This window comes from Rhinolophus sinicus, linkage group LG01, assembly GCF_036562045.2.
Source record: "Rhinolophus sinicus isolate RSC01 linkage group LG01, ASM3656204v1, whole genome shotgun sequence".
Lineage (NCBI taxonomy): Eukaryota > Metazoa > Chordata > Mammalia > Chiroptera > Rhinolophidae > Rhinolophus > Rhinolophus sinicus.
The window spans coordinates 60,639,876-60,752,283 of NC_133751.1; the positions used below are offsets into that span (position 1 = coordinate 60,639,876).

At 41.4% G+C, this 112,408-nt stretch overlaps 1 protein-coding gene across 1 annotated transcript; it reads left to right on the plus strand.

Annotated features, from left to right (window-relative positions):
- The first annotated feature begins 2,555 nt into the window (after positions 1 to 2,555).
- Positions 2,556 to 90,700, plus strand: HACD2 (3-hydroxyacyl-CoA dehydratase 2). The gene is made up of 7 exons (XM_019738944.2): positions 2,556 to 2,759; positions 5,157 to 5,274; positions 18,946 to 18,964; positions 56,584 to 56,672; positions 79,542 to 79,663; positions 82,748 to 82,926; positions 87,686 to 90,700. Exons 1-7 carry the CDS (start codon positions 2,605 to 2,607, stop codon positions 87,766 to 87,768), a joined length of 765 nt encoding a protein of 254 aa, XP_019594503.2. The 5' UTR covers positions 2,556 to 2,604; the 3' UTR covers positions 87,769 to 90,700.
- The last annotated feature ends 21,708 nt before the right edge of the window (positions 90,701 to 112,408 follow it).

Below are 112,408 nucleotides of genomic sequence, written 5' to 3' on the forward strand. Positions count from 1 at the left end.
TCCTCTTATCTTTGACAATCCCAGAAAAAGACAAACACTACACCCTAGCATCCACATATTAATTTCAAAGGACATTGATGAGCTCTGCTTTTGTCTTCAAAGTCTTAAGGCTAGAAATAATTACCCTTGCTAGAGAAACCATGATTGATCCAGGCTGTATCATGTTGCCAGGCAATGTGTCAGGTAATGAGGAGGGGACACACAAACACAAACAACTCAAAGAAACCACCACCACCAAGAAAATACCACTGTTCTTGTCTTATAAAACTTGTAGTCTAGTTGGGAAATCACATGAATAAATATAAAATTACTGTGGTATATGTCATGAGAACAAGTACATGAAGACCACAGCAGGGAGGATGGCAGAATTTGTATCAGAAAGAGGGCTACATAGTGTTCTAGGCAGAAGAAATATGTTCAAAGCCCCTGTGGCAGAAAGGAGCATTGCTCACTGAATGACCTAAGACCCGGCTGACAGGCTAGGGAGAACACGGTGTGATTGACACTGAAGACGTAGGTAGGGCAAGAACATGCACATTATTGTAGGCTACGTTAAGTAATTTATATTTTACCTGAAGTGCCATTAAACGCCATTTAAATGTCTTAAAGGGGTGAGAAGGGGGACAGTAATAGACACGAACAAATTTGTATTTTGAAAAGATCACTGTGACTATACAGTAGAGAACAGACTGGTGTTGCGCCTGTGATTGCAAGAAGATACACTGAGTTTTCAGATTGAGTTCCAGAGCTTTATGCATTCCTGCCTCTTACTTTCCCAGGTTATATTGAAAAGAAAAATCAGTTAAATAAATGAAAGCAGCTTTTAGAAGAGTGATTATCTGCTCTGCAAAATGGCTCGCTTTCTTTAGCAATTTTTTTCCCAGTGGTCACAGTCTGCAATTTGAGTCCATCCACTTGCTCTTCAAAGAAGTCAAGAAAATAAGGCAACAGGATCTCTACACAATCTGTGGGGCCATAAAGGATGAGACACTGACAATTGTTTAGTTCCTGTGTCTCAATTCCTAGATGCCTCATGGCTCTAAATACCATCACCCGGATGACTCTCAAATTTCTATCTGTAGTCCACACTTCTTCCCTGAACCTCAAAATCGAATTGTCTACTCAATTTCTCCACTTGGAAGTCTAATAGATTTCAAACTCAACACATAAAAAGCAAAAATTCTGATTTCTTCAAGAATCTCTACAACTCAATTCTTCCAAGTTGCTCACAATGTCTCTTTTATCTCACACGTATTCCACATCTAATATGTTCACAAATCTTATCAGCTCTTTAAAAATATGTGCAGAATTCAACTCAACTTTCATTACCTTAATCGCTACCACTCTGGCCCACACTACTATCACTACGGCCTGGATTATTGCAGTAACTTCCTGATACCACTTTTCACCAACTAATATGTATTTATTTTCACCAGGCTCCCTCTATGTAATCTCCGGGAAACCGAGGACCTGTTTCTTTCACGTAGTGCCATGAACCCCAGGCAATCTCGCAGACGCTCCATAAACACTTACTGGAATGAATACTTTATACCACCATATATATGCAGTCATTCACTTAAAAAGATGTTTGGGTGTGTGAAAATTGACAGTAGAGGACTTTTACAAATTACAAATGCCCTAAGACAAAGCAGTGAATGGCAAGTGGGGTCAGCGGGTTGATGCAGTTTACACAAGCGGTCCGGCTTTCCCTCCGCCGGCAGGTTCCCATGCAAGCCAACGTCCCTCTGTTTTGGGCCACTGTGGGTGTAAAGCTTTGCACTCCACTCCACACCTGACCCTTAGCCCACCGTCTAAAGAGCCTCGGCCTCGTCCTGCTGAAGCGACGGGCGAACCCAGTCAGTTTCGGGCTGGAGACGCACTGGAGCCCTCTCCAAGCTCTCACCGCTGACCCTGGCTCCTAGGCTACACGGGTGACTTGCATCAGACAGTAAAAGGGGCACACTACTCGTTGATCTTCTCCACTGTACTAGTGACTTAAAATCAAAAAGCAGGGAAGACACCTTCAGAGAATGAACCTTCCACCTGGCTATCAGTTACGGGCAGAGGCACTCGGCGGAGATACTCCTTGCCCGCCTCTGGGGTTGATGGGAAGCGAAATCGGCATCAGTTGCCCTGACCCAAAATGGCAGGTTACTCCGTCGCATATAGACATGTGAAGATAGGGCCTTTGGGAGAAGTCAACATGAGGCGAGAGAACGAAAGCATCATTTTCTTGACCCAACATGTAGGCGGAGGTTAAAGAAGAGAGAATAGACACGGACGATAAAGCATCCAGATGGTAGAAACAGCGCACCTAATGAGTGGCCACAGGCAACACGGCAACCTAACCCAAGATGGCGCCGGAAGTTATTGCCAGGACGCAAAAGAGGCGGTGATTACCCTGATCCAAGATGGCGGTGGCGATTTAGTCGAGCCGAGGGAGCGTCTTTGCCCTTCTCCAAGATGGCGGCCGCCGTGGGCGCTGTCCCTGGCCCCGCCCCCGCGCGCTCCGCCCCGCCTCCCTCGTCCCTCCCACCGCCCCCTCGCAGTGCCTAGTTCCGGCGGTGGTGCTCGCGCAAAGAGAGCGGGCTCCCGGCATTTGACATGGCGGTATCGGCGGCAACTGCAGCGAGCAGGGGGAATGGGGGTGGCGGGGGCCGGGCCGGGGCCGGCGAAGCCAGCGGCGCGCGGAAGAAGAAGGGCCCGGGGCCTCTGGCCACGGCGTACCTGGTCATCTACAATGTGGTGATGACGGCGGGGTGAGGCTGGGGCTCAGGGAGGCGGGCAGCGAACCTGGCCGGTGAAGGGGCTCTGCGGCCGGCGGAGGGGCCGGGCCAAGCCCACCGCGCGCAGCGCAGTCCCGGGGTTCGGCGTCTGGGACCGGGCACCTGGGCGCTGAGGGCAGCCGAGCGCTGAACGGCCCCGGTGCCTGCCAGGGACACGGGACTGGGCAAGTACCCAGGCAGCGGGTGTGCCTCGAGCTGGAGTTCGGGACTCCAGTGGGGCACGGGGAGGATGCCCAGGCGCAGGTCCGAGGGCCTTGGGAGGACGGGTGGGCTGTTCACAGGTCCGGGTCTGGGGAGCCGTGTGTCCGGCGATCGATCCCTGGCGGTCGGTCACGAATGGCGACCTGTTTCCCCCAAGGGGAGTGGAAAAAACTGTAGTTGCATAGTGACCATTTATTTAGGCGGCTGTTTTCAAAATCCAGGCTGAGCTATAATCTGAAAGGTAATGGAAAAGCTTTCAAAGTTTTTGACCAGTGACATGAGCAGAGGTGTGCTGTAGATGAGTTTAGACTTTTTTTTTTTTTTTTGGATAGATTGGGGTGGGGAAGGCCCTGGAGTGGAAGGCAGACCTACCGGGGAAGAGGGGAATAGACTCACCAAATGAGCTTTACCCCTCTTGTTTCTCCCTCATTTCAGTCCATCCCTTGTCATAGCGAGTTTTTAGTTCTAGTTCTGACACTAACTAGCCATGAGACCTTGGATACATTACTTTATTTTTCTTGGTCTCTGCGTTTTCATCTGTAAAACTTAAGAGTTGGGCTAGGGGATCTCCAGGCTTCCTCCAATTCTTTGATCCCCTGATTTTTGGTTAGGAGGAGCACAGGATCAGACTTTTTATGTGTTTTTTAATTTTATTTATTTGTAAAACATTTTTAATATTAAGAGAATTTTTCAAACATACAGAAAAGTTGTAAGAACTGTGTAGTGAACATCCGTTTTTATTTATTTTTACAATAGGTAATACATTGGTGGGGTGCAAAATTCAGAATATATGCTAATATAAGAATATATGTATATATACACACCCCCACGACGTGCCCATTTTTTAAACATATCACAAATATCTTGGGAGGATCATAGGCTTTATTGCTAGTATTAGAAATGGCCAGTGTTGAAACCTAGGCTCAGAGAAGTTGTTACTCGCTTGAGGTCACAGAACTTGTCAGTATTACTGAGTATATCTGGACCTAGCACCTATTTCTCTTGACATGTGGGCCATTGAAGAAATTTGACATATGCAAGTTTTCCTTATCCCATAAATAGTCACAGTGATTTTGAAAGAATATTCAGGAGTCTATTTATATGTAAAATTCTTGCCTTAGCAATGGCACTGTGAGAACATTGGCTCTGGAAAGGGATATTAAGGTACTTTGGGGAAGAAGAAAAGAAGTCATTATTCCTGGGCAATGAACATAGAGAAGGGTGGGGAGAGGATATCTTAAACAGGAAGAGAAATGGGGATTGTGAGAATTAAGGAAGCTTTTTTCCTAGGTTGCTAATGCTGGACCAGTTACACCATGAAGGAGTTCATTTCTTTTACAGACGCTTGTTTGATGTTTTTGTATGACAGTTTCTAGCAATAACATAGACCACATACATACCCCATTACCTAGTTGAAATTATACACATAGGTAAATCTATTATTGCCTTCAAGGAGACCGACCTTAATAAAGGTTCACTTGTTTCGTGGAACTTACATTAAAAAATTATAGGGCCTGAGATTTATTTTTGAGGACAGTAAAGCAAATTTAACATTTACAGTGATATGCCTGAGTGCTTTCCTGTTTTGCATTTTGTACTGATCTGGATTTCTTTACAGAATTGATTTTGGGAAATTCAGCTATAAACAATCTTATTCTCTTAAAAACAAAACGAAAACCACCTTCTATTCTTACTTTATTTGCAATTTCAAAAGGATAAGTTTTAGGTTTGGGTAAGTTCCAGTGAGCTACTTGTAAAAGTAGTTTAAAACATCTCTCCACCCTTTTAGTATTACAGACCTTTTAACTGCACAGTTTAAATTTTTCCTTTAACACTCTTTTTTTTCCCCCTCTTGTCTTAGACTTTCTGGCACTTAATTTAGCTGCTCAAGGACCAATTTAGCTTATTCCCTTCATTTTGGCCTTGTTCTCAACAGGCAGTGTTGCCAAAAAGCCGAGCTCCAGATGGGTGAGGTGCCACTGTGCTTTTGCAGAGCACTCTGTATGGTGCAACATTTCTGTGCATTGGCACTGGGAGCTATGGCTGATAAATCCAGGGCACTGATTCTTGAGGTCACCTTTAGCAATATTTGTTGGTTGCTATTACCTTACATCCTACTTACCTTTTTTTTTCCTTTTTCCTGATTGCTCTTTTTTCTCTTTTTCTTAGGTGGCTTGTTATAGCAGTTGGTCTGGTCAGAGCATACCTGGCTAAGGGTAGCTATCATAGTCTTTATTATTCCATTGAAAAGCCTTTGAAATTCTTCCAAACTGGAGCCTTATTGGAGGTAGGTCCTGAGATTTGTTGTTGATTTCAATTGTTACACAATAAAAAAACATGCTACGAAATTATACTGAAGTCGCCATATCTGTTGGATTTGCTTTAAATTTTGAAAACTTGCCTCAGCGTACTATAAGGTTCATACCTAGACTATCTTTTTGATCTAGATAAAGTAAAATCTAATTTTTTTTTTTATTATCTGGAAGATATTTTACATTCAACTTCCGTTGGAAATCATATGAAACAAGCTCATGTAAGAATTTTTTAAAATTCTAGGGACACTCTAGGGAAGTGTTAGCAAACTCAGATGCTTTCACGGGCCAGGCATATAATGGAAACAGTGAAATTGTTGGATGTAGGATGTCAGGAGTGATAGATGTTAGAAACGGTAGAGCCTATTGAAAGGTGTCCAAATTAAAAAAAAAAAAAAAAAAATTACACAAAAGCTTATAAATTTCCCTGTGTTAATGTATCTCCAATCCTGTCTCCTGGGGTCAGTATGTGTTAGGATTTTTGATTTGCAAGTGACAGAAACCCAGTTCAAAGTATTTTAAGCAAAAAAGGAATTTACTGGCTTCTGTAGTTGATAAAGATACAGACTTAACTTACAAAATCAAAGGAACCCGCTCAGGAATGAGAACCAAGGATTTGACATCAGCACACGCTTTCCATCGCTCATCTGTGCTTACTTCCCTTTCTCACTGAATGTTGGTTCTAGGCTCTCCTACTGCAGTCTGCCTTCTCCACTGGGCAGGAAACCGGAAGGGAGTTTGTTTTCCTCAGTGTCTGTCACAGTTCTAGAGAAGGATTCTGGTTGGCCTTCCTAGACTAATCCCTCGTGCCAGTGATTAGGCAGGTGTAGGACACACGCCCACTCTCTAGCCAGGGGACTGCCCTGTTTCCCCAAAAATGAGACCTGGCCGGACAATCAGCTCTGATGCGTTTTTTAGAGCAAAAATTAATATAAGACCTGCTCTTATTTTATTATAACATAAGACCTGGTCTAATATAATATACCAGGTATAATATAATTAATATAAGACCGGGTCTTAGATTAATTTTTGCTCCAAAAGATGCATTAGAGCTGATTGTCCGGCTAGGTCTTATTTTCCTGGAAATATGGTATACACTTTGTTAATGGAAAGAGGAAATGGGTATAGCTTTAGGCACACAACGTCAATAGCTGCCATAGTTCATTATGATGGAAAACCTTTAGGTTGAAGAGATCTGGTATTCTGTTTCCTTTCACTTAGCCTCTAGGGCAAGCTCATCATGACATTCAGGAGGATTTTTAAGGGAAAAAAAAACAAAAAACGTTCACTTCATGAAATGAGATGTGATGCCTCAACCTGTCACCCTCTCATTTGAAAGCAGAAAATTATGGTTTGTTTATTTTTTTCTCTCAGGAAGCAGATTTAATACTGTCCATACATGTTGTCAGTAGATGGTATGATGAAATGAGCTTCCAACTAGAGTCCGAGTATCCTTATTCTAAGTCTGCTGGTTTTACCAAATTACTCTAAAGTTGGGCAAGTGATTTATCTCTTGTTCATCTCATTTTCTCATTTTTAAAATTCTTACCCTGCGCAAGGTCCAGCTGCTTGCCGCAGGAAAGCCACAACTCAAGAGGGGAGGTTGGTGGAAAGAAAAGCAGGTTTATTCCAAAATGCCAGCATTAAGGGAAAACAGTGGACTGCTTGTCATGAAGACTGCCTTCCCGTCGAAAGGTTTTATAGACATGCTAGAGGAGTTAGAACAAAGGAAAGGAGAAGCTGGTCAGGCAATCTCAGGAAAAAGGCGCTTTCCAGAGGCCAGTCTACCCCAGGAATAGGAGTGGATCCCATACAGATGCAAAAACCTCTCCCAAGTCAAGTAAACAGAACTATGGAAACTGGTCTGCATAGTAAATGTGTAGTTAAATGATTAAGGTTTGGTGGAAAGGAGGCAGAAAAAACAAGAACTTTCCAAAAGTCCCAAGTTAAATTACACTTGTTAAATCTAATTATACTAGTGGTCCAAATCTCAAAATGAAAGATGTAGTGCCAACATTACAGTCCCCCGTCTTACCAGCTTATCCTTATGGGAACTATTAGTGCTTGACAATATAGCCTATTTATAGGAGGAGAAAATGAATGCAGGGAGGTTAGCTACTCATTTATATCACTATGCTAAATGTTATTCTTTAGTAGTTTCTGTGGCTGTTTGCTTAAAAAACAAACACAGGTTATTCCCAAGAAACTTCAAATCTTAGGAAATAGAACACTTTGCTTTTTAAAAGGTTTCAAAACATCTGCCAAGCAAGTGCAAAAGGGCATGTAGTGGTGTAATACAAAAAGACGATTTTGTTTCTGAGGAAATTAAATGATTTTTTGCAAAAAGGGTGCAAACATCTATTGAGTTGGTGTTACAGTAATACAGCTTTTTATCAAATGGACACAAACCCTAGCTTTTTTGTACATGCTCATTCAAGAATGTCTTGAGTATTTTTTATAGATAAATTTCCAAATTATTCCAGGTGATAATTTAAATAAGTATGTATGTGTTTGAGTCACTGTAACGGGTGCTGTGGAGGGTGAGCCTTTGCTAATTAAAAAGTTTAAACTCTTTATTGTATAGATGAGTATAATAGGAGCCTTGGCTGGAAATTACAGAACCTCCCTAGCTAACTTACACAGTAAGGGAGATTCATTGTAGGGTATAGTTTGCCCCATGGGATCCAAGGACAGGCGTGCCGCTGGCTGGGCCTTAGGAATGGCCTGCAGTCAGGGACTGGGGCACCACAGGGAACCCAGGAGTTCTGACTCAGACTCTTATCTCTGCTGTCCTCTTTCTCCTTGTCTCTGATTCTCTCTTGTTTTCTTGCAGACTAGTTTTTTTTTGGTTTCTTCGTTTACATGGCAGACAATGATTACAGAGAAGCTCCTGAGATTGTAGCTAATGGGAAACAGAATCTCAGTCCCAATTCTTCATTCCCAGTGAAGGGCCTAATTTATCCAGCTTGAGTCAGTGCTGGACCAATCTCCTGTACCAAGGAACAAAGGCACGTTAACTGTATAGAAGTTGGAGGGAAGGGGTAATATCTCGGAAAAGGGGTATGTTAGGTGGAAAGCCCAAGAAGTATTTAGCAAAGTACTGAGACACAATACAACAAAGATGATAATGTATGAGATGATTTATAAATTGACAAAGTAAAATACTGATAATCTTGTGGCCAGGTAGTGAGTATATGAACAAATACAGTGTGTGTGTTGTGTTGAGTAATCCTAAGAGCTAATTAACATATGTAGCAAAAATATATTTTAAAGATGCCATCATGGATACACAAAGTGTGGTATCTCCATACCATAAAATGAAGTCCTGGTACATGTTGTAACATGAATGAATCTTCAAAACATGCTGTGTGAAAAAAGCCAGGCACAAAAAAACCACATATTGTATGATTTCATTTATATGAAATATCCAAAATAGGTAAATCTATAGAAATAGAAAGATTAGTAGTTGCCAGGAACTTTGGGGAACGACTGTTAAAGAGGACAGGATTTCTTTTTACAGTGATGAAAATATTCTCGAATTGGATAGTGGTAGCAGTTGCACAACCTTGTGAACATAGTGAAAACCACTGAGTTGTACACTTTAAATGTGTAAATTTCATGGTATATGAATTATATCTCAATTTTTTTTAAAATGCCATTCATCTATAATGTGCTGTGGATAAGTTTTTGGTTTTTTTTACTTCATTCTTTTTTTGAATCCATGATATGGATAAGGACAGACTCTTAAACTTTGTTAAAGTTAAAGATTAGAAGTTAGTAGATTGATGCTACATTATGGCAATTTAAAATTATTTTTGAGAAAATTTAGAATTCTGAATATGTTTAGTTAACAGAAGACTAATCATAGCACACACTTTCAAACACTCGTGGTTGGTTGTGCCTCTCTGATTGACAGTGAGATTCCAGTGGTTCAACGGGACATTAATTCTGCAAAGACATTAATTGTTGAGACTGATAAAGACTGTCTTCAACATATGTGCATCACTATATACCACTTACCTACCACTGTCCGTTTTGAAATAGCTAATGGACCATAGCAACTCCCTTTCCTTCCCATCCCCTTCCAGATCTATTGCTCGGAAACCCCTTGTATCTACAATAAGAAACGGGGGGGGGGGGGAACCCAGTCTTATTTGTGATCTTTTTCTAGTTGATCTAGGGCTGGGTCTAAAGTGAGCTTCTCCAGAACTGGTTCTGGAGAAGCAGTGAAGGAGAGAAGACAGCTTTTGTTATGTTATCCAACCATCACTATCATTTTTAAAGCCCCATCTTGATGTTCTGGTCTAATTCTTCATGCTTTGCTTCTCAACTCACTTCAAATGCTTTAATGAAATATTCAGGAAACTGATTTAGGATATTTCTCTTAAATATAATAAAATCTTAACAATTTGAAGTATCCTTAATAAGACGAGGGCTCCCATCTTTTCTTCCTGCCCGTTTTATTGTAATACTAGATGATTTTTTTCCCACAGAGATACTAGGTCGTTAGGCTCTGTTGTTATTAATGCAATAATGTACTTCAGGTAGCTTGTCTTACGTTTGCTTTTGTGAACTCATCTGTGGCCATAATTATCATCTGTAATATTTTTCTTCCTGAAAAAATGCTGATTTTCCAATAATAGTAATTTTAAGAAGGAACCTTTGAAACAAGCTATATGCACATTTTAAACTACCTTTATTCTGAAGACGTGTTTGAAGAAAACAAACCTCTAAAAAAGACTTCTGAAAAGTCAGCAAAGCAAGTCATAGTGGAGATATCTAACATAGACAGAAATGACAACAAACCTAGACAAACCAGCTTCAAAAACAACTTGAAAACCAGAGGGAAAATAGAACTTGGATATAATTAATAAGTGTCACAACATTGGAAATGTAAAGGGAGCCTGTGAGAAATGGGAACCCACCCACACAGCCCTCACTGATTGCTGACTTAAGCAAAGAAGCAAATTGTTATGGTATTCAAAGAGGTAAGACAGCTAGTGGCTATAGAAAGGAATGTGTTGAAATTAAAAACAAAAAAAGAAAGAAAAATGAGCTAAAAATATTGATGGTGGCAGTCAGGGTAGAGAGGAGGCCTTAGTGCACAGAAATAGGTGGTACTAAAGATTCAAGAAAGACAGGAGTTCCCAGTTACAGTCTCAGATAAAATAGATTACAGAGCTGAAGTCATGGGGAGTTTTCAAAGTTCACCATTGGAAATGTAAAAAAGAACATTACAAAATAGTAGTGCCAAGCACATCAGAGATATTATGTGTTGGTGCACTACCTAATGCATGACTGATTATCTGAACAACAGAAAAAATATATAGAAAAATAGTGAAACTCAACAGACTAATAATAATTTAATAGAACCAATGTATCTAGAAACTGGATTGAGGGTATACAACCTGTCAAAAAGTAAGGCTATCAGAAGTAGAAAAGGTTGGAATGTGTAACTGATAAATAATCAGGAAAAATTGTAGAAAACTTTTCTGCATTGAGAGTATGTGGAGTTCCATCTAGGAGCTATTTTTTAAGAAAAAATAATCCCTTGTCTTTCTAGGGACCTGTTTGTTAATTTTTTAAACTTAAAACAAAGATAAGTGGTTGCCAGCAGAAAAGAGAAGGTTTTAAAATGTAATAGTAAAACAGTTTGAGTCCTTAGTCTTTGAAGAATAAAAAAATCCACAACAAACTAGGAGAAAGCATTAGGTTCCTGGATATCAGACCATGCAATTTCCTACAGATGGAGATATTTTGAAAACAGTTACAAAAAGTAATGAAACTTTGAAAGAATCTTATCAAAAGATATTTAACTGTTACATAAAGAAATAAAATTAACCAAGTCTTTAACTGTGCAATAGAACATTCTGCAATGATAACATTCCCAATCTATACTGTTGGTTATGGTAGCCACTAGTCACGTGTGGCTGTTGAGACCTTGAAATATGGCTGGTGGAACAGAGAAACCGAGTTTTTAACTTTAGTTATTTTTAATTTAAATTTAAATAAGCATGTGTGGCTAGTGGCTACTGCACTGGACAGCACAGTTTTAGACCAGGGTACATATTGCTAGGTAGGTGTCCATGTGGAATCTCATAAGGTATTTCACATTTTACCAGGGTAGCATGAAGGGAAGGAGGGTAAGTAAGCAAACCTAACAATGAAAATTTTATGTCACTCCAGAGTTTATAAACTTAATTCATAAGACAAAAATACTGAGAATAATAAATTATGCCGATATTTTCATACTAGAAAAGTCAGTAGAAAAAAAGCAAATTGAAGATACTGGAGAAGGTATAGAAGGTACATATTAAATTGTTACTAGTGCTTACCTCTGGAGGGGTGGTATTGGGACTAAAAGATAATTTCTACTTTTTACTCTACATACTTTAATGTGTGTTTACATTATCACTTTGTGAATCTTAAAAAAGATACGCTATATAATATATAATAAAATATAATAGAAAACAAAAATTAACAGGAAAAATAAGATTAAAAAGTTCCTTGAGAAAGGAAGAAAATAGTCAGATAGGTTATCTTTTGATTTAAAGTAAAGTACAGAATCTTACATCTGCTATAGAAATCCTGTTAAATTAGAAAAAGGAAAAGACAGGAGCAATAATAAACCTGTCGAATGATTGAATATAGCAGAAATGCACATTTCTAATGTTTATGCACGTAGACTCATTCATTTTATTAAAATAAAAAGGTATAGTGATGATTACTAGTTTAAAAACAAAATTCAACAATCCGTTGCCTGTGAAAGACTGACTTAAGGGCCTGCCCACCAGCCCGGTGGCTCAGGTGGTTGGAGCGCCATGCTCCTAACACTAAGGTCACTGGTTTGATTCCCACATGGGCCAGTGAGCTGCGCCCTCTACAGCTAAGATTGTGAACAACAGCTCTCCCTGGAGCTGGGCTGCTGTGAGGTTGGCGTGATCTGCTGTGGGCTACCTTGTGCCGCCACCCGTGAGCGGCCGTCCGCCAGCGAGAGCTGCCGTGAGCTGCTGTGAGCAGCCAACCGATGACTGGTTATGACTGGTGACTGACTGCCTCAGCCTGGGGGGAGCACAAGGCACATAATACCAGCATGGGCCAGGTAGCTGTGTCCTACATAATTAGACTGAGAAACAACGGCTTGAACCGGAGTTGGGGGGGCGGAGGCGGAAGAAGGGGGTAAAAAGTTAAAAAAATAAAAGACTGACTAAAGCTTCCTAAAGGATAAACCAGCCTCCCATGACCAAGCATACAAGAAAAGCAGGACAGCCCAGTCACAGCTTGAGATAAAGTCAATTTCAGAGCAGAAGCCAAAGAGAAACAGAGTTCACAATTAGTTGTGCAGAAGAAACATGGGAGACACACATTGGTAGAATTAGTTATGGGCAAATTATAGAAAAGCTGACAGAAATGCTATAGAAGTAAGTAGAATGGCACTTAAGAGGTGTCACAGTATATGTAAAAGAACTTTGGAGATAAGTAATTCGGGTACTAAAACTTGGTTTTGCCACTTGATCTTAACCTCTCTGGTCCTCCATTATCTGCAGTGAATATGCCAGATTAGACGACCTTAAGTTTTTTCCCACTTTTAAGTTCTGTAAGGCTTCAATATGTGACTGTCAGCATGTGAAAATTAAGCAGATAATGAATTAATAAGTTATAAAGCTGAATATAGCAAGAAAGGTAAAATTGACAGAGAGAAAGCCATGGTAATTAAGGAAATTTCACCCATTTCCTCCTTAAAAAATTGATTTAAAAGGACTTTCAAAACAAGTTTGGACTGGAGTCTGAGAGAGCCCAATCAATAGCCCTGGTTTCTAGCTTAGTTCTGAACATTGAGAAATAACTCAGAGGAGTTGCGTAAGAATCACTAAGGTGATAAAGGCCTAGCTGGAGACCATGCGTTAGTGTGTAGGAAAAAGGGTTTGCCAACTGAACTCCAGAATTAGACTCACCACCTAGCCTGCCCCAGGCCATAGGGCCAAGGTGGCATGAAGGGAGCCAGAGAACTTGGGGACCTTTGTGGAAACCCTAGGGTTGAGCACACCACTTTTACTCTTCCCACATGTCCTGCTCAGATGAGTCATCCTTTCCCTGAATAAAGTGATTAAAGGGTAGAAAGAGACCATACGTATTTGGGAGAAAACCCTTCTTGAAGAAACCAGAGGAGAGGGGAAAGGTGTTTAATCTTAAGTGCTATATATTCATTGTGGAAAAAACCTAGATAAGCAAAAAGAAGAAAATGCATTCTCGGTTATAAGCTCACTACTACAGATAACCACCGTTAGCATTTTGGTGTCTGTCCTTCAAGACTACATGTTAGTATATAGGTAAATTTTAAGTAAAAATGGAATCTCATGTATAGTATGATAATTTTCAAAACTAACCAAATCCTGGTACATGTAACTCGGATTAGTTGTGGACCTCTCCCCAGGAACAGGGGTGCAGGAGGCGTGCCCTGTGGAGCTGCCCAGCTCAGGAGATCCTGTCCTCTGGAAGTTTCCCCGGTTCTCGCAGCTGGACCCGTAGCTGCTGGACCTCTACTCCCTGACTACCTTTCTTGGTCTAGGGGTGCATACATGTATCTGGTCCAAACTGGGCTGGTCAGATTTTTTTTTCTTCAAAAAGTTTGGAATTTTAAGTTGAAAGAGATTGGAACTCACTGTTGCCAAATCACATTAAGTCCATAAACTATATCTGAGGTCTCCAAAGCTGCTTTGGTTCCTATTTCTCTCGAGATTTGCTAAACTTTTTTGGGCTTTGTTGTTTTTCCTTGGATTAAAAATGAAATTGAAGGATGATAGAGGATTTTTAGGGCAGTGAAATTACTCTGTAAGGTACTATAATGGTGGACACATGTCATTGTACATTTGCCCAAACCCTTAGAATATACACCACCAAGAGTGAACCATAATGTAAACTATGCACTTTTGGTGATAATGATGTGTCAATCAATGTAGGTTCTTCAGTTGTAACAAATGTACCACTCTGGTGGGTATGTTGGTAATGGGGGCAGCTATGCGTGTGTCGAGGGGCAGGGAGTATATGGGAAATCTCTACCTTCCTCTCAGTTTTGCTGTGAACCTAAAATTACTCTTTCAGAAAAAATGAAGTCTTAAAAAAAATGAAACTGAACAAATTTGTTGGTAACTTAGAAAAATAATTTCCTTAGTGCAAATTTTAGAATCTTTTTCAAAAAAATTATTTCCAAGTAACCAGTTGGTGGAAAATGGCATTCAACATTGAGGTTAAATTTTAATACTACAACTTGTTGCCAGTAAGTGGAAATGTAAGAGTTCAAGAGGAGAGAGCCATTTACCACTCATTTTCAAGGGAGATTTTGAATATGGCAAGTCTTCTAAATTTTTTCCAATGAAATATGCTTATTTTAGTTCACTGATTTTCAGTGGATCTCAAGAAGAGTAGTCCCAGCCCCAGAGTGCACTTGGGAAAATTGTGAGGGTATTTTGATCGCCACAATGGATAGGGATGTTGCGGACTAGATGTCTTACAATGTCTGAGACAGTCGAAGATTTGTTCTGCATCCCCCCTGACTTTTCGCATATTCCCCCAGGCTAACCCCTCTACAAATAGAAATTGATAGTTTTGTAGTACTTATTAATACTAAAAAAATGTTCATGAAGAATTAAACAAAAAGCTTATAAGTTAGAAGATGGTTGTTGTCTTAGTTTTCTATTGCTGCATAACAAAATAACTAACCTAGTAGCTTTAAACAATACTCATTTATTATTAGCTCATGGTTCTGTAGTCGGAAGCTGGACTTAGCTGGGTTCTCTCCTCAGGGTCCTGCAAGACTGAAATCAGGGTGTCAACCAGGCTCATTGTGGGGGCTTTGGAAAAGAATCTCCTTCTAAGCTCATTTTGTTTGTTGGCAGGATCCTCTTCCTCATGGTTGTAAATCTGAGGTCCCCATTTCCTTGCTGGCTGGCTGCTGGCATCACTCCTGGCTCTTGGAGGCTGCTCTCTAGTCTTTGCATACGGCCCCCTTCATCTTCGAAGCCAACAGTGGCTTGTAGAATCCTTCCTGTTCTTTGAATATCTCTGACTTCCCCTTCTTCCACCAGCAAAGAAAACTGCTTTTAAAGGGATCACCTGGTTGGGTCAGGCCTACCCATATAATCTCCATACTTTAAAATCAATTAATTTGGGACTTCAAGTCCCAAATCCCTATACTGCAGTATCTAGATTAGTGTTTAATTGGATAACCAAGGAACAGAAATCTTGGGGAATTATCTTTAGAATCTGCCTACCACAGTTGGTATAAAGAGGGAACCTAAGTAAAGTAAAGATATCATCTCAAAATAATTGAGTAATATGTTTGCTTGGCACATTCTGTTCAGTAAGTATTACAGCATTTCCAGCTTGCATATTTAGTTGAAAAGGATTTCAGTGCAATAGTGTTGTTACTGTAAAAGCGATGAAACATTGAAAATATGTAACAGGAGATTTGAGATTCCTGTTCAGACTTCAATTACATTGGTGGAGACATAGCTCTTACTGGATTTCTTTAATATGGACTATTTTAATAATATTTCATGTTATTGCCTTTGGGAGAGATCATTAGTTTTTCAGCTTTATCCCAAAACTATTACCAATCTATTACACAACTGCTTTATTACTTCTTGCGTTACTGGGGTTTTTTTCCCCCCAATCCGTCTTCTATTCCTTATCACACCATTCAAAGAAAATGGTCTCCAAGGTCTTTTCATAGACCAGACACTGACTGTATGTCTCAGTGGGATTTCAAGGCAAAGGGATAGGTTTTCTGTGATAGTTTCTTTCCCTATTCTATGGCACAATCTAGGGATTATTTTGATATCACACTTGCAAATGAGTAAGACCTAGCTCATTTGCAGTAATATTGTACTTCCTCATTTCCTTTGCTTTGACTGGTATTTATCTTGGCACATTATTCTGACTTCGCTTAAGATTACCCCTATTCACTTGAAACCTATGTAACTTGACTAACAATTGTCAACCAAATAAACTTTAATTTTAAAAAAAAGATTACCCCTATTTCTATTATTATCTTAGTACTATTTTTTATAGTACTGTTAGTCTGCACCTTTGCTCTTTTATTTTCCTGTATTCGTGCCAAGTGGACTTTGAAATTCTTATTTTGAAATTCAAACTTATTTATTATAAGTTGGTTCATATATCTGACTGCTTCATGTGTCATATGTCCCCAAACATTACTGAAATACATGTTTTTAATAAATTACTTTGTGTTTTATTTCTTCTTTACATATCAGTTAGGACATTGTATTTTTCTGAAAATTTTGTGTAGGTAGGTTGTATCATCTATGAATTTCATTTCAGAATAGTAAAGGAGGCATTATAAAATATATGTGATCAAATGGGGCTATTGGATCCAATAGGACTAAGACCTACTGTTCCATCATGCAGAGGAAACAGGACAGCCCTGAAGCGCTATCTATCTATCTATCTATCTATCTATCTATCTATCTATCTATCTATCAATCAATCATCTGTCTCCTTCCCAGCAATGTCCTATTGTTAACCAGCACCCTGGATGTCTTGCCACATACATGGATAGAGTAGGTTTTCTATCTAGGCTCTGTCATCTGCTTGCCTCAGCATGTTCTTCCTTCATGTCTTCCATTCTTCATTTTAATCTACATGTATCTTTTTGTTTTCTTTAACTTTTCAGTAAGGTTCAGCTTGTCGTATAATATTCATACATTTCAGATTCTTGGCAGTGGTTTGTTTTTTTAAAAAAAAGATTATAAGATTTGCAGTATATTCTTTTTTTCTCTTTTCAGTTATCAACAGATTTGTGCAGCTTGATTTTTTAATCCAATCCCCCTGCACCACCCCAAAAAACAACTTGGTGAAATATTGTACTTCCCCCTTATCCGCAGGGAATGATCCCCATTAGATCTCTAGTAGGTGCCTAAACCTGCAAATAGTACAGAACCCTAAATATACTCTGTTTTTCTGTGTATACATACCTTTTCACTTAGAATAAGCACTTTACCGCTTCTCCTTGGCATATTCGAATTGCCAGCATCACTGCTCTTGCACTTTGGGGCCATTATTAAGTACAGTAAGAGTTACTTGAACACAAGCGTTTCAATACCACAACAGCTGATCTAATAATCAAGATGGCTCCTAAGTGACTAATGGTTGGGGAGAGTAAACAGTGTAGGGACGCTGGACAAAGATGATTCACGTCCTGGGCAGAACAGAGGGAGACAATGAGAGATTTCATCGTGCTATTCAGAGTGGTGCACAATTTAAGACTTATGAATTGTTTATTTCTGGAAGTTTCCATGTAATATTTTCAGACTGCAGTTGACCGTGGGTAACTGAAACCATGGATAAGGGGGACTACTGTAATAGTTTTTGACGAGTCTGATCAAGTATGTTTTAGATAAGCTAAGTCTTTGCAAATTATGGCCTCTGTAGATATCTTATGAAACTAATGTACAATGAAGTACTGTGATAGAAAAATCGGTAAAGTAGAAGTAAAACATAGGTTCTTGATCCTGGACAACACTTACTACCTTGGGCAAGGTGTGCAGCTTCTCAGCTTTGGTTTTCTCATCTGCATTTAGAGATAATCTGTCCTGCCTATCTACCAGGGTAATTGTCAGGTTCAAACAACAGAATGACTGCTAGGGAAATGTAACTTCTGAAATGCACTAGAGTAGCTCTTAGGTCTATCATTTAGAAAAGCTTTGGTCATTAAATCTTATAGATGGCTTTAAATTATTTCTTTAACCACCACCAACCTGGTACCAGAGTTAAAGCAATGCCATATACAGGATGACTTGGTAGGGGATTTAGAAGAACCTAACTGGCCATTGAGATGAAGAGGAGATAGCAGTCTCACCCCAGGCACTGAAATTAAAAAAACAGTGAAGACAGATGCCAGAAGTATTGGAAGGACTTGGAAACCAGTTGGACTTGGAAACCCGTTGGACTTGGGGATGAGGGGAAGGAAAGAATGATTGAACCTCAGAGACTAGGAGGTTGGTGATCAAGAGGCGTATCAGGTATGAAGGAAGGGAAGGGTGTGCTTCCCGTTGAGGCATGCCATGTTTGAACTGCTGCTGGCAGTTAGCTGGAGATTTCCAAAGGCAGTTTGGAACACGGGCCTGAAGCTCAAAGAAATCTAGGGTTAGAGATTGGACCAGTAATGAGATCATGGAGTGAGACAAGGTAGGAACTAAGAGTGGAGCTTTGTAGAATGAATGCATTAAAGGGCCTGCCAGGCAGAAGGAGCCAACAAAGGCTCTTCTGAGCCCATGTTCCATGGTCTGTGACAGTTCTGTTCTGTAGAATATGGGACATGGCAGTTAATACACTTAACTGCTCTTACAGATTTGTATATTATAAAAGAGGTCCTTGACATCTGATAGACTGGTAGGTGAGATTTACTCCTTAGGAACTCCTCCACAGATAAACTGAAAACTGACCAAGAATTTACATTTTTTTAAATAGCCTGTAGCCAAGTTTAAAAGTGAAATAATTAGTTTTCCACATTCAATACTGCTGGCAGACACTGCTCTATCCTTACTGAAAGGCTAATTTATCTGAAATAAAGCCATGATATTATTGACCATTGTTTACTAATTCTCTTTTTTCCTTTTTTCCTCTAGATTTTACATTGTGCAATAGGTAAGTATAGAATTATGCCCTTACTATGTACAGTGGATTCTGCTTTTTTTTAAAGTCATTAATGATAGGTTGATTTGATTCTTACTGAATATTGAAAAAACTAAACTATTTAATCATTATATATAAAATTGCTTAAATTGGTATGGCTTTAGGTTTCTAAAATCGCAAGTACTATTTACATGTTATCACTGAACATTTTATTAACTGTCACAACTATTTTGCTCTATCAATTTAAAGAGGACTCTCCCACCTTCTTGTTACAAGGGTATCAGAGAAACTAGCATATTTATAAAATTGTGACTTGAGTTCTGGCGCTGTAGAAAGCCCTCTCTGTGATCACTTAAATGTTATATTCTTTTTTCTTACCTTTAAAATGGGAGTACTGTATATATTGGCCTACCTGTCAAATTAATATTTATGTAGGAAGGATTGGAAATGTGTAAGTATAAAGGGTTGGTTATACAAATGTCAGAGATTTCTGCTAAAAGCAGGTACAGTGTGTTTTATTTTGGGGGAAGGGGAAGGGCATCAAATTTTGCTCTGGAAGTAGAGGCATGGCTTCTAGGCTGGGGTGGCTAAACCCTCTAAGTAGAAATCAATTTTGGAAAGTTGACAGACCCTGTGGAGTAAGCCTATAGTGGTTTCTCAGCATCCAGGCTTGTGTCTCAAAGGGAGGATTTGAAATTCGTACTCGTTCAGAAGCGCTGAAGGTGCATCCATACCATTATGACCCTGATCAGCTTAATTCTGCATCCAAACCATAATGGCTGTGATCAACTTAATTCACAAATTAAGTGGGTTCTTAATATATTCAGGACAATGTGCTTGGCACTGGGGAATTCAGAGCTGAGGAAACTTACAGTTCAGGTGGACACAGACCACACTGTATAGGTCTTGCAGGCGTCACTCTGGTACCTGGCCCCGTCACTTTTAAGGAAGACCAAAAAAGCATCTTCATTATAAAGAGTTGTACCTTGGCTGTTTCCCACTTTTTCCCAGGAAAAAGGTTGACAGGGATTTCTCAGATAACTTGCAGAATTTTGTATGCATGTTTCTGTTTATTTGATAGCTGAGTGTGTAAAATTCATAGCTTTCATTAGATCCTCAGAGGAGGGTGTGATCCGAGAAGGGATCCTTTGAGAGAGAGATTTGAAAGGGACTTGGGGACTCATCTTTCACATGGTCTGCTTTCCCAGAAAAGGTTAAAGGACCTGGCATAGGTCACACAGCCAGTACATGGTGAAACCTTGCTTGGAACCAGACTCCTCTGGGCCAGAACCTGTCTAACTGATTTGATTTTATGGTGAATGGGTTTTAGCTGATATATCATTTTGATTCTTTTTCCCTCTTTTTTCCGCCTGTCCCCCTACTCTGGTTCTAGCCGTTGTTTCTCAGTCTAGTTGTGTAGGACACAGCTCTGTGACCCATGCTGGTATTGTGAGCCGTGCACTCCTCCGGCTGAGGCATTCACTGCCGGCCACTCATAGCTCATGGCAGCACACAGCAGCCCGCAGCAGCTCACGCCAATCTCTGGCTGCTCACAGCAGCCCAGCTCCAGGGAGAGCCGTTGTTCTCAATCTTAGCTGTAGAGGGCGCAGCTCACTGGCCCATGTGGGAATCGAACTGGCGGCCTCAGCGATAGGAGCACAGCGCTCCAACCACCTGAGCCACCGGGCCCCTCATTTTGATTTTTATGGTGAATAGGTTTTAACTGATGTATCATCTCACACACATTTCCTTTTTAATCCTTTTTCTACAGTTTGGAGATGAAAATATTTGTACCTTAAGTGTTAACCATGAATTTTAAACATAAGCTTGCAGATTGGGAGATATATTTGCCCAGAGTTCTGGAACCACTTTAGGCCTTCTCCACATAATAAACCCTGTGCCCCCCATTCTCTCCAGCTCTCTTAACCTTCAGCTGCCTACAAAGCTGTTCAATGCATATGTTTTCTGAGCATGTGTACTATTACTTTAATTAATATTTCATTGTACTAGAATACCCAAATTCCCTGTATTTGTCTTAGAATATATTCTCGTACCTCTTTATAAAATTTCTACCCCTGCAAATAAAGTTTCTGACAAGAATATTCATTCATCCCAAGAACATGAGTGAATGCCTAGCAGGTGGCTGCCAGAACCTGTTGGGCAGTGGGAGTAGAGAGGTGAAGCGGCACAGGCTTGGGTTCAGGAAACCTGCCGTCAACCCCTCTGAGCTCCTTTGGTGGAAAGCATTCCATGGACTAGCATCCATGTCACACTCTGCTCTGATGGTTTGTTGACAGGTGGCCCCTAGCACACAGTAGATACTTACAAATTCCTTCTTATTTCCTTAAGAACCTTGTTCCGTCAGTGATTCTCCCGCATGATTACCCTTTGTCTCTGTCTTTTCCTTCTTTGCTCACAAAATGCTCAGAGTGATCCATCCTAAAACTCATTTTTAACCTAACCTTTGATGCTACAGTCCTCCCTTACCAGTACATAATTACTCTTCATCCCTTTTACAAAATTTATGGTAGACTTTGTACTTCTTCACTCCCATTTATGCCTTAACCCAACAGTCAGGTTTCTGCCCTCATTGTCCTACTAAAATTACCCTCTGGTCTAAAATCAGCAACAGTTTCTGCTAAATTCTGAAGACACATATGGAACTTACTTCTGAACTAGTTGTCTCCCTCCAGGAGAGCCTGCTCTGCACTTTAGCTTCCATTGTGATGAGCCCTGCTGGCCTTTCTTGTCCTCTGTGGTTCTTCTCTTTCTTTGGGGCTTCTCTTTCTCTTCTTGCCCCTTATTTGTGGGTGTTTCCAGAGTGGGACCTATCTCACTGTTCCTCTGACTGAGCATGGCCTTTGTGGGTGGTTACTTCCCTTCTCATGGCGTGAGATACTTATGACACTTGCTTCTTTAACTCTAAGCTGCACCTACACCCCAGACTCCAAACTTGTCCGTTGACCTTCTGGATATCCATTCCTGATTGCATACCTCCTCCTCAACATGGCTCAGACTCCCAGACTTGTTCTGCCTCCCATGTGTCTTGTCCATCTCCAGCTGTTCAGTGACCCAGCTTAGACCTAGAGCTTGTCAATGGTGCCTCCTTCTCACTGACCCACACGCCCATAACCAGCTGGTCATCAGGTTTTGTCACTTCTATTTCCTGAATCTCAGATTGTCCTGTTTTTTTCATTCCTGTTCAAGGCCTCAGCGTGTCTCTTCTTGACTCCTGTATGGGTCTCTCTGAAATTCTAGATTTACAATACTATAACAGTAATAAGAGCGACCATTTATTGAACGTTTACTGTGTTCCAGTGCTTTACATTCGTTATCTCACTTTCCATCTTACAGTTGACAGGACAGGGGCTTAGAAGGTTTCATACTGTGCTACAGTTCACACAGCTACTGAGCCTTGTAGCCAGGAGTTGAACCTATGGCTGTGTGTCTCCAAGTCCATGCTTCTTCACACAGCCCTCAAGGGATTTAGTTAAAAGGATAATTCTGAGCATGTCACTTCCCTTGGTTTAAACTGTCACTCTCTGTTGGTTTAAACTTCTTTATGAGTTGGGCCCTGCCCACCTGCCAGCCTTACCTGTGTCCATTTCCTGCTGCCCACTCCATGCTTCAGTGACCCTGACCTATGTGTGCCCCATGTGCCATGATGCTGCACTGCTTCCTGCCTCTGGTCGGTGCCAGGCTTTGCACTCTGCCTGGAATGAACAGCCCACACTTCAGCTGACAACTGTTCACTACTCTTCCTCCAGTAAGCTCCCCTACCACCGACTGACTAGATTAGATACTGTTCCTCACTTTTTCTGTAATACCCTGCACCTCACCCTTTATTATACTTTCTGCAATGTGCTATGGTGTGTCACTGTGCCTGTATCCCCCACCAACGCCACTGAATTTTTTGAGAATGAGAACTGGTTCTTATTGATTTCTATATCCCAACACCTAGTGGGAACTCAGTGAACATTTGATCATAATCTTACAAATTCTGGTGAAAATTTCCAAAACGTATTTCATAATGTTTTCAGTTACTTACATTAATGAGAATAATAAAAATTAGGCTGTTGCTAGCATTAGCCTAAAGTCAGTGCTTTATTTTTTACTCATACAACTTAAGTTTATTTTTGGAATGATGGTTTATTTTCCTGCGGCTTTCTAAAAGTTTTCACTGTAACAGCTTGGTCTTTTAGAAACTTGTTAGAGAGCCTTGAGCTGTCTTTAGTTTACATACGGTTGATGAAAAGTCTGGACTTCAGTCAGACCTGGGTTGTTTACTAGCTGTGTGACTTCTAGGAAGTAATTTAACTTTTGTGTACCTTCATTTCTTCATGAATAAAAGGGGAATAATAATACGTACCTCATAGGGATGTTGTGAAATGAAATGGGACAATGCATGAAAAACAGCACAATGCCTGAAACTGTGATGTTGAAAATTGCCCAATAAAACGGTAACTGTTACTAACTAAAGCAATGCAGTGTTATAGAATGTTAAAAGTTTTTATTCTGTCCCTAATGTAATGTTTCATATTTAGATTTATATAAATGTAACTCTTGCATATTCTTATTTTTCTTAAATTACCATTTCAGTGTAATTCAGGGCCACTTATTCTTAGGATGGGTTGGAATTGCTTCTTGTTGATGGTTGTAACAATGCAACTTGGAAAAAATAGCCTCCAGAAACAAACTAAACTTCCATGTGAGAGGCTCTTTTCTGTGAGGAAGTCAAGCCTTCTTTCCTTGCCAGTAGGTTCCCATGCCCCAACTTCTTCAAAGTAGGTTGTCCCAATAATCAATAATCCAGGGACAGGATTTCTCAAATGCTGTGGTTGCAGCTCTCCTCAACCTAAAATGTGTAGTGCTTTATATTTATGCAATAGTTTTCTTTTTGGAAATGGGAAAAATTTTTTAGAAACCCTCTTTGAGTAGTAGTCTTTCACAAGACTGTTAAGACTTGTGCTTTCTTTAGTCATGTGGGACGGTTTGTATTGAGAGAAGTATAATCTGCTTTTCCATGTTGTGTTCAAGGTTAGATTATGGAAGAGACATGGGATATGGGGTGGTTCTCAGATAACTTCGGACTATGGTTTCCCCCTTGTTGGGATGGAAATTAGAGGTAGACGGACTGGAACTGAAGGTACTCTTGGTAAGATGTGACGTTGTGCATTTGGTGAACCTTTGTGTTGGAAATTACACTGTCAATATAAGTGACTTAGGAAGTTCTCTTTTGATTGAAAATGTAGAACAGGTATCTGAACAGGAGCCCAGTCATAGCCCAGAGGATATCAATGCAAAGTTGAGTGTCAACACTTGGATTTCATCAACACAATGACGGAAGGCCTTGCACTTAGGTGTGTCCTAGATTTGTGGTTTCAGATAGTTGCTGTATGTGCCAGCTTGCAGTCCTCTCAAAGTGATGACACCTTTTATTTAATTTTTTGCAAGTCCATTTTAAGAAATTCACAGTCACCTTAATATTAGTAGGTGGCATATGGTTTCGGGCTGGTTTTTCATACAGGTGGTAACAAACAGTGCCAGGAGGGAAGGGGAGCAGCTGCTGGGGAGACAAGCACCACAGGACCCCATCTCCTCCTAACAGAAATGTTCTCCTTCCCACCAATCCTCTTTACACTATAACACCCCCTCCCCCACACTCGGGGAGGGTCAAGCTTTTTATCAGTCATTTACGGTGCAGTACTGTGTCGGAACTGCGATCGCTTACTAAAACCTGACATGGAACCCTCCATGTTTTAGCAGAAGAAAACTCTGAAAAGGAGGCTTCCTGGAGGGACGGGATAATGCCTCCAGACTCGCTCACCTGGAATTCTGCTTTCACCCCTCAACCAGCCCTCATGGGTATACCTGGACACAAAAACATAACCGTTTTCTTTGAACTTTCTTGGAACAAAAACTGCCTTCTTTGGTTTTACTTAGCTTAGTTGACATTTTAAAAATGAACTTCACCAAATCTTGCGGAAGAACAAAAAGGGGTTAAGTCTTAAAAATACAAACAGTATAAAAAGTCTATTCCCAAAGTAGTAGTTTCTGATCCTGAGATTTAACTCCTTTCTGTGACTGGGAGCCGACAGACACGTCACGTGGACCTTGCTGGCTCTTCTGCCCTGTTCTTATTAGCAGGCTCAATTCTGGGGACGTGCTTTCCCAAGCCCATTTTACTGGCCCCCTCACAAATGTGAATACAAAAAGTTTCTGATTCAGATTCAGATATCGCTGTCTGCCTGGGGGTGATAAAGGTGGGGGCAAGACGGATCCCTTTGAGGTGGGAAAATAGACATAACCTTTCCCAGCAAACCAGCCTATCTCTGCTCCTAGGGCTTCTAAGGCTCGCTCGTGGCGAGGCGCCCTGGGTGCAGTGGGGAGGTTAGAGGCCTGGGTAGGAGGTTGCCAAAGTCAGCCTTCACCTCCTTGCAATTCTGCCCTTGTCATTTGTTCAGTACAGTGGTTTTCCAGCATCCTAACACCAGAACTCTGTATCAAGACCGTGTGAGCATGTTCAAACCATAATCTCCCAAATCAGACAAGGCCGTCAGACCAGACTGGTTTAGGCTCCGTCTATCTTGGCTCTTCATCCTGTTGCCCCCTGATCAAATTTTGCCTCCTCCCCTCCAGACAAGCAAAGAAGAAGGAAAGAGTTTTAGAGTCTGCATCTTCTGCTCCCAATGCCCAAAGCTTCAGTCCCTTTTCTCCAAATAAACCTTGCTTTTGCACACCTCCATTATTTTGTACATACAATTTCCTTAGCCTGTAATGCCCAACTTAGTTTTTCCCTGTTCTCTGTGAATATACTGAGATGAAAGGAAGGGAGAACTAGAACATGCTTGTTAGGAGCCCAAAGTGACTAAGCAGGTAGGAGACTCCCTCAGAGCCCGTACACACTGACTGACACCTAGCAAGCACTCAGTACGTTGTAGCATTTCTGCCATCGATGATTATTGGGCAAAACTTAATCCCCGAGGGTTGCTGTGCCTACTTGGAGTTCAGAAGGGAAAGCCGCAAAGAGACCCTAGACCAGGGAATTATACCTTCTGCCATCCTTGCAGGAACAGCTAGAGGTTTGGTTTGAATGGGAAACTGTTACTGAGATACTTAAAATAGCTTCTCTGTGAGATAATATTATCTTGCTGTCCAGTCCATCAGGAGCCAAGCTAAGGCAAATGAGCCCTGGCAGAAACACTACCAGCTGTGTGACAAGTCAGGCATCCTTCCTCCAGGCCTTAGTTTTCACATCAGAAAAACGAGAGGTTGGACTAGAAAGTAGATGGTCTCTAACATTCCTTTCAGCCGGATGTTCTGAACTTCCTTGGAACTATAACTGATGTCACTTCAGAGATGAATGTCAATTATCTGAGTAGTCATATAAAAGGATGATATGCTAAATGTATGAGAATTAGGAAACTTGCTTCAAATACAGTAGTTTTAGTACAGTTCTTTCCTCTTAACGCATTTTGAAAGCCACATTAGAGAGCAGGATTTCCTGTCATACATTTACCCACGTTCATCACTAGATGGCACCCTTGTATTAGTGAGGAGATTTTTCTCAGGAATTACAGGACTTATAATAAAAAATAGATAGTAATGAATCAATAGCTGTAATAGAGGAATGAGTAAGTTAACCGGAGGAAAAAAAAAAGGATGTTTTTCTATCAGTGATGACTTGGTCATTCTTAATATTTGAGGTAATGAAAAGCTGGAACTTCCCACATTGCCCCAAAGAAGGTTATCTTATAAATATTTCTTAATTGTAAAGCACAAGGTATCATTAAAATTAAAATGAGCTTATTTTTTAAATTAAAAAGCTGCAGGCAAATCCCTTGTTTCAGAAGTTCTCTGATAAGATGGTTTGTGACAGTCTGAAGTCAATAAACTTGGCGTTAGTCCATTGAAGCTGGAAAAACCATCTAGTAGTGACAGTTGAGTAAATTCCATTGAACTAAAAGGTGAAAGCTTGAATCATCTTTTAACAGAAGAATTATTTGATTTATGATTGTATAGCAAGAGTTGAATTGTTAAGTAATGTATTAATAAAGGGAGGAAGAATGCTGACTAATGTTTAATAATGCTATGTCTTTTATTCTGTAGAGCTTTCCTGGGAGAGAGGATATTTTCTTCTCTTATAGTGAATATCTTTCCACTGATTTTTTTCTTTTAACAAGAGTTCCTACCTCACTGTGTTTTTTAAATTAACAGTCTGCATTTAAGATTCATCCATGTCTTGGCATGGCTTCATAGCTCATCCCTTTTTATTTCTGAACATTTCACCGTCTGCATGTACCAGTTTCCATTTACCTATTGTAGGACATCTTGGTTCCTTCCAGTTTGGGATGATTATGAGTAAAGATGCTGTAAATATTTCCGTGCTGGTTTTGTGTGGACAAAGAAATAATTTTGTAATTTTAGATCAGTTGAGTATATACGTCACAGCACAATTGTTGGATTGTATAGTAAGATTATGTTTAGCTTTGTAAGAAACTGCCAAACTATCTTCCAAAGTGGCGATCTTTGCATTCCCATCAGCGATGAATGAGAGTTCCTCTTGCTCTGGGTCCTTACCGGCAATTGGTATTTTGAATTTTAGCCCTTGCAATATGTGTGTAGTGGTATTCTTGGTTTTAGTTTTCATTTTTTAAATGACAAATGATGTTGCATATCTTTTTTTTTCCCTCTTCTTCCGCCTCCCCCTACTGCACACTCCAGTTCAAGCCGTTGTTTTCTCAGTCTAGTTGTGTAGGACACAGCTCCCTGGCGCATGCTGGTATTATGAGCCTTGCGCTCCCCCCGGCTGAGGCAGTTGGTCGCCAGTCGTCGGTCAACCACTCACAGCAGCTCACGGCAGCTTTCACTGGCTGCCGGGCACTCACGCTGGCTGCTGGCCACTCACGCTGGCCACCAGCCGCTCATGGCATCACACAGGAGCCCACGGCAGCACTCAGCAGCCCATGGCAGCTCACGCCATCCTCCAGCTACTCATGGCAGCCCAGCTCCAAGTAGAGCTGTTGTTCACAGTCTTAGCCATAGAGGGAGCAGCTCACTCACTGGCCCATGTGGAAATTGAACTGGCGACCTCGGCATTAGGAGCACGGTGCTCCATCTACCTGAGCCACCGGTCCAGCCCGAGTCTCTTTCTCTTAGTCTAGGGAAAGGTTTGTTGATTTTGTTTTATCTTTTCAAAAACAACTCTTAGATTTCTCGATCTTTTCTATTGTTTTTCTAGTCTCTGTTTTATTTATTTCTACTCTGATCTTTATTTAATTTCTTTCTTTCTCTTACCTTGGGATTTAGTTTGATCTTTTTCTAGTTTTGTGAGGTGTAAAGTTAGGTTATTTAAGCGTCCTTTTTAGAACTACTTATGCTGCATCCTATAACTTTTAATTTAGTATGTTGTGTATCCATTTTCATTTGTCTCAGATATTTTTTGATTTCCACTTTAATTTCTAGTTGACTAATTTTACTCCTGATATTGGTTTCTAGTTTCATGCCATTGTGGTCAGAAAAGATACATGATACGGTTTTAGTCTTCTTAAAATTAAGATTTGTTTTGTGACCTGACGTGATCTATCCTGGAGAATATTCCATGTGCACTTCAAAAGAATGTGTATCTTGCCATTGTTAGATGGAATGTTCTGTGTATGTATGTTAGGTTCATTTGGTCTATAATGTTAAGTTTGCTGTTTCCTTATTGATTATCTGTCAAAATGATCTATCCATTGTTGAAAGTGGGGTATTGAAGTCCCCTACAATTATTGTATTGCTATCTATTTCTTTCCATTCTGTTCATATTTGCTGTATATATTTAGTGCTCTGATGATGGGTGCATAGATTAATTTAAAATTGTTATATCCTCTTGATGAATTGCCCTCTTTATCATTATATAGTGATTTTCTCCATCTTTTGTGACACTTTTTAACTTAAAGCCTATTTTGTCTGTTACAATTTAGCCACCTCTATTTCCTTTTGGTTAACATTTGCATGGAATATCTTTTTCCAGTTTTTCACTTTCAGCTTATGTGTCCTTAAATGTAAGAGTCTCTTATAGACAGCATGTAGTTGCATCTTTTTTATTTTTAATGCGTTCAGATTCTCTGTCTTTTGATTGCAGAATTTAATCTGTTTACATTTAAAGTAATTATTGGTACTGTTACTGCTGTTATTTTGTTCATTGTTTTCTGGCTGTTTTGTAGTTCCTTTGTTTCTTTCTTCTCTTACTGTCTTCCTCTGTGATTTGATGATTTTTTTTTTATATCTTTGATTCCTTTTATTTTATCTTTTGTGTATCTACTGCAGGTTTTTACTTTGTGGTAGCTATGAGGTTTCTATAAAGCATTTTTTGTAATTTTTTGTTAATTTATTTTTTTATTAGTGTCAGGTGTACAAAGCAATGTAATAGTTAGACATTTAATGCCCTCATAAAGTGATAACCCCCTCCCAAGCTACTACCCTCCCTGACATCTTTTATAGGTGTTACAATACCATCAACTGTCTTCCCAATGTTGTACTCCACATCCCGTGACTATATATACCTATATATTTAGTTATAGTTGACATTCAATATTATTCTACTTCAGCTCTTCAGGTGTATAGTGCATTGGTCAGGCATCTACACAGTCTATGACGTGATCCCCCTGGTAAGTCCAGTACCCCTCTGGCATCTTACAAGATCTTTACAACATTGTTGAGTCTATACCCCATACTGTATTAAAACTATCAATTTGTATTTCTTAATTTGTCACTCTGCCCCCAACCTTCTATCACCCTAATAGATATAGTACCTACCTGGCACCATACCTAGTTATTACAATATTAACTATATTCCTTATGCTGTACCCTACATCCCTATGACTACTGTATAACAACCAATTTGTTCTTAATCCCTTCCCCTTTCACCCGTCCTTACCCCCCCTCCCATGTTAAAGAAGTCCTTCTAAGATTCCTTGTAATACTGGTTTTGTGGTGATGAACTCCTTCAGCTTTTTCTTGTCTGGGCAGCTCCTTATCTGTCCTTCAATTCTAAATGACAGCCTTGCTGGGTAGAGCAACCTTGGTTGTATGTCGTTGCTTTTCATCACTTGGAATATTTCCTGCCACTCCTTTTTTGCCTGCAAAGTTTCTGTTGAGAAATCAGCTTCCAGCCTTATGGGGACTCCCTTGTAGGTAGCTAACTGCTTTTCTCTTGCTGCTTTTAAGATTCTCTCTTTGTATTTAACCTTTGGCTTTTTAATTATGATATGTCTTGGTGTGGGCCTCTTTGGGTTTATCTTGTTTGGGACTTGCTGTGCTTCCTGGGCTTGTATGCACATTTCCTTCACCAGGTTAGGGAAGTTTTCGTCATTTCTTCAAATATGTTTTCAATTTCTTGCTCTCTCTCTTCTTCCGGTACCCCTATAATACAAATGTTGGTATGCTTGGTATTGTCCCGGAGGTCCCTTAAACTCTCCTCAATTTTTTGGATTCTTTTTCTTTTTGCTGTTCTGGTTGGGTGTTTTCTGCTACCTTATCTTCTGTTATTAATACATCACTGGTTGGATCCCCTATTTCATCTAATCTACTGTTGAATCCCTGTAATATATTCTTTGTTTCCATTACTGTATCCTTTATTTCTGACTGTTGTTTTTTTTTATGGTTTCCATCTCCATTTTTATGCTTCCTATCTCTCTGCTGAAGTTCTTCCTGAGATCACTGATCATTCTTATAACCAGTGTTCAGAACTCTGCGTCTGATAGATTGTTTGTCTCCATTTTGCTTAGTTCTTTTTCTGGAGCTTTGTTCTGTTCTTTTATTTGGGACATTTCTTTGTCTCCCCATTTTGGCTGCCTCCCTGTGTTTGTTTCTAGGTATTAGATAGGGCTGCTCTGTCTTCTGGTCTTAGTAGAGTGGCCTTATGTAGTAGATTTGCTGTAGGGTTCAGTGGTGCAGTCTTTCTGATCATCTGAGCCATGCACTCCAGGTGTGTTACTTGTGTGGGTTGTGTGTGCCCTTCTCTTGTAGTTGAGCCTTGGTTGATAATTGCACATCAATGTGACAGACTGAATCTTGGGCTCACTGGTTCTAAGGACTGGCTTTGACTACAGTAGAAGAGTTGTTATGCAGGGGCTGATCCTACAGATCAGGATCTGCCTCAGCAGGATTGTGGTGCCTGCCCAATCTACACCTTGGGTATGCCGTACTTGGAGGTGGCTGGGTGATGCTCCAGCTTATTTTGAAGCTGGCCACTGAGCACATCAGCCCCAGGACCACCTTGGAGGAGATCCACTGTAAGTCTACATCAGCCACAGCCCGTGCCTTACCTGGGGCCACCCAGCGGGAGCCAGAAAGAAATCCACAGATGGCTGCCACCCATGCTGTGCTTGGAAGTGCCTTGAGAAGGCCAAGCTGCAAACCAAGGCCGGCTGTCGCTAGTACCAGCTTAGGCTTGCTCAGCCAGAGGTACAGATGCTGCTTCTCTGGGTTCTGCAAACCTTTGAGAGACCCTAGGAAAGTCTTCAGCTTGAGCCAAAGCAGACAATCTGCATGAAAAAGCCACTGAAAGCAGCCTGGGTGTGCCTGAAAGTTGGGCGGGGCCAGGTCTCAGATCGCCAGGGCGTGGTGAACTAACGTGGGAGGCTCAGAAATGGCGGCTGCCTGTGTTCACATGCTGGGAAGGGGAAAGGCTCAGCAAAGAAACAATGGCCTCCGTCAGCTCCCCAGTCCAGGAGAAAGCCGCCTCTCTGGCCCCCATCCCAAGCCAGACAGTTCAATTTCCCACCACTTATCCCTGCCGCCTTTCTAGCTGCTGCCCCAGCGCTGGAGCTCAGAGCAAGTGATTCTGTTGGTGGGTAAGTCCGAGCGCAGTCCCTTTAAGAGGAGTGCCTGGAAGTGCAGTCACACTCATTCTCACTCAGTCACAATCTCCGCTGGTTTCCACAACTGAAAATCATGGGGACTTCTCTCCCTGGCACTGGAACCCTGTGCTGGGGTGGAGCTGGAATCTCTTGCTCCTTTAGGGGATGGCAGGGGGGACCCTCACAGTGGAAATACCCCTCCCAATCATTAAAGGTCGCACACTGGTGTGGGACCAGCCCGTTCTGCATCTCTGACCTTCCTGCCAGTCTGGAGGTGGCTTCTTCTGCAAGTCTTTAGTTGAAAGGCTTCAGTTCAGCATGATTTTAGGCGATTCTCCATAATGGTTGTTTTGTAGATTAGTTGTAATTTTGATGTGGTTGTGAGAGAAGGTAAACACAGTGTTTACCTAATGCGCCATCTTGGTTCAGGACTCCTGGGTCACCTCCATAAAGCATCTTTTAATGGCCATGGCCTCTTTTGAACAGATTTTGTATAACCACTTAACTTTGCACATAAAAACTCTGCACTTTAACTTTTCTTTTATTGATGTTGCAATTTACATATTTTATATATTTTGTATCCTTTAAAAATTATTGTAGCTATAGTTATTTTTAGTACATTTGTCTTTTGATTTTTATACTAGAGTTTAAGTGATTCATGTACCACCATTAGAATACTAGAGTATTCTGAATTTGACTGTATTCTTATCTTTACTGTGAGTTTTATACTTTCATGTTTCCTGTTGTTAGTGTCCTTTCATTTCAACCTGAAGTAATCCCTTTGATGTTTCTCATAAGGCAAGCCTAGTGGTAATGAACCCCACAGCTTTTGTTTATCAAGGAAAATCTTATTTTAACCTTCATTTCTGAAGGACAGCCTTGCCTGATATAATATACTTGCTTGGCACTTTCTTCTTTCAGCACTTGGAATGTATCATCCTACTGTCTGCTGGCTTGCATGGGTTCTGCTGAGAAATCCCCTGCTAGTCTTATGGGGATTCCCCTGTGCATGCTAAGTTGTTTTTCTCTTGCTGCTTTCAAAATTCTCTTTGTCTTTAACTTTTGAGAGTTTGATTGTTATATATCTCAGTGAATTTAATCTCACTGGGATTCTTTGGTCTTCAGGAACTGGATGTTCATTTCCCTCTCCAGATTAGGGAAGTTTTCTGTCATTGTTTCTTTAAATAATCTTTTTGTCCTCTTTTTTTCTAGCTCCTTTGGGACTCCCATAATGTGTATATCAGTTAATTTGACGGTGTCCCGTATGCTTTCTTCATTCTTTTACATTCTGTTATCATTTTGTTCCTCTGACTGGGTAATTTCAGATGACCTGTCTTCAAGTTCACTGATTCTTTCTTCTGCTTGATTGAGTCGGTTATTGTAGTTCTCTATGGAATTTTTCAGTTCAATCCTTTTTTTTTTTTTCCCAGCTCCAGAATTTCTGTTTGGTATTTTTTTTGTGGTGTCCGCTTTTTGGTGAATTTCTCATTTTGTTCGTTTGCTGTTTCCCTGATTTCATGTTATCTCTCTGTTCTCTTGTAGTTAGTTCACTGAGCTTCTATAAAACAATTATTTTGAATTATTTGTCAAGCAGTTTATAGATTTCCATTTCTTTAGGGCCAATTACTGGTACTTTATTTTGTTCCTTTGGTAGTGTCATGTTTCCCTAATTATTCATGATTATTGTGGCCTTGCCCTGATGGGCAACACATTTGAAGAAGTAGGCACCTTGTTCACTCTTTGCACACCAGCTTCAGCAGGGAAAGCCCTTCAACAGTCAGCTTGGCCAGAGATTCTGGGCAGGCCATATGATGGGGTCCAGCTTACTACTGCTGGAGTCCTCAGGCAGGCTGACCTGGTGCCTTTGTCCACTGGAGAGGGTCTGAATCCTGGGTCCACAGGGGTGGGCTTGGTGCCTGGGACAGCAGGGTCAAGCCTGGAGCCTGGGCACAAGGGGGCCAGCCTGGAGGCTGGGACTTCAGAGGCCTGTCTGGCATTGGGTAGGCCTGAAGCCTTAGTCTACAGGGGCCAGCTTGGCACTGGGATGGGCCTGGAACATGGATCCATGGGAATGGGCCTTGGTCCTAGGTGTATAGAGGCTGGCCTGGAGCTTGCAACAATGGAAGCTTGCCTGGCTAGTTCTAGAACCTAGGTCACTAGGGTCAGCCCGGACCTTGCAGCTACTGCAGCCATAGGCTGCAGAGCCTGGTCTGGAAGTCACAGGCACAGGCCTGGTGCTGGGGTGTGTGGTGAAGTTTGGTTGTTACTTCACTATCCTCTCCACATGCGGAGGGTATTTCTTTATGTGTTGCACTGCCCAGGCTTGAGGTCTGGCTCACATAGGTGATGTGAAACTGTTCTGCTCTCTTCAATGAGTGTTTTCTTATTTCTGTGCTTTACCCCAGCGCTGTAATCTCTCATCTGGAATCCTTAGCTCTTGTGAAGGTACTTTTGTGCATTATAGTTGTTCAAATTGATGTTTCTGTGAGGGAATGAGCACTGAATAATTCTGTTTTTCCATCTTGCTGACATCACTGAGAATTTTTTTTCCTTTATGTTTAAAGTCTAATGGTTGTACTAGGATATGCCTTAGAGTTGACCATTGTAGGGCAAATTCCCTAGGTACTTAATGTGCCCTTTCCATGTATGGATTTAGGCCTTTTTTTATTTATGGAAAGTTTTATAGGATTATAGTTTTAAATTTTAGTTCTGTTTCATTAATCTGTTTTTCATTTTCTCAGACTCCAAATCTGTTTTTCATTTTCTCAGACTCCAAATATGAGAAATGTTGGATCTTCTTTGCCTTTTTTCTCTTTCAACCACATTTTCTCTGATCCCTTTTATTTATTTATTTGTTTGTTTGTATGTGTGTGTGTGTATGTATATATATATATATATATATATATATATATGTTTATTAATGTATATATGTACATACACACACATGTACATATATATGTATGTATATATGTGTATCTGTGTATATATATATATACAGTATATATAAATGAATTTTAATTCTCTTGGTTGTTTGGTTCTTTCTTCAATGTCCGTATTAAATTTTCGTTTGAATCTATTCTCCCTTGATTACCTTGAAATTTAGTCATCATTTCAGATACGATTTTGTCTTTCTCTTCCATTTTTACCCTGAGTTCAACTAATTTTTTTACTTCTGCCTGGTTTTGTCCATTTCTGTTCTGTGTTTTTGAACTTCTGCTTAAAATATTTTTTTATATTCCTAAACACTTATTTAAGTATATTTAATTCAGTTTGGAGCCTTGTGTTAAAGTTTTCTTTGTGATTGTTTTCTGGAGTATATTTTTATTAGCTGAAATATTTTGATTCTGTTTTTTTCTGATAGTAATTTTGTATAGTTGTGAATTGCTTTCATCTATTTTTTGGATCGGGTTAGAAGTTTGAATTGGTTTATAGAATTCTAGCTTGAGAACACTTTATCTGTAAATGTAATGTAGTCTCTTCAATGGATGGCTTTTTGTTTGAGAAGGTCAGTGGGGATAGATATTGTATGTCTGTCAATTGTTTTAGCTCTCATTTGTGTTGCAGGCGTCTAAAGTTCCTCCTGTCTCTTTTTTTTCAATACTCAGTCACCAGAAAGCATCTCTTTCTTCCCCAGAAGCAATGCCTTTTTGAGATTGCCACTCGAGTCCCGACAGACTGAAATCCCTTCCCTGTAGTTAATGCTCTGGTTGACAAGGTATTTTTTTAGCGCTTTTGTACTTAGAGTGGATTGCCCTTTCTGAGGTGATCTTAGCTAACATTTAGGCGCTCTGTTCTTCTCTTGTCCATGTCTTTTTTTCTAAATCCCTCACTTTCCACAAAGGTTTACAATAGGAGCTCAATCTATTGAGCTATTAGCTCTGCAGGAATTTGATGTTTATTTTTCTACTTACAGATGAATAGATGAATTGAGTGTATAGTTGTCTGTTTTTTAGTTGTGCTTAGTGTGTAGGTTTCATATGGCTTTATGTGTTATTGTTGATCTTTATAGATTTTTGGAGGTTGTATGGTATCCAGTTATATAGCTATATTGTGAGATTTAACCAGTGATTTATTTTTTAATATGTAGGTAGTTTTAAAATATGCAGATTATAACTATGCCTATAGCTAAATCTTTGCACAGCTGTAGTTAGTCTCTAATGGATAAATTCTTAGAAGTAGGTCAAAGGTAATATCAAATTTTAAGGCATTTACTAATGCATACTTTCCCAGGTGCCCTTCAGAGAACCTCCAAATGTTTATTGAGTTTTTGCTGGGTGGCAGGCACTGCACTGTACTGACTAAGCACTGAGAATACAAATATCACCAGACCCAGTCATGCTTTCTATCAAGATCACAGACATGAAGTGGCAAAAAGTTGGCCCAAAGGACAAGTTCAAAGTATAGGAGCACAGAAGGAGAGGTGACAGTGCTTTTTGGAACCCTTTTCCACTGAGAACAGACTCACCTCTGTTTTCACAGAATATTTCCTCAGGTTTCTTACCTTAATGGAAACCTGGCTTTCCCTGCGGACAGCGTTTCCTTTGTTGCCCCTAAGGTGGGACTATTTATTCACTCTTCCACCTGCCCCATCTCTCTCCTAACTCTACCTACACCTTAGGCTACCTGCACCTGTCCTTAGATTTTTAATGGGCTCTTCTTTCTCTGCATGTCTCTTAAATGTTGGTGTTCCCTCAGCTGTGGCCCTTAAATTTCTTTTTCTTCCCTTATAAAATCTCCATGTGACCTCACCATACTGTCTCTGTGACGTCAGTGGCTCCCACATATTCACTTCTGGGCCACATCTATCTCCTGAGTTTTCATCCCAGCTGCCCAGTTGGACATCTCTGGTTGGTTACTCTGCAAACACCACAAAGTTAACATGTACAAAGCTTAACTCATCATTTTTCCCCAGACCTGCTCTTTCTACTATATTCTTTGCGTCTGTTTGTGGCATTACCAGTTTCCACTAGTTACCTAAGAGAAACTTGGCCATAAAGTGCTGACTCTTCACTTTGTCTCTTCATCATTTTCCCTCTGCTCCTCTCTCTCTCTCCCCCCCTTTCTCCCCCGCTTCAGGGAACTGCCTCTCTGTGTTTTTATCCTCTCTGTTTGCTCTCATCCCCTACTCTAAAATATCTCTACCCCTCTTTCTCTTCCTTCCTACCTTTTCTTCCTCCCGTTTATTTTTCCTACCTCTTAATTTTTGCTCATTTTCTCCATTTCTTCTTCCACTTCCTTCCCCATTTGTTCCCTGTGCATTCTCTATTCTCAGACTCTCCTGAGTCTTGGTCATGCCCCTTCTCTTCTTCCTTTAGAGAATTTGAGTTTGCTTCAGGCCAGCTTGAGGCCAGAGTACCATTTGTGAAGCATGGGGCATAGGAGATGGAGTGAGCAAAAAGTATCAAATACTTCTAGACTAGAAGCCAGTTCACTGTTTCTCCCTTTCCCTTCTGTACCAAAAGGTAGACCTGTATACCTGGGTTCCCAAAGGACGGCTCTGGAGTGCCTTGGAAGCTATAAACAGTTAAAACTTTCGTGCAGGAAACACCTCTAGAAAGCCTCAAACCTGAGAAAGGGACCCGAATGATCAGGAATTAGGGGCTTTAAAGGAATATCAGTGAGTAAGCATTCGCTGATCTTGGTGTTTTTAATGGTGGTTCTTTTTCACAGCCTTCTTGAGATTTGGTTCATCTTTAGCTTTTATCACAGTTGTAGCCTTGAGAAGCATGACTAATAATTCCAGGAGGCAGTTGAGTTGAATAAAGAGTGTTTTGAACTCCTAAGTTGTTCTGTTAATGACAGCTGCTCAGAAAGGAATCAAGGATCTATAAATAATGGCAGATTAGCACCTTGAATAGACTGTCAGGACTCAAACAGACAGATTGTTCTTATAGATAGATTTTTGGAGCTGGAATATGTTGGGTTTTTTTATTGACCTATAAGAAAGAAAGCAAAGGGTTTGTGACAACTTAAGGCAGGAATAATATTTGTACATATATATGAGTATGTCTAATATACGTTTAATCTTTGATTGAATAGGGTAGAATCTCAGAAACTATAATTCAATTCAACTCATTATACTTTTGAAGGGACATTAATGGATATGTTGTTTGCCCTTCTGCAGTGATCAAAATGGTTATTGCTTCTAGGGAATGAACAGACACTCAAAATCATTAAGTAATTACACAGTTTATAGCTTACCTAAATATAATTTTACTATATTGAAAATGTGGTTCTGATGAAAGGTTCTATAGTAATCTGTTGATACATTAAAAATTACCCTAAAATTGAGTGGCTTAAAACAACGAACATTTCCTGTCTCATAGTTTCTGTAGGTCAGGAAGTCAGGAGCAGCTTAGCTGGGTGGTTCTGGCTCAGTTTCTCTGGTAATTATATCAAATGTCAGCCAGTACTGCAGTCAGCTGAAGACTTGACTGAGAGTGGAGGCTCTGCTTTCCAGATGACTCACTCACGTGGCTGTTGGCAGGAGGCCTCAGTACCTCACCACTTGGTTTTCATAAAGGAGTGCTGGAATGTCCCTCATGACATGACAGCTGGCTTCCCCTAGAGTGAATGAATAATCCAAGGGAGACGGCAAGAAGGAAGTCACAGTACGTTTTATGATCTAGTCTCTAATGTCACACACCATTGCTTCTACTTTTTTCTGTTTGTTCGAAGCAAGTCACTAAGTCCAGCCCACACTCAGGGGGAGGAGAATTAGGCTCTACCTCTTGAAGGGAGGAGTATTAAGAATTTGTGGGCATAGTTTAAAATGATCACAGGCTTGTTTTGCCTGATTATCTCCTTCCTGTGGTTGGAGGTAGTATAGCTTAGTAGTTAAGAGAATGGACTCTGAAGCCTGACTGCCTGGGTTTGATTATGGTTTTCTAACAGTAACGCATTGTGTAATTTAGCACAAGTTACTTACCTTCTCTGGACCTCAGTTCCCTCATCTATACAAGGAGGAAAATAATAGCACCTACCTCATAGGAGTAGTGTGTGAGAAGTAAATGAGTTAATATAAGTAAAGGATGTAGAACTGTGGCTCATGCATAGAATGTTCTCAATTAGTAATAGACTAGTGTTGTTGTAATTTGAGCAGCAATATGGCCTAATTTGTTTCTGTGTGTGTGTGTGTGTGTGTGTGTGTGTGTGTGTGTGTGTATTCTAAAGAATTGCTTGGTCTAACAGATACCACCTAATATATAGAGTTTCTGGTCACCTTGGCAAGTCCTTCAGGAATACAGGGATACGTGGGAGGAGCAGAGTGAACTGCTGGCTCTCGGTGTGGTAGAGTAGACCTGTAGTAGGGTAGACTGTGAGGGCTTTAGTTTCATGACACACCATGAAGAAAGTGTATCCCTCTCCACTCTGAAACTTAACTTAGAAAGGGCTTTCTCCTAACTTTACAGGAACCTGCTCTGGGATGTGTGATGTCTCTGTTCCTTATTCTTAGCGTTTGTTCACATATTCAGCCCATAAATATTAAATTTCTTTGGAGTTCAAAGCAAAGTGATCCCTCAGAGCATTTTATCTACTGTGAAGAGTCAAGTAAAATACATATTTCCTAGCTCACTGGAATTTATCTCCTTTCATATAACGTTTCATCTCAGATCTGTGGCGGATTTGCTTGATTAGAGTATGGTACTTATGACTGGAGTTGTTTTGTTTGTTTGTTTGTTTTTAATAGTGTGTGTAGGGCAATCACAAACTTAACAGTTTTAAAGAAAAATGATGTATTAAAGGGCAAGCAACTGTTTAGGGTAGTTAAATACCCCAGTAAATACTGCATTTATATCTGGTAGATCTTGACCTGGCATTGAGAGCCACATTCTTGGCTTCAAAAAGATGTTTTTAAAAGACATTCATGAATACCACATGTCAAAATTGCAAAACAAAGCTTTTTTTTTTTTTGTGGACATAAAATACTAGTCATTTCTTTTATTTATTTATTTATTTTTGAGCTATGAACTGTTTCATAGATGATTCAGAAAATCGTTAACCAGAAGCAATTGTTCCATCAAGTTTCCACCATCTTCTTTCTTTATTGATGTTATTGGTCTTCGTGGCTGCAAAGTATAATTGAAATAGCTTCTTTTAAAAAGTGTTACCTAGTCCTGCACTCTGATATACTTTGACCTCAAGTTCACCCAAATTCCTTTCAGATTTTGGGTTATTTTCTCAACTGTGATAGAAAGAGTATATAAGTAGGATTGCATTTGGATATACATGCCAGAATTCTGACTGCTGTGCTTTAACCAAATAGGGTTTGTTTTTTTCCCCCATATAACAAGAAGTCTGTCTTTCTGTTCTACCATGTGACTTCTGTCTTGGTGCTTGTGGTCCCATAGCTATAAGACGGCTATGATGAGTTATGTAGTGTCATGTCACATTCCAGGCAGAAAGTGACTGCACAGCAAGGCTTCCCAGAACATTTCAGTTTATTTTTTCATTAGTCAGAACTGTGCCACATGGCTTCCTCCAGTTCTAAGGAATTCCAAGGTAGCTAGTATTTTAGCAGGGTATACCGCTACCCCAGATACGTGCTCTGTTAGTGAGGAAGAGAGGGAGAATGCACAGTGAATGAGGAACTAGTAGTGGCTGCCAAAGGGTTTTGATGGTTGCTGAAGTCTCCAGCCAACAGAGCAATCCATGAGTCCATCCACTTGCAACAGAATATGGTGATACTATAGTACTTGATGTGAATAATCTGCTTCATATTTTTAAAGTTGGATTTGAGAAGCAAAAACATCTATTGGTTTACCCTTAAGTAATACACATGTTTGTAAATTGGAGTGTCATTAGGTAATATACATGGTCATAAATCTCACTAATGACATTGTACACGATCCTCTCCTCCCAGCAAAGTTTCCCTTAGAATAGAGAGTACTTGAATAAATAAACTCTTACAAAAGCTGTTTGCACTGTAGATTTCTGATTACATGTGATTTTTTTTTTTTGCTAAAATGATTGTAAATCAGCTGTGTGTGAAAACAATTATGTATTATTTTGATTGAAATTGTACCCATTTTTAACAGAATTTGCAATATGGTAGCTGTTAAATAAAACTGGTAATTTTTTTAAGTGAAAAGACCTTATTTTCTAAAGTAACCTTATTTCTGTGTAAAAGTAACACATGTATATTGTAAAAAAAATTCAGCTGATACTGAAAGACATAAAAAAGACAGTAATCTAACTACCCAGAAATAATTATTGTTACCATTTTGGTATACATTTCTATGAATACAAAATATTTGTATTTTGGGACAATGTATTTTAGGATTTAGGTAATATATTTTGGAATTATTTTGAACATAGTTCAGCATGAATAAGTATATTAACTGAGATACTGCTTGACATAACAGTTTTGGAAAACTTTGGATAAATAACTCCATTTCAGCCTTCAAAAGGTAAATAAAAGTTACTATTTAGTTTTCATTATTCATAGCTGAAAAATTTTAAAGTAGTGTCTCTGGAAAAGTTTGACAATAAATTCTTACTGATTTTGATTTATCTTCTAACAAGAAATAAAAGCTTTTGCTCTGAGCCTAGGATTTCCTTATTCTTCCCTGAGTCCGTTTATTTATTTTGGGGCTCACAATTGAAATCAGAATAATACAATAGCGGAAAATTGATTTGAAAATTGAATTTTTTTTTTATAATGACCATTTAAAGTTCTCTGTAGGTTTGGGTCTTTTTGTACCTGAGCATTCATTTGTCTATCATTTTCAAGCTGCAGATATATTCCACCTCTCTAGTTAAATTTAGCTGAGGAATTGTTAGGTTCAGGTTATAATTGCTCTTTTTCTTCTCTTCACTTTCCCAGCCTCTGCAGTACTTTGACAAGCTTCACTCCTCCTGCGAACAGTGTTTTCAGTGTGTGTCTTATGCGCTGTCGACAGGCTCTTTCCATGTTCTGCTGGCCTCCTACTCAGTGAATGCCACGGCCGCCTCTACCCCCGCAATTAGTGCAGGGATGGCATAGAGCTGGGCAGAGTCATTGTATTTTTAACATCTATTTTATGAACAGTCCTCAATAGACCCTTTCTTTTATCCTTCTTAGATCTCTTGCCTACAATAAGTGTCAAGTTACCCCCAAATGGTTTTTGGTGCCTTGATTACTGGCTCAAGGTTCAAGTAGTTAGGCTTTCCTACAAGTCTGGGTAACAGAGAAAGTGAAAATACTATGTTTTCCATTTTAACGCCACTTTAACTATTTATTGGACAAATAACATTATAAATATAACAATGGAATTCATTTAATGAAAAGGAAAGATGTTCCCAAGTTCTGCAGTTCTAGTGAACAGTTTTGCTTTTCTGTGTTTTCTTCCAGGTTTGGTCTATATGCATATGCAGTTTTTACATTGTTATCATCAGAATGGCTATCATTTGATTTCTAAGTTGTTTCCTTTAATTATGTTTCCATTTTGTTACATAATCTCTATAGTGATACTCAAATGAGTTCATTTTCCGAATAGGTAATTCATTCCCAAGTTATAAAATTCAAAATATATAAAGGTGCACAGCAAAAGCTCTGTCTCACCCTGGTTCTCCAGCTGTCTTATTCCTTTCCACTTTTCCCAGAGCCTAACTGCTTTCCCTGGTTTCTTGTGACGTAACTATGCATATATACTTTTCTTTGATTCTTTCTCTCTATTTACGAGGTTTCAGAATAATGTATTGGTTTCCCAGAATCCTTTAAAGAAGACCAGTGAATGTTTGTAGGTGTTTTTCCCTGTATAAAATATTTTTTTATTGTCCTTTAAAAAGGTTCAGCATGTGCTTTTAACTCAGGCAGCAGTGCTTCTCATCAGTCTGACGTCTCTCACCATGTCAAACTGGCTGCAGCTAGTAATACTTCATTAAATCCAAACGGAAAAAATGGTTTCAGTTTTGAAGGAAAAAATCCAATTCTGAGAACTGTTAACATTAGTCTATAATTTAAATCAAAGTGAGGGCTAGTATTTCACGTTAACTTTATAATACTCTTCTTCTCATACAAAACCAAAAACAAGATTTTCTAACTCAACAGGTACTGATACGATAGACACTGCATGCTTACTCTGGCACTCGTGCTCGCGTGCGCGCGCGCGTTCTCTCTCTCTCTCTCTCTCTCTCTCTCTCTCTCTCTCTCTCCCCCTCTCTCCCTCTCTCCCTCTCTTTCTCCCTCCCCCAAAACAACAACAATCAGTTCACGTCAAAGGGGGGACAGACAGTGAAGATTTTTGCTTCTCATCTTATGAACATCATGAATTTTAATGTATTTGATGTGATTCAGTCCATTGTAGCTCTTCTTTTTAATGCTCAACTTGGCCATCTGTGGCCAGTGGGAGCATCTCCAGGTTGTCTTCAAAGTCCTTTTTGACAGGACCCCAGTCATCTTTGAGAATTTTCTTGCTTTCTAACATGGTAAGATGTTTCAGACCCATCTTGTATTCACTGATATTTTTAAATTAATATAAAATATCTCATTGAATCAGATGTAAAGTCATGCCTTCCTTAGTGGAGAAAGTTTAGGTTGTTCCCATTTAAAAATATTGTTAATAATTTTCAATCAATATCTCTGTTGGTAGACTTTTTAGGCTTTGGTTTATGCCCTTTGTGTACCTTTCACATGTAATTACTAATTCAAAGAGTATGAATATTCTTTTAATTCTTAAAAATATTGCCAATTTAATCGCAAAATGATTGTGCCCATTTGTAAAATATGAGTATGGTGTTTTTAACATAATGCCAACATTTGGGTATTATGATTATTTTTTATATTCAGTCAATCATATGAAATCATAGGTACTCTTCTTGTATTGCATTTTTGCTAATTATGAAATTGAATATAATTCCATATGTTTGTTTATGAATTAAGTTCATTTTTATATGAATTATCTATGCCCTTTGCTTATTTGCCCGTTAAGGTCTTGATTTTTTTTTTTTAAGGTCTTGATTTTTTTAAAAAACAAAAACATTTGTGTTCTTTATATATTTTGAATATTAACCTTCATCATATTGGTTGCAAATAATTTAATTCTGTTTTAGTTATATATTGACCAATATTTAATCTTCTTTGAGAGACCACCAACTTTTAAACATAAATATTAATTCGTTGTATTCAACTATCTATGTGAGCTTGGCAAGTCACTTTACCTCTCCAGACTTCACTTTCCTCATCTATCAAGTATTGGGTTGAAGGTGGTCTCTCAGATCCTTTCTAACTCTGACAGCCAAGATTCTCTTAGGTAAAGCTCACCATACTTAAATAGCCCTTGCAGTTCCTGCTTTTTTAAATAAAGAATTTTTACCAAGGGAACCTTTCACAACCTTCTGGTCAAGTTAAACTTCATCTTCAATTTTCCTTCCCTAGCCACATCGTTTGGTAGAGCTCTGAGAAAGAATATGGTTTGGTAAAGTGCTTTTTTTGTTTTGCTCCAGTGAAATCCTGTGATTGTTGGGTTTTTTTCAAGTCATGGAGAATGACTACTCTCTCAGCCTTATGTTATTAGATCTTAAGTTATTTCAAGTAAGTGACCATTAGATCGTGTTCAGCCTTTTGAAAAAGTTTTACAGAAAAGAATTTTCAGAAGTATATTGAGGCAAAATTTAATAAGGTTTTAAAATAGAGATACTAATGTTTTTTTATCCAATATCCAGGGTACTTATATTAGGTTGGTGCAAAAATAATTGCGGTTAAAGGGTTAAAAATAATTGCAAAAACCACAATTACTTTTGCACCAAGCTAATAGATTGTTAACATAAGTTAGCAAAAAGTGACTATAAATTTGAGTTCAACTATCAATTTTATTTGGCTCTTACAGTTTTACTAAATCTTTTTTTTTCCTTAAGAAAAGTTTATGATTGTAGTCTTGCTGGTGAAATATATATTGAATCATCCATATTGCAAGGCTGCAATTAGAATCCTGGACTAAAACACCTGGAGGTCTGTGAACAATAAAAATAATCTATTGAGAATTTGCTGTTGGAATGCTAACTGTAATACACAGATTTGAATGAGTTCCCATGACTTATAATTGACTCGTGTCCTTAGAGAATAGTTTCTAATATTTTTATGCTTTAGTCTTTTTTCAAAATATGACGACGCCCTTTTATGTTATCTTCAAAAAGGTTGGAAATACGTCATTTTTTTCATGTCTATATTTTGCTCCCATTCAGAAATTAGACTTTCAGTAACTTTATTTTTAAAAAGTGGAGGCCCCAAAAGTAAACAAACAAACTAAAAGCCGTTGGGTATTTGATGAAGCCCTCAAAGAGCCTGTTCCCTGCAGAGGCCTGTGGGCCCTCCATTGAAGCCAGTTTATTGTTACTTTCACATGTAAGAGCCTCAATTAAGTTTAAGAGCAAGCTGTTAGTGGCAGACACTTTGACAGCTGGCCATCTGAAACAGAAGAAACAGTAAAAAACAAACCAACCAAACAGAAAACTGTATAAAGGACATCTAGTAAACCAGACACTACTACAATAGTCAAAGCCACCTAATATATAGAGAGACATGGCTCAAAAAACCGAACACCAGCTCTGTATATTTCATGTACACTGAATTATACAATAGTATTGTTTTCTCTCATATTGGTCATTAACAAGCTCAGGGCCAAGTTTGTGGTCTGCCCCAAACAAGTGCACAGGCTTTCTGTGCATCTACCATGTCTTCCCGAAAATAAGGCCAGTTCTTACATTAATTTTTGCTCCAAAAGACACATTAGGGCTTATGTTCAGGGGATGTCATCCTGAAAAATCATGCTAGGGCTTATTTTCTGGTTAGGTCTTATTTTCAGGGAAACACGGTATTTAGGTATTAATTTCTCCCATGGTTTCAAGATTTTCTTTCTACCTTTACTTTCCCTATGCCCAGTTCCTACCTTATATTTTTATTATGTATTGTAGTGTTTTTCCAGCTTTTTTCAAGTTCCGCTAATGTCTATAAAGAAGTGTGTTTCCACCCCAGGCGGTTAAGAGTAAAGGCCTGCCATAATGTGAAACATTTTTGAAGTCCCCTTTTTTATGTTTTAATGTAAAACTGGATTTCCCCAAAAAATTTCAGGGAAAATCCACGAACATGCACTATGTATATGTCCTGTGGCAAGTAGAATTGCTTGTGTAGGGGTAATATTCTAATGAAAAATACCTTAGATTGTTCGTATAACATGATACAACTTGGTGTTGACTCTCGGTAAGTTCAGCACAGCCACTTTTCCCTCCAGTGTTGAAAGTGTTTATTTACTCTTCCTTCATTTGAATACCAGATGAAATAGTTGGCTTGCATTTAGGGCCTACTCACATGTTGGGTGAGTATTATATTATCTTTGAAGAGTAAAAATCACAGTCAGTGTGGTGAATGGCCAGGAGACCTAAGACCACCACTCATCACTGGTGCGCACATTCACCCTGAAATGCTGGAGGGAGTTGCCCACACTGTTATTTTTCTGTCTTATTTTATTTTGGCTGTGTTCATACACTTGAGTTTGAGTGAGTTGACTGCTAGCAGGACATCACTGGATTGGCCCCTGATGCACATCTTTGGGGTATGCATGCCCCAATTTGAGAAGCACCTCTGTATTTAAAGTTTTGTCACATAAAGGTAAAGACTTCATTCCAAGTTCATGTTTCTTCCCAATGCTATACACATGAGGTATCATTGTACTTGATTTCTTGTGTTTTTCCCTTTATATCCATTTCAATTAGGTTTTAAAAAAAAAGCCTGAATGCACTTAGTAACACTATTCTTTTAGCACAAAGAAAATACAATGTCCTCTTACAGTTTAGTACATCTTTTAGAAATGCCAACCTCAAATAAATCTAGAGCTTATCGTATACATGCCATAATTTTGCTACTGATTTCAGTGTAAGACACAAATTTGTTTTGTCAGAGTTCAGTAAAGTAAGTGTGGTTATGTAAAATATATTGAAAATTTTTTTTCTTGGCAGGGGGTGGAGGGACATGTCAGGTGCTGCAACCTGAAGAGGCATGTTCAGTTTTCTATTTTCGTAAAAAAAACAAGAGAATTGCTCTTCTGTCTGTCTTTTTTTCCTCCCTCCCTCCCTTTCTCCCTCTTTTTTCCTTCCTTCCTTCCTTCCTTCCTTCCTTCCTTCCTTCCTTCCTTCCTTCTTTCCTTCTTTTCCTTCCTTCCTTTTTTTAAGCCAGTCATTTTATTCCTTGAATCCCATACTCCAACTCTTCTCATTTTGGCCAGAAATATTTTCTGTTTCCCTGAGATTAGCTTGTAGTCTAAAAGAAAATATTTAAGAAAATTCCTGTTTAGAACTGCAATTAGTTCAATTTCAGAATTTTTACTGGTGCCAAATGTTTAATTTCTTCTTAAGAACAATGATTTTTATTAATTTAGAAATTATAATTCACATTTTTTATAAGGAGTTCAAGCAGTGTGGAAAAGTACGAATAGTAAAGTTTTTAAATGATTCCAAATTCTACCAATAGAATCAATCCATCATTGATATTAGATAAACATCTATATTAATATAAGGAAGAAAAGGTATATGGATGGAAGAATCAAGATCTATTGCTCATACTATAAATGCTATTTTTCATTAAAATCATTAAGTTCATCAAAAATAATTATAAAACTTTTTTAACATGAGATGTATATTATGTACCAAAAATTCCCTTAAGTTGAACAGAAAGATTTTGAAATTTTTAGATTAGAATTATGTTTGGCTATATATCAGTTTTAGGCAATATCTTTAATTCTGTAAAGGAAATTAGTATTGGCACTTCTTACATCTCTTCCCTGACTCCTATTTTTAAATTATTAATTATTATTGTGGTTTATAAGCATTTACACTATGTTCTATGGCCATGATTACCATAATTGTTAAATCTTAATGTTATATTTAAATGGATTTGTTGCCTACTGTGGGCCCTTTTACCATAACTTCTCCATTCTTGAGTTTTTTATTTTGATTTATCTCTTGTTTGTCTGAATTTCTGAGAGCATGTGTATTTTAAGAAGGTCGGTCGTATAGGGATTATGTGACAAATTCTTTCATATTTAGTGATGTTTACCTTTTGCCATTACACTAGAATGACATCTTGGCTGGGTATAATATTCTTGAACATACTTTCTTTCCCTCAGACCTTTGTAGTGTTGCTTCATTGTCTTCTGACATTGGATGTTGCTGTGGAGAAATCTGAAGCCAGGCTGATTTTCTTACCACTTTGTAGGTAACTTGCTTTTTTTGTCTGGATCCATGAAGTATTATTTTTGTAACCAAAATATTTCTCAGCTTTACTCATTCACTATCAGTTGTCGTTTTCTGGAACACAATGTATTCTTTCAGTACAAATTAGTTCTTTCATTTCTTGGATTATACCATTGAGTACATTTTCTGTTCCATCTATTGGGTTCTCTACTTTGGGGATAACAATTATCCCTGTGTTGGACTGTCTTTGTTTTCCATAATTATTATCTTCCTTCCAGTTGCTTTAGTCTTTGACTTTTCCCTTAGATGCAGTGCATGCTTTATTTTTTTTTTTTTTTGTCTTGCATAATGTTTGTATGGTTGCCATTCCTTTTCATCTTGCTAAAGTGTGAGCAGCTTTGTCGAGCCATTTTATTTGTTCTGGTATAGATGTTACTGAATTCTTCCTGACTGCATTTCCACAATATTTAAGATTTAATTGTTTTCCTCTCTGAGCTACAGTTTTAGGATTGGAGTTTGCTGTTTTATATATTTTTCTGTACACTGACGGTGGGAGTGTAGGGCTTAAGAGAGTGTATAGATATCAAAACATAAAGCCTCAGTAATTAAAACAATGAATATATGTGTTGATACAGAAGGATCTTCAGGGTATTTTTTAAGGAAAGAAAAGCAGGCTGTGGAACAAGGTGCATAAAATGCTCCCACTATGTAAAAAAAGTTTTTTTAAAAATGTATAAATATATATACATTCACTTATATATTTGTTATTACATACCTAAAATATATCTCTGGAATGATAGACAGGAATTAATAATTGGTTACCTGTGGGAAAGGCACCTGAATGGTAGTAGGATGGGATTGGGAGGGAGACTTTTCTGAATACCGTTTTTATACTTTTTAAATTTTAAACAATGTGAATGAATTACTTATTTAAAACACAGGCACTCTTCCTTCTTTTCTGAGATTTAATTGCTCCATCCTGGATTCCTCAACCCTATAGAAATAATATCCCATTCCTATAGGGAACTTGGTACCAGCACTGCAGCTCAGTGTGGGTCCTGAAAGGCTTGGCATCGATGAGGTGGCTCCCAGGTAGTCACTTCCCCCCACGTCCCCATCATTTTCCAGCCTCCATGCCTGACCCACTGCAGTCAGAAATGTATGTTTCTCTCCAAATCTGAGCCTGTTAGTGAAAATTCTCTGGATTTTATTGATTCACCTATATCACTTTTGGAGGGTAGGGACAGAGTAGGAGGTATGCGATCGTCTTTCCTTCCTCAGTTAACACTTTAAAGAAATGTATGGCATAAAGTTGTGCCCCATTCCTGTTTGGCTGCTGCTAGTGATTTTTGCTGTTATTGAATGTTGTCACTTTTATTTCAGTGCATCTTGTATTTGGGTAGGGAGATTCTGATTTCACTTGCCATCATTTAGCTTAATTTCTAGCACCAGTTTTGTGTCTCCTGCCTTGCTTTGGTCAAGTCTCCATTACCCATGTACGCCTTAATGGTTGGCTCCTTCCCTAGTTATGGGCTCCATCAGAACACTGTCCTACTCTGCTTCCAACCTGTGTTGCCTTTCCCATGCGTAACTTTCAACCCGGTCTTTGTCATAGGTAGCCGATCCCCCAACCCCACTAACCTGGCCCATCTGAGGGCTGCACTGGGCAGACTGGATTTCCAATGCTGCCCAGCTTTGCAGGGCTCAGCTGTTTTGGGAGTGCTCAGGACACCCTGCTTCTGGGGAAAGGAGAAACTGATTGCCAGATCCCCTTTGTACAGCTTCCCTCACCCACACATGCCTATATTTCTTTTATCTGCTAATGTTTTACTTCAAAAGTTCATTGCCCTTTCAACATAAATTCTCATAATTATTTCTAAAGTTATAACCTTCCTTTGCCAAAGATTTACAATGCTGGCAGATGTCTTTCTGAAACCAAGAAGCAATCATGCCATTCCCTGTGTACAAAGTCCTGAAAATAAGAACTATCCTAAAGCAAATCATTTACACTCTGAGAGTAAGTTCATGAGGGCAGGGACCCTGTTGTATCCCCAGGATGGAGAATAATACCTGGCACAAAGCAGGTACTTCAAACATATTTTTGAATTAAATTACTAAATAATAGATGCCTAGTGAATCTTTTTTGAATGAATTTTGACCTAGTGATAGCTTACTGATAAGATTGCAGAATCTCTGTCATCTGAAAATAACCCATTTAAGTAATAAACAACAACAAAAAATCTGCAGTTTATGTAGTTTTAACATGCAGTGTCATTGTGTTCAAATAACGGGTAAACTGGCATAATAAGTGCAAACAGTAGAATAGACTGCAAGAAGTCTAGAGAAGAAAGAGGATCTGATGTGTCTCATCTATCTATACTCTTCATTTCACAAGGATTTGTGGTAACATACACAAAATATAACAATTTAGTATGGTTCACATATGGAGTGAAAATTTCTGACTACCAAGTGGAAAAGGACAACTGAGTTACATAATTCCTTTCATTGGAAAAGAATAAATATTTCTTAGCATTAAATTCTAAAACAAATTTCCCACTTGGGGCTTTATATAACGAGCATTGAATGATAGGTTGGATATTATACTGCATACCATTTCTACAGCAAATAAGGTAATAATTTTTTTTAACAGTAAATGAAATCTACCTGATAATAACAATAAACCAAAGTCAGTGACGTCAGTTCTGCTCGGAGCTAAGATAACATGGTCCATCTAGGTGGCCTTCTTTTGCTGTCTGGCTTGACTCCCAGGATAAACTTGGAGTTCCTGGCCTTCAGATGGTCTTGCTTATATAAGGGTCCGTTCTTCCTGCTGGCCTTTTGATTGGTCCAGGAGAGCAAGCAATTTGAGATTGGACTGTCTGGTTAGGGTCTGAGCTGCTGGTTACTGGGTGACTGGTTGTGGTAGGTTCATATGCCATAGAAACTAAGTGAGAGTTGATATGAATGACATCATTTCAGGAAAACTCAGTGGCCTAACTAGGTAGGTTCCCTGGATGGGGAGCACAGGAGCTCCTGCAGCACAGCCAGCAGCATCTCTGCATCTGCATCAAATTAGAAAGCTTTCATCAGCTTTTTATTCTCTAATTATTAAAATGTAAATTTACTGGCTTTTTATTCCCTAACTTATTAAGATTTAAATTTACCGTGGAGGATGTACTAAAGCAGGCACGCTTCTATACTGCTGGTAGGAGTGTATATTGATACAAACTGTTTGGAAAGCAGTTTGGCAATATATGAGTATATCAGGAGCCTTCAAGGTCTTCATATCATTTATCCTGGTATCTACTTCTTGGAACTGTCCCAACAAAATAATCCTTTTAAAAAAAAAAACCTAAGCCTCAAAAAAATGTGTTATTTCTAATACTTTATTACTTCATTTATAGTATCCAGAAATTGGAGCAAATTAAATGCCTCTCAGAAGGAGACTAGGTAAATACTATTTTCCACTCAAAGGAATATTGTGGCTCAAGTTAAAATATTTTGAAGACTATTTTTTAAGATAGAAAATTTCTTTAAAATGTTAAGTAAGAAAAGCAAAATACAAAGAGTTTAAACAATAGAAGTTAAACTGTATTTAAAAATGTACTTAAGGATTAATATCATTAAAATGTCCATACTGCCCAGAGCAATCTACAGATTCAGAGCAATCCTTATCAAAATACCAATGGTGTTCTTCTCAGAACTAGAATAATCCTAAAAATTATATGGAACCACGGAAGACCCTGAATATACAAAGCAATCTTGAGAAAAACAAAGATTTCAAACTATACTACAAGGCTATAATAAGTAACACAGTGTGGTACTGGCACAGAAACAGACACATAGACCAATGGAACAGAACAGAGAGCCCAGAAATAAACCCGCACTTGTATGTTCAATTAATCTATGACAAAGGAAGCAAGAATATACAATGGGAAAATGACAGTGTCTTCAATAAGTGGTACTGGAAAAACTGGACAAATACATGCAAAAAAAAAGAAACTGGATCACTCTCTTATACCATATACAAAAATAAACTCAAATGAATTAAAGACTTAAGTATAAGACCTCACACCATAATAAGTTGTAGAAGAAAATACAGGTAGTAAACTCTGATATCAGTTTTAATAATATCTTTCTGGATACGTCTCTTTGGGCAAGGGAAACAAAAGCAAAAATAAACAAATGGGACTACATCAAACTAAAAAGCTCTGCAAAGCAAAAGAAACCAACAAAAAAACCTACTACGTGGGAGAAGATATTTGCAAACGATACATCCTTTAAGGGGTTAATATCCAAACTAAGGAACTCATACAACTCAACGTCAGAAAAACAAACAGTCCAGTTAAAAAATGGGCAGAGGACATAAATATTTCTGCAGAGAAGACATACAGACGGCCAATAGACATGAAAAGATGCTCAATATCACTAATAATCAGGGAAATGCAAATCAAAACCACAATGAGATACTACTTCACACCTGTCAGAATGACTGTTGTCAAAAAGTCAATAAATAAAGGGTGTGGAGAAAAGAACCCTTGTGTACCGTTGGTAGGATTGTAAATTGGTGCAGCCAGTAAGGAAAACAGTATGGAGATTCTTTGAAAAATTAAAAATAGAACTACCATACAACCCAGTAATTCCACTTCTGGGTATTTATCCAAAGAAAATGAAAATACTAATTCAAAAAGATTGTGGCATTATTTACAATGGCCAAGATATGGAAGCAACCTACGAGTTCATCGATAGATGAATGGATAAAGAAGATGTAGTACATGTATATAATGGAATATGACTCATCAGTAAAAACGAGTGAAATCTTGCCATTTGTGACATGGATAGACCTAGAGGCTATTATGCTAAGCAAAGTAAGTCAGAGAAAGACAAATACCACATGATTTCACTTGTAGGTGGAATTAAAAAAAAAAGAACAAACAAACACAGACTCATAGAAACAACAAACTAATAGTTGCCAGAGAGGAGGGGGGTGAGAGGATGGGTAAAAAATAAAAATGTACATAGAAAAGACTGGTGAGAAATATACCAACCAAAAGAGTAAATCTTTGTTTTTGGTTACTAAAACTTATTTTTAAGAAAAACAATCTTATTTTTGTTTAGCACTTTTGAAAATTAGAGGTACATAAATCTCCCTAGAAAAAGGAGCTTTATGGTTAGAGAAGAAACCTGTGTTCAGCCAAATTGCGATCTTCATTCCTCAGATCCTCCCACACCCTTCTGTTTAAAGTCATACTTCCAAGCATTCTGATGCGGGCAGCAGAAAAAAGTACTCCTGGATGAGGGTGTCTAAAATCCCCAATATTCAGTTATTATAAAGGCTCTGCCTCTGTTACGAGAAACTCCATACCCATCAGCAGTCAGTCTTAGCTTCCCTTCTAACCTCCCAGCCCCAGGTAATTACTTTCTGTCTCTATAGTTTGCCTGGTCTGGACTTTTAAATTGAATCATGCAGCTTGTGGTCTTTTGTCACTGGCTTCTTTACTCAGCATAATATTTTCAGGGTTCATCAATACAGTAGTATGTATCAGTACTTCATTTCTTTTTATTTATTTTTCATTACTTTTTACTTTATTTCTAGTGTTCCATTGTATCGATAACACCACATTTTATTTATCCAGTCTGTTGTTGGACATTTTGTATTTCTCTTTTGGGTAATATGAATACCACTATGAACGTTCACGTACAAGTTTTTGTGTGACATATGTTTTCATTTCTCTTGGAGATAGATATACTGTGTTTCCCCGAAAATAAGACCTGGCTGGACAATCAGCTCTAATGCGTCTTTTGGAGCAAAAATTAATATAAGACCGGGTCTTATCTAACATAATATAACTGGGTCTTATATTAATTTTTGCTCCAAAAGATGCATTAGAGCTGATTGTCCGGCCAGGTCTTATTTTCGGGGAAACACGGTAGATATATACCGGGAGTGCCAAAAAAATGTACACAAGTAGACACTTTGGTCAACGTTGCTCAAGCAGTAGTTCTCCGTCATCAGCAGTGTATGGATGCTGATGGTAACCACTTTGAGCACCTCTTGTAAATGCAGAAGTCAAACGAACTTGTATTCATCTGTTATCGGTATATATTGAGTATTACAATTTTAATACAGTTTTCCTTTCTTAAAATGTGTATACATTTTTTTGGCACCCTCTGTATATATCTAGGAGTAGAATTATTGGGTCATATGGTAATTCTGTACTTAACATTTTGAGGCACTGCCAGATTTTTCCAGAGTGGCGGCACCGTTTCAAAATCCCATCAGCAGTGTATGAGGGTTCCAATATCATCACATCCTCATTAGCAGTTGTTATTGATTTTGATTATAGCCATCCAATGGTTGTGAAGGATGTATTGTTAAGGTTTTGATTTGCATTTCCCTGGTGACTCATTGATGTTGAGCATCTTTTCATGTGCTTATTGGCCATTTGCCTATCTTTTCTGGATTCTTTGAAATCTCTATTCAAATCCTTTGCCCATTTTTAAATTGGGTTATTTGTCTTTTGCTTGTTAACTTGTAAGCATTCTTTATATATTTTAGATATAAGTTCTTTATTGTATATGATTAGCAGATATTTTCTCCTATGTGTTGGTTGTCTTTTCACTTTCTTGATGGTGTCTTTGAAGCACATAAGTTTAATTTTGATGAAGTCCAACTTATTTATATTTTCTTGTGCTTTTAGTATCACATCTAATAAACCATTGCCTAATCCAAGGTCACAAAGATTTACATCTATGTTTTCTTCCAAGAATTTTATAGTTTTAACTTTTACATTTAGGACTTTCATCTATTTTGAGTTAATTTTTGTATATGGTGTGAGGAAGTGTTCTAACTCCATTCTTTTGCATGTGGCTATCCAATTGTCTCAGCACCATTTGTTGAAAAGACAGTTATTTTTCCATTGAATTGTCTTAGCACCCTTGTTGAAAATCATGTAACTATAAACGTGAGAGTGTATTCTGGCTTGCAGCTCTATTTCATTATCCTATATGTCCATTTATATTTGTCTTTCATTCATTCTACACAGATTTACTGAGCATCTTTATATGCTAAGCATTGCTTGACACGCCCACGTTACTTGCTTTTGGGAATGAAACCATCCCCTCTTGAAGCTCAAATCTTCTTTAAGAAACTCATTCTAACAGGATAGAGCATCTCTTTTTCTTAATGAGATACAAAGTGATTACCTTTTATAGCCAAACCTGTAGAGACAATTTATCTCTGTCTGATTTGTACATGGTCTTTTGGCAAGTTGTAGTTTGTCCAGCTATAAATGTTTAGAAGTCTGAGTGCAATTCTTTTTTTTTCTTGCTAACACCAGCAACCTTGGTGTTATTAGCACCACGCTCTAACCAACTGAGCTAACCGGTAACCCCCAAAAGTACTTTTTTTTTTTTAAGGAGGGCACAGCTCACAGTGGCCCATGCGGGGAACGAACCAGCAAGCTTGGTGTTATTAGCACCACGCTCCAACCAACTGAGTAACTGGCCACCCCCGTGAGTGCATTTTTGAGGGCTTGGAAGAATAAAAATTGGTCTGGGATAGTCCAGTGAGTGTATTGAAAATGGTATTAGTTTTAAAGTGGAAGAAGGATCTTCGACTATGGTGAGAGGTTCCTGGCAGATGTGCAGGGGTCCACGTGCAACTTGAGAGGTCCAGGAAGTTGGTAAGTCTAGTTGCTGGTAGCAGTAAGGCCAGAGAGAAATGGCGGGGGAGGGGGGCTGCTGGATTGAATACCCATAATTCTGCTTTCAGGTTTTAGTAACAGTCTGCCGGTGTAAAGTTACAAAGAGAAGATGATGTTTACAGATCATGGCTTATTGCTGGGTGTAGGATGACCTAAAGGAGGCAAGAATTTTATATAATGGTGGTGGCATCTGGTCTCTAGGTAGAGATTGTAGTTGTAGGAACTGAAGGGAAAGGCCAAAGAAATGTAAACTTAGCAGAACTTGATGATTATATGAAATAATTAGAGATGCTTCCAGTGTTGTAACTTGAGGACATTGGGAGGATAATTGTACCAATGCTTTCTGTGATGAACAAGGTAAGAAGAAATGGTTTACAAAGATAACAAACTTTGATTTTGCTATGCTTATTGGCAAAAATCTTCATGTGGATTCTAAGATATCAACTTAACCATTAGATAGTATATCAAGTCTGGTATACAGGAGCTTCCAACATTCATTAGACATAAATCCAGTTGATTTCCCTTCTATAGGCGCCTATTCATTTTTGAAAACCCATATTATAAAATGAACTTCAGTGTCGAATTGTAAAGGTTAAGCAGTGGTTTTGTTTTCTCTACCTGTATGAAAAGTATAAAAAACATTTTACTTGGTCAGTGATTTTTGAAAGGTTTAGTTAAGAAGTGTACTAGATTCCATGGTTCGTTATTGCCATTAACAATATTATTGTTTTGAGGGAGGAAGAAGTTTTTAATATTTACTGTATCAAAAAACGTAGTCTCTATAGCAATATAGATAACTCTCAGTTGCTCAAGATGGTTTTGTGCCTAAACATTAAATATTGCATGTTAGAAAATGTATTTCATGCTGAAACAGTACATTAGATTCATTTATCCATCCTAAAATTTCTTTCAGGAATTGTTCCGTCTTCTGTTGTCCTGACTTCTTTCCAGGTGATGTCAAGAGTTTTTCTAATATGGGCAGTAACACATAGCGTCAAAGAGGTAAGTGTTTGTATAGACTAAAATAAAATAATATCAGCACTAACAAATGCTAGTCAACTTTTCTTTCTCATGTGTTACAGCTAAAGATGGAACTCCATGTCACATTAATATAGCCGATAAAATTTATATTTACCGTAGGAGTTGGGTTATTGGGGTAAACACATCCCAAACCTGGTAGTGCTGTTGAAGACAGGACCGAGTAAATGAGGAGTCCTGCGCTGTCAGTTCCCATGGAGATTCGGATGGCGTGGATGTGGTCTGCAACTCAGTTATTTTTTTCTGGTATCTTGTTTGTATCCCACACTAAACTGGACAACTGCATCCTTATAGGGGGACCATTTTGCGAATGGGGGACATTAATTAATTCCCAGAACAGTCCAATTTTTAGAGGACCAGGAGAAACAAACTTGTTTCTACCTAGCCCAGCAGGATTAATGGAATTCCCAAATGTGCTGAGTCTGGAGGATCTGGGAGCCTGGGTGGTCCATACACAGTTCATACACAGGGATACTCCTTATAAGAACTAAGGGAAGAAAGGCATCATTACCATGAGTGTGAATTCACAACTAAGCTTTCATTTTCTGATTGGAGAAGGGGGTTCTTTTCCTGTATGTTTTTTGCTTTTTAAAAGTCATTTATTTCTGGCTAATGTCACCTTGAGGTAAGATATCTGTAGCCACCACAAGGATTCATTTTTCAGTTTTCCCGTCCCAGTAACCTATCACCATCATTATTGGATTCTTTCGGGCTCATGAAATGCACTTATCCATTGGCATTTTTCTGGTGTTTTGTCTTCTGTTCTTTCAAAATCTGTCAAAACATTCTGTTTTTTGGGATTTATGTTGACCGTTTCATTTGTATTTCAATTAATGAAGTTTTTAAACTTTCTATTGTCATGATATGTATACAGAAAAATGCACATAGCTGATGAGTTTTTAACCAAAGTTGATTAAGCTATTATTTTTGTTACATTCATATGGAAGTTGCAGATACACAGGTGTTTTTTTTTAAGCTCTTTCCTTGAAGATGTCTGAACTTTCTATGCAGGAAGAATGTAAAATAATCACATACTTCTTTTAGAGTGATCACATTTCTTAAAAAAAGAAAAAGTTTAAAAAAAACAGGCAAGTAAATCCTAGTGTACCATATTGCCCTTTGTTCTCACTTTTGTTTATGGAGTAAGGAAAAGTTACTTTTCTTATACCATGTGACCTCTTCATTCATTTCAAGGTTCTTTCTACAAGTCATCATTTTAACCTGTATTTCTTCCTTCCTTACTTTCATGTATACAGTATTTCCTTTTCCTTTTTAAAACAACTCATAGTTTTAACTTCCCAATAGTCTCAAATGACCTATTTCTTTCTACTAGTAGCTCATTTACATTCTTAACTAGGTAATTATGTACTTTGAATAATTAAATGTTAGGTAAGTGAAGACAGTACTGTCAACTGTGGAGGGTGTGATCGCTTTGCCGACACTGTCCAGGTGCTGACACACCAGCTGATAGATTATTCATGGCCCCTGCGTCTCCTTTTCTCTTCTGCTTCAGGACCACTCCTCTGCTTATTGGCCCTTCTGGCAAACAGGGTAGCAAGTAAATAAAAAATACTCACAGTGCAGGTCAAGCAATTCTGTTAGCCACATTACTGTTAGCGACATTTGCCAGGATTTCCTGGGAGACCATTAAGAATGTTGGCTTTAAAAGCAATTGAATGTCTGTGTATTACAGGGACATGGACCGTCATTGTCCTCAGTAACTGCCCTGCCAGACATACAGATGGACTTGACATTTAGCAAGTGGTTTCAGATACAGTGTCATATTTGAGCTTTATAGTAATTTAAGTTATATACTTACTACATTTGCATATTCAAAACTGTTCTTCTGTGACCAAACTTAACAGTTTCTACTATCATTAACATATCATTTTCTTAAGAATGTGGTACAGTAAGTGTTACTGTCTTTTTGCCACCTCTGGCTGACACTTTTACATATACCCTACGGATGAGTTGACTTACTCCTTTCTCACGTGAGTAGGATTCAGTGTTTCCGCTGTTCCAGGATCACAGTTCTTTTCTCATTTCCCTTGTCTTTGAACAGAACTCATTCATCACTTCGTTTATGGCAGCCCGCCCCAAGTCTTTGATCGCACTGAAAAGCCTGTTGCTGTGTCATCTCGCAACAGCTGCCTGTCACCTATTCCTCAGTCCCTTCTCTTGGCCAAATGCTGTTTTCCTGCCTTGGAGTTTCATACTAGCTATAATTCAGTTTGTTCTCTTCAAAATTACACATGACTTCCCTGCCAAACTTCCATTCTTTTGTTTTTTCCTAAAACAGCTTTAAAATGTCTTTATTTTCCTTATATTCTCACTGTCTCACAGTAATGTTCAAATTCTTTTCCCAGAGTCTGCTCTCAGTTTCAGTTTCTTTGACATCGTAGTTCCCTGTAAAGTGGACAAGAGCGCCTCGTGTTCACAGCATTGCATTTGGATTTGGACTCTTGCTCTGCCCTCTCGGGGCAGCTCATCCTTTCCATGCTTATTCCTTTGTTTTCCTGTAATTGTACATTGTGTGCTAAGGTGTAGCCTATGTACCTTTTAGTACTAGATACTACTTTTTTTATATTTGAGGTGTATTTCCTTTTAAGAGGCCCCCCCACACTTGTCAAGCTAATTCTCTACCCCACTGAATGCTACTCCCATAAATGTTGCCATGTACATTGTAGAACTAAAAGGTAATTAGATGATTTTCTTTTATGACATATAAAGAACCACCCATCAGCTATTGTGATACCTTGATTGGCAAGATATCAAAGAAAAAAATTGTGGTCTCCATGTGTTCATAAGGTTTTTCTTGACCTAACATAGCAAATAGCCTCCCCACTTTTTTCCTTTTAAAAAGTGACCATATATGTGACCAAAGTAAATCTGACAAAAACAGCAAGGTCAGGTGGGAGGTAGGGCCTGGGGGATACAGAAGGGAATCAGCAATTCTAGCTGACCTCTTTCCTTTCCAGTTTTCCCACCTGTCTCTCAGACCTGACCTGGCTCCTTCCCATCCCTTAGACTGGCTGGCCACTGCTGCCACCACATCGAGCCACCCCAGTCATTTGTTCTTCTCACCCTCTGTTGGGTCTGTTCTTTCTCTTCACTTTAAAGTGAAACAAGATTGGCATTTTTCAGAGTAAACTGCAGTGGGAAATGCCACCTTCCATCCCTCACTACAATCCCCGCTTCAAAACCAGACAAGTTTACTGGGCACATACTCTTCCTTGTGCAAAAGTAGCTACGCTGAGCCCAGATTCCTGGACACACGAATAGGCCACTGTCTCTTTTCGTGGCCCAGCCCTCTTTGAAAGAAGCCACCCCAAATCCTCTCCTGAGTTCTTAGTGTAAGATCAGATGTCCCCGGTCACCTCCATGGGCAGTAGTTGAGAAAGAAGTTGCTAAGCTCTCCCTGTGGCTTTAGCCCAAGTGCAGTGAAACTGCCTACACTTCACTAGGGGAAATTTGCGTAAATAGAACTGTACCTGGAATGCTGAGCCTGCTTTCTTTCTCACCCTTTGCCACCATTAGAGAAAGGGATGTTTTCCCGCATTCCTCTGGAATGTTCTGTGAGTTCTGATTTCACTGGTCAGCCACCTCCCACCTCTTTTTTGGCGTGCTGCTGGGCTTTGTAACACTTAATCTGCCATTCTTGCCAACTTCTCAGCAAGATGCTTACAAAAAGCCTGTAATCAGTATTTTAAAAAGTCAGTAACCTCCACTTTGTTATCATTATACTGGTTTTTGCTTGCTTGCTACCTTGTCGTTTGCAGAGGGCTTTGTTAAAATATATCATGATCATTCACTCTTGACAACCATCCCTTGAGGTAGGTTGGAGCCTCTTCCATTTAGAGTTTGGAAACTAGAGAGGCAAAGTGACTGTCATACGTCCAACGAATGGCAGAGTTGACTATCCCACAGCGTCAGTTTCCTTCTCACCCTTTAGAAACGTCATGTGAACACAACCTTATTTTCACGCGCTAACCATGCTTTCTCTATCTCGCATGGAGTTGGAAACCTCTGTCTCAGACCCAGAAGCACTTTTCCTCTTCAACAGTTCTGTCATGCCACGTGCATATCAAGACATGATTCTCTAGTGACGTCATTTGCACATGAAGTGTTCACATCAGGTGTGGGCCCTGGAGGCTTGTCTGCAACACTTTGCCCATTTGCTTCTGTTGTTTCAGTGCTCAGGTAGCTCTGTGATGAACCCCTCCAACCAACTGGCCTTTGCCCATGAAAGTTCCAAACCTGTTTTTCATATTGGGGTGTATGGACTATTTGGAACATAATTACCCAGAAAGCTTATTAAAAGTGCACATTCCAGGTCCCACCCCACACTTGGGAGCAGAGCCAGAGAATCACCATCGTGATTAAGCTTCTCAGGTAGTTTCATGAATTCTAAGGTTTGAGAAGTGCTCTAAGATGTTGTGCTCTAACTTTTATTTGACTTTTTTCTTGATTTTACTTCACATTTCTACTGAATTTACTTGAATCCTAATCACATCTCACCATCTCCTTTCCAAGCCAAGAGCTATAATTTCATTCATGAAGAATGAAAGCCTTAGAGTTACCTTATGCTGCTAAGTAAAGGTACTATGTGTCATCTGGTGCCTTCTCCAAAATCCAGTGTCTGCTGAGCTGAGGCTCATGTGCACCTAAGAGGAAGCTTGAGAGGCCCGTTCCGAAAGCAGCGGAAGATCAGAAATCACAGCACTGAAGAAGCAAAACTAACTTTCATTTGTTCAATTTGAGAGAGAGTTGTAAGGAATCCAGCTGCTTCGCTTTGGGAGGGGGCTGCTGGGAAAGACTCCGTCCTGGGCATGTGCTTCACGCTGCCCGGCCAGCACCCCGGCAGATGTAGGAGGTCATTTCCACCTGAGGAAATGCTGTGCAAACATCTCTCTTTCTGGGATTTCTCAAGAAGTGTTACCTTCCTTGGATAGTTTTATTCTTTTCTAGGTAATGCGAACGCAGTATTCTAGACCATGGAGGCTGACCATCCTCCCATGACCAACCCCTTATGCAAGGGATTGATAAGTGTTGGCTTTGACACCTACCCTGTGGCTTAGGACAGAGCACTTCAACTTTCTGAGCCTTGTTTTTCTCATCTGTAAAATGGTAATACTAATATCTGCCCTGCTTATGTCAGAGCTTTTGTGAAGATTAGGTGAAAGGACTATCTGAAAACAGTATTTAGAAATCAAGGTCTTTAGCATGTAATTTTTTGGCCGAGCAGCTTCTGAAATCCCTTACAAAGCAGTTTCAGTTCAGAAGGAATGCTACTTCCTTCATAGATGGAACACAATTTTGTTTCTTCTTTTCCTCTTCTTTTTTACTCTTGTGGAAGCTAAAATACGAAGTAATATGCTATCTCCCACACTCCAGTGCAATGCAACCAAAGCAGGTTTTTCTTGGCCAGGTACTCCAACTGGGCTCACTGTATGCCCATGCTCTTGCCACCTCGTGAGGTGCTTCTCTTGTTAGTTAGCCTCTTTCCTGTGGCTGCACACGCTTCTTTGTCCCTAATGATTATCCGTGAACATGGCTTTTCAGTGAGGCAGGAAGGGTGTCTTATCCCCATCAATCAGATGAAGAGCTGAAGTTCTTTGTGTGGGGTACATCATCCCTCAGGTGCCATCTTGGACCAGAAGTCATGCCACTCTGTCTTCAAGCTCATTGCCCTTTCCACAGTGAATTCCATCTCAGTTAGCAGAGTCCATTGGGATGCATTCAGTATCGTTTGGCCCCCTCGAATGCTAAAATGTCTAAAATTCCCCTCCCTATTCCATCTATTCCCTTACTTTCTATTTTAAATAGTTCTGTAGGTGGATTTGCATCACCTTCACTTTTAAAATTAGCACGTCTCCTAAAGGTAGAAAACCTCATCATTTGATTGTTAATCAGACACTGTCAAACTTTAGACAGCTCCTAGACAAATGCCACCGTACTTCAGTGTCACTTCCACACCTGTTAATAATGGACACTTAAAGGTAGTGTTACTTTTCTCGTAGCATGATGATTCATTTTGCCAGTACCTATATTTAGCATAGGTGATGTTGGCAAAATCAGACTATCTGTTTTTCTCTGTGTTTTCCTGTCTTTCCCTTTGCAACATTTTCTTGAGCTGTGTATAAAGATTTGATTTCAAAATATCGAAAAAACATTTAGATCCTTTCAGGTTCAGTGCAGGTTTACTTCTGACATCCCATGTTGTGTCTTGCTCCCATTGTCTTAGTTCTTTTGTCGTCCTTGAAAAACTCCACTGGAACTCATTACTGTTCTTTGATAATAAAATCAGCTATGTTGAAAACGATAAATGTCTTAAACCAACGTTACCACCACTTCCTACAGAACATAGCCCCCTTTGTCAATTACTAGTCGACTAGGTTCCAAGCTCTACAAAATCAGGAAATTGGTTTCATCTGTCTTTTCCTGCTAATCTTTTTCTTGTCTGGGCTCTCCTCCCTCTGGTGACCTTTCCCCTCATGTACCCCTCATTGAAGCGTCTTAGGACTTTTTCTTTTGCTCTCTTACCCCAAGGGCCAAGTCTGACATCCACCATTCCTGATTGTTGGTTCTGGCGTGAAAGGGAGCAGTTACACCCAGCAAACTCCCAGGAAGGCGGCACAGTTATGTTTATTTTGGGGAATCTCACTGGGGTAGAGCAGCGCAGGGCCAGCCCTGCCCCAGCCTCCCCGATTCTAGACCATCCTGACAGACGCCCGGTCCCTTCAGGCTTGAGCACTTGGCTTCTTTTCCCTCTGCCCCAGAACTTTCAGATCTTAGGTTTTCCAGTACATTTTACACTTCAGTTAGTCTTTCTAAATATGATGCTAACCCCCCTCTCCCGTTTAATTGATGGTCTGGATGCATCAGTGGGGTCTCCTACAGTGCTCCTATTTTTTATAATGAAATTTCTGACAAATTTATTACTGGAACATATCCTCTTCAAATATAAGATGTTTTATACTATTAGGTAGCATCTTAATCTATGTACTGCTGCTACTTACAAGTAGAAGGAAGCCTGTTCAGAGCCAAATCTGCTTGCAGTCCTGAGACTAATAAAAGTGCTTGACTTTTGACACTAGGAAACTGTCATGGGAAAGGAATGACAGTGAAGGAAGAAAAAAATTGTTACCTTGAGTATGAAATAGTAGTTTCTCAAATAAGCCCATGAGATTTACAGGCTGGGAGCCTAAGTGATTTCAGCTTTGGTTATATGTCATCAGCTTGAAATAAAGAATAACATGGGGAAACAAAGCACTGTGTCACAGATCTATGCTGTCAAGTTGTATTGTCAGTGGGGCGTTACCAATATGTGAATTCTGGCATCCACACCAGTTTTTATCTATGCTTTGAAAGTGAAATGAATTACGATGCTTATTTAGACTGCTTATTTCAGGCCAAAAAAACCCAGTAACGTTTTGGTACTGTGTAGTGATGAGATATGTTGGTTATCTACATTTTTCTTCTGGGTATTTCCTCTCCCAGCACTGTCCTGAACTTCCTGCAATGGTGGAAATGTTCTATGTCTGTGCTTTTCAGAACAGTAGCTGCAAGCTATATGTAAACACATATTGGACCCCTGAAATGAGGTTAGTGTGATTGAGGAACTTAATTTATTTCCATTTTATTTTAAATAGCCACATGTGACTGGAGGTTACCATATCGGACAGTACAGCTATAGATGTTCAGTGTTCAGTGTAATATTTACTATTCTCTTGACTTCAATTAGGTGTTCATATGTTTTATTTCATGTACATGACTGTGAGATTTTTTTTAAACCAAATAGTCAAAGCATATTTATATGGTACACTTGATGTGCTGTGTTCTTTAAATCCGGGGACTTTTTTTTTAGTGCTCTGTAGATTAAATTGTTATACAAATCCTAAGTGCAGGTGTGGGCAGCAGTGTGGGTGGTGTGCTCAGCTGCTGCAGTAGTAGCTGCTGATTAGCTGGTGAGGCTGGTCGCCAGGCACCACCTTTCAGAGGCCCACAGCTGGGCTTCTGCAGTAGATTCCCCAGGATAACATGTCCCATGTGCGCCCTTGTTGAAAACCATTTCACAGGACTTTTCTCTCCTATTTGAGTTAAAAGATGCCATCGAAGAATAGTCAGCATTATTACCCCAGTGAGCTCAGAGTCTCATTTCACACTGTAGAAGTGAGGTGATTGGCATGCATCGTGAGCATTGCGAAAATATGTCAGCACAGTCAGGGAAAGTTAGAAAATGTAAACTGCTTTTAAACGGGTGCTCCACAGGGCAAGGAGTGGCACTTTTAAAGCATCATTAATATTCATTTGGAAACTTCTGATACGTGGGAGGAGAAACTCTCTTAAATTGGTCTTTTATATACTGTAGCGTTTTCAATATAACTTTGTTTTAAAGCACAAATATGGAGTATCAGATAGTTTAATTAAAAACACACAAATTGTCAAGAATACCAGTACATTCACCCTCCTGACAGTTGGCCTACACAGTGAATACAGCAGGTAACTGGTCTCCTTGGGAATCTTGAAGGAATCATCCCCTCCCCCCGTGCCTATTAAATATATAAAATATATTTCCATTTCTTTGAGCAAGAGGATACAATAACCTTTTTTACTTACCTATATCAAGAAGCCCTAGAAGTCAGGAAGCATTCATTACAAGCTGTGATGCAGTGGATAAAATAAAGCATATTACTAAGTTGTCTGCCTTTTCCAGAGACAGGAGCCTTTTCAAGTCTGAATTGAAACCTTGGTGCACTTCGGGAATTTGTAAGACATGACTTGATATACATGTGTGGATGCATGCCCAGAGTAAGCTTTGCATTTTAGAGGGGACGGGAACTAATTATTGGGCTTGATGCGTTAAAGATTTAACTTTTGTTTTCTTCAGATTGCCACCATAAACGTTTGTTTTTAACAGGATGAGTTTTGGCATATTCTCCTTTTTACTTTATTTTGCTCTGGCAAAAAAATTGCCAGAATAACCAAATTTGAAAATTGTGCATCTCTTTTGCCATCTGCATTGGTGCTGTCTTGTTAGGTCAAGTTTAAAAAAATCTTTTGCTGAGGTTATTGCTTCAAAGCAAAGTATGTTCAGAGCCTCAAGTGTTGTAAAAACTAATCAAACTAACCACATTAAAAAAAAAATTTTTCATAGTTTTTCAAACTTTAGTTTTCCAAAACCTTTCAATTGTGTAGCACTTGGCATCTGTAGCAGAGGTTATCACCTAGCAGGTGGGTTTTAAATGAAAGCTCAAGAAAAACATAGTGATTGGCAGGTGCAAGTGCCATTTCACAAGAGTGGCAGTGCTTCCTTCGCTGGTGACTGCTGACCGAACCCAGGTGTATGCAGCCTGAATACTTAAAGTAAAGGCAGAAAGCCAGATGATTTTTTTTTAAATATGGAATCTCCCAATTTTAAAAACTGGCTCAAATATTTTTAAAGCACTGTACAAGCCCAAACAGAAATCTGTGGACCAGGACCATGGGCCACTGTTTTAATATTTCTGCTCCAGGAGTTGGTATATATATGCTTTACTGTTATTTTCTGTCATATTGAAATTATTGCAATTATTAAACTGTCATAGAACAAAACTAACCTTAACGTTTCACAATATGTAGCCAATTTCATGTTCTTTAGACGTGTCAGTTACATTTCTGACAGTGAGCCATCCTCTAGAGTGTTGGGCGGGCACATTGGGATACTGCATTTGGGCATTTGGGGGAAGATTGTGGGGTGAGTATGCCCAGCCCTCCCCATGGGGCCACAGTGACCGACTGCTGTGATCCTAGACTGGATTGGATAGTATAATCAAGGTTGGGACTAAATATGACCCCCTTCTGATGTGATCTCTGTGCTTGAGTTGGTTGAAGGAAATAGTTGCATGAAAACTTTTCAGTCAGTAACATGCTCTTTGGAAGTGAGATAACCAAACAGAATTCAGGAAGAATATTGGGAAAGGCTAGCAGCTAGTGAGGTCCGTAGACATCCCAAAGTTGGTAGAACTATATCAAATAGATGGAGAAATGACATCTCTTAAAGAAAGCAATCAAAAGCAAAACAAAACATTATCTTGGTATTTGAACCAAAGAGACAGCCACCAGCCTGAGTTATAGCAATGGCTAGCACAGATCATAAATATTAGTTGAATTCAATTTTTCGTTTCAATTGCCATTTATTAAATAGCTGGCACTTTACTAATCACATTTTTCTAATTGTACAACAACCATGTACAGGCAAATGCTATCTCCAATTTCCATATGAGGATGCCGAGCCTCAGATGAGACTCAGATGATAAGTAACTTGCCTTAGAGCATGCAGCCTAGAAGTAAGGAGGTCTGCTTGATTCCGAAGTTGTACTGATTGGAGGAGAGGTGAGTTGTAGTAACTAGCGAGGCTTGATGAGGAACCTACCACCATTCCTTCATGTTTCCCAGGACATGGGCTGAATACATGGTAGCATTAAATTGCACTAATGATAACATTTAGCATTCAGACCTGCAAGTTTGACTTTGTCAAAAATGCAGAATTGATTGAGCATTGTTTGTTGACTGCATGCTTATACATTTTTCTAATTGCATGTTCAGAAAAGTTTATTTCATGACCAAGAGTTGTTTTGGTAGGTCAAACGTTTAACTAGGCCATCACCACATCAAAAAATAGTTTTTAGTTATTGTGTTTTAATGGAAAGAGTTTTTTAACCAGTTTCCTTTGTCATTGCAGATTTTTAAAAAATCTATATAGATGCACATTTTTCTCTCCTATCAACATTTCTTTATAATATAACTCACATTTTTCCATAAAGAAAAAAACACAGTATTTTTTGGTTTGTTCACTATGTACCCTATCATGGATTTTTAATAAATATTAAATCATGAATCATGCGAAAAGACTAATAGTAATCCAAACATCTTTAAAAACAAAAAAAGCCACCACGTGTCAATATTTATTACATTTCAATTTCTTTCTTGTCAAGGATGAAATTCCTTCTAAGTAGATAACTAAATGAGTTACAGTTTTTGTTCAAAAAGCTTAGCAAAATTATAGAAAGGACAAGGAGTGTTGTCAGAATTGTCCTGTTCTCCAGTCCAGGCCCTCGGCTGCCGTCACAACCAGGCATCAGCCTCAGGGGCCTCAGCCTCACTCACTGGGCAGTTGCCCTCCTCACCCAAGGCTGTTCCATCTGAGGCAGAACATGCAGGTTCAGACTGCACATGGTCACCACCTATTTATTGATTCATTCTTATGCATTCAGCAAATATTTAGTCAGTGTTGTCTATGCTCTGGGTATTGCACTAAGCACAGGCATACATGAAAAAGGAAATTGATGGGTGCTGTCCTCACAGGGCTTCCAGCATAGTACAGGAGCAGAATCGAGCAGACAGCAATACCATACAGTAGGATAACTGATAAGGCAGAGGACGAATGGGATGCTGGGACCACCTGCCACACTTCAGCTGCCCCAGTTGAGGGGGCTCCGAGGAACTGGTCCAGTCTCCCAGTTGTTTCCCCTCATGGAGTGGTCTTGGGAGTTAATTAATACATGTAAAGCACTTAAAAGAGTACCTGGCCCTTAGTAAGTGCTCAATTAATGTTAGCTACATGTTAGCTATGATGTAACCTAATCTTTTCAAAAATTTTTAATGACAAATTTCTGTATAACTACTTTGAATTCTTTTCTAGGTCCTGAGATTTAAAACAAATATATTAATTGACTTTTCACATAGAAATGAATGGTTTTTGTGCTTATTAAAATAGTTTCAGTTGGCTGGTGAAAATTTACACATAATTACTTTTATAATACTTAAGGAATAATTAGCCCTGCTAATGGGAGTTATTATCTTAATCATCGTTATCCTATTCTAAAGCATTTATTAAAAATTTTACTTTGCCTTATATAACTAGGCTAACCCCTCTTCAAAGTAATTTTATGGACCTGCCCTCGAAGTATGTACAGTCTAAGACAATAGTAACGTTGATACAAATTGTGGGTCCTCATTAAATCTATTATTCCTTCTCGAGTTACCCCCTCTTAATGTGCTCTTATTTATATGTTTTGTTGTAAATATTCTAATGTCTTTTCTGTGGTCTGTAGCATGCCTCTTCCAGCAGATTCGGAGGCTTCATATTAATAACAATGTATCTAGAAATCAGATGATTGTTGTATTTGCTTCTTTGTAATTGTGCCCCTAGAATGATTGCTTAGCTTGTCGATGAGTTTTTTAAATTTATTTTGAAATAATTTGAAATTTACAGAAAAGTTGCCAGAACAGTACAAAAAACTCACATTCCCTTCCCTCAGATTCCCCAGCTATTGGCATTTTTCTGCATTTGTTCTTTCACCCACTCTTCTGTATTTATACACCTATTATCATTGGTCTTGTTCTGAACCTTGAGAGCAAGCTGTACTTGATGTCCTGTCACCCCTACATATTTAAGTACATGTGTCAAATACTCTCCTGTATCACCTGCATACAACCCTCCAATCAGGAAACCAACACTGGTGCAAAAGGATAGTCTTGTCCACAGGCCCCATTCAGATTTCACTAACTGGCCAAACAATGTCTCTGTTTCTCCCCTGTTTTGGAATGGCAGATAGTTTACTAAGTGTCTTCTATGCTCCAGGTATTATGTTAAGCACTAGGGTAATCAGCGGGAGAGGAGGAACATGGTGCTGTGGTTCCTGCCACATGCCTGTTACATTTACCATGTTTCCCTGAAAATAGGACCTAGCCGGACAGTCAGCTCTAATACATCTTTTGGAGCAAACATTAATATATGACCCAGTGTTATATTATACCCGGTCTTAAAGTAAAATAAGACTAGGTCTTATATTAATGTTTGCTCCAAAAGACGCATTAGAGCTGACCGTCCGGCTAGGTCCTATTTTTGGGGAAACACAGTAGTTGTCAAGTCTCTTTAGAGCCATCAGTCTGGAAGAGCTTCTTATCCGTGCTCTGTCTCTCATGCCCTTGATCATCTTAAAGAGTACAGGCATTAGGTTCTATAGGGTGACGCTCAGTCTAGATCCATCCAGTGTTCCCGCGTAACCAGTTCAAGCCATGCATCCTTGGCAGGAATGCTACAGAAATAGTGTCATGCTCTTCTCAGGGCAATACATGCAGTGGTAGTGCCTGACCACCCATCCTACCCCTGGTGACGACCCCAGTCATCTGCTCCTATTCGTGTCTGCCAGCTTTCTCCATTTGCAGGTCACCCTTTCCTCTTTTTGTTAATTTGTGTTTTGTGGGAATGACTCCTACCTGTATCAGTCACCTCTATGGTGGTTACCAAGTGGTGATGCTCTGTTTCTGTCATTTGTTTTACATGTATTAATTGGCGTCCTGCTATAAGGAATAGCTTTCCCTTTCTCCCATTTGTTTATTCATTTATTTTATTTATATCAATTTGGACTCAGGAATTTTTATATAATCTAGTGTTTGTGATTTTTTTGTTTACTTTGATGCTAAAATTCTCAGTGATCTGGCCAGTGGGAGCCCTTTCTCCTTGTCCTTTTAACTTGTCTCTATCATTTGTTGAGCATTTCCTGACTTTCAGACAAAAAAGATTTCCAGACTCACCTTGTAGCTCCCCTGCCCCAGGCCTGGAATGAGCCATTTTGCCAAGGAACCTGGTTCCTTTTCATGAAAGATGGTGTTTAGGAAGCAAGATCTGGGCTAGGATATACATACACGTACTCGTATCTACATATATGTACATATACAAGTACATACATACATACATCTTATACATACATGTCTACTCATTACATCTAAAAGTATGTAACTGTGTGTGTGTGTGATCATGAGTTCATACTGATTCCTCCAATTACAATCCAACACCTCAGCGTTCTTTCTAGCGCTTTTCCTTCCATGTTTGTAAAAATACCTTCTCCAACAGAAGTCCATTTCTTTTACTATATTGGTTCATTTGCTTGGTTTACTTATTTACTCCCCATAACTGATTTCTCAGCCACACTAACCATCTCTTCCACCTCTGTGTCTTTCCCTCACCTCCCTATCCTAAATTGCCAGGCCTCTGGTTCATACCTGTGTATAGCCCCCAACCTTCCCTCATCTGTCCATGTCTTTGGCCTCCAGGTCCACTGACCTACATCTCCACACAGCTTCCCAACCCTGCTCACCACCTTGAGCTTTCAGCCTCCATGCTGACTCCTCCGTAAGGGGAAGGGAAAGAGGCGCTTAGGTGAATGAATCTTACCCAAAGGCAAATATGAGATGATTAAGATAAGTCACTTCTCTGGAAAACCAGAGTCACTTCTCTGGAAAACCAGAGGCTTGCCTTGTAAGGTATTCCATTCTGTCTTTTTTTCTCATTTTTTAACTTTGTGTTTATGAGTTTGTTTTTAGTTTTAATTAAAATCATATTTTGTATTTTCATTATTTTCATTTCTGCGTAGCAGAGATAGAAAAGAGAAACAAACTCTCAGATAGATTTTTAGGGGTCTTGGCAGTAAGTTAAACCCAGGAAGGAAAACAGGGCTAAACAAAGCAGTGAAGATTATTAGCCAAGCAGGGTTCAGGGAAGAAGATTCACACTAACTGTTGGGAATTCTTTAGGGCTTGTTCCAAGTTCTTATGTTGGATTTTGTCTTGGGTCAGTTGATCCACAACTAAAAGTCATTTCATGGACATATTAAAAATGCCTCTGGACAGCAGTGACCTGTACTATTTTATACTTAGTCCTTTCAGTGAGCCTGTTCCACTCAGTCCCTCTGGTATCCCACATCCTATCCAGTGAGGGAGCCCTCCTCAGAGGTCGGCCACGTTTTCAGAGAACTGGTGGCTTTCCTGATGCTATGAAATGGTCACTTTTATTATATCTGTTCTCCAGGCTCTTCTTGCATATGAGTTCCTTCAAAGTTTCTTTTGATTTTGCATGGGATCTCCCCATTACTGCAAGGGGTGCGTGCGTGTGTGCGTGTGTGGTTGCATCTGTTTACGGCCTGAAGGCCAAGAAGACAAGTCAGAAATGAGTTTCAGGGCACAGACCTGGGTTCAAACTTCTGTAAGCTTTGCTTTCCTCATCTGTAAAATGGGGATTCAATGAAATATTATGAGTAAAGTCCTTGGCATGTAGTAAGAGTTCAGTAACTGTTAGGTACAATTATTTTTACTGCTGGTGTCACCATAATTATTTAAAAGATGATTTAAAAAACAAAAATGGGCACAGGACTTGGAGACATTTCTCCAAAGGAGATACACAGATGACCAATAAACACAAGAAAAAAATGTTCAGTCTCACTCATCATTAGGGAAGTACATATCAAAACCACAATGAGAACCATTATGAAATGGTGGCTACTTTGACAAATAGTAATGATAACAAGTGTTGGTGAAGATGTGGAGAGATTGGAGCCCTTGTGCCCTGTTGGTAGGAATGTAAAATGGTGCAGCCACTGTGGAAAACAGTTTGCCGGTTCCTCAAAAAGTTAAACATAGAGTTACCATAGAATCTAGCAGTTCCACTCCTAGATATATACCCAAAAGAATCAAAAGCAGGGATTCAAGCAGGTATTTTACGCCCATGTTCATAGCAGCATTATTCACAACAGCCAAAAGATGGAAACAACTCACATGTCCATCAACAGTTGCATCAGTTTGTAAAATGTGGTATTTATGTACAAGGTAATATTATTCAGCCTTTAATGGGAAAGAAATTCTGACAGGCTACAACATGGATGAACCTTGACAGCATTATGCTAAATGAAATAAGCCAGACACAGAAACACATACTGTATGATTCCACTTAAATGAGGTACCTAGAATAAGCAAGTTCTTAAAGGCAGAAAGTAGAATAGTGGTTCAGAGGCCAGGGGGAGAGAAGAATGGGGAGTTATTGTTGAATGGGTATGGAGTTTCTGTTTAGTATGGTGAAAAAGTTCTAGAAATGGATAATGGTGGTGATTGCACAACATGGTGAATGTACTTAATGCCACCCAACTATACATTTAATATGGTTAAAATGGTACATTTTCTGTTAAGGTATGTTTTGCCACAAACATTAAAAAAATTACTGAGATGCTAAGATGACGTAGCATGAAAAACTCACATACGCATGTTCTTATAAGAGTGCTTCCTCTTTACAAAATTAATGTCCACTGGTTATAGATATATTGTCCTCCCCGCAGTATACCTCATCCCCCACCCTACCCCCGGCAACACACACACAGAGACTGGCAAAGGAAGGATGAAGAATATTTGTTGGAGTTAACAGGAAGGGAAAGTTGGGGCGTCAAATGGATCTAGAACAGGAGCCGGCCTTGAGGCCAAATCTAGCATGCAGTTTGTAATGGTTTTTACATTTTTAAAGGGTATAAGAAAGCAACGAAGACAGATACATGGCAAAGGCCGCATATGGCATTAAGTCTAAAATATTTGCTATAAACCCTTACAGAAAAAGTTTGCCAACACCTGATCTGGAATATTGCTATGGACTGAATGTGTCACCCTAAATTCATATCTAAGCCCCAAAATGATGGCATTTGGAAGTGGGGCCTTTGGGAGGTGATTAGGTTTAGATGAGGTCATGAGGGTGGGGCCCTCACGATGAGATTAGTGCCCTTTATAAGAAGAGACTGTAGGAACTCTGTCTCTCCCCACCACGTGAGAACACAGTGATACGGCAGCCAGCTGCAAGTCAGGAAGAGGGTCCTCGCCAAGAACCAAATGCACTGGCACCCTAATCTCAGACTTCCAGCCTCTAGAACGGAGAGAAAATACATTTCTGTTATTTAAACCGCCTGGTCTATGGTATTGGATCATGGCAGCCAGAACAGACTAAGATAAACATACTCGTCACAGTACTGCCAAGAACAGACTAGTCCTCACCTCGTAGATTTTACAAAAATCTCTTCGCTTCACAAATGAAAGAGGTATTAAAAAGAGGAAAAAACACATAAAACATGATCAGGGTATTTTTTTTTTTAACGACCACAGTGGTAAGCTGCTGGTTCCAAAATACTAAGAATAGAGTTTCTACAATAGTGACTTTCTTACGTGGCACCATCTGTTTTTCTTTGAATATAATAAAAATGACAGCTTTTCATGTACTGATACTCCCTGAGCCTTTTAAAGTCAAACGTGGTGCTATTTGTGTGTAAAGGTTTTTCTCTTGTACTCATTTCTCCAGCTTGAATTTCTATGTAAACTCCGTTGGCTAAATTACACAAGCCACCCACACCCAGCACCTCCTTCCCCTCTGAAGAGCAGGGGATGGAAACCAGCCTGGAGGGTCCAACATGCAGCTTAGTGTACCCGGCAGAGGGACATTTCCTGGGAGGCAGGACTATCCTGCACCCACTCCCCCATTTGTGCCATGACTGGATATGCAACTTTAAAACATGGCCCTAAACCTGCCTTTTGTCTCCCTCTTTTCCTTTGTAAACGTTGATAAATTCCCCTTACCTCCCTTCTCAAACCCCTTTGCCCTAAACGCCCCCTTTTCCTTTAAAAGGCAATAATATGCATTTAAAATAAACACCATTTTCTTTTATAAAAGCAACTTAATGGAGGTATAATTTATGTACCATAAAATTTATATACCATTTTAAGCATACAATGTAATGCCTTTCAGTAAATTTACCAAGCTTAAACCATCACCATAATCCAGTTTAGAACATTCTCATCACCACACTATGACCCTTCATGCGCTTTTAATAGTTCACTCCCATTCCCACCCAGCCATTCATCTACTTTGTCTCTAGATTTGCCTTTTCTGGACACTTTATATGCATGAAATCACACAAAGCATGGTTGTTTGTATTTGGCTTTTTTTTTCTTTTTTTGTTTAATATAAAGCTAATCATTTTTTAAAATTTTTTCATAAATTTTATTGGGGAATATTGGGGAACAGTGTGTTTCTCCAGGGCCCATCAGCTCCAAGTCCAGTCGCCTTTTCAATCTTTAGTTGCAGGGGGAGCAAGCACACCATTCCACGGGGGAATTGAACCGGCAGCCTTGTTGTTCAGAGCTGGCGCTCTAACCATCTGAGCCCTCCCACCTTGCATTTGGCTTCTTTCAGCATATTTTTGGGTTCATCTATGTTGTAGCCTGTGTCAGTACTTGCGTGTGTTGCTGAATCGTACTCCATCGTGTGGGTGTGGATCACATTTTGTCTAGTCATTCATGAGTTGCAGGACGTTTGGGTTTTACATTTAGCTATTATGAGTAATGCTGCTATGGATATTTGAGTGCAAATCTGTGTGAGAATAAATTAAAACCCTCATTCTTGATAATTAATAAAATTATATGTTTCTAGTTCTTAATTCAAAAAGCAGCTGAATTGACTTTTTATAATCCTAGTCCTTGGCCCCTCAAAAAACCACTCCAAAGCTAAGCTGGCTTTGGTTTTATTTTAGTGATGCTATCAGTTGATTCTTTTTCTGAGTCACTGGCCCTTGATACAAAGGTGATTCCCAATTGGTAGAAAAATTTTCGCAACTCCTGCTTTCAAAAAAGAAAAACAAGATACCATTAAAGTTTGGGGGTATTGATTCCACACATTCCTTGTGTCCAGACCTGTGTTGGGGGCTGAGGAAGCCACTGAGATGAGACCTGAACTCTCCAAAGACCTGAGACCTTACTCTCTAGGGCTGGGGGGGGTGGAGGGGGAACCTGGGAACTATTCCCATTCTACACACTGAGCAATCAGTAATGAAAGAGGTCTTTTAAGTCATTCTCTCCTGCCTGCTTTGATGAAGGAAAATTATAAGAAGTACTTCCATTTTTCTTCCCAACTGAAAAAATTTCAGCTCGTGCAAGGAAGTTAGGGTTAGCCAGAGTTTGATGCCTTTTCCATACACGGGTTATATGCATACCCCTTCCCAAAGAAAAGCAGCTGGAAGCCTCATTGGCTACCACCTAAGACTCTCTGAGCAGTCTCGGTTTGAGTATGTTCAGGGTCTAGGAGCACACAGCGTGGGGAAGTGGCCTGTTTTATTAGTCAACTGGTATGTTACATAGTTTTCTTTCTTTCTTTTTTTTTTTTTTTTAAAGATTTTATTGGGGAAGGGGTACAGGACTTTATTGGGGAACGGTGTGTACTTCCAGGCCTTTTTTCCAAGTCAAGTTGTCCTTTCAGTCTTAGTTGTGGAGGGCGCAGCTCAGCTCCAGCTCCAGTTGCTGTTTTCTAGTTGCAGGGGGCACAGGCCACCATCCCTTGCAGGAGTCGAACTGGCAACCTTGTGGTTGAGAGGATGCGCTCCAACCAACTGAGCTATCCGGGAGCTCAGCAACAGCTCAGCTCAAGGTGCCATGTTCAATTTCAGTTGCAGGGGCGCAGCCCACCATCCCTTGCAGGAGTCGAACTGGCAACCTTGTGGTTGAGAGGATGCGCTCCAACTGAGCCATCTGGGAGGCAGCTCAGCTCAAGGTGCCGTGTTCAATCTTAGTTGCAGGGGGCGGAGCCCACAATCCCTTGCGGGACTCGAGGATTTGAACCTGCAGCCTTGTGGTTGAAAGCCCAGTGGCCCATGTTAGGGGCATGGAGCTCTAACCGCCTGAGCCACTGGGCCGGCCTAGTTTTCTTATTTTTAATCAGGCGTTTTACTCCCTGTTAATTTTTCCATTAGTTTCTTGTCCATATGCCTCATGCACATGATATTTTGAAGTAGTTAACCCTCTTTTCCAAAGTAAGCTTTGCTAGTTCAGGGTTTCTTATAACTGACTCTGATCTCTAAGTGGGGTCTAATCTATTTAGAATAGAGTTATGGAGAGGAGACGCTTAGTGTAGCCAAATAGTGGTTGGATGGGTGGGTGGTTGGTTGGTTGGTTTGAACAGCCACGTGTACCCTCTTGGCTCATGAAGCTTGTGGTTCACCCAAAAACTCCATCTCTCTTGGATTCATGAAGTTGGGTCTTCTATATTATGTACTGGAGTCATTTTGTTATTGCTGAATCATGTTACTTTGCATTTAGCCTTGTTAAATTTGATCTCACTGGGTTTTCACATTTTTTTTATTGTGGTAAAATATGCATAACATAAAATTTACATTTATCCATTTTTAAGTGTATGGTTCAGTTGCATTAAGTACATTCCCATTTTGTACAACTATCACCACCCTCCACCTCCAGAACTTTTTCCATCTTGCCCAACTGAAACTCCATTCCTATTAAATGATTATTTGCTATTTCCTCCCACCCCCAGCCCTTGGTAATCTTCTGTCTCCACTCTGTCTGAATTGGACTAACTCGGAGTATCACATGAGTGGAATCCATACAATATTTGTCCTTTTGTGAATGGCTTATTTCAGTTAGCGTAATGTGTTCAAGGTTCATACGTGTTGTAACATGTTAGTTAGAATTACCTTCCTTTTTAAGAATGAATAATATTCCATTATATGTATGTGTCATATTGAGTTTATTAATTCAACTGTTGATGGACACATGTGTTATTTCTACCTTTTGGCTATTGTGAATAATGCTGCTTGAATGTGGGTGTCTAAATATGTGTTCCAGTCTCATTGATCTTACCGGTTTTAACTCATTACATTCTGCCTCTGTTTTGTGTTATTAGGTAATTATCTGCAAATCAGATAAGCTTGATTTCTGACTCTGCCCAAGTCCCTTCTTAATAATGTTGCACTTCCTATTGATCTGAATATATCATTTGTACAACATAGTCATTTCCCCTGTCCTCCGCCTCTTTGAAATGATGACGTGGTCTTTACAGCTGGACTCTGGGAGCAGACTGCTTTCACGTTTAGCCTGAGTCTGAGTTTGTTACAGTTCTTTTGGTTCAGGTCTAACTGGGGTTGGAGTAGGGGTGAATCAAATCTAGGCTGGGTCAGAGTGGGAGGTTTGGGGATTTTTGTTTGTTACCTGTCTACTTGAAGGTCATTAAGACTACACAGAAACTAATATCAGGTTTCAAAAAGCAGGGAACTGAGTCTTGGAATGACCTGATTAGGATTGAATTCATTTGCTTCACAAATATTTATTGAGCTCCTATTTATAAAAAGCATACAGTGGCTTTGGGGAATCAAGATGACTAAAACACACTCCCTGCGTTCAAGGCGATTACAGTGTAAAATATTAGAAGAACTTACTGTTGTACCCAAAGATCTTGAAGCAAGGCTTCAGCTACAAAAACATCTCTCCTCAAGAGGAGGAGGATTACAAAATATATCAGAAAGCAAAATGTGCTCTGAAATTATATTTTATTATAGATGGGTTTTAAGCCAGGATTTGGGGACAGACTGAAAAATGAAACAGGAAAGCTTTAGAGGTGTTAGCGTTTGCTTCACTTTGACTAATATGAGAGCACCAGGAAAACAAAAAGTACTCTTGCTCTTGACAGTATAAAGTTCTTAGTATTTTTAGAGAATAGTAACTTTGCATTTATGAAATTCTTTGTCAGAGCAATTTAGTTAATAGGTATGTAAATGACTGCTTATTTCATTGTGTAGGTGGATCGCTCCATGTACACTTTCTGAGGAAGAATGTAAGTGCTAAAAACTATTAACATTGCAAATACAAGAAGCAAAAGTTAAGGTTAGAATGCCATATACCTTGGCTGTATTAGATGTTAAGAGTAAGATAGGAAAGATCCATCTTACAATTGATGTTTGTTCAGTTTACTCAGTGGACTTTCTTATTTACATCCAACTCTCCAACCACCGTTTTTGAATGCAACAAAACTTAAGTGAATTGCAGTGCAAGGTTGTTTCATATTATTGATTTTCAAGCATCAAGGATCGTGATAAACCTAGCTAGGGTGGGTTGGGGGAGGTACTGAAAGTTAAAAACCACAGTAAAGGTTTTCGTGCAAGATTTGCAGTCTAAGGCATCTAGTGAGAACATCCTAAAAAAATACCTAGGGGGCTCTCTTATTGTTTTTTCAGCATGAAAACAACTTCAGAGGAGGCTAGGAATTCCAAAGCTCTCTGGCTTTAGCTACCTCTTGTGATTAGCATGGAAGCTTCTATAATCCTTGAGTTAAACCAGACCTGGTCTGGGGGAAGAAGTCACCAGTGGAAGAGAATAAATAGGCCTTACCTCTTATTATACGTGGTCTCCAGCTCTTCCCTCACTTGAAGTCATCCTGCCCAGTGAATTAGCCTCATCTTCAGTTGTGTTGTAACCATTACATTCCCCTTCCTTTAAATTTCCTCAGGTTCCAAGTTGTCTTGCAAATCAAATTAAAATTCTTATTAATGAATCCCAAGCTCTTCACCAATTTGCCCTTCTGCCCTTCTTGTCTAACTGCTCTGGTTCCCACTAACATCAGTTCACATTCTCTGAATCAGGCTAGCCAGTGACACTCACTCATGTTTCTTTCTTTTTTTTTTTTTTAAAGTTTATTGGGGTTACAATGGTTAGTAAAGTTACATAGATTCAGGTGTACAATTCTGTATTACATCATCTATATCTCACATTGTGTGCTCACCACCCAGAGTCAGTTCTCCTTCCATCACCATATATTAGACCCCATTTACCCTCTTCTAAAGCCCTAAACCCCTAAGCTGTTGTCTGTGTCTATGAGTTTTTATTCCTTCATTTGTTTATCTTGTTCTTTTGTTGTTTTCAGTTTTATGTTTATTTCTTTTTGGGAGATAACACTCATATAATTCCCAGTCCCTGCCTCTCTCACTCATCAGCAAGCTGAGTTCTTTCTCCCTTGCCTCTTCCCGCTTGGCTCTGTACACTTGTTGTCATAGGCACGTGTTCCTTTATGTGGCAAGCACTGAGGATAGACCGGGGGCTGTGTCCGCGTCAACCCCCCAGCTCAGTAAGGGGCGGGCTGGGCTGCACACTGTGAGTGCTTTCTGTTACAGTGGTTTGGCTTTTGCTTCTGTTTTCCTCTTCCTTCAGGTGCAGAGTGAAGACAGCGTCCTCCTGTTTGTCATCGCCTGGACAATCACAGAAATTATCCGTTACTCCTTTTATACATTCAGTCTGTTAAACCATCTGCCTTACCTCATCAAATGGGCCAGGTAAAGAAGCACAGGGAATGAAGACTAACTTGAAATCCATCACTGTGGTATTGCCTAAATACCGCCTGCCTCCAAGTTCCTAAAATAAAATTGCCGGAGACAGGGGTTGGGTAGAAATCTGGTCTGTAGATGTCATCAGGATTCGGAATCTACTTAATTTTGATTAATAGAAACACTGTTTTACATTTTTTATACTTAAGTTATTTTTATTGGCTCAATTCTTTTCAGTTAAATTATTCAATGGAGACTTGATATAGCATCCCTTTTTTGTCCATATCAAATTTTACTGATGTGCTTCTGCCATTATGATAGTTTTTGGACCAAGTCCAATTCTATTCTCAATTTTGTCAACAAGCTATTACTCTTAAATTAATTTTTAATTAATAACAAACATGAGATGGCAGTTTATCTTATCAGTTTTATTTTGCTTTCATTGTTTTTACTGGTAATACTCATATGAATTGGATAAAAGGTTGACAGTTCATCTTTCTGTCTGAACTCATCCATGAGACAGTTATAAGCAGTTTTCTGAGTTGGAAAAGAGTATGAAAACAATTGTCAAAGCAAAAGGAGCAAAATTGTCCTTGGGGCACAAATGCTTCATTTCATAGAAAGAAAACAGGCGTTTCTAGACGAGTTCTGTGATTAAATTAGAGACATAGAACAATTGTTTCCACGCTTAAAGTATGTGAATTTTTTTTTTTCACTAAACATTTTTATTAGGAAAAGGGAAGAATGGGAAAAACATAGCAACTCCTGACCAACGTGGGCAGGCATTGTGAAAGCTGTTTACCTGATTATAGGGACATTTTATTGACCAAGCCCTGATTTTACTATTGGAGAATGATTCTTTTGTCCATTGTTTTCCATGGGCAAAATGGAAGGTTCTTCCTTTTGTACCATCTTCCTTTGAATGGCTAAAGTTGGCAATGGAGAACATGCCTTCCTTTTATCATCAGAGCTTTCTCAGCACAATTCCTATACCTGGAATTTTGGAGCCTAGCGCTTACTGTCAGCCACAAACAACCAAAGATTTTTTATGTTTTTATTTTGTTTATAGTTAAAATATAGTTGACGTACAATATTATGTGAGTTTCAGGTGTGCAACATAGTTGGCAAACATTTATATACCTTACAAAGGATCACTGCGATAAACCGAGTAATCATGTGTCACCGTATGAAGTTATTACCATGCTATTGAGTATACTCTGTGCAGTACATTACATCCCTGTGACCTAGTTATTTGCTCCTGGAAGTTTGTACCTCTTATTCCCCTTCACCTTTTTTACCCACCTCCCTATTTCCTTCCCCTCTGGCAACCATCAATTTGTTCTCTGGGTCTTGAGTCTATTTCTGTTTTGTACTGTGTTTTAGATTTTACATATAAGTGAAATCATATGATATTTGTCCTTCTCTATCTGACATAATCACTTAGCATAATACTCTCTAGATCCATCCATTGCAAATGGCAAGATTTTAATTTTTTATGTTTGAGATATATATATATATATCTTCTTTATCTGTTCACCTATCGTACATTTAGGTTGCTTCCATATTTTGACTATTGTAAATAATGCTGCAGCCAAAGGCTTTTTAAAATCTGAGCTGATGACTTCTTTAGCATTTCTTTAGCACCTCGAAATGCCTTCCAGGTGGTGCCATAGGATGAACCTCTCTCTGAATTCTTTTTCAAACAAAAGTCCTTTTAAAGTGACAAAAATTGTCTATTCTCCTATGTGATAGTAATTGTAGATTTTTTGATTGAAAAGTTACATAGTGACCAAAAGCTATTATGAATTTTTTAATGTTTTTTTAAATTAGCACATATTTTCTTTTCACAATAGCATGTACGAGGTGTGACAATTAAGTTCATGAACTTGTTGCAACTCTGTTGCTAACCGTTTTTGATACCATGAATTTGTGCCAAATGGACAAACAGTTAACCAAGTTTATTATTTGGAAGTGCTGAAATATCTGCATGAAAAAGTTAGACGACCTGAACTTTTCACCAACAATTCATGGCTCTTGCATCACGACAATGCACCAGCTCACACGGCACTGTCTGTGAGGGAGTTTTTAGCTAGTAAAAAAAATAGCTGTATTGGCACACCCTCCCTACTCACCTGATCTGGCCCCCAGTGACTTCTTTCTTTACCCGAAGATAAAGGGAATACTGAAAGGAAGACATTTTGATGACATTCAGGACATCAAGGGTAATAAGACCACAGCTCTGATAGCCATTCCAGAAAACGAGTTCCAAAATTGCTTTGAAGGGTGGATTAGGCACTGCCGTCGGTGCATAGTTTCCCAAGGGTATAGTACTTTGAACGTGACCGTAGTGATATTCAGCAATGAGGTATGTACTGTGTTTCCCAGAAAATAAGACCTAGCTGGACAATCAGCTCTAATGCGTCTTTTGGAGCAAAAATCAATGTAAGACCCGGTGGTACAGTAAAATAAGACCGGGTCTTATATTAATTTTTGCTCCAAAAGACGCATTAGAGCTGATTGTCCGGCTAGGTCTTCTTTTCCGGGAAACACAGTAGCACTTTTTCTAGGACTAGTTCGTGAACTTAATTATCAGACCTCATACATTTGAGTAATTGTAGCAGTATACACACATTGGATGTGCTATTTTTGTTCAGTCCACAGACCAGACGTGGTGTACACTAAGGATTCCTAGACACATGCTCCAACACCTTTCCCCTCAACTCCCTGCAAAGCTGCACCCCCACCCCATTGGGCAGGACCCTTCAATATAAACCGTGACTCATTGTTCCTCCTTATCAATATTGGGCATCACCTTAGTTATTTTAGGGAGTTGCTTTGAAGAGTTTATTTAGTCAGGCCAAAAATTGAGGCTGACTGAACGCATTTATTTTATTTTAAAACATGCAGAAACATACCTGCTATAAGCCCTTTTCAAAAACTGGCTTGTAAAACCTGAATTTAAGCAGTGGGTAAAACAGAAAATGTATAAATAGTAGCTTTCTAAAAGACCAGTACTGATTTGAAGAGTGGGAGTGCATCTTTGTACTAACGCTGGCTTCGAGCCTCAGTAATGAATATTTTGTTTTGTTTCAGGTACACACTTTTCATTGTGCTGTACCCAATGGGAGTGTCAGGAGAACTGCTCACAATATATGCTGCCTTGCCCTTTGTCAGACAGGCTGGCCTGTACTCCATCAGTTTGCCTAACAAATACAATTTCTCCTTTGACTATTATGCATTCCTAATTCTAATAATGATCTCCTACATTCCACGTAAGTAAACAGTTATGCATATATTTACTTATGTTTTTTAAAATTGGCTGTACAATATCTAGAATCAAATGCCTTTGTTTGTTTTTACACCGTATCCAGGTAAACATAAATCTAATTTATTGGGAACGCTTTGGTTTTTATTGAAGGCCAACTGCCAGAAAGAATTTTCTCTGTTGGTAGTTGAATGAAAATGAACCGTTCTCAATACAGCTGTCAAAAATCAGCCCTTCTCAGTGTATGGACTGTCGGGGGGGAAGTACTGAGTGGAAAACAAAAAAAGCCATTAAAGCCTTACCTTGACTTTTTCTGTTTCTCAAGAACTGCCTATTATGGTATTTGAAAAACACTGTAAAGAGATTTTTGCATTTTTACTGTATCAAAATAGACAGTTAACTTTATTTTTAAGGAATAAGTTAACTAGAAACAAATAACAAAATAAAAATAGATTAATTTATTTTTTTCCATCTTATTTTCTTGTTTGGAAAAAAGCACTAAAACCATCTGAACAGAACATAGTGTTCTCTTCGGGATGGTTTCCAGTATTTTGATAGTCCTGCTAACGGGCTATATTGGATAATCAAATGTGCCGATCAGCGTATTTGGTAACAGAAAAAATGCCATGTTTGAGGCTTCTGTGAAGTGAGTCCTGTTTGCTGAGGAAGAGTTTGTTAGTCCTTTTCTTGAATTCTGATGTTCAGTTGAAACCCTGGGATCGATTTCCACATATCCAAAAGGATCTTGTTCTACCCAAGGACGTATCATGTTTGTACTCCTTTGGCTATTTCTGTAGCCACTGTGACTCTGAATCTTATTTTAGTCTATAAGGTGCTATATTCTCCCTCTGGACCTCAGGTTAAATTCAGACAGGAGGGTTGGGCTTTTCATCAGCCCACAGCATTCACTGCATGAGTCATCCTAACAATCATAAGCAGCATGTTTGTGTCCCTGTGTGGAAAACTGTATTTCATGCATTTTGAGGAAAAAACTGCATCCAGATTTCATGTGAACACTTATCTTGGAGAAATTCTTGGACGCAGTACTGCTCCATGATTCATTTCCCACTCTTCAGTAATTATCAAGTCCTCCTCTTTGGTGCTGAAACCATGGTGGCTTAAAGGCCATCTCTCTCAAATGTAAAAGGTAGTTGATTATCAAACAAAAGCTAAATATGGAAGAGTCTAAAATTTTAAGTCATAAAAATTAACTACAGCTTTTCACCTTTCTCATAGTGTTCCCTTAGTGTTTCAATTTCCAGTGTCTAGAACAACAATTCTTAGTTGCTGTTTTGCCACACCCAGAGCAACACAGGTTATCCCAGTGAACGCCCCAGGATTTATTTAAATTCACAAGTTTCTGAATGAATAGGCGATAGATTCCGTTTGGGATAACTGGGAAGGGGCAAGGAGGGTGTCACACAAAATCAAACCGATCACCAGGCCCTACCACACTGACAGAAATTTGGGGCCCCTGCTTCAGAGTTGCTGTAAGATTTCTAGTCTGTCGAAGAAGCAGGGACTTCATTCTCAAAACGGCCCTCCAGGGCCACCTGAGTCTGTGCACCCCAGACTCTCTGTTCTGGTGGCCAACCAGGGCCAGCCTTCGCCGCTGCCTGCTGACCTCGTGATACAGAGAAGGGGTCTGGTCAAGCCCATGCCACCCTCCCTGATACTAACCCTAAAGGAAAACAAACCCAGCGCTGTGGGGTTTTCTTTCTTGGCTTTAAAAGATGAGGAGAAAACACAAACTTACTCTCTTAAAGAGTAGGGCAGACTTCTCTCAGCAAAGTCTGCTTTCTGTACCTCGTTTCCTTACCCCTTCCGTTTCCAGCCTCCTTTGGTAAGAGAACTTGGCTTGGGTGAAGTCTATAGTCTTCCTTTTTTAAGACAGCTTAACTCTTCTAGACAAAGAAAAAAGGTTCATTTCAAATAAAGATTAAAAGATTCCCTCCAAATCCCTGACTCCCCACCCAGCTCAGGATGGCAGCCCGCTGCAAATCATCTGTGTCTGCTGGCACTCACTGTGCTGCTGGCCGGCCCAGTTGCCCTGGATGTTTTCAGTAGTTTAGGTTGTTAATGTTGAGACCAATTTGTACAGTTCATTCCCAGCCAACTGCACATTTCCATCTTTCTACAACTTTGTATTTATAAGAAGAAATGCAGAATTAGGAGTGGCAGTCTTCTTTACCTAATTTGGTTTTCTTTCTACAACATAAGTTTCTTTTAATCTTCTTTAACTAGAAGTTGATTCTATGCACATATTACGACCTGCTTTATGATCTTGACCTATTGCATTGATGTACGTGTAGCCCAAACTGTGGCCCATGAGCCGTGGTTCCAGGGGAGTGCTCATGTTGGGGTGCTTTGGCGTCCCTTGCAAGGTGCCCCTCTCATGCTCTGCTGTAGTGGCAGTATCTGCAGTGTCTGCAGGACATCGAAGCCCTGTTTATATTTTCCCTCCCCACATTGGTGAAAATTGGTGCTAGAGTGGGGGTCCAAAAAGGCTAAGAAACAATGATGTAGGGTGAGAACACCAAGAAGCTGGGCGCTGCACGTTGCCAGTAACCACAACCACACCTCCGGTTTTCAAAGAATCTGAGAAGGAAACTTGTCCCAGACTGAGCATTTCCGGTTGCTCTCAGCCTCCAAGTCTTCTCCTCCCTGGAAAGAAAGAGAGCCCATCTTCTTACAGGAAGGTGGGCGCAGTGGTACCCACACACCCCCACCCTCCCCCAACACACTGAGACATACACGCACACACGCATGTTCGTGAGCACACACATACACACACACAGTAACCATCACCATTCTGTGTCCTGAACTGGGAGAGCAGAAGGTGGAATTCTAAATAGGCTACTGTGAGGGTAAGATTTTCTTAGGGTTAGTCTTCAGTATAGCCCAGTGAATCTGGAATTGTTTCAGCCATTATAGTTGGGTTCAGCCGAACATGGTGGGTAATTTAGATGGAGACAGTGTATCCAAGTTCTCGTCACCAAGAAGTGGATGCTAGAGCTGTAGAGAACCTTCAAACCCAAGTATCCCCACTCCCCTGGCTTCCCCCATGCACATTCCTTTTTCTTAGGCGCTGAGAAACCGCTGGAAGACATAACAGAATGAAAGTCCATCCATGTCTGCCCTCCATGTCTGACCTCTGGCTCTGGCAGCCAGCAGGCCCTTGCCTACGGGGATGATACTCAGCCATCTTGGTTTAACTGCCTCTAAGGGCCTAAGGAATGGCTTCTAGGTCACTGTCCTCCCTCCTCCCCTCTGCACTCGCTGTGAGCCTGTGGCTGCCCTGCATGGGGTGTTGTAATCACAAATGCAACCAGTGCAAATGTTCTCAGCGTCCTTTGCCACGATGTTTCCCTTTATTAAAGCATATCTATAGAAATGTGACTGGCCCCACATTTTTAAATGATTGCAATTAGCATTCCTTATGGTTTAATTATATCTTTACTTCCAGTTTTTAGATTATAAAGCCTGTCAAATTTTCTGCTTTTTGTACAAAAATAGTTCTCTCACTGTTGAATTATATGCACAAGCTGGTCTTTTCTGTGATAACTTCCTGCCATAGTGAGTGGAGTGGATGGCAGCCCTGTTTAGCATCAGGGCCTCCTCTGCAGTTTAGCAGCTCTATGTGCACGTGCCCACTGATGGCTTGGAGTACTTCTAGAGGATCATTTGAAATTTGGCCAACCTGGAACTCATTTAAAAAGGAAAAACTGTCCAAGAGAGTTGGCAGTAGTAGGCATTACCCTCCCCCAAAATACAGGTTGTTGTCTTAAAAAAAAAAAAAGGATTGGAGCTGTTGAGAAAGGGAGGAAAGGAAGGATAGCCAGTATTATCTCACTGGAGTTTTTTACATGGTTATGGAGGGCCCCCCCCACCCCCACCCCAGTTTACAGTAACCTTGGGACGGCCAGGTAGCTCAAACGGGCATTTCCCAGCAAGGACACTAGGTATCTGGAGTGGTTCGACACATTACAGGGTTTAGCATCCCAGCCCCCATGTGCTAAATGTCAGTCGCTTGCCACACCAAATGCTTTCCCCCACCCCATTTCCACATATCCCTAGGGAGGCAGTACCACCCCTTCATTTGAGAACCAGTACTTTTAAAAACAATCTTTACCAAGAACAGAATCTCCAGTGCCTAAGATACTGGCTGTCTTTTCATAAGGACTTTTTCTACTTTCAAACCTGGCTTAGTTGTGTTCAGATCAGTTGCCGTGGCACTCTTCCCTCCCCTCAGTCTTCCCATTCAAGGAACAACCCTTCTCAGGAAGTTCTTTTGGGAGAGACTAGGAGTTGGGAGCCCAGAGCCTTATCCTGATTCTGTGGGTGATTTGCAGTGGGACCCCAGACAAGTCGCTTACCCTGTCTGGGGCTTGCATTCCTCCTCTGGGAAACGGGTAATAACTCCATGCTTCACCTAGTTGTTGTAAAATCAGAAAATAAATGTGAAGATAATATGAGAGTGTACAGAGTATGATTTGGTGGCTCAGTGGCATCTTGATTGGTAGCAATAGTGACAAAAGTGTCTGTCGTTCCAGTCCATAGCAGCCTTCCTCTTTGGCTAATGCAAGAGAAGGTAGGTCTCTCTCTCTGTGTTTTCCTTCCCCTTCCCCAAGCCTGCCCTGTTACCTTCCACGGCCACTGGATGAGAAAATAGTGGGAGAGTCATAGGGGACCTCAAGTCCACGTGTTTTAAATAGAACATGCAATTTTAAATGATCTCTTTAACCATTTCTTTCTTTTCTTTCCAGTTTTTCCCCAGTTATATTTCCACATGATACACCAGAGAAGAAAGGTCCTTTCTCATACTGAAGAACACAAGAAATTTGAATAATTCTTAGTTCCTGCACCCCTCCAAAAAACAAACTTTTCAATGACAAAAAAATGCTGCAGACTTTTTGAGTTCCCAATACGTTTCATAGAAAATAAGTAAGGACTATTTTTAAAATACTAAAAAAATACAACAAAAAACAAAATCCAGTGTCACACGGGCCTGGGATTTTATAAAACAAAACAAAAAGCTGTTACATAAAACATCCTGGCCAGTCCATTCAGCATGCTTTTTCAACCAGAAGTTCCAATATTTATGGTGGCATTAGAAAGGGATTTGGCGTTTTATATCCTCCTGTTTCCTTCCTGTATCTGATAAATAAAGATCTGTAACACTGCATACTTGAAAGTTACAGTCTGAGTAATGAAGTTGTACCAACAGAATGCCCAACTTGCAGTAGAGTTCTGTTTCAGTCTGCAGTGTGTTTAGCTTTCCCTTTTCAAAGTGCTTGACTGCATGCTGGAAACTATTTGTATTTTTGAAACAGCAAACTTTGTTCTCTGGAATGCTCTGAAGTTATGGCTGGGACCTTTCCCCTTATATCTAGTGAATGAAGTATACAGTATGTATGTCTATGAAGCTTTGGGTAATGCCCATAATCAGAAAACAACTAGAACCCTTTTGTTTGTTTTCAATTGAGTCATTACTGCCTGCCACTAAGAAATGAGCTTGAATTTAATACGTATGTGCACATTGTAGAGAACCTACCTTATCTGGGGCTCAGCCTCACTCATATTTTAGCAAAATGTCAGTTTTGAAAGGGAAAGCTCCATCGCTAGTAATGACAAGTACCTTTCACAGTTCTATTCTCAGAATCCCTCTGAGTAATGTATTTGCCAATAGCTATTCTCTTTTATGGACCTGAAACCAGTCTAGTCACATAGGAGCAGAGAATCTATTACTGAAAACACATGGAAGGTGTTACTTGAGAAATGTAGTCCAGAAGAACATTCAGGCTTAGCTTTCTACACCCTTATTATTTTATGTTTAAATTTTCATTCACTTCTATGTGGATCCTTTTCCTAATTATGGTCCTATGTGATTCCCACCAACTGGTAAGTCCAGAGGCAGTGGAGTGTTCCAGTAAGGCAGTCATGAGCCAAAAGCAGCATCAGCCCGCATATTGGAGCAGCCAAGACATACTCGGGTCATGCAGACATTGTCCTCGTAACACCATGTCTCTGTGCCATGTAATTGCTCAGCTGTGCATTTAAGACTCTTCAAAAAAGGGTTGGATGAAAATATAAAGCCCTGGTTTAGACATGCATTAGATTTTACAGGATGTTCTTTATGGAACCATTTTTTTTTTCTTTTTTTTTTTTTTAATTGGTTGATCTTTAAAACTTTTGAATGTCTAGCTTACTGAGTAGATATTTCAAATATAATTGCTAACATCAGAAGAGTGTCATAATAGAAAACTAATTTTTTAAATGCTTATTTTCATAGAGGCTTGAAAATAAGATGAAAATGAGAAGAAAATATGCAGCTTAAAATTTAATGCAGGCAGATGTGTAATGAGCTATTTTTGAATTGAACATTAAAATTCTGCTTCAAGTCAGCAAGCACTCTTAACTGTGGCATATTGAGATTATAATCTGTTCTTGTACTTGATAAACAAAATATGTGGGAAAGATTTGTCATGCTTTTTTTCTTTTTCTTTTTCCAAAATGTATTTCTACTGTAAAATAGAATCAATTTGGGTTATGTTAGCCTTATTACTTAATGTGGATAAGATTTTTTCAGTCTTTAGTTATAGAAGATGGGATGAAAAACGCAAGTTTTCGGGATTGCTAGATTGGTTTTATTCGGGCTTCTCTTATAATGTCACAATTTGTGAAAAACAGTCTGTCGCAAACAGTGGTATTGCATCAAATTGGACTTTGGCAACAAGAACACAGCAAACAACTCCCTTCTCAAAAAGGGTCTCAACCCCAGTGTTTATTTTTGTACATCAAACATTTATAATGCTTATGGCAGATAAGTAAGGCATGCCACCGTGTCCTCAGTCACCTTTCTCAGTAACTGATTTCTTTATTTCTAACATGAATTAATTTTTCCTTTGAAGTGGTGGCATTCTTTTATGAATTGAGACCATCTAACCCCACCAAATGTCCTGTCTTCTTACAAAGAAGTGTGAATGAGGAAGGTGGTGTTTGGTGGGTGTTTTGTCAGACTTACCGTGTTCATTTCAGGGCATAGTAAAAGGAACCGTCTGCCCAGCTGCTCTCCTGATGGGGTGCTTCAGATCCCCACCTTGGGGACCACATTCCGGCAGACTTCTGTGAGGTACGCAGTGCCTTGTAGACACAAGCTGCTAATCCGCATCTTGCTGTGTTCTGTTTGCTAATCTGGGATCATCCGTTTAACACATACTGCCTATTGTCAAAGGCACCGGACACAGTTCCTCATGGAATCCAGCACCTCCCAGACTAGAACGTTCCTCTGGACCAAACTTCCAACAGGAGAGGTAGCATTAAAGAGGCATCTGAAGAGATCGTGCCCTCGTTTCCACTTGTGCTTTGGGTTATTTATTGGTAATAAAAGATTGGCATTGATGTGGTACAACCTACAAATTATTTTCAATTCTGAGTTACAGATAAAACAAAATATCAAAATCAGTACATACTGCTCCTTTGAAATTTGGGTAAAAAATTACACAACCATATATATATAGTCATTTTTGTATTTTTTTCTATGTTGTGAAAGCCAAAATTGTAATTTTATAAGTCTTTGATTCACTAAAATTCTATAATTTAAATGTATTTTTTGTATATTTAGAAATAAGGAGTTCAAAGACTATGCTTAACTTTCTATGCATGCATTTGGAAGCTGTTTTTACCTGATAATGTAGTAATAAGTTGTATTCATAAAATACTGATCTGTGTTGCATTTCAAAATAAACTGGTGTGTGCTCTGCCTGGATTTGAAATACTGACCATTGAGCATAGTGATTTTTCACATTAAATTGGCCTGAAAGTGGTTGTGTAGGGATATGGACGAGTTTCTGTTCTGCTATGGAGTCAAGCTCTTTTCTTTGACAGTTTTAAAATGTATTTCTGCTAATCATAATGGTTCTGCACTTACAGGGAAAATAGACAGATATATTAAGACATTTCTAAACAAATCATTCTTCCTGCCAGTCTTCAAGCTTACCGAGTCCTTCTCTAACCTAGGTGCAGCGGGACAAGAGGGAATCTTCCTGTCCCGTGTTTCCCCAAAGACAAGACCTAGCTGGACCATCAGCATCTTTTGGAGCAAAAGTTAATATAATACCCGGTCTTATTTTACTACAAGACCAGGTCTTTTATATAAGACCGGGTCTTATATTAATTTTTGCTCCAAAAGACACATTAGAGCTGATGGTCCGGCTAGGTCTTGTTTTCGGAGAAACGCGGTCGTTATTTCTCTGGGTGATCTCTCGCAGGTCCCTCCAGCAGTGACATGCCCCCACCTGATTCTACCAGGTCTTCCCTCAGAGTTAACTGTCACCTTTGTCCAAGAGTGTCATCTTGATTCCCAAAGGAAACAATTTCTCAATGCTGCCTGGTCATGGCTTAGATGTTAGCAGCACAGTGGTTAGAACCACCTCTCTGCTCATCTAGAGTCTAATCTCTAGATTGGCTTTTGATTCATGAAGAGAAATAAGCTCAACTGAAACTGAGGACCAGGGGGTAAAGTTAATAGTACAGGCTACCCAGAAAATACCACCTCTACAGTCTTGGGGTGGTAATGGAAACCAGGGCTTCCTAATTTGTCATTGTCCTATTTGGTGGCAATTATGTGTACTATGTTAATGTAAGCCCCAGCCTGAGGAATTACCATTGGTATAATTAAGAGACCTACTGTTACACACAGCATTCCAAAAATACTGCTGTGTTCTGTTCTCTTTAACAAGAACGAAGACTAGCTTTGCAGTTTCTCATATTATTTATTTAAAAATTGCAGCCTTACACATAGACTAGCTCATTGTCATATAGTTTAGTGGTGAAGAAACTGTTCTCAGCAACTATTACCAAAAATAGCCATACTTACTAACATTCCCCTGCCTGCGACTGAGAACCAGAGTTAGAAGAGGGCTGTGTGGTTTTTTGACAAACACTTTCTTTTAGACATGTGAGGGACTACTTAACCTTTTCTTTTTTTTTTTTTTTTTTCAAATTTAAAGACACCCCTTAGGGGTAGGTTTCATTACCAAAAATAGTCGTTTTCCCCACAAAAGGCAATTCACCCTAAAATTCTCATTGGATGAGCAAAACTAACATGTGTGAGAGGCTGTGTGCGTGAGCACCTAGTACCCATTTCATAAATCTTTTTATGTTTGGAAATGGTGTTTTGTGCTCACTGATTCCAGCACAGACTTATTACCACAGCAGCGCTTTTGCATCTGTCTTTGACCTTGGTGGATGTAATCCAGAAACCTTTCCAGATGCTGCACTTGTTTAAAGCCCCAACACTTTCTACCTCCCGTACTGTTGTAGCCGGGCTGCACCACTGGGGGGCAGCACCTCGCAAGCGATCTGGGCCTTGGGAACCCAAGGATACGGAGGGGGCAGAAAGGTGCACTAATGAAAATTAGTCATGGATCCCTATTGTCCATATAGAGAAAGGGCAGTCAGATCTTAAAGCATATTCTGGAGAAGTACAGGAAATCACGATTATTTTGGAGCAAAGAAACCAATCTTGGATGCATGCTTTGAGGCTCCATCTATTCACTTCCCACTATAGAGCCCTAGGCAGCATGGACCCTACAGGCTGCTTGGTTTTAAAATGCCATCAGCTTTTGTTGAGAAAGCAGGTGTTTAATGGAGAGCCTGCTTGTTAATCTTTGAAATGTTCAGGGAGGTCAGTTCCCACTCTTCTTCTGTCTGGATATTTTTGGAGGGTGGCCTGGGCCATGAGAAAATGTCAGGCCACCTTATAAGGCCACGTCTGGCCCCGAGAATGCTCGTCTGCAGCATGTCCAGTACACTGCGCGGGTGTGAGTTAACTTGACTCTTGGACTGTGGGTTTTCTCACAGATTTAGAATGCTTCTATTCATGCCAGGGATTATTCTCACTCTTTCACAGGCTTAAAGTCTCCATCAAGAGAAAGATGTTTAAATGACACCAATTTGGGGCATACCAAATAGATGACCAAGGGCATATGTAAACTGGGTAATGTCCTCCACAACCATCCTAGTTGGTTGAGCTTGGGCCCATGATGATAATAGGCTATCGCAGGTGGTCTGTTTATGTCAGAGTGAAATCCACAGGATGATAGTTCGGAGTGAGGATGGGAGTATGGGAATGTTAGGAAGAGGGGGTTCTGTGGTTTTAAAAGTTGACGCAAAATTAAAGTTTTCTCTCCTGCTAAACTTAGAGATCTCTTTGCATAGGAATGCAGTTTGTGACTGGGAGATGTGCTAACACAGGATTTTCAAAAGCTATTCTTGACCTTTATCCTTGAAGCATCTTCAGAGCTAAGGCTTCTTGAACACCTTGAAAAATACTCATCGATTGATGGCAGCTTTCCCCATCAGAGAACATTCACCTACCTGGGGGAAAACAACAAGATGGGAGCTTCGCCTGGGATCTGGGAAGATTTTTCTTGTTTTGAAAAAACCACCATCATCAAATAGGTAAATGAATTATTAGACTGAGAACCCAGGTGTCAGCAGCCCCAGATGGAGTCTATCATTTACTGCTTACTGGTGGATATAAAAGGTGTCTACCAGCCGACGGGAACTTGTCTGTCTGAGACCTGCTGGGACTAGCTGCCCCTACACTACCTCACACGCTTAAAATGTCAAGCTGGGGTCAGTCCAGCTGCCTCTCCCCCTGTGCCTACACCCCAGTTTCCAAACACGGACTCAAGCACCCACTGTCAGAGCCCCTCACTCAGGCTGATGTCCTTGAGGCTTGTGGTGTCAGGAAACCATCTTCCACATTCCCGAGTGTCACCAGATGGTGACTCCTCTCCTGGTGTGCCCTGTTACCTGACAAGGCCTTAGAGCTCCCTTGTTCGGGGTTGTATCCTCCCGTTCAGCTCACCACACAGAAGCTTATGAGCCACAGAGCCACCACTCGCACTGTGCAGAGGAAACCAAGGCCCAAGAGGGCATGTGACTTGCCCTGGCCACACAGACAGAGCTGGGACTAGCGCTCAGACCCCTGCCAGGGCAGCTCCAGGGCTGTGCCCTGCCCTCTTCTGCCCACGCCCATCCCCTGGCTTTGCTGAAGCTTCTGCCTCTCACTCTGTTCCCTTTCAACCCCTGTTCCCCGATCTCCCCGCTCATGACCCCTCAACCTTCCCCATCAGCCCTCTTCTGCCAGACTCCACTGTTCTCACCGTTACCACAACCCTCTGTGACCCCTGCCCTTCAGTGCATGCTCATGACAAAGCCGCAAGCTGGGATCAGTCCAGCTCTAGCCTTCCCTGCACCTCTCACGTTTGGGGCTGCCTACGTGGCACATTGTCCACAATTCCCTTTAAAATCCATCCTCCTTAACCCTCTGACCCCCTCAGCCCAGGATAGCACCATCAATTCCACAGAAAAAAACAGCAATTCTTCAACTTTCTGTCACCAAATGTATAAACTTGCTTATACCAGCTCACCCTTATTCTCTTATTAGAATAAAAGGGGTGACCTTCTAGCCAAAGCTAATCCCTCCCTTGTGCTCTAGATGTTTCCATCTCCTCCCCCCCCCCCCCCCAGGGACCTCACTAGCCATCCCATCCTCTACCTCCTCTTCACTAGCTCTTCCCATCAAGTACCTCCTTATCCTGGCCTTGATCCCATGCCCTTCACTGCTTCCACCCTGTCTCCTCTGGAAAATTTAACTACAAGCACTTCTCTTTCTCACCTCCTACTCTCTTCCCATCTCATCACAGCCTGGTTCTTCCTATCATGCCATTGACTTGGCTCTGTTCAAGGTCACAGGTGACCTTGTTATGAAATCCAGTGCATGCTTCTTAGTCCTGGTCTTACAGTTGCAATTGGGGTACCATCCTCCTGGATGTTAGAAATAATGGTATGGTTTTGCAGTAGACTTGGGGCGGGGGAGGGGGGGAGGCGGATGCCAGCAATACCCAATCCTGGTCCCGAACTCTCATTTCTCCTCCGTGCATCTCTAATGAGGGTGTATGCAAAGGAAATAATGGGAAACCACCCAATGAGAAGTGTAATGGTTACCTGTGGCTTAAGCTCCTGGGGAGCGTTCTGGTAAGCTGGGCAAAACCTCATGGAACACTCCTGTTGGCTAAACTAGTAGGAGGCATTGGCTCAGACTAAAGAAAATTGCGAGGCCTGCTCAGCTCACCTCCCACCACGCCCCAGCCATTCTTCGCCATCCCAGCACTTAGGTCATGATAGGAAGAAAGGCTCACCCAACACGCCACCACCTCCAGGGAAGAAATACTCAAAGACTGGGTGTGTGTGCCACCAGGCTGGCCCAGGCAGGGAGGGACAGGGAGGCAGAAAGAGCAGATCCTGCTCTGCGTACTGCTTGCGGCCAGAAGAGCTGGAAGACAGACCCAAACCCCTGTACACCGACCTCTAAATGCCCATTGGCTCCACTCACTCTCTGTAGCACATGTAGCTCCATCAGGTCTCAAAACTGAGCATTAGCATCAGCATTCCTCTTCCTTGGGGTTGAGCCAAGATGTGCTGGGGGAAAATGAAGAGGGACCTTGGAATCCTTCCCAGAAAGCAACATCGTTCTTGAAAATTATCTTTGCTCTGAACAAGGCTCTTCTGCTTTTCTCCTGCCTCCCTGACCAAACTTTCTCAGTCTCCTCTGGCTGCCCGCTGACCAGACGTTCTGAAACCTGAGTGCATCAAGAGTCACCCAGGGTGCTTCACAAAGTCCGATTCCTCCGGTCCCTCAGACCTACCTTGCTGAACCAGTGGAGATAGAGCAAGGGGGTCCATTTTGATTACAAGCCTTGTGGGTGGTTCCGGTGCAGGGTCTTAATTCTGAAGAGAGCATTGCCTTAAGGATCCTGGGAGTTCTAACTTCTCACTTCAAACCCAAGGCCCCTGACCAGCAGCCCTCGGAGCAGATCTGGCCCTTGGACATGTTCTGTTTGGCCCACATTATATTTTTAAATTGAATCAGTTGCCAACACTTTAAAATTGAGTGATGTCATGTAACCATCTAAGAGAAATCAGAAAATGAGGGAGCAGGAGTCCACATTGCCATATGTCGGGCATCGGTGAGAACCATGGGTTGCCCCATTGGATGGAGCACTAGAGAGGGATGAAGGTGAGGCCCCAGACACTCCCTGCCCAGCCAGGCCCTCAGGCATCAAGCAGGCGCTGGAGAGGAGGAATGTGGCTGCCACTGCTTCGACTCTTCCCTCCAAGCTGATGTCTTGCCTGTCTGACTTAGGGCTGCATCTATTTCGGGGTTCGGGATACCTCCCCTGGACATCCCGTAAGGACCTACGCTCAACCGATCCAGAAGGAAACTCGTCATCCTCTCCTCCCCCTGCCACAATTCTCTTCCTCCTCCCCTCTCCTCGTTTTCCCGCCTCACTGAATGGCACCATCCAGCAGCTGCTCAAGCCAACTACCTGGGAGTCATCTCTCCTCGTCTGCTCCCTCACTGGCCCTCACTTAATGTGTAATCAGTTGCTAAATCCTGTTGCTTCTATCTCCTGAGGATGGATTGAATCCATCCACTTCCCTCCCGTCTTGGCCAAGCCACGACCCTCTCAGCTAGATGGCAGCGGTGGCCTCCTACTGGGCTCTCGGCCTCCACTCTTGCCCTCTCCCCAAACCCATTCTCCTACAGCGGCCGGAAGGGCCTTTCCAAAATGCGGGTATTATCATGGTGTCCCCTGTGTAACTCTCTGTTGCTTTTGGTAGAAAGTCCACATCCCTGAACATGACCCAGCGATCTGTGACCTGAGTCCATTAATGTCTGCAGCCCCTCCACACCCCGTTCTGTGAAAGCCTCCCAGGCCCTCAGGCTGCTGGGCTCCCACCTCCTGGCCTCTGTTTGCCACATCCCCTCTGCCTGGGAGACTGGCTCCCTCTCCACCTGGCTAATTATTTCCCATCCCTGAGCTGTGGCTGCAGCCCCACCGGCAGGAAGTACCGGCCGATGTCCTAGGCCTGGCTCTGACGCTCCTCCAAGGGGCTCCCACAGTACCAGGGCTGCCAGCAAAACACCCGGAGCCCCAGGTAAAGGAGAATATCAGGTAACAGTGAAGACTGTTTTCATGTAAGTATGTCTCGTGCAATCTTTTTAGTTGCTAAATCACTGAGCCGTGCCCGTGTTTCCCCCTGGTAGTCCTCACGGCCATCTTTCTCACCTGTTTGCCTGTTAAAACTGTGAGCGCCAGGAGGGGAGGGGCTCCTCCAGGTTATGTCCCACTGTGTTCTCAGGGCCTGGCCTCCCACTGCGGTTTGGGAAACTGGCAGGAAGCTTACAAACAAATGATTAAATAGGGTCATTTCAGATGCTGATAAATTCTTTACACTTAGCAAGGCAGTGTGTTAGGAAGGGACTGGCCTGCTGCTTTGGCTTGTGTGCTCAGGCAGGTCTCTGAGGAGTGATAGAGTTCTGTATCTACGTGGATCCAGGGCCCACCGGGCCCAAAGCCCACAACGGTCTTCCTCCATCGTGCTGCCTCCCTGTTCCCTGGAGCACAGGTACGTTGGTGGGTGGCAGGGGTTCACGTAGGATAAATGTCATGTGGGTACCCCACCGAGACTGTCTCTCAAACGACATAGCTGCCAGCTCCTTAGAGACTTTCAGTCGTCCCTGCACCGGGCTCCACAACAAGCCCAGTGGGTGCCATGGGAAGTTGAGGCCCGAGGAGGGCTCCACCTCCTGGATTTCGGGCTGCAGCACCCTGCGTGGTGCCGCCAGTCTGAGCACCAAAGGTCTGAGCACAAATCTTCCCCGCAACTCAGCCTTTTTCTCGTGCACTTCTCATCACCAAAGCTGCTGACAGCTGAGAGTCTGGTCGCGAGGAATTCCCGCAGGCCTGTGGGCTGCTTATTTGCAGCGGCCCAGGCCCAGAGCCCGCCCCACAGTGCCTGGGGGATTGGGGGGGAGTATGCAGGTGTGTGCCCACAGGCCATGGGCGTCTCTGACCACAGGCTGAAGCCTACATCTCTGATCATCTCTGCCCCTTCTCCCCAGCATTAGGACAGCTAGTCAAGCCCCAGCTGCCCCCTGAAAGCTCTAGGCACTGATCATAACCTGCCAGCCTGTCAGCGGCACGGGGTTGCTTCACTTATTATCCAAGGTGAAGAGAAGATGAGCAGCCCCACCTGCTCCATGAAAGGCTGTCACTGAATGCCACCCCCATACCTTCCTGATCCTCCAGCCCACGTCATATACTAGGGAACCATGACATATCAGAGCTGGCATTGTCACCTTCAGCGTCCACTTATCCAGAGCTGGGAACTGATGCCAAGGAGAGAAAGGGACACAAGTGGTCCGTGGCAGAGCTGGACTACTCTTCACCCCCCAACCCCCGGCCTGCAGGGCCCCTCGGGCTGTGCTCTGAGGATTTCATGCTCCTCCTGGGTCTGAGCTGCCAACCCAGGAAGGCGGAGCCTCAGCTGCCCACACGGACTTCAGGTGTAGAGGTGTAAGGAGGTTGTAGAATTGAGGGAGATCAACCCCCCCGGCCCTGAGGAGGGTGCTGTGGGTACTGTCCATGTCTGGAAGCTGGGAGGACACAACTAGGGGTGTCTGTGCCAGGTGGCGCTGCCAGGGCTGAAGGTGACAGGAGGACGGAAGTCCATCGTGGGGTCCAAGTGGCCCCCTGTGGCCACAGAAGCCCCATGGTTGTAGCACCTCGCCCCGGCCTATGAGGGGTGGCCAGAGTTCCTACAGGTATTTACCCAGGAACGGAAGTCTGGGGGTTCCTTCAGGAAGTCCCAGCTCCTGCATCAGCCCCTCGCCCTCACTTAGAGAAGCACAGCCTGGGGTGCAGCCTGCAAATGTGGAATCCAGGGTCTGGCCCATCCTCCTGTCAGGAATCTCAATTCGGAGCCTGGTATATTTAGAAAAGTCAGGCTCCGGTTGCTCCCTGTTCCCTACGAAGTGTGAACTGCACCCATCACATGGAAATGTGATTCACTTCTCAGCAACCAGGCTGAGTGCTTCCCACCGCCTCCAAGCAGCCCCCCCTCCTGAGGGCCCCACTCAGCCCTCCTGCAGTATGTCCTCAGATCCTCCTGTGGAGCTGAGGGCTCTGGTAACACCGTGAGGCCGAGAGCAGGGAAAGGCACGTCTGGGTATCGAAGCACAATGTCTTTTTTGCATCTCTTGATTGTGAAGCGTTGGTCTTACTTAGCCTGTTTCCTTTCTTTCTGGAAATCTAGATGCTTTCCTCCTTACAGCCTCAGAGCTCTCATTCCCAATCTCGCCCACCCCCCTGCTCCTCTCATGGTTTTTAGAAGCCCTGGAGAAGATCCGTCTGGTGGTGAGACCCTCGTGGAAATAAGTGCAATAAAGCAGCGATGTTGCACTCCTGTCATCTGCGGGCTGAATGTGACTTTTTATTTTTTTTATTTTTCTAAAATGATATTCTAACTTGTTTTGGTTACCAACATTTTTAAATTAAGAGAGTTCACATTTAAAAAAATTAATTTCCTGCTTCTCTTGAAAAAAAGACCTGGAGCTGTGGCAACCCTGGGCCCCTGTCCTACAGGGCCTTGGGGGTGGGGAGGGGGAGGCTGCCCCCTTTCCCAGGAGGGTTCTCCAGGTTACCCCACCAGGCCTTGCATTCATTTGTGTTCCCTGCCTGGGCGTGGGATGGGTTTGGATGTATAACCCCACGTGTCTAGGGTCCTATTCTAGCAGGTCTATACCTGTATGTACCTATATAGCAGGTATAAAGTGGGTATATCCCTCCTGTCACGTGAACGCGGAGATGTGATTTCTCCCTCTCCTCCTTTAATTTCTCATGCTCTGTGTCCTCGGTCTTCCCCGTTTATCTCCTTTTTCCTCTACACACCTCTCGTGTGCCCAGCACCAACCACCCCAACCCCTCCCTGCCTTGGAGATGGAGCATCGTGGAGCTTGGGAGTCGGGCCTGAGTTTGATTCCTGCTGCACTTTGTGCCCTCACCACTTCCCTGAGCGTCTCTTACATAGAAGATAAGGACAATATACCTGGTTTGCAGGATTGCCGAGAGGATTCGATGAGCTGTTGTCCAGCTCATTCAATGGTCAAAGGGTTTGAGTTTATTTCAGTAGAGACCAGAGTAGAGGCTGTGGCTGCCTCTCCAGCCACTTCCCCACCACTTGGTCCCAGGAAATAGTCCAAGGGCACAGGCTACTCCCCAGAGGGCCCCAGAGGTGGGGGTGCTTCTGGCCCTTGAAGGCAAGAACTCTCTGAAATGACCAGTCTTTTATATTTATATAAACTTTTATATAAAACTTATATAAAACTTTTACTAAATTTATTGGGGTGACATTGGTTAGTAAAATTATATGGGTTTCAAGTGTACATTTCTATAAAGCATCATCTACATATGGCATTGTGTGTTCACCATCCAAAGTCAAATCTCCTTATGTCACACATATATTTGACCCCCTTTACCTTCTTCTATCACCCTTCCCCTCCCTTACCCTCTGGTAACCACTAAACTGTTGTCTGTGTCTATGAGTTTTTGTTTGTTTGTCTTGTTTATTTATTGCTTTCGGTTTTATATCCCACATATGAGTGACATCATATGATTCTTGACTTTTTCTGTCTGGCTTATTTCACTTAGCATAATAATCTCAAGATCCATCCATGTTGCAAATGGCAATAGTTCATCTTTTCTTATGGCTGAGTAATATTCCATTTTGTATCTATACCACATCTTTGTCCAGTCATCCACTGAAGGACACTTCAGTTGTTTCCATGTCCTGGACACCATGAATAATATGCAATGAATATAGGGATAAAATATTAATATATCTTTATGAATAAAAGTTTTCAGATTTTGAGGGTAGAAACCCAGGAGAGGGATTGCTGGGTCATGTGGTTATCCTATACTTAAGTTTTTGAGGAACCTCCACACTGTTTTCCACAGCAGTTGTACAAGTTTACATTCCCAACAGAAGTGTATGAGGGTTCCTTTTTCTCCACAACCTCCACAATACTTGTTATTACTTGTCTGGTTGATAATAGCCATTTTAACAGGTGTGAGGTGGTTATCTCATTGTGGTTTTAATTTGCATTTCCCTAATACCGTGTTTCCCTGAAAATAAGACCTAACCGGAAACTAAACCCTGGCATGATTTTTCAGGATGACATCCCCTCAACATAAGCCCTAATGAGTCTTTTGGAGCAAAAATTAATGTAAGACCTGGTCTTATTTTGGGGGGAAACATGGTACCTAGTGAAGTTGAACATCTTTTCAAATATGTGTTGACAATTTCTGTGTCTTCTTAGAAGAAGTGTCTGTTCGGGTGCTCTGCCCATTATTTTTTTAAAGATTTTATTGGGGATGGGGAACAGGACTTTCTTGGGGAACAGTGTGTACTTCCAGGACTTTTTTCCAAGTCAAGTTGTTGTCCTTTCAGTCTTAGTTGTGGAGGGCGCAGCTCAATTCCAGGTCTAGTTGCCATTGCTAGTTGCAGGGGCGCAGCCCACAATCCCTTGCAGGAGTCGAACCATCAGCCTTGTGGTTGAGAGGACGTGCTCCAAACAATTGAGCCATCCAGGAGCTCAGTGGCAGCTCAGCTCGTGTTCAATTTTAGTTGCAGGGGGCGCTGCCCACCATCCTTTGCAGGAGTTGAGGAATTGAACTGGCAACCTTGTGGTTGAGAGGACATGCTCCAAACAATTGAGCCATCCAGGAGCTCAGCGGCAGCTCAGCTCAAGGAGCCATGTTCAATCTTAGTTGCAGAAGGCACTGCCCACCATCCTTTGCAGGAGTTGAGGAATTGAACTGGCAACCTTGTGGTTGAGAGCCCACTGGCCCATGTGGGAATCGAAACGGCAGCCTTCGGAGTTAGGAGCACAGAGCTCCAACCACCTGAGCCACCGGGCTGGCCCTCTCTGCCCATTTTTCAATTGGATTATTTGTTTTTTTGTTGTTGAGTTGTATGAGTTCTTTATATATTTTAGATATTTGCCCCTTATTATAAGCGTTGTTTGCAAATATTTTCTCCCATTTGGTTGGTTGCCTCTTTGTTTTATTGATGATTTCTTTTGCTGTGCAGAAGCTTTTTAGTTTGATATAGTCCTATTCATTTAATTTTGCTTCTACTTCCCTTGCCTTTGAGGTAAATAATGAATCTTAAAGGACACTGGTCAGGCCCAAGCTGGGCTCCACCCCAAGAAGCCAGGTCAGAGGGACAAGACACAACATCAGGCCATGCGTCCCCCTCTTTCCTCCAAATTACGGATCCCAGTGCCTACTGTAGCCCAGGGCCACAGGCACATTCGCCTGGGTCTCCAGCTGGAGCCCAGTGATGGGGTCTGAAGGAAGCCAGCAGAGGAGGCCTGACGAGGACCGGGGGGTGCCAGTATGGCAGAGTCCCTGCTATGTCTCTCTGCCCCCTGCCACTCACTGGTTCCTGATGTTCTGCGTTGTCATCTCGTGTCACTTAGGGGCTCCATCAGCCCTCAGGACTGCCACACACAGTGACCATAGGCTGTGCTCACTCTCAAAGCCAGGCTGATCCTGGTGGGCTGGGCAGACACCAGCGGAGACAGCAAGTCTGAGACCAAGTTTCCTGGGTCGGCTGATTGCCACCCCAGTGAAGCAGAGGTAGCCTTACCCTTCCTAGATGTGAATCTGAGGACTTTCCATGGGGTGGGGGACGAAGAGGCTGAGATCACTCAGTGACCCAAACCAGTGGTTCCCAGAGGAGAGCTCGTTTTCTTGCAGGCTAAAATCAAGCAATGGGCAGAGCCGCACTCCCCCGCAGGCTCCAGGGGAGAATCCCTGCTTGCCTTCCAGCTTCCGGTGGCTCTAGGTTTCCTTGGTTTATGGCAGCATAACTCCAGCCTCTGCTTCTGTCTTTACATGGCCTTCTCCCCGGTATCTCTGCATCTCAAATCCCCCTCTCCCTCCCTTTCTCGCATAGGAACACCAGTCAGTTGGATGTAGAGCCCAGCCTAAATCCCAGATGATCTCGCATGAGATCATAATCTCATTTTAACACCTTAAAATGAGATCTTAATCTTTAATTATGTTTACAGACCAAAGCCATATTCCCAAGGACCAGGGGTTAGGACTTGGACGTATGTTTTTGGGGACACCATTCCACCTACTGCACTCAGTTTCCTCCTTACAAAATGAGGACACCAGGGGTGGCCGGTCAGCTCAGTTGGTTAGAACGTGGTGCTAATAACACCAAGGTTGCCAGTTCGATCCCCTCATGGGCCACTGTGAGCTGCGCCCTCCTTAAAAAAAATAATTAGAAAAAATAAAAAATAAAATAAAACGGGGACAGCAGTAGCACCTGCCTCACCAAGCTGTGCGGATCACACGGGTTACTACGCACACAGCACTCGGAGCAGCAGCTGCAGTGCTCATTCCACGTGAGCTGTAATCACTCCCCAGGGAAACGTGCCCTGAGCTGTGCCCCTGCCTCTCCCCTCGCGGCAGCAAAAGCCATTGCCCACAGCCTCTGTACACCCTTCCAGCTTTATTCCAGGGCCTGTAGTGAGTAGGATGGAGGCTGGTTCCCTCTGCCATCCCATTGTTTCCTTCAGATTAGAAACACTGGGACTTATTTATCTCTTTGGGAAAAAAAACAACCATTTTGAGTCACATGAAAATATCATGGTCTTAAGCAATAATAAGTGTATGCAGACATCATAGAACAAATGTAACTCATCACGATAAGCCCAAATGTCTCACAGTTTTCTCCTGACCATTTGACTGGACCCTTCACCCCTGTCTCTCCAGCACCTGGTACAGAGCCTGCCACCTAGGGTCAAGCAGATATTTGTTGATAATTGAAGGAGGAAGGCAACCTGAAGGTCAGAACAGAAATAAAGGAGCAGCTGAATGTACTGCCCAAGGACTGCTCGCTTGGGGGGACACGGTGGGTCCTGGGGGTGATGGGAGCATGGAAGGAAGGCCCTGAGATAGGGAGGCACCTGAGGCTCAACAGATGAGTGTCAGCAATTGAGTGTGACAGACAGTACCTGGCTTCAAGGCAAAGTCTCAGCCTGGATCCATGACACATCCTGGAGAGCTCAGCAGAAAAAAAGACCTGCAGTAACCACTGGCTTGGCTGTGCAAAAGGCACATCAGTTGCCTTCGTTTCTGTGGCCTGTTTACTATCTATGACTAATTACCATGTAGCATAATAGCAGTATGTATATAATTATGTGGCAGATTAATTTTGTTATTAGATTCATTTAATTATACTGCTGAACTCTGTTTGCTAAGTCTCCACTACCCCCAAAACAAAAACAAAACCAAACAAATCTGCAGGCCCATTGCTCACCTCTGCTTTTGCAGTTGGAAAAGGTAGGCAGGACCTGGCCCAGTGTCCACCATGAAAGCACAGTCCCTGGCTAATCGCCTTTCTGGCCCTTGTGAAGAATTGTCCTGTCCTGAGCCCTTGCTGTCCTGGGCTACGGGTTTCATATGCTCTGACCTAGCACAGCAACCCTGCTAATGCCCCTTTAACATGCACTCTGCATGGGGGGGGGGCCTCTAAAAGTCTCAGATGGGGTCAGTCCCCCACTACTTAACCGGGCTCCAAAGTTGGGGGATGGCTGGAATGACCTCAGACCCTTGCCAAGTGTCTGAGTTCACTCCAAGGGGGTCCATCCTGCCCTCATGACCCCCATCCCCGGCTCCGCCCAATGGCTTGGCCACTAGCTCAAGCAGTCTTCATCCCCACCTTCCTCACATTCTCTTGTTCCTACTCTGTCTCTCCTGTATGCGGTTTCTACAGAGTGAAGCACCATAGAAATGCTGACAGACGCCTCGGGTTCCAGCCAGACAGCCAAGTCGGGAGGAGGCAGAAAGCCAAAGAGAGAAAAGCCAGGCAAGATTTACAGCAAAGTGGTGACCCGCCATTTCCAGGAGACAAAGAACCCCGTGGGACTCCCCTCCAGACCTCCATGAGGTTCAGCCAACTCTTTCACTGCATTCCCTCTGTGGAAGTTCCTTCTCTCATCTAGCCTATTCTATCTTCTCATATTGTCCAACAATTGCCTTGGTCTCTCTACTCACTGAGGTGAAACCACAATGGGTCAGCATCCTTTGAGGAAGTCCCTTCGGGCACCTGGAGATGAGATCCATTGTCCCGCTCCCGCCCAGCCCCCAGCCCCCACACACCAAGGCCACACGCCTGAGACCTTCCACAGCAGCGCCCATAGCACCACTGAGCACTGTAGCCACGATCTAGGCCACCACTTCAGTCCTGGTCTCACTGCTCTTCCAGACCCCCGATAGCAGTTTTCATTGCCACCACTGCTCCACACACGAAGAGAATGAGGCTCTGACCTGTGGGGAACTTGCCCAAGACACACCACTGGGAAGTGCAGAGCCAGGACTGAAAACAAGGTTTGTTGTGCTTTAGCGCCCACGCGCGTAGCTGCTACTTTATGGCGCCTCGTCTCCTGTCACTCACTCAACAAATGACCGTGGCCAGACCCTGTGCTGGGGTTTGAGAATGGACCCACAGACAGGCAGAGATGGACAAGCCCCTGTGGTGCTTACACCTGGGCCCACCTGGCACCGTGTGCCAGCTTAATTCTCCTGGGCTTTCGGACACCTGGCATGGGCTGCGGGTGGGGTGGGATGCAGTAGCATTGACTCCATTCCCAGCTGTAGAGGCACAATATTTGGGATAACGTGCACACCGCAGAGCAGGCTTCAGGCAAGCTGCTGACGCTGGGCCTCGACGTCTCCCTGGGGAGTCTCCCATACCCTAAGCTTGAGCATCCGCGTATCATTCCTTCTGCTGGGTGGGCCCTCCTGGGGGACAATGTCCCCCCAACATCCTGCCCTTGGGCTCCTTCGACCAGATATTGTTTCAGCTAGAAATTGGGCCTGCAAAGTTTACCACCCCTTTACCTGTGCCATCCCACTTGGGGGGACCCTCACTAATCAACAGGGCTACATCTATGGGCTAGTGAAAAGCAGGCAGCAATACTAGGGGGTGGTGGGGTGGACCACCAGGTACCCCAGCCTCCTTCCTTGCAGAAGAGCTGAGGGGCTGGAGACGGAGGGAAGGGATGCCACCTGCCGCTGAGAGCTGCCTGGTGCAGCCCAAGGGGCTCCTGCGGGAAGGCAGGAGGCTCGCTCTGTTGAGCCAAGGGCTCTGGAGACCCAGCCTGAACGTCACACTGGGAAGGGACAGGGAGAAAAGCAAGCACCCAGCTGGACACCCTCCCAGAGGGACCCTAGGACTCAGCTAAGGAAAGGACTACCTCTCCTTGAGCAACTACTGTGTGTCAGGTCTTTGACAAACCCTGGGAGAAGAGATGTTTTCATTCCAATGATAAGGAAACTGAATCTCTGGAGACGTTAAGTAATTTTGTTGAGGTCACACATTGAGCAAACAGTAGTTCTGTGTAATGGGTCCAACTCCAATGTCAATGCCCTTTCCACCACACCCCAGGGCCTCCTTTACGAGGCAGGACCAGAGGCCGCGCCTCTCCTCAGAGAACAGGAAAAAAGCCTGTATGTATGTAGGAGCATCTGTGTGCGAAGGTCCCTATACAGCCCCTCCCCAGCCAACCCACTGTCCTTCCCCAAACTTCCTCACAAGTGTACTCAGTGCGAGGTGCACCCAGGATCCATACCCCCATCCTCACCCCCGTGATGGGGACCGTTCCTCTCTCCAGGCAGTTATCCCACAAAACCACAGCCCCAGGATGGCAGGGACTTCTGGCCCCACCTCCCAGCCAGTCTAAGAGCCACCATCTCTCTGAAGGTGGGTGTCTAGGAGGTTACACCTGAGCCGGCAGCTTCTCAAGTCTGATTGGAGGGTGATGGCCTCACCGACAGAGTGGGGAGAGGTTTCATAGGCGCCCAGGTGATTCTGCTGCACACTTGGGTTTGAGATGCATTAGCTGGGAAGCTAATTCACACAGTGAGACTACCAAGGAAGAGCATTCACTAACATAGAACTTGGAAATGAGCTAAAAGCACACAACACAGTTTCCATGTGTGTGCATCAGAGGGAAAGGCCATCCCTGGGGTCCCCTACCTAGGATGCAGGTCCTTCCCTCTCCACCTGGTTAATTCTCACCTCTCTTTCCGGTTTTCTCTCAAGGAAGCCCACCCCAGTAACTCCTGCGTCTCCATCGCCTGCAGTTGCTCTCGTTGCTCCACATTTCTCCTTGGAAGCCCTAGTACCGGTATCACTAAACGGCTGTGTGGTTCGTAGTCTGGTTCTGTCTCGCCCTCTAGAATGTCAGCTCTGAGAGGGCACATGTTCCCACCTTGCTCACAGCTGCCCCCAGCCCCAGCACTCATACTGTGTTTGGCATGTGGTAGGAACTCACGGATATTCATTGAATGTGTAACTCAGGTTGGAAAGCTGGGAGGGGTAAGTCCAGGTAGAAGGAAAGAAACATGGAAAATAGACTTTGCCTTGGGGTCGGCAGGGCCTTTCCCCATCCAGGAATTGCTCAGCCCACCTAGGAATTTCATAGAGTGTGGAATCCTCCTGCCATACCATCATCTCATCTACCCGCAGCCTGGGTAGGACAGCTGCTCCCTGCATCCAAGCTTTTCTGCGGTGTTTCTCAAAGATCCCGCAAACGCAATCTCCTGCCTCTCTTCCCATGGTGCTCATGACAGCCGGATGCTCTTTGGTGTTAGGCAAGTTCTTCTCTGGGTCTGACTCCTATGTGTCCTCTGCCATTTTTATCCCCCTTCCTCTCTCCTCTTGAACAATAACAGAGCTAGAAAGGAGATGAGAGATGATCTAAGAAAGTAGCTTTCAAGTCTTTTTTTTCTAAGCAAAAAAAAAAAGTCCTTTTTCCAGAATATCAGAATCTGAATTCTAAAATGCAAGGCTGACAAAAGGGGAGCAGCACTGATTGACATTGCAGTGGGAGCCCTCCCAGGGCACCCCCAGGAGCGTGAAGGAACCCAATATAAAAACTACTGATCAGGTCCAAGCCCGCCACTTCGTGGATGAGAAATTCCAGGGAAGGGAGGTGACCTGCCCCAGCCAGGAGCACAACCCAAGCTTTTCCTGTCCTGAAATCCACAGCCAAAATGATCGGACCTCAGTGAAAAGGGCAATGTTGGGGGTGCTCTGCAGTTGTACGTTTTAAAAAGCATATTCCAGTATCATTTGGGAGCTATGTGTTTTGTATTTTCTCCTTTATGATCTTTGGCCCTTCGACCTGCCAAAAACCTCAACAAGACATTGGCAAAGGAAGTTATACAAACATGTTTCGCCAATCTCCAAATCTTTGAACAAAAATGGTCATCACATTTTCCCAGACATTTCCACACAAGGCTGCGGAGTTGGGCCCATCTTTTTGTGTGTTATTTACTTGTTTATTTATTTTGGAATGCATTTGAGTACAAACCATGTGATCGCAAGAAAGATCCAATTGGAATGAGACATGGTGGCGTCCTTTGTGCTGGGACTCATTCAGCCTCTCAGCCCCAAGGGACCCGGAGATTTTCATGGAACCAATGTCCTTCTTGGGATTGTTAACAAAATCCTCTAATTGGAGCGTTGAGGGTCCTGCTGGGGGCCAGCGCAGCCAGTGCTCTGAGGAGCACATCCTTAGGTCTAGGCCTCTTCTTGGATTTCCCATGAACCACATGCTCTCTACCCCACACCCTCACTCTGCCCTCCCCCTTCCCCGGCTTCCAGGCCCCAGAGCAGGGCAGTGTGAAGTGTCTCAGGTGCGTGGGGTCAACAAGGGCTGGACTATAATAGCACTTACCGGCCACCACCTTCCACGTGTCACCCTCAGAACATTAGTCAGTCTAGTCCTAGTGCGGATACCATTTATTAAGCTTCTAATATGTTCCAGGCACTGTACTCGTTCACCTAGTCCCGACGAAGGAAGGACTATATTGTAATCTCCATTTTGCAAATGAGAATGCCAATTTTTCAGAGGCTCTTGGGCTGAGCCAAATATTATTTCATTTAATATTTGCATACATCATTTCATCTAAGACTGATAATGGTTAACTCGTATTGAGTGTTCACCATGTTCTGAGAGCTTCACAGGTATAAACTCGTTTGATCCTCACAACAACCCTATGAAATTGATTGTCATTATCATACCCATTTTATATATGAGAAAACTGAGGCACAGAATACTTAAGAATCTTACCCAAGATTGCTCAGCTATCATCCTCATCATTGGTTCCAGGTAAGCTCAGTTCAGTTCAAGCATTGTGGCCTTTCTGCAATTCAGTGGAAACAATACAGGGTTAAAAGAATGGACGGAGGAGTCAGACACACCTGGGTTCAAATTCCAGTTCTATCCCAGACAGGCTGTGTGAGTGTGGGCAAGTGTATTCGCTATCTATTGCCACGTAACAAATCACCCCAGCATTTAGCTGTTTCAAACAACAAACATGTATTACCCCACAGTGTCTATAGGTCAGGGATCTAAGAGCAGCTTCATCGGGTGATTCTGACTTGGGGTGTCTCACAAGGTTGCTGTCAAGATGTCATTGGAGGCTGCAGTCACGTCAAGGCTCAACTGGGGGAGGAGCTGCTTGCAAGTTCACTCGCATGGCCCTCTCTACAGGACTGCTTCACACCACAGCCTGGTAGCTGGCTGCCCCCAGGGTGAGTGGTCCAGGAGACCGTGAAAGAGAGCACCTAAGATGGAGACCACCATCTTTTTATAACCCAATCTCAGAAGTGACATTCCATACCTTCTACACTATTCTGTTCATTAGGAGTGAGGGGAAAGCCCGGCCCACACTCGAGTCATATGTGATTACCCAAAGACCATGACCGGGGGAAAAGGGGTGATCGGGCCGTCCTAGGGGCTGCCTACCACAGCAAGTCACTTAAACGTCTCAGCCTCAGTTCTGTGGTCTATACAATGGGAATCATAATAGTATTTCCCTCAAGGAGTTGTTTTAAGGCCTCGATGAGGCAGTGCGTATAAAGAGATCAGAACAGTGCCCAGGGAAGAGTGAATGCTCAATAACTGTTAGTCACTATCACCACCAAGGCTGTAAGCGACTCAAGTGCAGGGACACTGCATCTTTCTCAGTTGCATCTGTCCCTTCAATGCCTGCCTAGTTCAGTATCTGGCACTTGCTTTCACTCCACAGATGCCAGGCACAGACTGTGCCAGTGCAGGAGTGGGGAGGAAGGAGGCAGGGCTGCCCTTGCAGAGCACGCCATTCCAGCCATTCCCCAAAGGTGGCAGGAATGTCTATGAGCCAGCCAGACCACCAGGGTCAAGAGTCTCCGGGGGTCTGGCCCCTGCTGGCTCTTAGCCTACTCTACCCCAAGATGGTCAAGCAATGCAGGTGACCCCAGGGGGCTGGTCCTGGCTGTGTGTCCAGCCCTGCTCCTGTGGCTTGGCAGATTCCCCAAACACTGTCCAGACCGCTCCCAGGACGCTGGCACAAGAGCAAGGACAGGTTCCAGAATGCTGGACCACCTGCGTCTGGCGACAGTATCTGTTTGTGGCTCCCCGAGGCTCGTCATCAAGGAACAACATGTTGCCCTCTAGGGTGCTTGGCGATGGTGGCAGCTGCTTGGCATTACCAACCTGGAGCTCAAGGAAAGCAGCAGAGGGACGAGGACAGGGAGGGAGACAAATCCTCAGCCAGGCTGCGAACCAGGAAGAGACCAAGTGCAGTGGAGAAGCAATGGGCTGTGCTGGCAGGGCACGGGCTGTAGAGTCATGGAGTTGACTCTCGGCTCAACCACTTGTCTGCTGGGGACTTTGAAGAGGCTGTTTAACTTCTCTTCATCCACAGAATGACCTTCCATCTCGCACAGAGGTCGTGAGAAATAGCAGTACAGATGTGTAATACCTGACACGTGGAAGGTGCTTTCTGAATGGAAATGTCATTCTCAGCACAGTAGGTGTTCCATAAATGGGTGGGAGGATGCTTAGAGAAAGAGCAAAATGGGAAGCTAAGTAGTCTGTTCTGGTTTGTAAATTATATTGCAGTATGTATATATGCGTATACACAGAAAAAGGTGCATGTATCCCAAGTATAAAGCAAGATGAAAGTTCACAAAGGGAATGCACATGTGTACCCAGCATGTCATCAGGATATAAAACCTGACCAGCCATCTCCAGCAATCCGCTTCCTAGTCCCTTCCAACTCCAGTTCCCTTCCAGATCTCTGCAAGGAGAACCACTGTACTAACGTCTCAGATCCTGCTTTCCGGCTTTGTTTACATGGACGGGCACGGTGTGCCCTCTGTTGTGTCTGTGTCTTTTGACTCAGCACAGTGTGTGTGACACTCACGCATGTTGTTGCCCATGATTGGAGTTTGTTGCCTCTCATAGCTCTGCAGTTTTCTATTGTGTGAATATACTCCAGTTTACTACTTCGGTCTACTGTTGATGAACCTTTTTGGGTTGTCTTCAGTTTGGGGCTCCTCAACATAGTGGTGCCATGAACATTCTCATGTGGGTTTTTTGGTTTGTTTTTCTGATGGATTTAGGATGGAATTATTGGGGAAGAGGTCACCCATACTTATAGATTTTGTAGGTACTATCACACAGTTTCCAAAGTGTTTGTACTAATATACACACTACCAGCAGTGAGCAGGGCTCTCCTTACTCTATATCCTTGCACGTACCTGGTATCGTCACTCTTTGCTTTTCAGTCATTCTAGTGGGTGGGTAGTGGTGATTTTAATCATTATTTAATTGAGATTTTAATTTGCATTCTCTGATGTCTAGTGGAGAGGAGCACCTCTTCCTATGTTTATTGGACATTTGGGTATGAATCTAAGTGGTCTAATTTCTGTCCTGATGGGGCTTCTCTAGAGAATTGACTCCACAGAATTGCCAATTAAAACAAAACATACTACCATCTGTGACAGATATTGCAGACTGGTTCAAGCAGCTCCAGCCATCCCCGGGAGCAGGCCTTTCAGCTGCAGGGCCGCACGTGACCCACCTTCTGCCAGGCAGGCGAGCTGGCCTGAGATGGGGAAGGTGGAAGTGTGGCCAAGCACGTCCTTTTGCTGCTGCTGCTGTTTCTCCTGGCTAGCTCGGGGAAAAGATGTTTGGTTCTCTTGGGATGGCAGTAGCAGACATCCCAGGCCCAGGCCCTACCTTGGTGGGTGTCGAGGGGCAGACACGTGGCATCCATTTTGCTGATGTGGATCACATAGACCCCTGCTGAGGTGCTGTGGTCCTGGAGCCAGCAGATGGGGCCTATGGCTTCCAGATGCCCCGGCTTCCTCATGATGGCAGACATGGCAGAATTCTTGGCAGGCCGGTTCTACCATGTTTGGGAGGCATTCCCAGAAGCCCTGCCTATATCTGCTTCACCAGCCCTCCCAATGATTTTGTAAAGTCCTAAATCACTGTATTAAATTCTTTTCTGCTTAAAATAGCTAGAGTGATTGCTATACCTTGCAATTAAACTCTGACTTACCACAATTTCATGAAAAAAAAAAAAAAGATATTTTAAGACCAAAAAAGAAAAAGACGTAAAATGAAAGGAGAGTTTCTTTCTTTCTTTCTTTCTTTCTTTCTTTCTTTCTTTCTTTCTTTCTTTCTTTCTTTCTTTCTTTCTTTCTTTCTTTCT

Coding starts and splice junctions, on each gene's coding strand:
- HACD2 (XM_019738944.2), top strand. CDS start 2,605: ATGGCGGTATCGGCGGCAACTGCAGCGAGCAGGGGGAATGGGGGTGGC. Junction 2,760..5,156: donor AATGTGGTGATGACGGCGGG/GTGAGGCTGGGG, acceptor TCTTTTTCTTAG/GTGGCTTGTTATAGCAGTTG. Junction 56,673..79,541: donor TAACACATAGCGTCAAAGAG/GTAAGTGTTTGT, acceptor CTCTTCCTTCAG/GTGCAGAGTGAAGACAGCGT.